Consider the following 140,741-nt stretch of genomic DNA (forward strand, 5'->3'; position numbering starts at 1 on the left):
CATTGATTGGATGTCATTTATTGTTGACAGTTGACTTTTATTAATGAATGATCGGTTATTCATTGGTGGTGTTTTTATTGTTGGAGTTAGTGATTGGTATTTTATTTTATTGATAATAATTGTTATATGTTGGTCATTGTGCTTGTGACACTTGATATTGATTTCGACATGGTTGTATACTCTTGGTCTTGGCATTTGTATGTTGACTTGGTATGAGATGTTAGTATTGGAATGAGTGTTCTTTTGATTTTGATTATCTCTTCTTCTTGAGTAGTTTGTGTTACCCTTGAGGTAGTTTTGGCTATCAAGATTCCTTGCCTAGAATTATTTTATGATTTGATTATCTATGTGTGGATCATACATTATCTCTTCTACATGGTGAGAGCAGGAGTCTAATTAGGTGACCACGTAGTTGGGAGGTAGTATATTCTTAGCATTTGGCCCCCCCTCAGATTGATAGATGTTGGATGCTCTTTGATACAGTGGTACCATTATCATTCTTCCTCTTATCTTGAAGACTTCTATTCATTTGATGTATCTATGTATCATGCATTTTGAGATCCTATGAGATATTGTATTGTATATTGATGTACTTGTATCTATTTTCACATACCATGTGACGTGTAGTGGATGTTATTCATTAGATGTGCTTTCATATTATTAGTTGTACTTATGCATTTTATTATATGACTACGTATGTGTTTATTCATTATATAATTATGGACATTGTAATTGAGACTTAAACTTATTAATAAAACTTTATTAAATGTGACTCAACGTGAAGGAATCCTTAAGGAATTGAAACTATATTTGTAATTGATTATGTGTTTTTTATTTGTATTTATATATTGCTTCCACATTAATGTTACTTTTTTTTTGTTTAAACTTTAAAAAAACTTCAATAAACTTTGTAACATATGAAGTTTATTTCTTTTGGTTTCTCGAGTAGGGCATTACATGTTCTAAAGAAGTAACTAACAAATTAAAAGACATATCTCCCAAAATGCCCCAATAATCAAGTAAGAAAGAAGAGGGGGAAACTATCCAGGACAAGAGATTTAAAAGCTTGAAAAGAAAAGGTAGCCTTTCAAACTTCCTCCTTACTAGCGTTAGCCATAAGAGAAGTGTTGTCCTCCTGTGACACAAGTTGTGGGATACAAATTAGCAAATTTCTGGGATCATCTATGGATTGGTTGGGGTTTCCCCTATTTATAAAGTAGTTAATAGCCTCAGTGTTAATATCTTCCTCATCACTAACCATCATTTCATCCTCATTTTTTAATGATCTTTTTTTTTTTTCCAACGATATTACGGAGTGGCTTGGTGGAAAAATCTAGTGTTTCTATCTCCTTCAATCATCCATTGAACTCTTGAATTTTGTTTCTAAAAGACCTCTTCCCATTCATAGAGTTTAAGCTATTGTTCCCTAAGATTTCTTTCTAAGGCTCCCAAATCTCCATCCTCTTTATCTATTTCCATTTGTCTTTGAACTCTCTCCATTTCCCACCAAATCCCTTTTTTTTGAATATATTACCAAAGGAGTTTTTATTCTAACCCTTAATTTTTTCTTTAATCCCCTTTAATTTAGTCCACAAGTTTATCATCAAAGAATTTGTTTCTAAGTAATTTCACCGGGACTGCATATAAACCCTAAGGACTAGGTGGAAGAGCCACATATTTTCAAATCTGAAGGGAGAGGACACCATTCTTCTCATTTTGCATTCCAAAAGAGTAACATTATGGTAAGATCCAGTTTTGGTTATAGTAGAGAGGTGAAAATTTTCGAGATTGTTCCAGTTAGAGGACAAGTTAAATCTATTTTATCTAATTTTAATAAGTCTATTTCTATGTCTTTGATTTGTCCAGGTGAACTTAGTTTCTTCAAGACCTAAATCAATAAGGCCTGAGTTAAGAAAAAAATCACCCGAGCCAGTCATACTTTTAGAATAGTCTTCAAGGCCTCATATTTTCTCCAAAGGGTAGAGAGGAGAATTAAAATCCCCTACTACCATCCACTTGGTATTTTGGTTATTTCCAAAAAGGTTGGAAATAAAGGATTAGAAATATTTTCTTTCTCCTTTATTATTTAGAGCATAAATGTTAACCATGTTCCAGGAGCACCCAACAATGATACCATGACAAGTTAAAATAAGAGCATTAGGAAAAGAGTGTAGCAGAGTACCAGAGATTTTAGTCTTGTTCCACATTATAGCTAGGCCACTTGAAGCCCCCAAAGAGACTATTGACACCTAGTCTGCATTAGGCCAATTTTTTTCCACCATATTGTTGAATCCTTCCTCTTGCACTTTAGTTTCTTGTTTAAGGATCAAGTTTTCTTTTGTTTCTTATAGGGAACTCTTTAGAATATGTTTCTTCATTGTACTATTAAGACCTCTAAGATTTCACGATAGGACTTTCTTAAAAAGTATATTAAAAGGAGCCAGAATATGTAAGTGATTAAACAAAAATAAAGACTCTCAAACTCGGCGCTTAGCCCCAACCTTTCTATGTGGGTCTCTTCTATGATCTTCTTGAAAACTAGTCCACTTTTGTTTCCTAGGAAGTTTATGCTTGACTTTTTCTCTATTCCTTTTACAACTTTATTATCTCTACCTACATCCATTTTATACTTTTTCTTGTTTTTTCTATAACAAATTTCCCAATCAAACTCCTCAAAAAAGTCACCGTTGTCTTCTAGGGTTTTAAAAGAGGAATTCATCAAGATTTCAAAGCTTAGGATTGATCCTTAGATTTGAAAGTGTTAGCATTCTAGGGTGGTTAGAGAAAAATGGGGATAGAACCACCAAGATCATAGAAAGGCATTTAGGGCATGTCACAAGCCTTAGAGAGGTGTTGGCAGAAGTGTTGAAGTTAACCTATACCTTATTAACAACATCAACTAGGATTTTCTATTAAAAAGGGTTAAAGAGAGAGCTAGGAGGCCTTAGAGTAGCGGTCAATAAGGGTGGGAACAGAGAGGTTCTAGGCTTGGTAGACTGGGGACCTATAAAGGGTGGGGGAGAAGAGGTACCTTTCTCACCTCTAAAAGGCTCAAACACACAATATCTAGAGGGAAAGGGGCACAAGATATAAAAATGGCCAAACCTTTTACATTTAACACAAAACAACTATGATTGACCATATTCCAAAGGATGGACAAAGGATCTAAGATTTGATTCCAAAGTGACAAAAGTAGGTAGCTCTTTGTTAACAGTCACACTTACACATATTATGAAAAAAGGAGCCTATATAAAGATTGTGCAATCTTATTGACTAACAAGAGAATCCCAAAGGATTTAACTATGACTCTAAACACCTCATTGTTCTAAAATTCTAGAGGGAGGCCAAGGAAATGCACCCAGGTAGGTGTTGCAACTTTGAGGTCAACTATTAGGTCTAGCCTTGGTTTCCATTTATAAATTGCCAAAGTGTTCTTAGAATTATTACCTGATTCCCATGACCCACTTGAAAGAACACTAATGAGATCATCCTTATTAAAAAAATGTGAATAGGAACATCTTGTTGACTAGAGCATTTATTTTTACGCTACCTTTGAGTGATCATTTTGTGGCAACCCACTTTCTAAGATGATCAATAGAAGGTTTGAACAATTGAAAGTGCCTAACCAACATAAGTTCTAGTTTCTTGATAATGTTAGTGATGAAGAAAAAGAAGTTGCACCTAATCTTGAACCTAAGGTACAACAAGATGAAGAAATAATCTTGAGAGCCTTGAGTAGAGAAAACTCAAGACCTTCTTTTTAAGTTTCAAGTTATTGTGGAAATCTTTGTGCAGATGCTTTGTTGGATTGGATCTCTAAGATAGAGAAATATTTGACTATCAAAGTATCCCCAAGGATAGAAAACTGAGGATAGCAATTACTAAGTTGAGAGGGCATGCTTCTTTATGGTGGGAACACTTACAAATTGATAGAAAAAGATGAGGAAAGGAAATGATCAAGACTTGGGTGAAGATGGTTGATAAGTTGAAAAATAAATTCCTTCCTACTAATTATCAAGTTAATTAGTTGAGAAGAATAAAATTTTGAAATAGAAGAATATGAATGTTAAAGATTATACTCAGAAATTCTACAAGTTGGACATCATATCTAGCCATGTTGATGATAAGGTTAAGGGATTGCTAGGTAGCCAAATGGTTTGAGAAATTCAAGACAAGGTGAAATTAGTTTGTGAAGATGGAAAGTGTGTAAGGAGAATACTTGTTGTCTTGAGACATGAAGAAATATTGGCAAATAAACGTGAACATAGACAAATGACAAGAGGTGGAAGATTTTAGAGGAGCAAAGGTAGATCTAATGGAAAAAGTAAAAGATTTGATAGTACACATAATGACAAGGGAAAATTAGAATGGAAAGAGGATAATACTAATCAAGGAAGAGGTAACTACACTAGAGGTAGTTCTTTTACTTATCCTACAAATAATGGTATTGGGAAAAGAGAAGATAGATATTGGTTTAAGGGAACTTGTTTTAAATGTGGAGAAGGAGGACATGGAGCCTTTGAAAGTACATTTTCTAGAAAGAAGACAAGAAGTAGTAGTAGAAATGCTTTGATTAAAGAGGAAGATATTGATCCTCTTGATGAACTTGAAAATAGAGAAAACATGATGGTTAGAAGAACTTTGTGAAATGAAGATTTGGATGGAGAACTTTGTGAAATGAAGAGTTGGATGGAGAATCTATTTTGAGGAAAAGTGTTTTTAAAACTAGATGTAAGATTGAAGGAAAATGTTGCAAAGTGATAATTGACAATGGTAGTTCAAATAATTTTGCATCTAAGGGGTTGGTAATTATATTGCACTTATATAGATTAAAACATCCTAATTTGTATCTCACTGGTTGAATCAAGGATGGATATAAGTGTAGGTAAGTAAACAATGCCTTGTGAAATTCAAGATTGGGAATTACCATGATGAATTTTTGTGTGATATTATTCCTATGAATTATTGTCATATTATATTGGGAAGATCTTGGTAGTATGATAGACAAGCTTTTCATGATGGTAGATTGAATTAGTAAACTATTTGGGTTAATGGAAAGAAACTAGTATTGTTACCTTTGATAGAGAAACCTGAAGAGAATCAGTGTACCATAGTTAGAGTCCTCTTGGTTGAAGGAAATCAGTTTGTTAAGGATATGAAGAGACAAAATGTTTTCTTTTCCTTGATACCTAGAAGGATTGAGAAATAAGATGAACTTGAGCATGCACCTAATGTTAGATCTTTGTTGACAGAATTTCAAGATAATATACCTCATGGTTTACCTCCTATAAGAACTATTAGTCACTATATGGATTTGATACCTGGAGCTATTTTTCCTAATAAATCACCACATAAAACCCATAAGTGAACTATTAGTCACTGTATGGATTTGATACCTAGAGTTATTTTGCCTAATAAATCACCACATAAAACCCACATGAAGAATTGAATATACAAGTGTAGGAATTTATTAAGAAAGGTTTGATCAAAGAAATTTTGAGTCCTTATAAAGTACCTATTATATTAACCCCTAAGAAAAATGGAGAATGTGCACTGATTCCAAATCTATAAACATAATAATAGTCAAGTATAGGTTTCATTTATCAAGAATAGATGAAATAATGGATCGTTTGAGTGGGGAAAACTATTTTACCAAGATTAATTTGAAGAGTGGATATCTAATGGGGACACAACCCAAGAACAGAATGGACACAACAGAAAAGGGAAATTATATTAACTGAGAAAATAAGCTAGTACAAATAGTACAGAGAAAATAAACTTCAGAACATGCCCTAAGGGCTTACAATAGCATAAATCTGGAGAATATTTCTCCTTTTAGCACCTCCTCTCAAACTCCACTCCAAACTGCCTTTTACAATGCCAGAAATCTCCTTAAATAGACCCTGGAGGGTTAAGGACTAGGAGTACATTCTAGAAAGTGCTAGTAGGCATCCATCGAAAAAATAGAAGGTTCCAGAAGCTGCGTTAGAAGTTGGTGCAAATCTAGAAGAATCCAGAAACGGTAGCTGAACTTTCGGGAGGCATAACTTTTGAACCGTAGCTCCGATTGACGAACTATTTACATTTTCGAAAAGCTCTCGAAGCGCTCTATAGCCCTATGGACTAGCTTCGCTTGTCCCCCATTTTTTGACCCTTTTCAAGGTCATTTAATGCCCCAAACCTGACTTCGAAGCATTCTTAGGAGGTCTCCAAAACCCGAAAAAAATTGCAATAACTTTCAAACCGTGGGGCCTTTTGACCTGATTCTTTTTCTGGAATGCTCTAAATCACAATTACATTCATCTGGCCAAATCCCACCTTCTAGGTCACCAAAATGATGGCCAAATTGCATGCTCCTATTTTTTTGAGATTTTCAAACACACTGATAGTGGAACTGTGAGAGTTGGAACCTTTATTTGACCCAAATGGGTATCCAAAAATGTAAAGACATGAAACAGAAACTAAGTCTAAGTACATTTTTTTGGGTGACACATGATTGCCCTTATACCTCTGGATGTTCCTACATCAGACACCCAAGGTAGATTGAAAAGTGACCCTGTCACTTTATGGATGGTAGAGGAAATCCCAAATGGGAAACCTCAACTGTTGAAATCCAAGTTGAGTCCTCGATCGGCCGTCCTTTCCATTTGACCAAATACTCTTCATACTGCCTGTTTCTGGTACTCCTACCCACACGATGATCTAGAATGTCTTCTATCTCCTCCTTCTTAGAAGTAGGAATTGGACATGGCTCTAAAACTAGCTCCTCATCTGCACCATCATCATGATACTCTGTTAAATCTGCAATGTTGAAAATGGGAGAAATGTGAATAACATCTGGCAGCTCCACCTCATATGCATTTCCTGAGTCATGTTTCTTCAAAACTTTGCAGGGGCCAAATTTCTTCATTTTCAGCTTGTTGTAAGTACCAACTGGAAATCTTTCTTTTCGTAAGTGCACCATGACTAGATCCCCTACTTGGAATTCCTTATGTCTTCTCCTTTGATTAGCCCTAGCTTTATACTCTTGATTCATCTTGATAATGTGTGCTTGAACCTCCTCATGTAGACGCTTGATGTGTTCAGCAAATTCCTCAGCTTTAGCACTTGTCCTCTCCCCTTGTTCTATCTTCCTCAATTCTGGTGTAGTCCTTGGGCTATTCCCATATACAATTTGAAATGGTGATTTTCCAGTACTCCTATTTAAAGAGTTATTATAAGCAAACTCTGCCTGTGGTAGAATCAAATCCCATCCCTTGGGCTTATCTCCAACTAAACATCTCAGCAAATTGCCCAGACTTCTATTTACCACTTCTGTTTGGCCATCAGTCTATGGGTGATGCGTGGAACTGAATTTCAAGTCTGTTCTCAACTTCTTCCACAATGTCCTCCAGAAATACCCCACAAATTTAGTATCTCTGTCAGAAACTATACTCCTTGGAAGACCATGTAGTCTTACCACCTCTTTGAAAAACAAGTCTGCAATATGGACAACATCATGAGTTTTGTGGCATGGAATGAAATGTACCATTTTGGAGAACCTATCAACCACCACGAATACTGAGTCATTACCCCTTTGTGTCCTTGGCAATCCAAGAACAAAATCCATACTTAAGTCCTCCCATGGCCTTGATGGAATAGGCAATGGCTGATATAGGCCAGTATTTTGACTAAACCCCTTGGCAACTTGACAAACCTGACAACTTTGTACGAACTTCTTCACATCCTGTGAAATTTGAGGCCAAAAATAATGTTTTCTAAGAATAGAAATGGTCTTATCTCGACCAAAATGTCTTGCCATCCCTCCACTGTGTTTCTCCTTAATCAGATTTTCCCTCATGGAACTCCTTCGAATGCACAATTGACTACCTTTGAACAACATGCCATCCTGAATCAAATAATCTAACCACTTTGTTCTATCTATAGCAACAGGTTCTTTACAAGCTTTCCATGCTTCAGCAAAATCAGGATCCTCGGGGTACAAATTCTTGAGTTCATCAAACCCAACTACTTCAACCTGCATTGTTGTAAGCAACAACTGTCTCCTACTTAGTGCATCTGCAACCCTGTTAGATTTTCCACTTCTATGCTTCAACACAAATGTATAACTCTGCAAGAATTCTACCCACTTCATATGCCTCTAATTCAATTTACCTTGGCTATTTAGGTACTGTAATGCCTGATGATCAGTATACAAAACAAATTCCTTTGGCAATAAATAATGCCTCCATTTCTTTAAGGCCTGAACTATTGCATAGAACTCTTGATCATAAATAGAATACTTCTTCTTCTTTGCATCATTCAATTTTTCACTAAAATATGCAATAGGGTTACCTTCTTGGCTTAATACAACCCCAATAGTGCTACCACTAGCATCACAATCCACCTGGAATACTTTTCTAAAATATGGAAGTGCCAACACAGGCTATTCAGTCACCTTCTTCTTCAGCAATTCAAAACTTCTCGCAGCTGCTGCAGTCCATTTGAACTCTTTTCTATCCCCTCTTATTGTATCAGTTAGGGGTGCACATATGCCACTGAAATTCTTAATAAACTTCCTGTAAAAACTAACTAGACCATGAAATGATCTTACCTCAGTAGCAGACCTTGGAGTAGGCCATTCCAAGATGGCTTTTACCTTCTCTGGATCCATTTTGAGACCTTCAGGTGATATAACAAATCCCAAATAGACTAACTCCCTTTTTGCAAAGACACACTTCTTTAGATTAATTAATAGTTTCTCTTCCCTTAGCCTTTCAAGGACACTACGAATATGCAGTAAATGTTCTTCCAAAGTCTTGCTGAAAATTAAAATATCATCCAAATAGACAATAAAAAAATTTCCCAAGAACTTCTTAAGTACCTCATTCATAAGCCGCATGAAGGTGCTTGGGGCGTTCGTCAATCCAAAGGGCATGACTAACCACTCATAAAGACCCTCCTTGGTCTTGAAGGTTGTTTTCCACTCATCTCCTTCTCGAATCAGTATCTGATGATAGCCACTCTTCAGATCTATCTTTGTGAAGTACTGAGCTCCACTCAAGCAATCCATAAGATCATCCATCCTTGGTAAAGGAAATCGGTACTTGATGGTTATCCTATTTATAGCTCGAGAATCTGTACACATCCTCCACTCTCCATCCTTCTTTGGTGCAAGTACTGCAGGTACTGCACATGGACTCAGGCTCTCTCGAATCAAGCCCTTCCTCAACAACTCCTGAACCTGTCTATTTAGCTCCTCTATTTCAGTAGGAGTCATCCTGTGAGCAGCCTTGTTAGGCAAACTAGCTCCTGGAATCAGATCTATCTGATGACTGATTTGCCTTACTGGTGGCAATCCATCTGGAACATTATCAGAGATAATATCTCCAAATTCCCCTAGTAAATCTGAAACTTCAAATGGTATTTCACTACTACCTTCTTTATCTTTCCTAGGAATCAAAGCATAGCACATATGCTGATGTTTCATGCCATCTAAAAACTTCCTTCCATCAATAAGACAAATCCTAGCACTGCTACATACCTTTTCACCTTCCTTTTTCATGGGCTTCAATTTGTGGCGAACTCCATCCTTTGTCAGAGAGTATGTGTTTGCATGTCCATCATGTATTGCATGTCTATCAAACTGCCATGGTCTACCCAACAATAGATGGCAAACATCCATCGAAATAACATCACAGAGAACTTCATCATGGTAACTCCCAATTTTGAATTTTACTAAACATTGTTCACTTACCAGGACCTTATGATCATCTTTTACCCAAGAAATCTGATAGGGTTGGGGGTGTTTCTCCCTCTTGAGCTTTAGCTTAGAGACCATCTCTTCTAATACTAGGTTATCAGTGCTACCACCATCAATGATCACGTCACACCATTTATCCTCACACTTGCATCTGGTACGAAACAAACTCATTCATTGTCCTGGTTCATTCTCACCACTTAGTAGGACTCTTTCATTTACCAAGGTCTCTCCTCTTTCTGCATCCTCTGAATGTGATGATTGTGCATCCTCATCCACATGAGAAACCCTAGCTTGGCCCTCAGCTATCCTATTTGTCCTTCCTTTTCGTTGAGGGCATTCAAAGGCATGATGACCTTCTTCATTGCAATGGAAACAGGTACCACGGAAGCCTCCTCTTCCTTGTCCACATCCTCTACCTCTTCCTTTTTGATTTCCAAAGTCTTGATCATGGGAGCGGTTGAAACCCTCATTCCTCTGGTTTCTGCTAGTACCCACATCTTCATTTTTCTTTTGGGTTTCATTGCGGCCTCCAGATGATCTACCGCTTCCCCTTCCTCCTTGACCGCGCCCTCTTTGTCTTCCTTCAAACCTTTTATTTAGCTTCTCTTCAACTCGTAGGGCAAACTTGTATGCCTCTTCAACGCTGGTCATTCTTACTAGACTTAATTCCTCTTGGATGCTAGGTCGCAACCCACTGATATAACGAGCAACCTTCTCCTTATTTTCTTCTGCATACCCCACTCTAATCAAGAGTCGGTAAAACTCCTTTGTATATTCTTGGACTGATCTTCCTGCTTTCTTTAACCCATGCATCTTCTTAAACAGATCAAGCTCATAGTCCACAGGAATGAACTGCTTCTTCAATTTGTCCACCATGCAATCCCATCTTGTGATCTTCTCCTTTCCTCTTCCAAGTCTTTCCAGTTGAACCTCTTGCCACCAAATTTTGGCATGGCCTTTCAGTTTGGCCTTTGCAAACTTAACCCTATCTGGGTCCCTTATATCCTCATACTCAAAGTATTCTTCCAGTTCATTGATCCAATCGATCAACTCATCTGGTTTCAGATTTCCTAAAAATATACCCACTTCAATTGTAGGTCTTTTCCCAAACTTAGTAATGGCCCTAAAAATCCTTTCCTCTATAGGATTCAGAACTTCCCTGTCAACTTCCTCTTCTGGTCCCATTACTTCCTCTTCATTGTCATCCTCACTATTGTCACCTGCGGCAACATTTGCTCCTCTACGAAGCTCCTCTTGCAATGCTTGTACTTGCCTCTGGAGGGCTCTAACCTCTTCAAGATCAATAGCTCTGACCCTTCCGCCACGCTCTCTTCATGGAGGCATCTTCTAACTCGAACCCACAACCACACAGTCTTGGTGCAAACTGCCTCACAGTCGGCGCTCTGTCTACACACTCAGGAAAACCCGCTCTGATACCACTTGATGGGGACACAACCCAAGAACAGAATGGACACAACAGAAAAGGAAAATTATATTAACTGAGAAAATAAGCTAGTACAAATAGTACAGAGAAAATAAACTTCAGAACATGCCCTAAGGGCTTACAATAGCATAAATTTGGAGAATATTTCTCCTTTTAGCACCTCCTCTCAAACTCCACTCCGAACTGCCTTTTACAATGCCAGAAATCTCCTTAAGTAGACCTCGAAGGGTTAAGGACTAGGAGTACATTCTAGAAAGTGCTAGTAGGCATCCACCGACAAAATAGAAGGTTCCAGAAGCTGTGTTAGAAGTCGGTGCAAATCTAGAAGAATCCAGAAACGGTAGCCAAACTTTCGGGAGGCATAACTTTTGAACCGTAGCTCCGATTGACGAACCGTTTACATTTTTGAAAAGCTCTCGAAGCGTTCTATAGCCCTATGGACAAGCTTCACTAATCCCCCATTTTTGGACCCTTTTTGAGGTCATTTAATGCCCCAAACCTGACTTCGAAGCATTCTTAGGAGGTCTCCAAAACTTGAAAAACTGCAATAACTTTCAAACTGTGGGGCCTTTTGACCTGATTCTTTTTCTAGAATGCTCTAAATCACAATTACATTCATCTGGCCAATTCCCACCTTCTAGGTCACCAAAATGATGGCCAAATTGCATGCTCCTATTTTTTTGGGATTTTCAAACACACTGATAGTGGAACTGTGAGAGTTGGAACCTTTATTTGACCCAAATGGGTATCCAAAAATGTTAAGACATGAAACAAAAACTAAGTCTAAGTACATTTTTTTGGGTGAAACGGGATTTCCCTTATACCTCTAGATGCTCCTGCATCAATATCATCTGGTTAGAATTGGAGAAGGAGACAAATGGAAGCCCACTTTCAAGACTAAGGAAGGCTTGTATGAGTGGTTGGTTATGCCTTCTAGTTTAACTAATGCACCTTGTAATTTTATGAGGTTAGTGAATGAATTTTTGAAGAAATTCTTGTGTAAATTTGTGTTTATGTATATGGATGACATATTGATTTGTATTAAGACTAAAGAGGAATACTTGATGCATATTATACAAGTGTTGCAAAGGTTGAAAGAGGAATTTTTTTTTATAAATCTAAAGAAATAATCTTTGATGAAGGAGGAGATTGCATACCTTGGTTTTGTGATCTCTAATGATGGATTCAAGATGGATCCTTAAAAAGTGAAATCTATTCTTGAGTGGCTTACACCTAAAAGTGCTAGAGAAGTTAGATCATTTCATGGTTGTGCAAGTTTCTATAGGAATTTTATCATAAGTTTAAGTACAATATGTAATGTTGTGACATAGGAAATGAGATGTGATAGAAGGAGATTCAAATATACACACAAAGAAAATAAAATATTTGAAATATCATAAATGTTAGGGGAAGGATGGAGACTCGCGAGAGGAACAATATCTACAATAGTAGGAATCATAGTGAGTTCTAAGCAAGGATTTTGGGAATCACTATGCCCATTACTAGGAGTGATTATAAACTACATAGAAAGTATGTTATGAAAATCACTATCCATATCAATTAATTCTTCATTAGCACTAACATTTTCATCATCTAAAATATCCTCCATATCTAGGTTAATACTATCTAAAATACGAAAAAAATAATCATGTTTATCCATATGCAAAATGTTACCTTGTTTAGCTTCCTCCAAAGCCTCACATATGGCTTGATCAAAGGAAGATAAAGGTTCAGAAGAAGATATAAGATTAGAAGCAAGAGAATGAGCTTTAGCCTTAGCTTTATCTTGATGGTTCTTGTAATGCTTACATGCATGTTGGTTACGAATAGTATTGCGAGATACAATACAAGGACTAGGATCAACTATGATAGGTTTTGAAGAGGAACATCAATGAGTTGAGGTATAGTAGTTGAACGAACAAGTTCAGAAGTAGGAGTAGATGGAGTAAATAGGATAGGCGCAAGTGAACAATGTTTAGGAAAACTAAGTTCCATAATCTTGCCTACTTTATGCTTTTGATAGTATCTATAGAGATGATTAGGATGGGTGGTTTTTTAGGATGAGATGGCCAATAAAAATCAATCTCAACACAATCTTTAGGACGTGATGGTTTATAAAGAGAATGATTAATAGTAATGATTTTTCCATCACAAGGAAATTGAAGGTATTTGTGAATAGGAGAAGCTACAAATTGTATGGAAGAAAGCCATGGAATACCAAGCTTAACTTAAAATTGATTGAAAGTAAGAATAGCACTAAAGTTAGTAAAAATAGTGTTCCCTGATAGAGTAATAGTTAAAGTGATAGAGCCTACCTTGAGGATGATAAAGAAAACCATTACAAGTTTGAATCCACAAAGCAGTATTATTATAAGTATCTCTATGCAGACCTTTTTTAAAAAGGTGTTCTTCAATGATAACATTCATGATAGAGGAAGGATCAACAAAATTACCATGAGAAGAAATATGAGCAACTCTAGTAGTGATGTAAAGAGGACTAATAGGTGCCTTAAACATATCAAACTAATTAATGCTAATAATTGGTGTTTGTTTAGGTTCAGGTGGAGTAGAAATTAGAGGTTGATGTGCTAACTCAGCACGATTAACCACATGATCTTCTTCTTGTATCTTCTCATCATAATTAATATGGTGATCAGAAGAAGAAGTTTGATTAATAACATTTGTTGAGTGTAAGGATTACTATAAATCTACACATTTTGATTGGGCGGTTTAATAGATTTATTTGTGTTATTAACTTGAGCATTAATAGATATAGCCTTAGAATCAATAAGGTCATGAATAACATTTTTCAATCCATAACACTTTTGTGTATCATGACCTAGTTGATGGTGATACTGACAAAAAGCATTTGAATCTAAAGACTTAGGTAGTGGTTCATTAGGATCAATAGGATGAATAGGAGAAAGGTTAAGAACACAAGAATGAATCAATTTACTCATCACCTTAGACAAATGTTCCGATAATGGAGTATATTGATGATTAGGATGAAATAAAGTAGAAAGTGTAGTTGTACCTCTAGATGTAGTAGTCATTTGATCATCAATTGTATTTGTAGACTTCATTTTGATGAAATTGGTAGGTTTAGAAAACTTATTTGAATTTTCAACAGCATCACTCTTATCACTAGAAATAGGAGCCATCAAAGTAGAGCTCTCAAATTGACTCACTTGTAACTGATAATGGTAAAGCATTGCAAAATGATGTGAAAAGGAGGTATACTCGGTAAGGAAGATCTAATCTCTAATCTCTTTTTGCAATTAGAAATAAAGATACGTTGAATATCATGATTAGGCACAAGATAAGAAATTGAAGCATACAAATGTTTAAATCTACCAATATTATTCTTAAATAGTTAAGTGAAAGTATTAGAAAGAGGTTGAAAACAATCAATAGAATAAGGAAAGAGAGAAATACCATTGCAAGGTTCTATCCATAAGAGTATGTGGAAACAACTTATCCATAAGCCTATAGTCATGAAAAAAATACTACATATAGTCTAAAAAGTTTAACATGAATTACATAATCTCCCTTACCATTATAAGTGTTAAGATGATGTACCTCAACATGTTGTGCGATCACAACATAAATGATATTTGAGGAAAGGGGATTAGTGACATTACATGTAGGAATATTGTACTTACATTGAGTTAATTGACCGAGTTATTGTTATAAAGTAGTGATGGCTTGAACCAAGGTACTAAAAATAGGATAAAAGGAAATGATAGTAGGAACAAGTATGCTAGATGGATTAGGAAAGTTATAAGAAGTGGAAGGGATATGTAAGGATCATTGGAAATCTTAATGGGAAACAAGATATTGGATATAAACATAACATATATGCCATATAAACACAAACATCACATATCTTAGATATTATACCATATAAACATAAACATGTAATGCCGAAATGAAATATATCTAAGCATGATATCCATAAAAATCATCAATGCATAACACCATGATTTTTTTTACCCAGAAACACTTCAATATGAAGGTAAAATTGGGGTGGGATGAAACCCACAAATCTTCATTTTTGCAACAATAAAGTTAACTTGTTAAGGTAACAATTTTGATCATATTAGATGATTTAGGCTGCGAGGGGTCTGCCCTGCTAAGAGCATTTAAGATTGTTAGGTCTTATCATGTTAAAGGATTTTACACTTACAAAAAAGTAAGGACTTTAGTAAGAGACTTGAAATAGGTATGTTAGAACCACTCTGTTAAGAGATTTTCCCCATCTCAATCTATTAAAAATGATTTAGTACATGATCCTTCTATTTTATCTAAAAGCTTATTATGAATCTTCTGTCTTCAAAATCTCAATATGATCTCCTTATCTGATATCTCTATAATGTACAAGTCACTACTCTAGTTGCATTATCTAAACTCTTTTCAGACTTAGCCTTCCTTCGCTCTGTACTTAGCTTGTTCGCTCCTTCACTTCACTTCCATTCCCTCATACACACTCATCATTATGATCCTAGGGTAGGAACCTTTCTTAAATAGATAATCATACAAAGTTCTAGATTAGGATCGACGGTCCATATTTCATCCTTTTTCCATTTTCATGTTTGATTTTCTAAATGGTTAATCTGCTTGTCTAGGGATTAATGCCATCCGACAAAACATGTAATCTCCTTAATTGTCTCTATGATCTTTTAATGTTATGTGGAAGTTCGTTAAAATGATTTACATAATTTTTTGTGCAATGAAAAACTCATATGTCGAAACTGGTTTACTTGACACTTGAATGTTTTGACGCTCAATCATAATTACCATTCATGTTGTCACTCGGCTTCTACTTGCTCAACATATTTTGTTCACTCAACAATAAGCGATTTTCTACTTTCTCAATCTTAACTATGTTACTCAGCTTATATGTTTGCTCGGTCTCAATTGGAGTGCTTGACAACCTTTGACTTGCTCAACATGTGATGACAAATAAACAATTCATCTGTAGCTCAACCTTTTATGGATGGCTCGATCGTAGTGATGATTGTTCAACAATGCCTTGGAAATGACTAAGTGTTAGACACTAATAGGCAACTTAGGATTTAGAGATCAACAAGGATGTCAGTGAAGGATTAGAAGAAATAGGTAAAGAGTTCGAATAGGTAAAAGGAAACACATTATACGAAGGTAATGAAGAGGGAATGGAAGTAGGAGGAGCACTCATGGGAAGTGAATGACTACAAAAGCAACACTTAAGTCAATGGAAAGTTGTGTAGAAGTAGTTATAAGAGGTAAATCATATGTAGGTATGCTAAAAAGAGTGGTAGAATTTAGGATAGAAGGTTCAATGATTATGGAAGGAGGAGGATATCCTATCTCTTGAGCACATTTTGTCAAAGACTTCACATGCCTATTAATAAGGTGAGATATACCACACAAGATAGAAATGTTATTGTCATCATTGTTAACAAGCCTTTTAAGAGCTTCAATAGCAGCAACACTATCAAGATTTTGATTTTCTTGAGCAAGCCAAGTTTCCAATTTGTCAAATTCACTAGAAATCTTATGAACTTATGAAGGAGGAACTCTTAAAGCATCATCTTCATCATTGTGAGTGAGAAAAGTTATGCTCCATTAAAGGATTATAAAAAATGTGAGTGTCATCATGAGTCCTAGGAAGAAAAGAGGAATCATGATCAAAAGATCCCATGAGTCTACAACTTTGTGTAATTAAGCTCATAAAATAGGAGATTGCAAAAGGAAAACCTAATGAGATCTAAGCATGCAAATATAATAAACAACATAAAAGAGAGATCTAACCACACAAAAGACAGCCAAATATAACTCTATGAGAAAAAATAAAGGGATTCACCAAAAGGGGAGGTAAACACCTAAAACAAATAATATAACCAAAATGTTTAGGGGGAAAAGTGAGACACTTTAAATAGGGTTGTCAATCTCCCAATTTTGAGGTCCACTAACACATTCAAATATGTATATGAAGGAAAGATGATAATTTCCAAATATGATTCCACTTATGATCCAAATTAGATTAGATAAACCCCAAAGGAAGAAGGGTGTTAATACTAAATTCTAATTATAAAGGGTAATGCAATACAATAAAATTCACTCTTTGGACCTTGATAGGATAATGTTGATGTGGAATTGAACTAGTTGCTTAAATGATGTAAATCTAGATGCTATGCGAACACACTTAGTCTAGTTAAGGTATAGATCTAGGGTAAAGATATGAAAGGAAATAAAATATAGAAGAATCACCTTGAAATGCATAGAGGAAGGTATATTTTTTCTCCAAAATTCATAGATCTAAGTGTATTTGAATATCCATTCAGGAATCTTTGAATAAAATGATGAAAGGAACAAAACCAAAAAATATCCCCAAAAATAAAGGTTGAAGGACTAGATCGACTTGGGAAGATGTCCTACAACTAGGTTGACATATTTTAACAACCTAAAAATGACTTCTCCAAAAAACTCTTGAAAAGTAATTTCTAGACATGCAAATCTTTCACTAATATCCTACAAACCAACACAGAAAAGAGAGGTTTTGTGGTTGGGGTTCCATGAAGGCTTTCCCTTATCAAGTCCTAGGTTAAGGAATTAACTGTAAATGAGAAATGTAAATGTAAATGATTGAAAGACAAGATAAATGTTAGGATTCACCTTGCTAGAAACTCTTGTTTGTAAAGATTTTGTATGTAAATGTATTATAGATCTTGAACTAGTAATGTAGGGTATCTCCACACTTTGCAATTGATCTTAGGCCCATCATGCTTCCATGGATATAAAAGTACATCAATGAAGAAGATGATGAATGCTTCAATGTAGATCTCCTCTCTTGATGGCCAATAATAAGCTAGATCTTGAAGAGGAAATGCTCACAAAAGATCCTTCAATGCTAGATAGAAATCTCCTTGCTTAAATGCTTGAAAGTCTTGAATACTTGAACTTCATGAATGTAAAAGGCATAAATCTTCACTTGAGAGCAAGAGGTGGAGAATATGATCTTATGCTATGAAAATGAAGCTTCCAAGTCTCCTTATATATGAGTTTTTGGGTAGGTAAACAATACAAGCTAATGACAAAGAGAAAGAAAATAAATAAACCCGTTGAGGCCTTTCGGGCCTTGAGCCCCAAAACCTCCAAGGACTAGGTCAACTAACATCGACTAGTCTAGAAAAGGTTGTCCTAGGTTGACATGGTCCTAGAGATTAGGTCTGTGAAGCCATAGAAAGAGAGGGTAGATATTGGGAGAATAGGGTGGAAAGAGGAAGAAGAGGAGAGAAAAGGATAGCGAGCACATGCATATCCATGGTCTAAAAAGGGCATTATGAAGAGGGAGCTAAAAAGTCTTAAAAGGAAAGTGCATCCATTTTAAGATGGTACAAACTTGAATCAATCTAGTCCCAAATATTAGGTTGGGAGAACCATAGAAAGAATAAGAAGTCACTAGAAGAAATACATGAGAAAATGGAAGAAGATAGGGAAAAGAAGACATCAAGAACGAGTCCATCCATGGTCCAAGAAAGGCATTATGGAAAGGGTGCTAAAAGGTCTTAAAATGAAATTTCATCCATTTTAAGATGGTACATTTATTCTCCACTTTATAGGGAGTATGACTTTCCTCAAACTCACGCTAAAGTAGATCAAGAGTAGAGAGTCAATCTTATCATGATCTAGGAGGCAAATAAATATCAAAACTCTCAAGAGATTTGAGGCTTTGTCATATCCAAAGTCATAATAATAGATATAAGCACTACAAAGGGGTGTATTTACTCTCCCAATAAGGTATGTGTGCCTTATTGTGAACCATGCAATAAAAGGGGCAAAAAGAAGAAGAGGGGGAAAGATCTCTGAAAAAGGGGATGGTGTTGAATGGTCTAGCAAGTGTGTGTGGCATGCTAGTCATTCCATCAAAGGGTTCAACTTCAAGTTAAATCTATGTCTCAAAAAAGAAGAATCAAGATTGACCTAAGCATAAGGATGTGTTTGTCCTTAAGGGATCAAAACAAGACTGAGCTTCCCAAATTGTTAGTAGTCAAAAGAAGGGTCCAGAACAAGGGTTGGGCCTCCAAAAGTGTCAATAATTTAGAGAGGAAGATCCAAATAGAGACCAAACCCCCATGAATTGTCACTAGTTCCATGAAAAAAGAATGAAAGAAAGAGAGAGATAAAACATGAAATAACAATGCATAGATTTGGGAATAACTTAGAAAGCATACCAAGCACTTAAGGCTAAAGCACTCCAAGCTATACATAAAATCTATATTTTTACTTCATGATCAAAGGATGAGCAAAGTGTATGCCCATGTATTAAAGCGATTGCAAACACCTTAACGAGAGTAATGGATTAAATGGAAGCATACATGCATTCACTCAAGAACATTTCCACTATGAGATGCCCTTGAGAAGAGAATTATATTAGGGGAAATGAAGAAAAAGAGACAACATGAAGGGATCTACAAACTTTGGGGTTAGTAAGATCATATGATTATATGTAATATTATATCAAGTATGAAATACCATCATTTTGTAAAAGAAGTAGAACTACTACACAATGAATGAAAAGAAATGTAAGAGTTACAAAGAGGAATCTTTTTGGGCCAATAATATGGAAACAAAAAAGAATTGGTGCCACCATATCATAAGAAATCAAGAAGACTACACAAGATCATTGGTACAAACAATAGCACAAGTATGACATAACATATAATAACATATAGAAGAAAAGATATAAATAGAATAATATATTTAAAGTATCTTCCATATCAAGATTAATAGAATAAAAAATACAAACATAATCATCATGTTTATCTATATGCATAGGGTTACCTTGTTCAACCTTAGCTTTAGATTGATGCCTCTTGCGACAATAATGAGCATGTTGATTACAAATAGTCTTACACAATAAACTAGAAGGAATAGTATCAACTACAATAGGTTTTGAAGAAGGATCAACAACATGTTCAAATATAGTAGCTAAGGGAACAAATGCATAAGGTAAAATAGGTTCAAAAGTAGACAAGATACATGAAGTAGGAAAAATGGGTGTAGAACCCCATCCCTTAAGAAGCATAAATTCCATGATCTTGGCTACTTAATATTGTTGATAGTTTCTTCAGAGATGATCAGGACGAGTAGGTGGTTTTTCAAGACAAGATGCCCAATAAAAATCAATCTCAACACAACCTCTAGAACATGATGACTTGTAAAGGGAATGCTTAATAGTGATAATGTCTCCATCACAGAGAAATTTAAGGTACTTATGAGTAGGATAAGCTATAACTTGCATGGAAGAGAGCTATGGAATACCAAGATTAACTCGGAATTGATTAGAAGCAGGAATACCAACAAAGGTAGTATAAAAAAATTTCCTTGAAAATGACACAAGTAAAGGGATAAAACCCTGAGGATAATAAATAAAACCACTACAAGTTTGAATCCACATAGGAGTTCTATCATAGGTATCTCTATGCAAGAATTTATTGAAAAGGTGTTCTTTAGTGATAACATTCACGATAGAAGAAGGATCAACCAAATTACCATGAGAAGGAATATGAGAAACTACAACAGTGAGGTAAAGAGGACCATTAGGTGCTTTAAACATGTTGGACTAACTAAAGCTAATAAGAGGTATTTTTTTATGTTAGGCGGAGAAGAAATTAGAAGTTGAGGTTCCAATTGAACCTAACTAACCAAATGATTCACTTTGTTATCTTCTCATCATAATTAATATGGTGGTCAGAAGAAGGTTGATTAATAACATTTGCTAAGTGTGAAGGTAAAGCATTGGTGTAAATCTACAAATTCTAGTTAGGCAACACAACATATTTATTGATATGATTAACTTGAGTATCAATAGACATATCCTAAGAGTCAAGAAGGCTCTGAATAACATTCTTCAAAGCATAACACCTTTGAGTATCATGACCAAGTTAACAATGGTATTGGAAAAAAACCATTTGAATCAAAAGACTTAGGAAATGGTTTACTAATATGAATAGGATGAATAGGAGGAATGTTAAGATTTCCAACATGAATCAATTCAGTCATCACCTCAATCAAAGGTTCAGATAATTGAGTGTACTTTTGATTGGGATTATATATAGAGGAAAAAGTAGTCGCCCCTTTAGATGTAGTAGCCACTTGATCAACAATTGTATTTGATGACTTGATTTTGATGAAATTGTTAGGTTTTAGAGAACTTGTTTGAATTTTCAACAGTGTCACTCTTATCACTAGAAATAGGAGCCATTGGTCTAGAGCTCTCAAGTTGACTCACTTGTAATGGTGAAGCACTACACATAACTATGAAAAGGAGGTATACTCAATAGGGATAATTTTATCTCTAATGTCATTTTTTAAATTAGAAATAAAGATATGTTGAATATCATGATCAAGCACATGATAAGAAATTTGAGCATACGAATGTTTCAATCTACCAATAAAATCAATAACTTTCTCTTGAACATTTTAATGCTTACAATGCATTAAATTAGTTAAATAAATTTGTTGACCAATATTATTCTAAAATTGTTGAATCAAAGCATTAGCAAGAGTTTGAAAGGAATCAATAGAACAAGGAGGTAGAGAGAAATACCATTGCAAGGCTATGTCTCTAAAAGTACGTGGAAACAACTTATCCATAAGCCTATAGCCATGAGAAAAATCATTACATATAGTATAGAAAGTTTTAACACGAATTACAAGATCTCCCTTAGCATTATATGTCTCAAGATGAGGTACCTCAATAGGTTGTGGTATAACAACGCAAAGGATATCTAAGGAAAGTGGATTATAAACATCGCATGTAGGAATTTCATACCTAGATTGAGTTAAATGAGCTAGTTGTTGTTGAAATGCAATAATGCTTCAAATAAAGGTACTAATAGTAGGATTGAAAAATATGTTAGTAAGCATAGGTATTCTAGATGGATTAGGGAAGTTGTAAGAAGTGGAAGGAATGTGTAAGGATGTTGGTGGAGGATTAGAAGGAATTGCCAAAGGGTTTGAATAAGTAAAAGGAATTGCATTATATGAAAGTGATGAAGGAGGAATGGAAACATACTGAACACTCAGGGGAAAGTGAAAGACTAGGAAGACCAACACTTAAAGGACTATAAATTTGTGTAGAATTAGTCATAAGAGGTGGAGCACATGTAGGTATGCTAGAAAGAGTAGTGGAAATTGGAATAGAAGGTTTAATGGGGTTGAAAGGAGGACATCGAAACTCTTGAGCATATTCTGTCAAAGACTTAGAATGAGTATTAATAGGGTGAGATATAGCACACAAGATAGAAATGTTATTATAATAATTGTTAACAAGATTCTTAAGAGCTTCAATAGTAGCAACACTACCAAGATTTCAATTTTCTTGTGCAAGCCATGTTTCCAATTTATCAAATTCATGATAAAGCTTATCAACTTGCAAAGGAGAAACTCTTAAATCTTCATGTTCATCATGGGATGAGTGAGAAGAGTTATGCTCTATTAGAGGATTAAGATCATGAGAAAAGATGTTAGTGTCATCATGACTCCTAAGAAGGAAAGAGGTATCATGATCAAATGAGCCCATGAGTCTATGACTTAACCTAACATAAATGCTAGAGGTTGGACTTCGTGTAATTAAGCTCATAAATGGGGAGATCACAAAAGGAAAATCTTATAATATCTAACCACATAAATGCAATATAGAGCATAAAAGAGAGATCCAACCACATACAAGATAGCCAAATCTAACTCAATAGTCTAAAATAATCTAACACCACAAGAAGGTAAATACCTAAAATAATCCAACTCTAATAAGAATAGGGGCACAATGTCGAGTTCACCAAAAGGAAAGGTGAAGACATGCCAAAGAAGGGAAATTTCTTAAAAAGGAAGATATAACTCCACAAAAGAGGGTAAGAAGGTCATGTTCACCAAAATGTTTAGGGGGAAAGGGAGATACTCTAATAGGGTTGTAGGCCTCCACTGTTCTGCTAAACCATTTAAATATGTATCTGAGGGAAAGAGAAGAATTTCCAAATATGATTCCACTTATAATATAAATTAGATTAGCTTGATCCCAAAGGAAGAAGGGTGCCAATACCAAATTCAAATTATAAAGAGGAATGGAATACAAGGAAATACACTCTTTGGCCCTTTTAGGATAATGTGTATATAAAATTGAACCAATTGCTTTAAAGAATGTAGACCTAGATGCTATTTGTATACAATCAACCTAATTAAAATATATATCTAAGATATAGATCTGAAAGGAAATAAAACATAAAAGAATCACCTTGAAATACGTAGAGGGAGATGTAATTTAGCTCCAAAAGTTGCATGTATGAGTCTATTTTTGAATATCTAACTATGGATTCCCTAATGAATAAAAAAGGAACAAAACTCATAAATCATTTGGCAAAAAGGCATAAAGGAATAGGTTGACCTAGATGAAGGACGACTTTCCACGGAGTTGACTATTAGAGAAAAAGGTTAATTTAATTTCATTAATTAAATTGCCTTTCTCCCTTCTTAAGATTTTGCTTTATGCACCTTTTGCATCTCTATTTAATAATTAATTAGTAATTATTAAATAGCTTTTACCTTTTAGGTTACCTTTTGTAACTTTTTAGCTTAACCTTTTGGGTTTGGATCTCCTTGTATAAGGATTGATCTTTTGTAATTATCTTACATCTTTGCTTTATCTGAGAATACAATTTGCATATTTTCAAAGCAAACCCTTGCCTCTTGTTGTCTTTTTCTTCTCTATGACAGGTTTTCTACATGCAGGTATTCGAGGGCTTCATGGATTTGTTTTGTGTATTGCTCAAATCCTTCATGATATCAGTGCCAGATTTGTTGTAGCTTGTTTGGTATTTGGAGAAAAAGGAGAACGAGGTTTGAAAAATCAGATCTAGAGTTTTTTCAAGTATTTATTGAGAAAATAAGGGGGTTATTGATTTTTGGGGCAACTTGAGGCCAAATGAACTTCATGGATGGATCCAAAAGGTATCAAAACCCTGTTTCTATGTAAAGTTCGTCCATTTTGGACAACATTGATCCGAGAGGCAAATTTTTTTTCCTAGAAGGTCCTATAGCCTCCTGTACACACTCTGAGGCAATTTTTTCAAAAAAAAAGTAAAAATGACCACAATACCATTTTCTAGCACCGCAAGGCCTTTCATAGAATTAACAACCTCTTTACCGATCCACTGCAAAGTTTCACAATGTCGGTCTTTATTTTCGTAGGTCATTGCTTGGTTGTACTGCAGTTGCCTTCACTTCGCTGCCTGCAACTGCTATCGTCACCCTCGGGACCTCCGTTTCCACATTTCCCCTATAGCCATTGCTACTCCACCACCAGCGGCTCTGCTGCCCTCAGGCTCCTTTGACTCCTCTGCCCATGTGGTGTCATTGGCACTTGCCAAGTGGCATTGGTGCCACATCAACACCTACCACGTGTCAGGTGCCACGTTATCTTTTTTGGGCCCACTGCCACGTGGCAATCTTTTTTTTACTAAGATAGCCCCCCGACCATCAATTTTAATTGATTTTAGCACTACATCATCCCTCCTCCATGCCCTTCAGGTCCTTTTTTGACCTAATGTTTTTTTTTGGTTATATCTTGAGCATAAAAAGGTCTTTTTTTGATCTGAAAGAAGCACCAAAAAGATGGTTCTGAGATGGAGACAATGGTATAGGAATTTTTGGGTATTGATGCAGTTTGGTTTCCTATTTGGGAAGTCAAAACTGGGTGTTCATTTTTTCACTTCTAAGGGCATATCTTGAGCATCCCAACTCCATTTTTAAAAAACATTATATTTTTAGAAAGCTTATTCAGTACTATTTCCAGAAATGATAGTTTGTCTTCCATATTCTACTCCAAGCTCTTTCTATTATGGTTTTTGCATTATTGCACTATGGTGGATATCTTAGGTGTTTCAAGTTTGGGGATCTTTTCGTGGCATGAGACCTCTTCTTTTGGGCTATACTATCTCTTGTAACAACTCTTTGCCCTTTTTAATAATTGTTGATATCATTTATAAGCATGCTTATGCAAACACACTGAGATAAAGTGCCACTCCTTGCATTTTTAGGATCTTTCTCATCACTGTGACTTATTATACTCACACTAAATTATAAAGTGTCATGGGGGGATAGTTGTTTTCCTTTTAATACCCTCTTCCTTTGTCAAGTGAGTGTCCCTATCACAATAGTAGACACATGATGTGTTGATGACACGTGCCTTTATAAGTGTTTGTACCTCTTCCTCACTCTCGATGTTCTTGGTTCTTTCTATTTTGTAGGAGTTATTGGCCCACTTTCCCAGTTGCTTGTCACCTCACCCTTGTCTACATTGGGAGGGGGGGGGGGGGGGGGGTCTTCTATTATTTCTCTGTAATGTCCCCTTTTTAGATGTCCTTTGGAACACTCTTAGTTTCCAATTTAAGGCCTTGTGAATAACTTCAAGTACCTGTGCTATACTTGGGAATATATGAACTTGTATTGACCTTCGAGAGATTCCAATTTTTGATATATATGTGTATATATAATGATAACTTGTATATAGGAAAATACATTTGAATTTGAGAATCTCTCCTAATCAACTTACAACTTATCTCTTAATACCGTTAATCTCCTTTATAAACTAGACCCCTAAAATTATTGTGATATACTCATTGGCAAAGTTTATTATATCTTTGTGAATATTTTTGGGGGTCTTGTGTATGTTTAGCTTCTATCCACAATACCTGAGATGCCTTTTTCACCTTTATTCCATGTACTACTTATGCCAATGTGAGTTGGAGATGATGTGTCTATATTCTAACTTTCACACCTCTTATATTATGCAAGATTTGATAAGCATCCTTCGCTTTTAATGCGCAGTTCCCGGTGCCCTCCACGTAACCTTCCTTCCGTCCACATCCTAACCACGAGTAGGATGGCTTACGTGCTTCACACTTTACCCCTAAACCTGTTCAATGTATTTATTAGCCAATTCGATTCTTTCCTTCCTATGGTGATGGTGAATCTGTAGTGTTTCCCGTCCAATGTCTATTAATTTCTTACACGCGCTTTCCTTAAGTAAGGGTATGATGCAGCATGACCCTTGGTGACGTCACCCTCTCATACTATTCAATATATCTAATTAATATAATGTGATTAGGCTTATACTTTGCGTAATATCATATGATATTATTATGGTATTAGACTTGATTATATAATATTAGTAATGTTATTCTTTCTAGTATATTCGCTTTATATGTTATTTGATATTACCTATAATTAATAATAATATATATTATTATATCAAATATATGAATATATGTACTTATATCATTTATCTATCTCATATTATTATGAATGATAATTTATTATAACTAACTTATTATGAATGGTAATTTATACCACTATGAACAATTACGTAGAGTTATTATGAATAATAATTTATATTATTAAAAATAGATCATAGATATTTATCTATATCGATGTTATTTCTTTTAGAAATAATCAATAATAGTATATGAATTATTATTAAATCTTATCCAATTATAATGATAGGATTCTCTTTGGGAGGGGTCATGACATTCTCATGCTTCCTTGGTTTGATGGAGTGAGCTATGTATTTAGTTTTTGTTCCTATGTACTAGGTGGATGCAGTGGCTGGATACCTATGCATTTCGGTGAGATGGATCATTTACCATATAGACACTCTTCTTTTTGTTCCTACTTCAAGGTTGCAACCTTCCATGTTTGATTGATCATCTCTTCAGGCTTTGGTGTTTCATGCCATCTGTATCTTTGAGTTCAATTGTTTACTTTTTTATGCCTCTTGATTCAATGCAGATTACAGTCTTCTCTACCTGGTCAGGTTCTATTTTAGTGGAGGTTCTTCATATCAACAGTTACTTTTGACAGAGTTTTGCAGCTTCTACATGCTTCAGTAGTTTTCTTCATGATTGCTCTTTGTTCCTATTTTCTAGAACAATCCTCTAGTTGGAGGCTTCTACAGTCCTTCAATAGGTTTTCAACTATCTCTTTTTGGAGTAGAGTTTTTTCCACTAGGTTTTCTCCATTTCTTCATTTCATAGATATTTGGTTGTGATTGAATACTCCATCAAGCCTTGTTGCTAGGACCCAAGTTTGCTTTCAACATTGCATTGTAGTTTCCTTACTCTTTGGGCATTGTTTGTAACTACATTGTTGCTCGTCTTAAGGGGGGATGTTAGAGAAAAAAATTAATTTAATTTCATTATTAAATTACCTTTTCTCCCTTCTTAAGATTTCACTTTATGCACCTTTTGCATCTCTATTTAATTATTAATTAGTAATTATTAAATGGATTTTACCTTTTAGGTTACCTTTTGTAACTTTTTAGGTTACCCTTTTGAGTTTCGATCTCCTTGTATAAAGATTGATTTTTTGTAATTATCTTATTTCTTATCTGAGAATACAATTTGCATATTTCAGAGCAAACCCTTGCCTCTTCTTGTCTTTTTCTTCTCTATGACAGGTTTTCTACATACAAGTATTCGAAGGCTTCATGGTTTTGTTTTGCGTATTGCTCAAATCCTTCACTGACATAGTCTAAAGATACTATATCAAAATAGAACCAACTTCTCCAGAAAGCTTCCAAATATTTATTTGTAGATTTACATGTGAAATTGTGCTATCCTGCTCCTACACACAAAATATGATTTGTTTTTGTTGTTGGGTTGGATGAGGGCTTACCTTAGTCATGCCTTAAATTAAGGAATTAATCATAAATGATTTAAAAACAAGATAAATGTTAGGATTCACTTGCTTAAAACCCTTTTTGATAAGAATTTTTTTTGTAATGAGTTGTAGATCTTGAATTAGGAATGTAGGGTATCTATATAACTTGCAACACATCTACCATTATCCCATCATGGTGCCATGGATGTAAGTGTGCATCAATGTAGAAGATGATGAATGCTTCAATGTAGAGCTCCTCCCTTGATGAAAAATAACAAGTTAGATCTTGAAGAGGAAATTGCCATAAAGGGCCCTTGAATGCTAGATATAAATCTCCTTGCTTGAATGTTTGAAATACTTGAATAGTTTGCTTTTCTTCTAAAGGATATGAATGCTTGATAATGAGAGTGTGTGATAAATGAAAATGAAGCCCCTAAGCCTCCTTATCTATGAGTTTTTGTGTAGGAAAACAATACAAGCCAATTGGAGAGCGCAATAAAACTAATTACACCTCCTAAGGCCTTTTGGGCTGCTAGCCTCAAAATCACTGGGGACTAGGTTGACTTGGTCTAGAATAGGATGACCTAAGTTGATCTATCTTAGAGATTAGATCAAAGGAGCCATAGAAAGAAAATGCATTCACCAAAATAAATACAAGAGAAAATGGAAGAAGATAGGGGAAAGAGGACATCAAGCACGAGTCCATCCATGGTCAAAGAAATGAATCATGGAAAGGGTGCTAAAAGGTCTTAAAAGGAAAGTGCATCCATTTTAAGACACTAAATAGTATATGCAAAAATTCTCTTTTTTTTTGAAGCATAGAAGTGGCTAGTCAACAAATGCTTTGAGAAGAAGAAGAAGCTTGTTGACATAGATGAGAGTTGAAGTTGTTGGGTTTGATGATTTGAATAACTTCTATGAAATTGATCTTGATTTTGTAGAACCTTGGTAAGCTGGTAAGAATCACAACATATGATCAAGATAAGTGGGTTGACTATTTCATTTAAGAAGATATGTTGTTTAAAGGAATTCAATTGTGTATACCAAGAGGATAAATGAAATAAAATATAACTAAGGAGAAACATAGTGGTGGACTTGCAAGACACTTTGGGATTGATGAGGCATCAAAGTTTATTTCTCAGAGATACTTTTGGTCGCAAATGTATAAGGGTGTTCAAAAGATGGTGAAGAGTTGTAGAATTTGTCAAGTTACTAAAAGAACTAGTCAGAATGTGGGTTTGCATAGACCTTTTTTTGTTCCTTTTAAACCTTGGGAAGATATTAGTATGGAATTTGTTCTAGGATTACCTAGAACTCAGAGAGGTAATGATTTAATCTTTGTGGTAGTTGACAAATTTTTAAAAGTAAGTAGACATCAAATGCAACACACATAGCTGATCTATTTTTTAGAGAAATTGTGAGGTTACATGGATTACCTAAGACTATTGTTTCAAACATAGATACTAAGTTTACTAGTTAATTTTGGAGAACACTTTGAAAGAAGATGAATAATGAGATTAATTTTATTTCTATATTTCATCCACATACATATGGAAAAACTAAAGTTATAAATAGAAGTTTGGATAACTTCTTCAGATGTTTGATTGGAGACAAACCTACTAATTGGGACTTGGTTTTAGCACAAGAAGAATTAATGTGATCATATTTCCACAATCCACAATAGTTATGATAGTTTCTGGATTAGATTGTGTAACGATTTTTGTCATCAACGTTTCGAATCACACTACGTGATCCATCATCAGGATGAAAGAGCAAGAGATGTAAAAAATGCAGTTCATAACAAGAAGAATTTGCATATAACAGTTTAGTGAACATAAGTACTAGGAAGACTCCTTTTGAGTCTATGAATGGAATGCATCCTAGAGGAACTATAGAATTGAGGAACTTGAATACTAAGTTGAAACATAGTGTTGTAGCCAAGGAATTTGTGGACTTTATGAAGAATTTGCATAAAGAAGTACAAAGTCATATGAATAACAGTAATCAAGAATATAAAGAAAGATAAGATAAGAAGAGAATACATAAATTTTTTAAGGTTGGAGATGAAGTGATGGTACATTTGAAGAAAAATACATTTCTTGTTGGAACATACAATAAGTTAAAGATGAAGAAATTTGGCCCTTGTAAGATCTTGAGGAAGTGTGACGATGGAAATGCCTTTGAAGTTGAATTACCTGAAGACATGGATATTTCACCTATTTTCAACATTTTATACATCTATAAATACTTTGAATTTTTTGAAGAGTTAGTTGATAATCTTGATTATCCTAAGAAGAAGACAAAGGGAATTGAAAGGATTTTGGATACTAGAATAAGAAAAAGCACTAGAGGAAAAGACATATCTTTGTGGTAGTTGACAAATTTTTAAAAGTGACACATTTCATATATTGTAAGAAGACATCAAATGCAACACATATAGTTGATCTATTTTTTAGAGAAATTGTGAGGTTACATGGATTACCTAAGACTATTATTTCAGACACAGATACTAAGTTTATTGGTTACTTTTGGAGAACACTTTGAAGGAAGATGAATAATGAGATTAAGTTTAGTTTCTATATTTCATCCACATACATATGGAAAATTTGAAGTTATAAATAGAATTTTGGATAACTTGTTCAGATGTTTGATTGGAGACAAACCTACTAATTGGGACTTGATTTTAGCACAAGAAGAATTTGCATATAACAATTTAGTGAACATAAGTACTAGGAAGACTCCTTTTGAGACTGTGAATGGAATGCATCCTAGAGGAACTATAGAGTTGAGGAACTTGAACACTAAGTTGAAACATATCATTGTAGCCAAGGAATTTGTGGACTTTATGAAGAATTTGCATAAAGAAGTACGAAGTCATATGAATAATAGTAATCAAGAATATAAAGCAAGAGAAGATAAGAAGAGAACACATACAAATTTTAAGGTTGGAGATGACTTGATGGAAAATTTTGAAGAAAAATAGATTTTTTGTTGGAACATATAATAAGTTAAAGATGATGAAATTTGGGCCTTGTAAGATCTTGAGGAAGTGTGATGATAAAAATGCCTTTGAACTTGAATTACTTGAAGACATGGATATTTCACCTATTTTCAACATTTCATACATATATGAATACTTTGAATTTGATGAAGAGACAGTTGATAAGCCTAATTATCCTAAGAAGTTGACAAGGGGAATTGAAAGGATTTTGGATGCTAGAATAAGAAAAAGCACTAGAGAAAAAGATTGCAAAGAATATCTAGTTTAGTAGCAGAATAAACCAGGTTGAAGATAGTTCTTGAATATCTTAGGATAAGTTGGATCTTTATGGTTCTTCTCAAAATGTTATGGCTTCCTGATGTGGACATCAACCTTTATTTACCCTAGGTATTTGATATAGGAACATCTTGGGTTAATCTTTGGCAATCTTGCATCAATCAAAAATATTTCTCGTTTATTGTTCTTGTCTACTATTTGTGGAATGACCTTTTTCTATTTGTGTTATCTCTTTATGTGTGTTTGGTTACTCGATGAGGACTTATTGTGGATCACTCTCCTATGTTTGCAAAACTTTGTTTGATCTCACTGAAGAGTTCTCCTTTCTCTTTGCTAACAGCTTGTTCATTTCCTGCATGTTGAGTAACATGTGGCTATTGTGATATCAAGGCTTTTTGTGACTTTCATAATTTCTTCTTGGATCATGTATGGACCTATCTTTCATCCCACATATGTTAATTCATTTAATTGTATGGTCACAAAATTCTCCTCTGGTAGGACCTATATTTTATAATAATTATATCTGTGAGGCCGACCTGTGGTCTTGATGGCTATATATTTGATATCTATGATTAAAGTAGGCATAATGGAGTAGTCAGTAAGTAGAAGATAGATAATGTGAATTTAGCTCTATGAGCTTGAGCTTATATGTTCATTAATTTTGATTTAGATGAATATGTCTACAACCAAGTAGACGTCCACACAAAAATAACCTATTACTATCTCAAGATATTTTGTACATTGGGTGAAGAATTTGACTACATGTCTTACATGTTAGATTAACCCTTTACCAAGGTGCACTATATCACGAGCTAGTGCAAGTCAATTTGCAAGACTCCATATACATCTTTAGTTTGGTATCATACTAAGTTAGAGACAAATATAGGGTGTGATCGACTAAGGCTTGTAGGATCTTACACCAATTCTATAATGAATTGTTATAACCATGTTTACAACCCTTGAAAAGGATTGGGGTCGATTCAAGTAGGAAGTGAGGAAGGGGGATCAATACATGGTTGGGTTGTAAAACACCCCAGTGATACTTTCTCCCCCATGTTGCATTGTCAATAAAATAGAAAGACAAAATGAATTCCTTGTTGTTATTTATGGTTATTAAGAACTCATTTCCTTTCTTTATATTTTGTATCAAGCTAATGAAAAAGACAATGCATATTGCGATTCTTCTTAGTAATTTAATATTTTCATTTTGATGCAATTTAATTAAAAATATAAATAAATAAATAAACAATAGCATGCAAGTTCAATTAGTTCTTACAAGTTAATTTCTTTTTATATGTTTAAATGGATTAATGTTAATCTTATGCTAAAAAATTTTAGCTTATAACATCAAGGGAACCCTATTCTTCTTCATCAAATATTGTTGGAAAACTCCAATACCCATCATTCAAAGAGTTTGTTTCATGTTTTATTTTTGGATGAAGCTACTGCATCAACATTTGTGATCACATCCAAATAGACATAACATTATCAAATTATATGGGGATTTACAACTCAGATTTGGTTTCTATTTATTCTTTCCTCACACAATTTCCTTTGATTTTTAAGGTTCATTCCTAAACATGGTTTGACTAAGGAAAAACCCTTTAGTCAAGATTCTTCTCAATTTTTTTGTGTGCATGAATAAGAGTCACCAAACGAGAATTAGGAAGATCAAACATAGTTAGAGAGACTTAATTTTTTTTTTATGAGAACTGATTAAAGTAAATTAACATTGGTGGTTAAAGAGTTCCCCAATGAGTTATTTTATATTATATGGACATAATACAACATAACATAGTAAATTATGTGCATATCATTGTAAGGGTACAAATATAGTACTTTGATGAGTGCACAAGCTTAAGAGGTGTATATAGTACAACTCTATGCCTATCAGATTTAAGTGTATGTCAATTTTCTTATTATGAACTACAATTAAAACAAATAAGTAACCTAGATAGAATGGTCAAACATGTCTGGTTCTAAGGAAAATTATATAAATATTATAATAGTTGCATTAGAACCTTTATTGATTATTCTTTTTAATCAAAAGTGAAAGACCGATAAACCTATAGCACGGTCTTCACAAAAATAACCCCTTACTTTCTTAGGAGATTTTGTACCGATCTAGATTGGGTGTAGATTTTGACGAGATGTTTCATGTCACATTAATCCTTGGCCAAGGTGCACTATATCACGAGCTATTGTAAGTCAATTTGTAAGGCTCTATATACATCTTTGGTTAGGTGTCATACTAAGTAAGCAACAAATATAGAGTGTGACCGAATAAGGTTTATAGGATCTTACATCAAATCTAGAATAACTTGTTATAACCATGCTTACATCCCTTACAAAGGGTTGAGATTGATCTAAGTAGGAAGTGAGGAAGGGGGATCAATAATAGATCCCGAGGTTGCATGGTAAAACATCCCAGTGATACTTTCTCCCCCATGTTGCATTGTCAACCAAAAATAAAGACAAAATGGATTCCTCGTTGCTAGTTATAGTCAATAAGAACTCATTCCCTACATATTTTGCAACAAGTTAATGATAAAGATAATGAATATTGACAATCTTCTTAGTAATTTAATATTTTCAATAGAATGCAATTTAATCAAAAAAATAATTTAGTTCTTACAAGTTCATTTCTATTTATACATTTAGATCACTTAGTTGCTAAATTCATGTTTATAACTTTTAGCTTATTACATCAAAGAAATCCCAATCTTTTTCACAAACATTGTTGGCAAACTACAATATCCATCATTCAAAGTGTTTATTTCATGTTTTCTTTTTGGATCAAGCCATTGCATCGAAATTTGTGATCACATCCAAAGAGACACTACATTATCAAACTATAGGTTGATTTACAACAACTCAAATCTAGTTTTTATTTATTCTTTCCTTGTGAAATTTCCTATCATTTTCAAGGTTCATTCCTAATATGGGTTTGACGAAGGCAACCCCCTTTAGTCAACATTCTTCTCCATTTTATTATGTGCATGAATATGTTATAGAGTCATCGAATGCGAATCAAGAATATTAAACATAGTTAGAGAGACAAAAAAAATCAACCAAAATTCCTAGGTATCCCTAAGTATAAAATGATTTTTCTCCTATACTTTCAAATCAAATTTGATAGAGTTAGATTGCAAACTCTAGATCTCAAACCTATAGTTATAAGTCATTTTGATATTCCAAAACTCATGAATTTAGATATGGAAACTCACTTTTCCCATTTCATTTTTAGGTGTATTTAGTTTCTTCTCCTTTTCCTCTTACATCAATTTTCCTAGTTGATTAGATAAGATATGTTCTTATTTAACCTATTACATATAATTATTATCTATCTCCTTCTCAATTTTAAGCAATAAAGGAATAACAACCCTTCAAGCACAAATATTGCATTGACAACTCTTTCTTATTTTGTATTCCAAACTAACCTATTGAAAAATTGCCCTTCTTCATAATCCCCTTTACGTAACTTTAATATTTTTACGTGATAATTATTTTATATATATTTTCAATACAAATGACACTCCTCACGACCCTTGGAAATATCCCCCACTGTTATAGGTAAATGGTTATGCAACCGACCAAATGGCTATATAGTATAATTTATTAATCATTTGAAATTTAAAAACAATCTAACTTGCACTTTTAATTTAATATTAAATAATAAATAAATACCCATTCTGTTGCCTCGGTAGACGCTTCCCCATTATAGATCCCTCTCCCTAACATAATTACCATGCAATAAATAATATGTTCCACACATAAATGAGTCTCTTTGTTTTCTTGTTCTACTTAAATTGTTCAATGAAATGAAATGATTTTACTAATGTCCATGAGACCAGAGGGGATCCACTAAATAACCACTAAATATCTTGCTAAGATTTTTCCAAGCAGTCCCTTCTTTTGTGGAGCTATATTAGCAAGGCAACCAGCTTGTGAAGTCTTGGTCCCTCAAAAAGCTCTTGTATATTGTCCACTTGTATCATGTTCATGAATTGGACTTGAATGTCTTTGTATGCCGCACACTCCTTGATATAGTGCCATTCCATCTCTACTGCACCCTCATTACAAAACCTAGAAATTCTCTCCTCCCACCTTTCTTTAGGGATCTTCCATCTGCCAGTTTCACACCTCAAGTGATGTGAATCATACCTCAATTGAGTGATCATGATTCTTGCCTTTCCTTTGATGTTGGCTCTTAGGTATTCTTTGTCACTGTGCTTGCAAGTGTGGTTAAATTTTCTAATATAGTAAGCCTTTTTTCTACCTATCAGATTTGTCTATGACAGTCCTAACTTTTTTTAATACCCACTTTTGCATCTATGTATTAGTTTCGGGCACTCTTGACAATCAATGTTCCATTTGTTGAACCATTAAAACTTTAATCTTTTAAAACCCATTTGTTTGTGAATGTTATATGGTGGGCAAATCGCCTCTTGATATAAATATAAAATCCTCGTCACTTGCAACACCGCCTCTTGATATAAATATAAATCCTCCTCACTCGCAACACTTCCTCTTGCTGGCAAACTGCAACAAATTATTTGTCAGGCACATATTCATTCTGCTGAATGTAATTACGACAGATTTATCGGACCCCGAAAGGTGAACAAGAAAGAAAATCTCTGAGATCGCTGCCATGGCGTCTTTTCTCGCTCGACGTGCGATCTCCAACCTGCGGTCGACTCAAGCGGTACAATTGTATTTATCCGTTGCAATATATTTGCAGTAATGACATTTGGAAGTCTTTTAAACAATTCCTGTTTTTTTTCCTTTTTCTTTTCAGACCATAACCTCCTCACATGATTCGAACCAGATCTCTGCGAATCTATCTGAAAACATTTAAGTGATTATGGCTTTAATTTCTTTCTCCCGTTACTGAAGGGCTTTGCGCTTTTCTTAGCCTTGCTAATATTTGGTTATGAGGCGGTCCTTTTGCGTCAACATATGTTTTATAGAAATTAATGCGTCTAGAGTTGTGCTTCTGGTCTGCTATTTACTATGGTAGTGATGCTTTTGAAAGCTAGGATCATATGGATAAATTCTCTGTAAAATAAATCCAATTTAACCTAAGAAACCGAATTAGGGTTTTTTTTTGAGTCTTTGGTGTCATATGTGGAGTGAAAAGACGAGACGCGAGATTATTTCGATGTCGGGTCCTGAAAATGTTAATTACGGAGGGCAATCGCATAGGAGATTGATGTGTATTGGACAAACTCAAGTGGCCAGTTAATGGGCCTTTTATCGCAGGCCCCAGTGCAAATCCCAGAAAGGCAGCACGGGCAGAATCCAGTAATTTATTGCAAAAATCCAATCGCGACATGATTCAGTAGGTGAGTTAAGCACAATTTCTTGTTGAATTTGACAGGATAGTGTCAAGGCGGCTTCTAACAAGTTGGTTTGCCTAGGGAGGCAATTGTAGGTGAGTTTGGCAGAGAAGTACCTCTCAAGGGTGGCCTGCAATTCAAAGGCATTCTAGCTAATTGCCACAATATCACCTTTTAAAGATGACATCTTACCCAAAGCAACAAGACTTGGACTTTGCACTGATTTTTGACTTTGACTTGGACATCATAAATTGAAAAACCATGAAATATGAGAATGCCAAACTGCTACCAATTTGACGAATTTATATAGCCCTAGTATTCTTTTCGTGAGAAGGAATTCTGGAAACATGGGACAGAAGTGGAAACAACTGCCTTATTAGCATCGGGTATTGCTACAGCTGGAATATGGTATTCTATACTACTCAACTTTCCAGTAAGGTAAATTAGAAACAGTTGGAGAGCACTTTCTAGGAACTGTCAAGTCACACTCCCATAGACAACTGTTTTCTTCTTTTTGAGAAATTTCAAGTTTTTCTCAGTGAGTGTAATAGACTTCTTATGTTCAATGAGCGGTTTCTTTCAGGATATTGTGGTGTTTTTGTTTATAGAAATTGGCTTTCTTTATTTTAGTCTGAAATGCCATTGCATTAACTTCTCCAATCAGTTTTGTTAGATACAGTAATTTGAGGCTTTAAATTTGTATGTAGTAACAAGTCTGTAATAAGGACATTTATAGAGCATATGTGAATAAAGAAACTGCAAATATGTAGTTGATTTTGAGGTTCTCTGGCTACTTAGGACTCGGCCATTAAAATCGGGTCAACCAAGAATTGAATATATCAATGTAAGTGGATGAGAAGTTTGTGTACACACAACTTTCTATTAAAGTGTTCAGCAAATCTTCTACTTGAAGTGAATGAGAAGTTTGTGTATACACAACTTTCTATTACTGTCTTCAGCAAATCTTCTACTTGAGAAACTATCTTACAGATTCTGGATGTGGATTTCAGAGTTGAATTTTAACATCTGCATGGAGGAGTCAGGATTTGTCACTGCAGAGAAAGTTATTTTGTTTTAATGTAGATTAAATTTGTATCATTGAACCATAATTGCAAGCAAATGGATATTTGAATAACCTGAAGCAGTTTATCAAAGAAGAAACACAGAATCATGTATGAGTACTAAATGAAATATTTATTGCTACAACCAATCATGCATCTGACATGTCAAGATTTCGATTGCAAGGGACATTTACTGTCTGCAAATATTGAGCAAAGGATTTATTATCAGAATATTAGATAATCTGGTGCAATTTTGGTACTATTTGATTTATGTTGGGGAATAGGAGTTTAATCTTGGGATGAGTTAGTAGAGTTGGGGCAAAGACAATGTCCAAAGGACAAACAAGTTAATTGGAAATTTGGAATTCAGTTTAATTTGACATTGTAGACTATAAATAATGTGTAGATATACAATGATCTGAAATCATAAACGTGGCAGTATACTGGATTTAACTGTTCAGACTTGAACGTCAGGAAACTCAAACAAATATGTGAGTTTCTGAAACTGAAAACTTGAGTTTGGAACTAGAGATCTGAAATGGAAAACAAAATATGATAGTTGTAGAATTCTTTAACTGAGAATGCTTTGCCATCTACAACAGATAATATCTGAAGTCTAAAAGATTGTGATGCAGTTGAAAAACCTGAAGATTGCTAGAATCTAAAATCTCAAGCTTCTGAAGAAATCATTTATCACATCAATGGATCAACCCCTTTTTTACTTTTGGATTTTCAATGTCGTGGTTGTTTTGAAGTTATTTTGTATTTCCTAATAGTGCTTATGATGTTGACGACGTTGACCTTTTTTTCGTATGGGTTTATCAATTCATTGATTCATGTGGTACATGTTTGGATAATGGTAATCATAATTGTTAATGTTTACTTGTGTTTGGAGGCTACATGTGTGAATAAGATCTGAATAAGATTTTTTGTTAAATGGCCCACATGTTTAAGATTTATGGGGTCTTTGTGTGCTAATAGGACTGCTTTACTAAATGGCTTACACATGTAAGGTACTGTAATATTGTTTTGTAGTATATGTCTCTAGTAAGTTGGCCCATCATCTTGTCAATATGTAGTAAGGGTGCATAAATAGGGGGCATTCCTCTCACTATTTCATTGAATTTCATTCTTTGATTTTCTATAAAATTTATGGTGCACGTGGGCATCCTTTTGATGCCTTAGGATTTCAAAAGCTTCTTCCAAATCTTCTATCTCAAATCTCCTTTCATATTGTTGTTGATTTATATTACAATAATAGATAAGTCGTCTATTATTAGTTAATGGTTATCTATTGTAAATATCTAATAAGCTTTAGTTTGCTTTCGTTTTTTGCTATTCTCTAGAATAGAATGTGTCTATTCTTTACGATTGTTTCCTGAGGAAACATCGTCTCATTCTTTTGTATAAATTGACCTTTCAGTCTTTGTTAATATCAAGCAAGTATTCTACCAATTACTTCCGTAATATGGTATCAGAGCAAATACTTCAAATTTTTTTCGAAAAATTTATAATCTCTACTGAAATTATTTGGTAAGATGTTTCGAAATTATTTTTGTTCGAAATTATTTTTGTTCGAAATTATTTTTGATCTTTCACAAACAAATCTAGCTGGGGTTTCTATTCGGACAACAAATCATCAAGCTGCAAATCGCGAGCTGGGAAAACACGAGCAACGAATTTTGTTTGCAACCCATTTTCTCCACTCACGTTTTCTACCGCGACTCATTTGCAAATCATGTCTTTTCCCTCTATAAATCTCGTGCGATTTTCTTCAAATCATGCCTGTAAAAAGGCGTGGCGAACTGGTGTTAGTGTGTGCCGAACTTCAGCGCATTTCGCATTTTTCTCAGGTCACGGCCTGTGTTTTTGAGAGAGAAAATAGGGTTTGTTTTGCCACAAACTCATTATCTATGCTGTTCCAGTAAAAAAAATGCTCCTATTCTGAACAAAATCAGACAATTTTTTTGCTGGCAACTGCCATTTTTTTTGCAAATTTGACCCTCTAAGCCTACGGCTAGGGTTTTGCCTGAAACCCTAATTTTTGGGGTCGAATTTTTTTGATTTTAGATTCTTGGTGGGTTTTTCGAGAGCTCAATTGGGTTGTTCATTTTTCTGGCTGCCTCGATTTTTGAGCTAGCGGATCTAAAAAATGATAGCATATTCCTTCTAGGTTTTTCAAGCTCTCTTCTGGGTTACTTTGATTCTTTTGGGTCTTTTGTATTTTTGCCTCGAAGAACGTGCCTTCACAATTTTTTCACAATTTTTCATTGAAAAACATGCCATGGCATCTCTGACAAATATTTTGCTTGAGCATAACTCCAAATTCAATGGTCGCAATTACGACACCTGGAAGCAATGCATCATCGCAATTTTTGAATATCGGAACACCGATCAACTTGTTCTGGGTGTTACGAAGCGTCCGACTTCTCTGGGTCTTGATCAAGATACATGGGATTTGAATAATCGAGAGGTAGTGATGCTTCTCAAATTATCCGTGGTTGATGATCAGCTTTCTCAGATTCCATCCGGTAAGACAGCTGCCGAGATTTGGACATATCTCAAAGGCCTTCATGAGACTTCTGACAAAAGTAGAGCCTTCTTTTTGAAAAACACTCTGTTTTCTACTATCATGGATGAGCGCACCTCGCTTTAGGCACACTTGAATCGGATTCAGGGAATTCGTGATCAATTACTTGCCATCAGACACAAGATGGAAGAAGAGGATATTGTGGTTATCACTCTTCGGAGTCTATCAAAATCCTATGAGCATTTTATTGAGACTCTCAACATCACATCTTCTGGTATTGATTTGAAGTTCACTGATCTCTGCACATTGCTGCTTTAGCAAGATCGATGGAAACAATAGTTCGGTAGTAGCTCCAGTTGCACCTCCACAGAGCAAGCCTTTCTTGTGAAATCCTTTCAGATGGATAAGGGCAAGTTTTAACAACCATCTCAATAGAAGTCTTTTGCTCCAGCATCAAATGGTTCTAGAAAGAAGAACATTCAATGCAACTACTGCCACAAGTTTGGTCACATGAAGGTTGAATGTCGGAAACTCTTAGCAACACAATTTAAGCAATCGGGTTCGTAGCCCAAAGCAAATACTGCAGAGCACACTGAGCAGGCAGAATCTGCCTTTTATGCCTTCATGGCTAAAAGACTTGCAGATCATGTAAAGTCGTCTACCTGGTACATTTATTCAGGTGCCTCTTGTCATTTCACTCATCGCAGAGACTGTTTATTGACTACTAGCCTTATTCAGACTCTGCTATTTTTGGTGGCGGAGAAGAGTACATGGTTGTTGATAAAGGCAACATTCAGATTCAGTTTGTTGGGAGGAATCTCATATTCCTTGATGTGTACTACGTTCCAAGGATGGAACTAAATCTACTCTCAGTCAGTCAACTATTGCGACATTCTCGACACTTGGTAGTCACTTTCAATTCACATCAGTGCACCATCACTGATTGGGCGACTAAGTCTACTGTTGCAGTTGGTCTTGAGGATCATGGTCAACTATTGCGACATTCTCGACACTTGGCAGTCACCTTCAATTCACATCAGTGCACGATCACTGATCGGGCGACTAAGTCTACTGTTGCAGTTGGTCTTGAGGATCATGGTCTTTTCAGACTTACTGATTTTGGTGAATCTCAGGACTTAGCTATGGCTGCTCGGTGATCTCCTGTCAACACACTTTGGCATCAACGATATGGGCACTTAAATGTGCATTATCTCTCTTAGCTTGCTCAGGATGAGCTTGTTCTTGGATTGCCAGGGATTCAGACTCAACTGCTTGGAGTTTGTGATGCATGCCAGGTTGGGAAGCAACAGCACACAACTTCAACTAGTGGTGATTCTTGGCAAGCTTCTTAGGTACTTTAGCTTGTTCATGCCGATATTTGCGGCCCTATGACCACTCCTTTTGTTCTTGGGTCCAGGTATTTTTTGTTGTTTGTTGATGATTTCAGTAGAAAAATGTGGGTGTATTTCCTTAAAACCAAATCAGATGCATTTCCTATATTCTAGAAGTTAAGATGCTTAGTTGAAAAAGAGTGGGAAATCTATTGTTACTCTTAGATCAGACAATGGGGGAGAATTTTGTTATAATGCTTTCTCCAGCTTATTGGATACACATGGCATCAAATGTTAGTTAACCACACCCCACATGCCACACCGGAACAGTGTAATTGAACGTTAGATCAGGACTATCACTGAGATGGCTCGTTCCATGCTCGAACACCGACATGTTTTAAAGTAGTTTTGGGCAGAAGTAGTTAACACTGTAGTTTATTTGTTGAACCGGTCACCCACAGTGGCGGTCAAAGGTAAAACTCTGGAAGAGGCCTGATTAGGTCGTAAGCCCAGAATCAGGCACCTGAAGATTTTTGGCTCCCTTGCTTTTGTTTGGATCCCTGATGCGTTAGGCACCAAGTTGGATGCCACGAGTCAGAAATTGATGCTTGCTGGATATAGCAGTCTTCATAAAGCCTATCGCCTGATCGATGTTGATACATCTTGTCTCATCTATAGTCGCGATGTAGTCTTTGATGAGTAGCGAGGACCTTTCATGTCTGTTTCTCCTGTTCTTGATCCAGCAGACTAGCCTATGATGGCTCATGATTTGGGAGTTCAGCTTCCATTAGGTCCACCTGATAAGAGGGCTCCAGTAGCTCTTGCAGCACCAGTTATTCTAGTGATACCTGTACAGACACCTCTAGCTACTCCTGCAGGATCACCTCGCTTTGTAGATGCTTCACTTGAGTTTGATCCAAATTCTTCTGATGAGGATCCTGCTGATCAAGCATCTCCTAGCACTAATGTTGGTCATTCTCCTATCCGGCCTAAGTGGTGGGCTAAGACACTTGCTGATCTTTGTGATGATGAGCTCATTGATGGGAGAACTGCTCAAAAAAAGAGCAAAACTACAAATTCTGTTAACTTTGCTCTTATGGCCAACATTCATAGTGTGTTTGAACCTCAAACATATTCCGAGGCTAAAGGAATTCCAGAGTGGGAACAGGCCATGACATTAGAAAACTAGAGCCTGCTGAAGAACAACACTTGGGTCCTTTTTGATCTTCCACGAGGGAAAAAACCCATTGTTTGCAAATGGGTCTATAAAATCAAATACAAATCGGATGGTACTTTGGATAAGTACAAAGCTTGTTTAGTGGCGAAGCGCTTTTCTCAGCGTCAGGGCATTGATTATGAGGAGACCTTTGCTCCTATTGCAAAGATGAGCACCATCAGATTAGTCCTACCCATGGCAGCACAATTTGGTTGGAAGGTCCATCAGATGGACGTCAAGAGTGCTTTCCTGAATGGTGATCTCCATGAAGAGGTCTACATGACGCAGCCTCCTGGTTTTAAGGTTGCTGGTAAAGACCATCAGGTTCTCAGATTGGTAAAAGCTCTCTATGGCTTGAAGCAGGCCCCTCGAGCATGGTATATCAAGATTGATAAGTACCTCAGTGATCAAGGCTTCATAAGGAGTTCTTTAGACTCAAATTTGTACATCAAGACTACTGACAATGACATCATCCTTCTGGTTATTTATGTGGATGATTTGATCATCATTAGCGGTCCGGTATCTTTGATTCAAGGAATCAAATAGAATTTATGCTAGTCTTTGATATGACTGACTTTGGGCTCATGCATTATTGCCTAGGTGTTGAAGTTTGGCAACAATCTTCTGGTATATTCATCTCTCAGTCCAAATATGCTAGGGCCCTGTTAGACAAATTCCGTATGCAGTATTGCGAACTTGCATCTGCACCTATGGAGAAAGGTCTCAAGTTATCAGCAAAGTCTTTGTGAAATTCAAAGGACAACTTGGTGTTCTAGATAGATTAACCATTAAGGGAGGGTGTTACAATAATAGATAAGTCGTCTATTATTAGTTAATGGTTATCTATTGTAAATATTTAATAAGCTTTAATTTTTCTTTCATTTTTTGCTTTTTCTAGAATAGAATGTTTCTATTCTTTACGTTCGGTTCTTAAGGAAACATCATCTCATTCTTTTGTATAAATTGACCTTTTGGTCTTTGTTAATATCAAGCAAGTATTTTACCAATTACTTCCATAATAATTTATACTTATATTACTTTTAGTGTGCTTGCAAATATTGAAGTGGCTAGTGGTTTATGTGCACATGGTTTTCCTTCCCTATCAGATAGTGCTCACATTTTCTCATTGCTCATTCAAGTGCATAGATATTTTTATTATATGTATTGTTTCAGTAATGCTACATGAAGAATATCTGAAGGATACTAAATTTATTAGGTATGTGTTGTATATTATTTGAGATTCATGCGAGTAGAGTTTTTTTTTGGGCCAATAGAATTGCTTATTTGGCCCATGATTTGCATCTTTTCTTTTGTAATATCTTTTAACAACTTACATGGATGTGCTTGCAAATACCTTCACATGGACGATAGATAAGTCTAGATGAGAAACACTTCTTTGTATTGTGGATGGCTGAGTTAGTGCCACTATTATGAGACATAGACTTGACAAGCATGACTCGGACTCAAATTTGGGACTTGGTGAAGACTTGACAAAGAGAAAAACTCAAGAAATTTAGAGATTTTTAAGGATTTGAAATTCGTTTCATGCATCATTTATCAAGTAAGTCTTATAGACACAATAACATCATCAAATAGAAGCTAGTTTGATCACATACACAAGTATACATGAATTGAAACTTTAAAAAATAGAATTATTGTATTAACAAATCACACTTTTAAATAGAGTTTACATATACTATAAGAATTGTTAACTAAAAAATGAAGTTGTCTAAATAAAGACAATTTCTAAAAATAAAGCCTTAATGACCATTAATTAAGATTCTAGAAGAATGAGCTAAATACATCAAGAACCTAGGATACTAAAAATATGCTAATAGTCTCCCTTAACAACCATTGTATGAACTACCCTACAAAAGATTGTATTTGTCTTTTAGGCACAAATTCTTCTTCATATTTTATTGCTACTGGGGGAACCTTCATGAATCTTCATAATGTTAATGACCAAGAGTAGGAAAAAAAACACAAAAGGTTGTCCACTTGTTTAGAACGGTCTGCAACAATAGACAAGAATCAATTCAAACCAAATAGAAGTAGAGGTATGGATTAGATAATACCAAACTCTATTTTTTAAGAAAAATAGTACAACCCAACAAATTTAGAAAACTCACTAGATAGTTTTTTGAGGAAAAGATAATTTTATTAATGTCCAAAAAAAGACCACCAAAACGCTCTGAGTGATTGCCTAAAACAAGCAGAAACAAGCAGAAGGTCAAACCACAACAGGAATACAAAATAGTGTTTGATGAAAGAAAATTGCAACAACAAGAAGAATAAAAAACAAACCAAAGAACCAACTAATTGCACTAAGCAACCGAGGAAAAGTCCAGAACTTAAGGATAGGTTGAAGGGTGACAAGGGTCCTTGAACTATCTTTGAAGACCTTTAGAAGGAGAAAAATTTGTTAAAACACTCTCATAAGGTACTTATACCTAGTTTGGCTTCCACTCTAAACCATTAAACTTTACAAAATGAAATTATTGTATTAACTACAAGTTACCAATTTGGATGCGGATTCCAGAAGCAGATAAGGGATGCGGGGAATATTTTTTCTTTTTGATGCAGATGTGGGAGGAAACACACACACGCACACACACACACACATATATATACACTCATAATTATATATATATAATATATGCAAAGAAATGCCAAAAATATACAAAAACAAATTATTTGATAGTATGACTGTGATACTTAACCCTTTATCAAAATTCAAGAGATTTCAAAATTCATATGATATATCAATATGTGCTTGTCCAACATTCGAGTTTAGTCTTAGACAATAAGTTCAAATAGGTCATGTTTAAGATTCCAACAAATTAAAAACTTAGTCAATGATTGAAGTTTCAATAAACTAATATGCATCAGAGTCTGAATCATAAGGATTTGCAAGAAAATCCACATTCTCATCATCATCTCCAACTGTTGAAAGATCATTTGAACCAAACATGGTTCCATTTATGGTAGATGTGGCGCCTATCATCATCACCATCTCCAATTGTAGTAAGATCATGAAGTGTTGCATCCAAATCCGCACACTTAGGGGCTACATCTAAAGCTTTGTTGCCCCTTCCTTGTAATGATCATTGTTATGTGACAAAAGACACGAGTTGGTGTGGACAAAGACCAAGTCCTCAGCTTTTTTGGAGCCCAACCGGTTGCGCTTCATTGAATGGATAAAGGAGTATGTACTCCAATTCCTTTCAGCAATAGAAGAACTAGCAATCTAGATAGTTGTCACAAAACATACAATTGAAACACAAATTAATTATAAAGAATGTGTGAAACACTAAATTCTAGAATGCAAACGTAAACATAAAAATTTAAATAAAACAAAATTAAAAACTTACTTGTGATATGACCTTGATTACAAGAGGTTGAAGATGCTTGAAAGGTTGACCATACAGGTACCACCATATGATAGCTCCCATTCTATTTTGGTTCATTAGTGCAAATGGAGAATGCTTTAACCCTGAAGCAAACAACCCAAATTCTACCCTCACTTTTTCATGAATTTCTTCCAGTGGGAAGAGTCTTGTAAGAGCTTTGTGTCACCCCTCAGCAACCTCCTCATCTGCAAATTGTGCAACTCTACCCCACATACCAAGTACCTCCTCACTATAGTACCTAGGAGATAAGGCATATACAAGGAGATTCAGTGGGGTAGTCATCTTAATCTAGCAATAATGGATAATTGCTTCCACTTGATTGCATAAGGCTTCACTTTGTGTGGGGTCACTCTCATGTGCTTGTATAGAATGCTTTACCTTTTCAACCATGGTGTCCATGCTATCATACACATCCCCCAAGCAAGGTGTATCTATATCGGCAAAGCAAAGCATAGTCATGATGGGCTCGGTGAAATCGAATACATATGCCACACGAGCCCACCAACTCACATTCAAGACCAAATCCTTGACCCTTTGTGCTCTTTTTGAATTTGAGGCCTTCCATATGCCCCATTGGTTACCGATGACCATTTGGCTCAATGCATCTTTTACCTTTAGGAGTCGTCTCATAACAATTGTATAAGATGCAAAATGGGTCTTAGCAACCTAAGCAAGTTAACAATATGTCAATTGACAATTTTTTTGTATAAATTTTAATTTTTAACTAAATTACAAATCCATGAAACTTGGCAATTAAAAAATAAAATTAATTTACCTCCAGCAGCTCTAATTTGGAGTATGTTCTAAAAATGGATTGTGACATGTGGTTGTTTGTCACAAACATTTTGTATCTCCTCCCCTTCTTGGTATATTTTCTTCACCGAATCTATTTCAGTGCCAATCTTTTGCACGATCAAGTTAAGTGAGTGAAGAGAACATGGGGTTCAAAAAATATGGTCATACCGACTCTAAACCAAAGCACCCACACCTCTGCAATTTTTGGCATTTTCTGTGACCACCCGTACCACATTCTCACTACTCACCATTGCGATGGCCTCAATGAGAATTCGAGAAATGAATTTGGAATCTTTCACTTGCCCCTCACAATCAACAACCTTCAAAAACATTGCTCCTTTGGGGGAATCTGCAATCACATTAATCAGTGGCCGGTTTCTTGTATCCTTCCAACCTTATGATACAATAGTTAGACCCGAAGTAGTCCAAGATTTTTTGATTGGTTGAAGGTCTTTCTCTATATGTGTCTTCTCTTGTTGCAATAGATTCGTACGCACCTTTTCATACCCTTGGCTTGTGTAGTCAGCTAGAGATTCTTTGATTGCTGCCACCATTTCTTTCCAATATGGTGATCTCACTAAGTTGAAAGGAAGCCCATTCACATAGAGGCAACGTGCAATAGCTTTATCAACACAGTGTCATTTCAAATGTAGTGTGCAATGGGCCTCTTTTGTGGGTTGAAATTCCCACTTCATCCTCATGGTCTCTTGGCGTAGATACTTGCAAGAACGGATGTTGGGAGGATTCAATTGGTTTAGTGGATGCATGCATCTTGCTTTTTGAGGATGAACATTGATAGTAGCTTTTTTTGATCTATTGACCAATGCATCAACAACTTCTTGTTCTCTTACAAATGTAAGTGTTTCTCCACTAGTCATCCTAGTACCATTTTTGCATTTGCACATTCCAAATCATTTGCTAGTAGGGCCCATAAAATGAAGCTTTACCCGGGAATATGAGCCATTGAAAGGTTTGCCTTTGTTACTTCGACAATAATTGCACTTCCAATAGTATGAGCCACCTCCTGCAACCTCTGATATCCATGTTGTATGTCTCCACAAAGGAGAACCTATATCACTTTTGAAATTATCAGTCCCTTGCCCTCCATAGCTCCCCACTAAACTTTGACTAGCACTACCATTGGCATCCATTCTTGCCTAGTTTTTTGCAACCTATTCTATAAGAAAATAAATAAATTTTAATTAGGTCCTAACAACTATGAATTCTGCATCCGTCCGCATCCAATTCGGAATCCAGGTAAGACTGGGACGAATTGGTAACTTAATATTAACTAATCACACTCTTAAATAGAGTTTACAAACACTATAAAATGCGTTAACTAAAAAACAAAGTTGTTTAAATAAAGATGATGCCAAAATATAAAAGCCTAAATGACCATTTACTAAGGTTCTAGAAGAATGAGCTAAATATAGTAAAAACCTAGGATGCTAAAAATATTCTAATATTAATCACAAAAGTATAAAGCATATTGTAGTTGAAGGAAATAACACTTTTATATACATATATTGTCAAATGTATAATCCATGACATCAAATAGTCCAAATAAATGTCAAAACAATAAGTAGAACTCTATGGCTTAGAGGAGCTTGCATCTTTCCCACGAAGGTGTTTAAGGTGAGTTTTGGATGATGCAACAATGATAATCTCTGTCTGTGACTTTGTGTTACCCACAACCCACACCAGCATTAGTTGTGCCTATGTTTGCTTATGATGTATCCTTCTATACGCTATGGCTATAGCCTTGGCCTCTATTTGCCTAATCGATCCAAACTAGGTTGTTATCACTAAAGATAAGATCCTTATACTCAGTAATTTACTCAGATTGTGAATTGAGCTCCACTAGGGTGATGGAGTCATTGTCCCAATTTTGTTTATACCTTAGAGAAAGGTAAATGAACATATACTAGATCATTTAACCTCTGCACAAAATTCAATTGTGCCACTGAAGTTTTGGTACTTAAGCACTAAGCATTTGTCACCACTTTGAGATGAGAAAAAGGGAAAAAATAATCTCCTTATTCAACTAAAATTTTCAACATTTAATAATTAGAAGAGGAAAGTTTTGTTACTTTAAAAAAATTAAATTATGCCCTTACCTGGCTTCAATGTGTCTGACTTGTTAAATCTAGACTAGAAACTTATAAATAAAACATCTGCATATATCCTGGGAAAAATCCTGTGCAATGAGGGAAACAACCCAGCCTCAAAGATGAATCCTTTATTGATATGAAAACCTTCATTACATATTGAGAGAGCTACAGCTCTATGAACAAATAAGCAATTAATAAGAATCGATCACCTCTGATCAAAATTCAGATAAAAGTTAATGATTCTGAGCATATCAGAAACATCAATTACAATACCGAAAAAGTCATACTCAGAAAAATTAACACTAAAGAATGAATGTCTTTAGATGATAAGAAGACACAGATTGCCGTATGAAGGAAATAACTGATGATGCCGTTCTTGCCAAAAACTGCTGATCGATTTGCCTACACAGGCCGCTATGTAATGCCATGAGCTAATATTAAAATATCATAACTGCTGCTGTGAGATGATATTCGCTAATATCATAACTGCCGCCGTTTCCAATAAAACTTGAATATAATATTATATTCAGAAGATTGGCGATGACTGAAGAAAGAAGAACACGTTGAATAGCAATATTAAGTAACTGAAAACAAGTAGCCTTCAGTGATATCCTATATGGCAATCCGTAACTGCTGAGAGAAGATAACCGATTCCAGCAAAGGGCACAGGACCCAGAATAGAGCCAAGTGTGAAATGTAATATATACTGTTTATCTAATACACAAACAAATTTCTCCATACAAACATTAATTCATATTTAATGCAAATAATTATTGAATCGTAATTTACAGAATTTCATATATGACTAATATAATTAACATGGCTTTCTTTTTTGACAATTTGCTTCTGGATTTGATTGTGTTTGTTTTTTTAGCATCAACGTTTCGGATCACACTCTGTGATCCATCATCAGGATGAGAGAATGCAAGAATGAAAAAATGTGAGCTGATCCAGCTAGTGCAGGGGTTAATAAAGGGAGAAGGTAGGCAGAAAGTGAGGTGGACAGAATAAAAATTGAAATAAAAAGCTTGAAGGTAGGACCCACGGGAGAGAAAGAACATTGAAAACAAGGAGTACAAAAAAGACAAAACCCAAAGGAAAAAAGAGACAAAATTAAAAGAACTTAATTGAGAGCAAGCGAAGGAGTCTCCCAAGCAATGAATTAGAGAAAATAAATAGTAAAAAACAAAGCAATCTAGAGGCAAAAGCAAGTAAAAAAGAAAAATAAAAGCGTTAAAAAAGACAGGAGATAAAATAAATATATTAATAATAATAGTATTAATGTATAGGTGCATGCGTATATGAATATATAAATATATATACTATTAAAGGAAATTAATAATAAATACTGGTACAAATATGACCTAATAATAACGATATAAAAAAAACAATAAATATGATTACTATTGAGGAAAAAATAATGATACTATATATTAATAATATAGCTATAATGATGGTATATATATTAATACTATAATGGCCTGGTATTAATATATATATTAATACTATATATTAATCCTATAATCGCTGCCAAGAAAAAAACAAAATTCAAAAAATAAACATAGAAAATTAAAAAAAAAAGCAAAAAAAAGCAAAAAATAACAAAGTAAAAAATAAAAAATAAAAAATAAGAAATAAAAATAAAAGATAAAATAGAATTATAGCTATAAAATATTATTAAAACTATATATTAATACTAAAGCTATAATAAAGATATATATATATATATATATATATATATATATATATATATATAAACAAAGGGGGCACGACGCAACGAAAATGACACCAGTCAAAATGAACCACAAGAAGGAGAATAATAACAGAAACTAACAAGGAATAAAAAGTGAAGAAAAAAGCAAGAAGGCAAAATTAGCCTAGAAATAATATATATACTAATATAATGTAGTATATATATATGTGTGTGTGTATGTGCAAAGAAGAAAAGAAACAAGGAGCACGACGCAATGAGAAAGAAAAAGGACACCTCACCAAAAGAACAACGTAAAAAATGAAAATAAAAATAAAAATTTAGCAAGGAGGAAAAAGACGAGAAAAAGCGAACAAAGGAAGACGAAAAGAGGAACCAAGACTAGAAAGGACAAGAAGGGGGAGGCTGATTCGGAGAACAAAAGGGGGGGGGGTTAGAGCCACGACACAAAGGAAAGGATACACAAGAGGCAGAGGAGCGAGCAAGACCAGGGAAGAAGAGAGGAGAAAGGACAGGGAGGGGGGACGCTCAAGGACAGTGATGACTATCCAGCGAACTTAATAATGGTTGCCAAGACTGGCTCAAGGACCATCCATCCTCTCGATTGAGATTAAGGGAATGGTGGTTAATTTCAATGGCTTCCATTAACTTCCTCTTGAAGTAGTTATCTTCCTTGACAAGGATTTGGGTGCTCTCAAGACAAATGTGGTGTTTGGTAGCAGATGAGTGCTCTGCTAGAGCAGATTTTTGGACTCTTTCATGTTTGATGTCTGCACCGTGCTCCCTAATTCTAGTCTGGAATGAGCGACCTGTTTCTCCTATGTAGGCTACACCACAAGAGCAAACAATCTTGTAGACTCCTGAGTTTAGAAGAGCATCCTTGGAGTCCTTAAGAGGGGGAACATAGTTACGGATCCTGGACAGGGGTTTGAAGGTAACCCTGAGGCCCTTTTTGGACAAGATTTTGGCAATCTTTTGGGATATACTATCAACGAAAGGAAGGGTCACGCTCAAGGGAGGAGGAGACAAAAGAGGTTTGAGGTTGGCACTGGCGAGAAGGAAACATTTGGCTTGGTTAAGCGCCTTAGATATTTGCTTATGAGAGTAACCATTAAGCTTGAAGACTTGGCGGAGATGGGTCAGCTCCTGGTTCAAGTTGTCATCATCGCAAATTCTAAGGGCTCTAAGAGCAAGGGTCTTGAGGATGCCAACCTTTTGGCTGGGGTGATGGTGAGATGAAGAGTGGAGGTATAAATCAGTGTGCGTGGCCTTGCGATACACGCAACGATCGAGGGTTCCATCTGCCTTCTTGATGAGAAGAACATCGAGGAAAGGTAACTGGTTGTTTGACTCAAGTTCCATCGTGAAGGAGATGTTGGTGGATAAGTTGTTGATGTGCTGGTGGAACTCCACTAGATTGTCCTGACCATGTGGCCAACACACATTTGTGTCATCCACATATCGCTTCCACCATTTGGGTTTAAGGGGGTAAGAGTGGAGGGCCACTTCTTCAAAATGCTCCATATAAAGGTTGGCAATGACCGGGGACAGGGGAGAGCCCATAGCTACCCCGTCTACTTGCTCATAGAAGATGCCTTGGAAGGAAAAGAAAGTGGACCTCAAACATAAATCCACTAAGGAAGCGATTTCCTCACCCATCTTCTCCTTGATGATGTCGATTGAGTCCGGAATGGGCACCTTGGTGAAAAGAGAAACCACATCAAAACTCACCAAGATGTCATTTTTCTCCATCCTGACGTCCTTGGAAAATTGGACGAAGTGGCTAGAATCCTTGACAAAGGTGTCAGAATTTCCCACCAATGGGGAGATAAGCTTGGCAAGATGAGATGCCAACCCATAGGTTGGCGACCCAATGGTGTCAACAATGGGTCGAAGCGGGATGGCTTTCTTTGCACATTACGAGATGAAAGAGCTCTCCATGCATTTTATTGAAGTTCTCTAGCCCATGGATTATTTGTCTGGTATTATCATGCAATATCTGCTCTATTACTGCGTAGAGCCCGCTCAAAACCTCGTTTGCCTTGAAATCAAGGCAGAATTGGAATGTTGGATTGAGGAAATAAGTGGCTGTATCGAGGGAATCTGTGAAGCTGGAGGTGTCATCCCCTATTAAAGATCTCCCAAATGGGACGATAGTTACCCTATCCATGCCCTCATATGTTTATCCATTGTGGGCTTCTGATTAATAACTTATAGGAGAATTGCCAAGAGCTCAAGGGACTGCAATTATTGTGAAACATTGACTTAATTTAGTGTGAAAGAAAATAAACAAATAAAAAGAAAAATATTTTTTACCTTCAGAATTTCTGCAGTAGGTACTGAAAAGCCTAGCTCATAATAAATGCAAGTTGCCACATCATTTTCCACAGCGATTGTAACATAGGATGAGGAAGCCCGCTCCTCCCCAACAATCATATTTTGGCGTTTTATGATATTACATTGTTTATAACTGTTTAACTGTTAATGTTGATAAGTTTCTCAACTGATCCACATCCTTTCTGTTAGTCCTTGTTAGCAGTTTCTCGACTGATTCTGAACTAGGACCTTATATGATTGATGTAATCATTTTGAGGATCAAAACATGCATTTTCCGCTAATAACATATGCGTCAAAGCTGGCTGTACCCAAATTTAGGATTCTAATATGATTGAATTAGTAGCGAACTTTGAGCCAACTCCTTCCTCCTGCCCCATGTATTACCTTTTTCGGCTTGCACCCTTGTGTGATTGTATACATTTTTACAAGAATTTTTAGCCAATCTTACTCATGTTTTGGTTAATGGAAGCTTGCCAGAATCCTTACATATGAGGTCAAGGCAATGGGCAGCACTTGGAGTCCAAAATAATGTTAATTTGATGCACTATCTGTCACCACTTGCACCACGTGTTCCTTGCCCACCTCAAATAGGACCTCCTCTAAAGCCTCACAAAGGTATGTCGATTTGATGAACATGGTGCCACCGCAAAAAGAAACAAAATCAATGCTTCAATAAAGCATAAATTAAAAATATTAATTGACACAAAACCAATACACAGGGAAGTGCAATAATCTCGAGGAAGATACAAGAAAATTCATCAGTGGCCTATTTCTTCTGCTGATCCAACCATCGGTTATGATGGTCCAAGTCTTCTTTGCCTATATCAATTGCTGCCCCTCTATTGTGTCTTTCACATCAGCTGCCTTTTGTACTGAAACTGTGCTCTGTAAATTGTGACATATTCACAAGGGGCTCCGAACCCTGCCTCAAGAATAGTTATGACATCAACCATTTTTACAAACAATGAAACGTAACACATGTCACAAATAAATTAAATAAGTATTTTACATTGGAGAGTTCGAGTTAAGTTTTGAATTTGACGTATAAAAGAGAATTAAATTTTGAATTCAAGATAAAAATAAGTATAAAATTTTAAGAGACAAATAATCAAATAAAAAAGAATTACCTGGCTGCATGGAATGGTTTGGTGCAAGTGTACCAAAATTATCCGATTACTCATCTAGCTGCATGAAGTAATTCTTTGTTCTGACCCCAGTTGGTGTACTCTATTACTGAGTCATCTGATCTGACCTGGTCAGTGAGATCAACACTTATTTCTTTAGGGAGTGGAAGTCGCTGGCTAATCTCAATCCACTCTTCTTCCATGTGTGGTAGTGGGTTGGACGTTTGGATTTATATATTCATGTCTGAAGCTTTTATTTATTCTTCTGCTCTGGCTTATACTTCAGCTATGACTTCAATTTCAGGTCTGAAAATGTGCTGATTAATTTCTCCAGTCGGCTGCATCTTGTAGTGTTATTCTTCATTCTTGTTGTTTAACCAGTCTAAAGGATTGTTTGGTTTCACAGTCTGCCCTTTGACCACACTGCGGTCTTCGCTTGCCTTTATACAGGTGTAATACCATTAAAACATTAGAAAAAAGAATGAAAAGGTCCATAAGCAGAAGATAATTGATAAGTTAGTGTTGCATGACATAGGACATAAGAAAGATAGCATTTTTTGGGTCTTTAGTTAGTCTAGAAAGTCGTTTTTTTCTTTTGTACGAGTGTACATCGATTATGAAGTATGCTTTTCACAAGCAATGATTAATATTGCTGTTTATATTTTGGTTGCTTATTTTGATCCTTAGTTTGTTTCAAGATATAAAAATATTCTTACTCATTTTTCTATAATACTCAATTTGAGATGAAACATATCTAGGCAATTAATTAGTTTTACGTTTTTGCTCACATTATTTTGTATGAATACTCTTTGTTTGTTTCATGATATTAATAATTCTTACTCTTTTTTCCCTATATTATTCAATTTTAGATGAATTTGTTTAGACAATTCATTATGTTTACATATTTTTGTCACATTATAGTGGCTTAACACTGGGGTTGGTTACACAGGCGACCAAAAAACAAGTAATGCTGGAGAACCAACAGTTTAATCCAGCAATTTTTACACGTTCTGTCTCTACAATAAAAAAGCGTATGAAGCTTTTCACCCTGTTATTTTGAAATTTAGCTCTTTGAAGTCAATGTATTGTGTGTATAAATAAATGGATAGATAGAGATAGATGGATTGATGTATAGATAGACAGAGGTAGAAACTCCCATGTATTTACTCACAAACACACACACAAATGTATTAATAATGAAAATTTAGGTTTTTGCATATGTATCAGAGGTAATGAGACTGGGATGGTTAAATTTGATCACAGCAACCTTCCTCTTAACACAATTTCAAATGATGACAAGAATGTATGAATACATTCTTAAGATATGCAAATTTATTCCTGACATCCCAATTTTTGTGTCAAAAAACTTATTTCGACTTGGTGAAAAGGTTGGCTACAAAAGACCAAAATAATCAGCCATACCAATTCCATTGGGAGCTTTTCTCTCTAATTGAAATGGTTGGCTCTCATTATAACTAATTTTTATTGGTTTTACAAATAATTTTGGAGTAAATGTGATAAAAGGAGGATGGAAAATGGAAGAGGAGAAATGATAAGTGGATGCCAAATAGCAATGTCATGGAAAAGACAATAGATATTTTGGCTCTTTTTTGAATGGAGAATTTAAGACACAAATAAAACCTTTTTCATTTTTTAGTACATGTTAAACCTTAAGAATTTTTCTCAAATTCTTTGCTAATTTGGCTGGAGAGATGTTTGTGTGCAAATTCTCTTCGGTAGAGATACTCTATAGACTTCAAAATTGTTATTAAACATTACACTCAATACTTGTAGATCCAAATGCATGAAATCATTTTTTTCAGTATAATCAATGGTGGAACTGCCACACTAAATATATAATTTCTTACAAATTATTGCGAGGACATTTGTTTTATGAAATTTTTACATGCCTACATTGGTTGATTTCAAAATAAATTCTTTTTTACATAATCCATGATCTGAGAAGAACTGTTTTGGATTTGCAACTACTCTGAATATTGATATGGCTCATATGAGGTAATATGACATTGCCACTTAACAACATGCTAATGGTGCAACAATTATAACATTGCATAAAGAAAATTGTCATGTTCTGATCATATGCACTGCCAGATAATATTGAGACATGGATATAATGTGTTTTTAATAGCAAACCAAGTGAAAATCTTCTTCATTGTGAAGAAATGACTCAAATAACTGAACCATTAAGCTCATCAAAGGTTCTGGGAATAATATTATCCTATAACTGAATATATAAGTCCAATCAAGACATTGTTTAGATCCATTCTCTTTAACACATTTGCAGTGCCACCCAAATCTAACTTTGATTCAAGTTGTGAGTACCGCCTGGTCTGGTATTCAAGTCCATCATTGCAGTCACATGTCATACCATGTTCTTGATGTTAAAAGACCTATATTTCCTACCTCTCTATCATTTGAATGTATAGCAGTGCTACAAATTTCTTGATGTTAAAAGACCTATATTTTCTACCTCTCTATCATTTGAATGTATAGCAGTGCAACAAATTTCTTTCTATATCTCCATTGCATGGAACATTGGTATGCGTGTGCTATGTGCCATACCATGTTCTTGATGGTAGAAGACTTATATTTCTCCTCTCTATCATTTCAATGCACATTAGCATATATACATTTGTTTCTATATTTCTATTGCATGTTCACTATGGGTAACAAGTTAATTAGAGAGGTCTACCTACTAATTTTTTAATGAATTATCCATGGATCTCTTGGGGTTTGTGTGGAGCATTGGTGTACAACTCTGTACACTAAGTCCCATGTCTTGCTTAGTTGTCTTTAAAAATACTTATTGCTCTTGTGCTGGGCTATTTGCTCTAAGTTCGGAGCCTCGTCTTGGCATCAAGGTACAATTAATGGCAAGGCATAGAATGATTTGATTTTTGACTGTTGGAGGTGTACATGTCATCAATATGTTCATAAATGTGAAAAATATCACTTTCACAATATTGAAGATGTTCAAGATTGTGCTTTGTTAGTGGAAGCCTTATAGCATGAAGAATGTGAGTGAATTCAAAACTATTGATACACGCTCAAAGTTATTGTATTAGAATGCTATTATATTACTTCAATTGTCATCTCTTGTATATTATGTAAATTAGGTAGATAAGATCTCTTCTTCAATCTTCTTTATGAAACTTTCTATATTGTACATTTGTAATTTCTTTATAATGATTGTTTTGATCATTTGTTAATACAACAAATGTTTTACCAATTACTTCTCCATAGTATGGTATTAAAGCAATCTTGGTTTTTTGCAGAATTTTTTGAAATTGACTAGGGTCTCTTAACATCTTGGTAAAGATGGTTTTTCCCTACAAAATTGTGGGTTGTTTTTTTGAAAAACAACACTCATTATCATGGGCTTGTGGATCTATCCATGTCCTCCTGCAAATTGCATGGCCGCTTTTGTGCAAATCGTGCATGTTTTGCAGGTTTTTTTGGCTCGTCTTTTTGCAGACACCTCTATATCAGAAGAGTAAACACTAAATTTTATAATATTTAAAATTTAAAAACTTGAATAGGTTCTAAAGATGAAGAACTACAAACCTGAGAAAGCAATCATATGGCTAGTGTGGTAATCTTTGCCTTCTGTGCTCCATGACAGTTCCACCACAATATGTGATGGTTTTGTGCCATAGTTCTAATGCCCACCTTTGCTAAATACGAGTATCCTGAAACATAATAAGTTGTAACATAATGTCATGACTCATAAACATGACCAATAGTAAAGCTTTAAGTACTAAAGTCTAGATAGTAAATAATAATACATAATAGTTTAATAATGAATATTAAATTAACAATTATCTCTAAGAGTGGCGAATTCTGTCCACTCAAAGCAAATCAAACCAATAATATCAACATCAAACATCTTACAATGCACCGAAAGAACCCAACCTTTACCTCATCATCATGAAGTTGTGTATCTCTACCAGGCCTAGGCATGTACCACTTAGGATTCAATGCATAGGCTGCCATGTGCAAAGGAGTGTTCAACTTCTTCCATTTGTAGTGAATGATAGGCTGAATGTGCTCAATATAAAATGCTAGAGTGGAGTCCCTCTCTGGCAACAAGCCTCATTTGGCCAAGCATGGAATCGATGCACTCATAAACCTCCCCAAGGGTAGGTGCATCCCCATCACCATATTTGATGACCTTAAAAGTTGGAGTAATGACGACCAATTATCTCCAAGAGAATGTAATATGATGCACATTTGGTCTCTATTGGTTTTAGGAACTCCTCGGAAAAGCCCCTAAAGAGTGCATGTATAGTGTGGTGAATGTAGATAAATATTTGTACTTCTTTCACATCATTAACCACTCGTTATATCTAGTCAATTTTCCCCATGTCCTTGAGTGCATTGTTCAGGGCATGCGCACAACATGGAGTCCACCAAATATATCTATAGGCTGCCTCAACAATCCCCTTGGAACTTTGCATGCATTGCATTTGTCACTACTTGGACCATTTTGTGGCCCAACCTCCTCAATGCCCCCCCTTAAGGATGCAAAACTGAAAATTAGCATCTTTATGATGTTGTGAACAATCAACTACCCTCAAAAGTATGGGCCCTTAGTGGATGTGATCATGATTTTGATGAGTAGACGATGTCTTCATTTGCTCCATCAAATCTAACCAATAGTATCAACATCAAACATCTTACAAATGCATCAAAAGAACCCGACCTTTACCTCATCATCCTGAAGTTGTGTAACTCTACTAGGCCTAGGCATGTGCCACTTAGGATTCAATGCATAGGCAGCCATGTGCAAAGGAGTGTTCAACTTCTTCCACTTGTGGTGAATGATAGGCTGAATGTGCTCAATATAAAATGCTAGAGTGGAGTTTCTCTCTGGCAACAAACCTCATTTGGCCAAGCATGGAATCGATGCACTCATAAACCTCCCCAAGGGTAGGTGCATCCCATCACCATATTTGATGACCTAAAAAAATGGAGTAATGACGACAAATTATCTACAAGAGAATGTAATATGATGCACATCTGGTCTCTACTGGTTTTAGGAACTCCTCAGTGAAGCCCTTGAAGAGTGTATGTGTAGTGTGGTGATTGCAGATAAATATTTGCACCTCTTTCACATCATTAACCACTCATTGAATCTAGTCAATTTTCCCCATGTCCTTGAGTGCATTGTTCAGGGCATAGTTGGAAAACTCGCCAAATGCAAAAACTCGCCAAGCCCCCCAAAAGTTTAATCGGGAAAAACTCGGTGATTTAAAAAAAAAACTCAGGAACCTAAAAAACCACTGAAATTTAATTAAAAATACATTTATTTTGCAAAATTTAATGAGAAGATGCATCTAATAAGTTAATTAAAGACAATACAAAAGAAAGAAACAAAGTTTAGATATATATAAATGCATAATGCGTACAAAATTGCATTCTCATGCAGAATGCTCATGGTAGGAAGCAAAATAGTAAATTACCAAATAGTTTCAATTTGTCAAATTAGAAGTAAATACTAAAAGTCTAAATACATCAATACAATGTCAATCGCATCTTCCTCTTTCTACTTGCACTAGCAGGAAAGCTAGGGGGTCTAGTCCTAGTAGAAGTGCCCCGCACTGGGATAGGGCGTGAGCTGTGTGACTGTGAACTCTGTGGTTGTGCCCCCTCGCTTGACGTCCCTACTGACTGGCTCGACGTCCTAGAAGAGGATGCATCTCCTCCTAATGGTAATGCTTGATCCTCGCCTGAATCATCATCATCCTCGCCCTCATCCTCAATGTCATCCATAGTGAACTGAAAATCAGTGTTAGCCTCCCCCTCCATGGCCTGCCTCTCCAAATCAGCGATCTCATCTGGTGTAAACAATGGACTTGGCTCCTGTGTTGTCCAATCATAATAAGGATCTATCTCATCTAGATCAAGCAGACCAGGTAGTTCTAAGAGCTGTGCCTTTTATATGCGCAACTTAAGATTATAGTGCACATAAACAAGGTCATTAAGCTGTTTTTGAGTCATTCTGTTTCTTTTCTTTGTATGGATGGACTCAAATAAGCTCCAATTGCGCTCACAATGGGATGAGCTACAAGGTTGGGATAAGACTCTGAGAGCAAATTTTCTTAAATTGGGGGTATTGCCACCCCAACTTTCCCACCGAGCATCTGCAAAATAAAATTAAAAATCTGCAAAACAAAATTAAAAAAGTTATAAAGCAATAAAAAAAAAAATCAGAAGCACAACTTATCAATTAGCAAAAGTTTTAAAATTTGATGCTTTACCTGGTGCTTGAGTAGATCTTGCTCTCTTTGCTAGCATAGAAGAGAACAAAAGACCCCTTGATTCCACATAGATTTGTTGTTCGGTCACAATAAGGTCTCTCTCCTCTTCACTTGATATCATTCTCTCAATGCATTTAGAGAGACCTTCCATGACCTCTCCATTAGGATCTGAGTAGGAATCATCAGCCCTAAAACAAATAGAAAATGATATCAAGTCTTACTACACAACCTTAAAAAGTAAAGTAAAATAAGGACTTATTAAAATCCCAACTTCAAGGACAATCAATTATCATAGTACCTGAATTTGGGATTGAGGAAGTAGCCCGTTGCATGAATAGGTTGGTGGAGCATATTGTTCCACCTCCTATCAATTATTTCCCAAATGGGGTCAAATCTGAGATTGTCCCCGTGATAGTAACTTCTAACAGCCTCTTTCGCCCTATCCATGGCCTCATAAAGACCTCCCATTGGGGATTGCTACCCATCACATGTGCACAAGACTAGAACCAGGGGCAGAGACATCTACATTTGAAATTTGAAAAATACAAATTAGTTAATAACATAGTAAGTTATGAATTGATAATGAAACTTGAATAAACTAAAAATATAATGAAGTTACCTCCACAATCTCCTTAGCCTTTGCAAAAAAGCTATCATCAAAGACTATTCGTGCCACAGCCTCTCTTTCGGGCTTCTTTGAGTAAGGTGAAGCAACCCAATCAGCACACACAAACATTTGCTTCAAAGCCAATATGCGGTCAAGAATACTTTGCAACGTTAAGAAGACCGTTGCAAACCTTGTCAGAGCAGGTCTCATCAAATCTTTGCCTTTAGTGGCTTTTCTCATCAAACTGAGAACCCATGGGTGATTATAGATATATTTCGTGACTCGCCTAGCATCTTCCACAACTGGACTCACCCAATCAAGTTTTCCTATGTCCTCCAAAAGAAGGTCAAGGACATGTGCTGCACAAGGTGACCAAAAAAGTGTGGGATGCCTCTCTTGGAGGATTCTACCTAAAAGATTAGCAAAAAATCAATAATCAGTAACAAACTTTCCATATTTAGTATTTACAAATTACATCAAATCTAAATTGAATAATACCATAGCATTACATTCATGATTCATATTGATTCAAATAAAAAAAATTAAATCTACCTGTTGCCACATATGCTGCTGCATTATCTGTGATTATTTGCACCACATTCTCTATTCCCACCTCCATGACAACATTCTCCAACATTAAAGCCAATGTGGCTGCATTTTTCACTTTGTTGGAGGCATCGACAGATTTCCAAAACACCACATCATCTTTGCAAGCAATCAAGAAGTTAATAATGGTTCTACTTCTTCCATCTGTGCACCCATAAGATAAAATGGTGCAGCCATACTTCTTCCACTCTTTCTTTTGGTCTTCTATCAACAATGTTGCCCTACCAACCGCTTTGTCAAGCAACTTACAAAATTTAGGTGTAATATTAAATAAAGTGTAAGTGTTAGTAAAAAATTAGGAAATAAGTTATAACAATTAAGATTTAAAATATAACAATGAATTAAAGTGAATCACAATTATTTACAATTACTAAATAGTAAAATACTAACCTTCCACTCATATCCTTGCGATTAGGCGGCTTGTACCCTTTGCCTGATATTGTCATTGCATTCACCATATTGACCCAATAGGGACTATCAGCGGCATTCATTGAGATATTGTTGAAAAACCAAAAATCAGTTGCTGCAATATCAGTTTGCTTATGCACCTCCTTAAACCATTCAGTGCCCTCTAATGATGGCTGTGCTCCAGGTGTGTTCCTGGGCACAAAATAACCACCTATCTCTGATGGGGATCCGAATGGTGATGATGAAGAAGTAGGAGATGTAGAAGAAGTGGAACCGGTAAAAGAGAAATTTTGTTTGTGGATCCATGGGCTACGAAGAGATCCTGGTATGTTCTCAAGTGCTTCTTCTTCCTCTTGCATATCAAAAGGAGCTCCTTCAGATTCAGCTATGGCTGCCCTCATAGCTAATTTTACCGTCTCCCTATTCAATTTTTTCTCTTCAGCAACAGCAAGTAGGGCATTGATGAATCTTTTTTCTTCATTAGTTACCTTGAGACAAGGATTTGAGTCATGTTTCTTTATGCCTGCAAGGTGATATTTGAGGCGGTTTATGCCTCCAGAAATAATTCTCTCACAGGGAATGCATATCACCTTCCCAATATCATTTGGACTTGGAGCTTCATAGGCATACCGCCATGCCTTATCTCTTGCATTTTTAGGCCGAGTGCCTATATATCTAGATGGGCATGGTGTTTGTGGCCACTCTTCTTGCGGGTTTGTCATTTTTTTAATGGTTGACCGCTGCCCTACACATAAATATATAGAAAAATGAATAAACAAAGTTAGAATTTAGAAGCAAGGGTTTCAAATGATTCAAACTTCAAACTTCAACCATATCCTTAGCAAACAACAAACTTCAACCATATCCTTAGAAGCTAGGGTTTCAAATGATTCAAAATGATTTTAAATGATTTGAAAACATTTACAAACAACGACAAAAACAAAAGAACATTTGTTATAAAACTATAAAAAGTTTTTCAAACTATGATAAGATGAACATACTTGGAAAGAAATTTGTCTTCTAAAATCGGTTAGAATCCTCTACAATCCACTCAAATCCGCCTTGAATCACTTGCAATCAGCCAAGAATGCCTCCAAACCTTCTTCTCTTCACTCCTCAAGGCTCTAAACAATGCAAATACAAGAAAGAATGAGAAAAAACACACTCACTGCCGCTTTAATCCGTCACAGGCCGCGAGCAAAAATTCCACCAGTAAATCGCGAGTTTTTCATAAAAATTCGCCGAGTTTTTGTCGATTACTCGGCAAGTTTTTACCAGACTGCCGAGTTTTTAAATCGGCGAGTTAACTGGTGAAAAACTCGCCGAGCTAGGAAACTTGGCGAGTTTTCCATCTATAGTTCAGGGCATGCGCACAACATGAAGTCCACCAAATATATCTATAGGCTGCCTCAACAACCCCCTTGGAACTTTGCACGCATTGCATCTGTCACTACTTGAACCACATTTTGTGGCCCAACCTCCTGAATGCCCCCCCAAGGATGTAAAACTGGAAATTAGCATCTTTATGATGTTTTGAACAATCAACTTCCCTCAAAAAGTGTGGGCCCTTAGTGCATGTGATCATGATTTTGATGAGTAGACGATGTCTTCATTTGCTCTATCAAAATCTTGATCTTGTTATACTGCTTATCCAAGATTGTGGTCCTCAATTTATGCTAACCTGGTGGCACAAACGACGACCCTCCCTCCTTTGCCAGCGTGGCCATCACATCTCTATAATTAGGACATTGAGCTACATGCAATGGGTTGCTATTGGCAAAGAAGAATGTGCCAATGACATTGTCTAACCGATTCTTTGCACGCATGTTAAATAAATCAGCAATGGGGTTAGTAGCAAAATTTCTTGCCTTCTGTTTCTACCTGCTGTTGTCCCCTTCTAAACTTTGAATGAATGAAGGAACGGGATCTGAATGTAACAAAGTCCTTGCTCTTTGATGCAAGATACACATAGAAGTATCTCACTGCCCCTATAATTGCTGAGTAGCTGGAACCTGTTGTCTAGCAGCCAAAGATTTAGGCACTGGAACTGCACTATCGTCATGAATGGACCACAATTTGTTTATTTCAATTCTATAATTAACATTTTCAGCATCTGTCAGGAATTTCAATGCACTCACACCATAACCAACCAAAAAGAGGTGGTGTGAATTAACTCTAGTAATGCTGCCAAATCACATTCTACACCACAAAAATCACATTTCCATTTCTGTGTGCTAACACTTGTAGTCGTAGGGAGTGAAACTCTGTTTGTAAAATATTTTCGAGGGGACTTTGGGTCATAACGACCACTAGCAAATTGTGCCAAAATCTCAGAGGGGCAATCAATATAAAGTACTCCTAGTGCAATCAATATAAAGTACTCCTGGTGCAACATAAGGAGGTTCAGATTGGGCTTGTGGATCAAGCTCATGCTCACTTCCCTCATGCTTACTTTCCTAATGCTCAAGCTCAAAATCAGATAAACTTGCACTTCCCTCATGCAATTCCATGTCTTCTCCACTTTTGACTAGAGGCCCTTTAGACACTGCATTTCACAAAATGATAAATTTCAGCATAATTAGTTTAAAAAAAACTAAACTAGTTTCAGCTTAGTTTAGAAATTGGTTTTGGCCTAAATAACAAAAATTTTAACACAATGCATTCAAAATTTCAACGGTCGAACATTTAGATTTATGAATCATGATGTATGATTTAAAATTTTTTTTTATAAAAAACAACAATGCATTCAAAGAATCAAAGCTCAAACAAGAAGTTACAAAAGTAAAAAACTATCAATAAGAATCTGAAATTCAAACAGTGCATTCAAATTTCAGCAATTACGATCTCTTTGTTTGCTGGAGTTAAACCAGAATTGGTAGGAACAAATTCTGAAAATTTTTAATCCTTAGTTTTGATGTGTCAAACTGGAATTGGAATATGAGTTTCGAATTCCCATTTTGGTCCAAAATGAGGATTTGTGATTTCCACTTCAAGAGATGGAATTGGAATTGGAATTAGAATTAAATTAAATGTGAATTTTTATTTTTTCTTCTCAACAAAACCTAATTGCAAATTAACAATCCAGCATATGACAAATTCTAGATATAAGACAAATGCAACATTCACTAATGCTAGCAGTCAAACGAGCCTTAGTTTTAGATTTTTTTAGAAAAATAAAAATCTGAGAATAAAACAACGAAAATTCTACCTTCTTGATGAATCACTTGCAAAATAGAATCTTCTTGCTCCGTTTGCTCTTCTTCATCTTGCAATCACTTGCAAAATCACTCTCCAAGCTCTTTCAAACTCTTTTTCTCACCTTCCTCTCAATTGTTGAAAAAATATGAATGTAAAATGAAGTATATGGGCCTTATGAAGGCTTAAAGGGCACTATATGGGACCCACATCCTTTTAGGGTTCCTTAGGAACCAATTAAGAAAAAACAAAATGATTTTTTAAAGTTTTTGACCTATTGCTGCTGATTGTAACTTGTCACATCCCAAATGTAGTTGAGGGACGTCAGGTAGTACCCAAGCACCGCCCTTGACACTTGTGTTTGAGAGCACTTGTGCAGTGTGATAGCCCTTTGAATATGGTGTTGTGCTTGGGTGCGTGGAGTACCTGTCTCAAGAACATACCCATGCTTGGTATGCCATGGTTTTGGCCTCGATATGCGTCCCTCGGTTTTATTGGATCAATGTAGACACTGATCGTCTTATCTTCAGTCATGATGTTGTCTTTGGTGAAGAATGAGGACCATTTCAGCTTTGTTGTCTAAGTAGAATTTTGAGGATCAGCCTTTGAAGGCCTCTGATTTGGGTGTCCGTCTTCCATTGGGTTCACCTGATGAGAGGGATGATGCAATTTGTGTTTGATGATACCTGACTTTCCTCTAGATGATTGTAGTCTTCCACTTGTGGATCTTCTTTCACATCTAGCTGTAGTTATTCATCCAACATCAAAGGTTCGCTCATCTACTCTATGACCTAAATGGTGGGCTAAGACCATCAATGCTCTTTGTCTTGATGGGCTCATTGAGGGAAGATCTTCTAGAAATAAGGGCAAGCAACATAATAAAATGAACTTTGCTCTCATGGCCAGTCTTCATAGTATTTATGAGCCTCAAACATCTAAAGCAGGAAAAGGGATTCTAGTGTGGAAACAAGCTATGGTAGTGAAATACCAGTCTTATGAAGAACAACACTTGGGTTCTCTCTGATCTTCCTCTAGGAAAGAAGCCTATCAGCTGCAAATGGGTGTATAAGGTCAAGTATCATGCAAGTGGTACCTTAGATAAATACTAGGCCAATTTGTTGCACAAGGATTCACAAAGTGTGAGGGCATTGACTATGAGGAGAATTTTGCTCCTACTGCTAAGTTGAGTACAATTGATCATCTTCTCGCCATTGCAGCTCAATTTTGATGGATCGATGCTTGGTTGCTCATAGTTTACAACGTTGCTCGTTTGATAATAATCTCTATATCAATGCTCCGGAGATGTTCTCTTTCATGTTGTCCATGTGGATGATTTGATCATTACTGGTAGTTCAAGACATTTGATTGAAGAAATCAAACAAGACTTGTGCAAAGATTTTGATATGATAGATCTTGGGCTTCTCCATTATTCTTTAGGTGTTGAGGTTTGGCAAACTGATGGTAGAATCTTTATTTCTTGGTCTAAGTATGCTTGGAACTTGCTTACAAGTTTCGCATGTAGGATTGTAGACCTGCTTCCATGTCTACGGAGAAAGGATTGAAGTTTTCAGCCTAGTCCATTTCTCTTATTAATAAAACCACTTACAAGCAACTAGTGGGTAGTCTCATCTATGTCATTGGCACTAGACTTGATCTCAGTTTTGCATTGAGCTACATTTCATGCTTCATGACAACTTCCAAGGCTAATCATTAGGTACCAATAAAGCATGTGCTGCGTTATGTGAAGGGTAACTCTGATTATGGACTTTTTAAAACTAGGAGTCATGATTTTAGACTCAGTGGGTTCACAAATTCAAATTGTGTAGGTTCGGTTGATGATAAGATGCCAACCTTTGGATATGTCTTCAATTTGGGATCTGGTGCAGTAACTTGGACTAGTAAAAGGCAAAATGCAGCCTCACTCTCTTCCACAAAAGCAAACAATCTAGGAGTTGTTATGAGAGGCAATTTGGCTTCGTCGGATGCTTGCAAACATGCAAATATATCAAGTAGGTTAGTGTAACAAATGGTTTTTCATAACAAAATAAAGACTACCAACGAATAACTGCATTCCTTTTCATGGGACATTAATTGCTTTTAACAATCAACGATTAACTGAAATAACCAAGTTCAACTAAGATAACTATATCAATGATCAATTGAAACAATGATCAACTGAAGTAACTATAATAATGATTAACTGAAAATTAACTGTAACAATGATCAATTGTAATAACTATAATAATGATTAATTGAAAATTAACTGTAATAACTATAATAAGGATTAACTGAAATAACTGTATCAATGATTTACTATCTTTCTCTACATACAAGTAAAGTAAATGCTTAACATGAAAAGAATAAGAACATACAAGTAATATCTTGTGAGTCTTTAGTTGGTTGTGCAAGCCTCGGCTTTCAGTAGGAGGAGAAGCATTGACTTAGGTTTAACCTCCCAACCTCGAACCGTACTTATTGCCACACAATCTATTGAATTAGAGAGGCCCTCCCTACCTCGGGATTGGGCTTGGGATACTTTTAGTCTAGCCACCTGAGCATTATGGTGTTTAGAATGTCCGCATAGTTATGGACAAACATGTCTGAATAACTGGCACCATTGACATCAAGTGATCATAGATGGCAAACATGCCTTAAAACGACCTTGGCCAGGGTTTTCTGATGGGTTCAATGACCCAATCACCATTGCTCGACTGGACAATAGGAAAACAATAATAGGGACGAGCATGAGCTATTAAATGAATTTAATTAAGGACTATTGTATCATGTCTGACTTTATTTCCATGTAATTGCAGATTTCATCTCACCTCTTCACCTTTTCCATGGCTATACAGCCGATGATTCGTAGGTGCTTGGAATTTCAGAGCAGTCGGCTCTGTCTATTGATTCTCAACTGATTCATAAATATTATATGTTTCCAGCTCATCACAATCTATGACTTGAAAGATTATGTTCTTTTAGACTTACAGAAATATCATTTGATTCCGACTTCCAAATGGTATATTTAAATCATGATTTCATGGCATCATAAATAAGTCTTTCTTAAAGAGGAATTGACCTGTAATAATTATGATGAGTATAACTACAATTTACTGCTACGGTAATCGGATTTCAGTAACATTTGATAAAGAAATATATAGCAATGCTTGGAACATGATTGACCACATAACCTGATATAATCTAGAAAGATAGGAGTCTAGCTAGACGCTGCGATTCAACTCTTCCTTGAAAAAGATCTTTAGGCACAAAGACCAGTAAAAATATATCAAATCTTTGGTAGGAAGATTTTTAGATGGCAGAAAAGAGATTGGCAATAGATATAGAGATATCAGATGGTATTTGCAGATGTATCGGATGGTAGATGGAAGTCAGATGCTTGGAAATATAGAAGTTGGGTGCCTGAAATATTTAAGTCGGGTGCCTGGAATATAGAAGTTAGTTGCTTGAAATATATGTCTTCCGCCTCTCTCGACTTCTCAATAAAAAATAAAATAATATGTCACTTTGGCTTCCAAGAAGCTGTAACATAAAGGAAATGTCTTGGCTCTTGGACGACAAATAAATATGCCAAGTGTTACAATCGGTTTCAAGTAAGAAAATGAAATAAAAAGGTGAAAAAAGATTTGAAGGTTATAAATAAAAAAATAATTATGGTTTATATCTATCTAGATGCACATAGGTACAATTATGAGGTGACATCATACTATTACAAAAGAAGTAATAATATTATGGTGTCACTTTATTCTTATATCTCTGTGTACGTACATAGGTATTTATTATAATTATGTGGTGGAAAAATATTTCAAAATCCTTTGAGGTACGTATAATATTTTAATAAATTATTTTATGTTTTAAAATGTTCACTTAATAGCTCATGTGGGTCCTTCAATTGTATCCCGAAGTTAAAGTCGCTAGGTTCTTACTAAGACAATTTTAAGGTCATACGTGTCAACTTGATGATTGGGCTAAGCTAGTATCCCATTCCGTTGATCCTTTTTAGCGATGCTTGCCCTCTTCATCTTCTCCTGCAATCACATATGCAATATTTCCGTGATAATAACAAGTTCTATAATAATTTTTCATATTAACATTTAATATAAATAAAGAATTTAATTATTAACCATAATTCCAAAATCAAGCAACTGCTAAACATCACATGACAAATACTAGATAATGACCATCTTTATTAAACAGTTAATACAACAGATTTAAATAACTACCTACTTCACATGATTATGAAAGAAAAAATCCGTTCAGTCTAATGACTATGAATAAATTCAAAATTAGGTCAAAATTTGGGATGTAACAGTTACACTCCCTTTCTCTTTGATAATCAAAGAGTTCTCAAACTTGCCAAGAATTTGGTGTTCTATGAAAGAACAAACATGTGGAAGCTCATTGTCATTACATGCAACAGTTGGTTGAAGACGAGGCAATTTAGTTGCAGTAATGTTCCAATAGTGGATTAGAGTGTAGACATTCTCACCAAGCCTCTTGGTCTAGATAAATTTGCTAAATTTAGGGGATAACTTGGTGTTTTTTGCAAATTGACCATTAAGGGAGTGTATTAGATCTTCAGTTTCTCATTAGAAACTTTCTATATTGCACATTTGTGAATTCTTTATAGTGATTGTTTTGATCATTTGTTAATAGAACAAACATTTTATCAATTACTTATCAATAATACAATGAAGAGATGCATGCAAACTATCATGGTGTGTATTAAGATTCAACCAATTGCATGAAAAGGATAGTTAGAGCTTCAATATGCAAATGATTTCCATGATCTCTAGGCAACCCAAAATCCAGAAAAATAGTCTTAAATGAAGTCTTGAAATGCTCTAGCAAGAATACCCGAACTTGTGAACTCTATTACGTAAGAATGACTATGGGAAACACATGCGTGTGGGATGCAATCTTTGCCTAAATCATTATGCTTAAAAAGGTATATGAGTTGAGCAAGAGGAAGGGATGGAAAGAAACAATGAATCCATCACATGGTTCACACCTATGATAATGAAAAATATTGTGCATAAAAGATTGCATGTGTAGAAATTTGACCATAGATGAGGAATGACAAGAACGCATATCTTAATTTTTGGACTTCCTTGAACATTAGTTCTCAACAATCATCCACCATTGATGTATTAGAATAATATCTTTATTATTCCTTATTTAATGGTCAATATTGTAAATATTAGATGTTTCTAAATTCCCTTCAACTATCATTCATTTCTTATTATAAACATTGATCTTGTAGATCTATAAATGATTGATTGATCTTTCATTCAATTTCTTTACCAAGTACTTGTGTCCTATCCATTTTTCAAAGTTGTTTTCATCTAGGGTTTTCTTGTGAACATTTGTGAATGAATCCTCCATTCTATGAGTTTGTGCCTCATCCAAATAAGATTCTTGGTCATGTTCAGTCTTTTTGGTGAAGAAGACAACTCATGTGACCTATGTCCATTTATTCATGAACGATCATTTTCATGGTCATTTTTTGCTCGCAAAATTTTGTGATGTGAGTTTGGAACTCCTCTCTCTGCAATTGTGGAAATATTTTGCCCTTTAGAGTAAAATTGTTTTAGATTTTTTTTTTTTTTTTTTTTTTTCAGTTTTTCTTCTGATGGGAAGTCTTTTTGGTTATCTACAACATATTTATAGCTCACAAAACCGTCTATGGTTGGCTTTTTGGTGAAGCATGCTTATTTCATAGGTGAATTTTTAATATTGTTTTCTTCTCACACATGATTAGGGTTTTTCAACTGATTGCTCAACTCACAATTTTCCTCAAACAACTCGTGCTTCAAACTGAGATTTTTTGCACAAATCTATGGCGAGTTTTCTTGATTTGTAGACGTTCTCTTCAACCGATTTGAGATATTCTAAAATCCTTTGATTTTTTGTTCGGATTGAAATAGCTACATATTCCTTATGGGTTTTTTGCGCAAAGATTTTTGGGTCCATCAAAAGTTTGTACGTTGGGATTCATGCCACTCTACTTCATCTTTCATGCTTCTCAAGCATTAAGTTATTGATGATAGTTCCAACAAGTGCCATCTAACAAGACAGTTGAAGAGATCTGGACTATGTTGAAGTATCTCCATGAGACATTAGATAAGAGCCTTATGTTCTTGAAAAACCAACTATTTTCTATCATGATGGATGATCAGTCCTTATGCGAGCAATTGACGAAGATTAAGGACGTTACAGTTCAACTTGAAGCCATTGGTCAAAAAAATGGAGGAATAGGATTTAGTAATTAAAACTCTGAAAGGTCTACCTAAATCTTATGAGCACTCATTAGGAATGCTCAACATTTTCACAACTAATGTTGACTTATTTTTTTGCCCAATGGCCAAACTTTTGCAAACCCCAAATCTAGAATTGATTTCAAGATTTTAGAGCGCAAGATCAATTCTTGAAGAATTCTAACACAATTCTAGCAAACACAAGCTGTTTCGTGAAGATTGTCATATCATTAATGACAACAAATTTCTACAATCCTTAGAGATTTATTTTGATTTTTATTCTTGGTAGATTGTGTTGTTTTTTTCATCATGTTTAATCACACTTCGTAATCTATCACCAAAATGATACAAGAGAGCATAAGGAACAAAAAAATGAGCTACCACATTGTCTATAGGGAGGAGCTCCCTAAACGAGTTTGCAAAACCTTTGAAGACTTATTCGTATAAAAACTCTAATGGGAACCTATGCAACAACACCCAAACAAAAACATCGTTGAAGGCAAAATCATTGAGATCTAGTTCAGGTTCCCATTTTTTGAGGGCTAATGAAGCTTTTCCAATAACCAAAGGACCCCTACACAATAACTTTCATGTCCTCATCACAGGTGAAGGGAAAGGGGGAAAAATCCTTTGGACATAGCTAGACCATCAATCTGCCCCCTCACCACAGGTGAAGGAAAGGGGGAAGAAATCCTTTGGGCATAGCTAGAACATCGACCTACCCCTCGATTTTCCACTTTCTTTTGATATGGGATTGCACAACCCCAATGTTTGTGGGTGGCTCCATAAATTTGCTCACTAAAGAAATAACCACAAGACCAACATTATACTTGAAATCACACTTATCTAATGGATTCAATGGGTTCACATAGCAATTTACAAGAGCTTCAAATTGGAGTTAAAGTCTTCTAAAAATAGAAACTAAAATAAATAATAATGAAACACTAAAATGACCATTATCAAAAGATTCTACAAAGCTAGCTAAAAATCATTGTGATCTATGCCTTAACCACATAATCATTGAGATCTAGGCCAGGTTCCCATTTTTTGAGCTTTAAGAAAACTTTGCCAATAACCCAAGGAACCCTACACAAAATAACTTTCAAATCTTTATCACAGGAGAAAGGAAAGGGGAAACAAATTCTTTGGGCATAGCTAAAACATCAACCTCAATGTACGAGTCTGACCCCATAAATCTGCCCACCAAAGAAAGAGCCATAAGACTAACATGAAATTTGAAATTACACACTTGATTTAATGGATTCAATGGCTACATGTAGTAGGTTACAAGAGCTTCAAATCGAAATTGAAGTCTACTAAAATTATAAAATACTAAAAATAAAATAATAAATAAAACATTGAAATGGCCATTGATAGAAGATTCTACAGAGCTAGCTAAAAATAGTGAAAGATACAAAAATAACAAAATATTCTAATACAGCAAAATGATCGACGACAAAGTTTGGAATTGAAATGGAAACTTACCCTTATCATTCAAAGGTTTCTTTCTTTTCATCTAGAGTCAGATAAAAACATCAAATTAGGACCATTTGCCCATCTCACAAAAACAAAAGATTCCTTGCTACAAGATTCAACACTCCATCCTACTTCTGAATCACCATTGTCATCTCTAGACACAACAATTGACAAATCTATCGTTGCTTCTCCTCTTGAAGATCTAGCTGCCTCATGATTGGAACAAGCAAATTGAGCAACATTCAAATATGTTATTCCCACCTTCACTTCTACACTTGCGCACTCAATCTTTTTGTCAATTTCCTAATGTTACATTAAGATCTCAAGTTAAGACATGTATGAAGTTCCTTAAATGTGTTTATAAACATAACATTTAAGTTTGAAGGGGTCGAGTGGAGAACATCAAAGGAGGGTTGGTAGAAGTCAATTTTTATGGCACGTCCAAAGGAAATCCAGGTCGCTCAGGCGCAGAGTAATAATAAGAGATTGGAATGGTAATGTTATTGCATGTGGAGGGAAGAGGTTGGTTAATAGGACCAACAATGTAGCAGAAGTTGAAGTTGCATTGTTAGCAGTTAGAGTAGCGAAGGAACTTGGTGTTAAAAATCTTCATGTTGAAGGCGATTAACAAATTATTATGAATGCAAATACCAAAGGAAGAAGGCTAGCATGACACCTTCAAAATTACATAGACATAATTATTGGAGGTCTTCTCTCACTTGAAGATTTGAAGGTTACAGATATTAGACAATAGGTTAATAAGGAAGGTGACATTCTATCAAATTGGGCAATTACCCTTAAAGAGGATGAAGTTGTAACTGAAGATTTTAGGGACTTAGATGAAGATGCCTTTAATTAAATTAGATACACTAATGTTTTTGAAACAAGGGGGTGAGGCGGGTGATAAGGTGATGATCTAGTATGGGGGTGAACATTGAATGAGGTGCTTTAATCAAATAGCTAGCGAATGGGATGGAAGAATAAGAATTAATGTGGGATTTATTTCCAAAGACACACATCGTTCAAACATTCTCCTTTCTGTGATCACAACAAATGATGCTGAGGAAAGTGGAAGAGCTGTGTTAATGGAGACTTCCTTCAGCTTGCAGCCAAGGAAACAACAAAACCTATTCCATGGGCCAGTGATCATTCGAAGATTGAACGGACTTTTCAATTTTGAGGACTTGAAACTGTTTCAGAGTGTGCTTGTGTATGGGAGAAACTTTTAATGAGTTTAAGAATCCACTCTGAACAAGCACAGACATTTACTTGATTATAATAGCATGGGGGCTTCAGTTGGGGGTATCCATGGCTGTTTTGAGGTTGGTAAGAGTTATAGCGGATTTCATAGGGGATTTAGATTCCTTGCTTGCAAGGGTGCGCCTAGGGGTCTGTGAATTTTTTTTAATGGGTTTTTTCAAGCATCTCTTCTGTACATTTTCCTTTTTTTGTTCTCAAATAGACAGCTCTACTTTTGAAAGTTAATAATTAAAATAAAGCGCCTAAGCATACTTGTTCTTTATTTAGTAATGGAATAATAAGAGGCACTTTATCCAATATTTAATCGTTTTTAAGTTGTATATATCACATTTTAAACTTCACGAGTTTATTCTAGTAATGATTCTTTGAAATCTTGGATCTATGGTTCTGATACTATCCTTTATTAGAAAGATTTGTTTGTTGTCAAATATTTGTGTATGAATGTGCATTTAATCTGTAGTTGACATCCTCACTAAAACTTGCAGAGGATACAAGAGAAACTGATAAGCTTGCGAATGATCTTGCAAAGGATTGGAGCACAGGTGATTTCTGTTGTGGAGCCTATTTTTTGAAGATAATAAAATGGAATTGATATCGTGGTATACAGTGGATTTTTTGGTTTTGAAGAAAGATATTTTGACAAACCAACTATTTGTATTATTTACACGTGGCCTGTTTCTCTGTCCATACAGTTCTTGAGAGAAGTATGAATACTCTATATTTAACTGAAATGGTTCGAGGCTTGATGCTGACTCTCAAATACTTTTTTGACAGGAAAGTGACGGTCTGTATTGGTTCATTCTCCTCTATGTTAATTTTTTAAATTTATGATTTGGTTTATTCAGGAGGTGAACTACGGAAAAACAATTACTGAAATTTTTGCTATATTAGCTAAGAAATTTAGTCATCTTTAAGTTGCTCCATTTAAATAATGTTTCTGTTTTTCCCAGATAAATTATCCTTTTGAAAAGGGTCCTCTGAGTCCCCGTTTTCGTGGTGAGCATGCTCTTCGTCGCTATCCAACAGGGGAAGAGCGTTGCATTGCATGCAAACTGTGTGAAGCGGTGTGTCTTATCTTTCTCTTTTCTTTAAAATGGAATCTTTGAATTGTTATCTTTTGTGGAAAAAACTTGAATTTGTTGACAAACAATCCTTGAAGCTTCTTTGGGGGAACTTATCAACTTAGAAATTCCTCACAATTTTAGTAATTTTATGAACTTTTTATCTCGCTGACATCAAAACCTGGCGAGGAGTAGTTGGACATTCAATCCTGAAGTGAGTTTTCTCAGCACTTAAAAAATTTGCGTATCTAGATAAGATAAATTATTATTGTCCAAAGAGAGACCACAAATGGGCCTAAGGGACTGAAAGTACAAATAGAGGCCAGAAGGCAGTGGGGCCACCAAATGGTGTCTGAGAAAAAGGGAACCAATAGAGCAAGAAGCAAAGAAAGAGAAACAACACTACAAAGAGAGCACGGAACTGCGAAACAACTAGCGGTTCACAGTTGTCGAAAAGTAGTTCAAAACTGAAGGATAACTGTCCGTGTGCGGAGAAGTCCGAGAGGTCTAAACCCGTCACCGGAGAGAGGAGGACCATTGTCGCTGATGGTGCATGTGCATGTGATATCTGCACCGTCTTACTGATCTGGGGCGAGTAGCAGTGGATGGGCTCCCGTACTGCTTGGTTCCTCTAGGAGAGGTAACCAGGGTGAAGAAGGAAGTGATATGCTAATGAGGGGACACATATCCCTTTGATGCTTTCTTTTTTGACACTCGAGGAGTTTTTGAAACTTTTAAAGGAGTGACAAGTGGGAAGAAAGACTACTTATTGGACGGTGAGGACATCCAAGAACTGGAAAGTATTGACAAAATATTGAAGAAGAATTATTGGGGTTTGTAAACTCAAAAATGACTAACAAGGAAGAAAAAATTGGTAAAGTTTGGAGAAACTCAAAATGACTAACAAGGAAGAAAAAAATTGAAAATTCTATTAACCTTGAAGATCCAAAGGTTTCTTTCTATAGTGATCTGTTCAGAGCTGACTAAATAAGAATCCAAAGGTGACCTTAATTTGAATTTGAATTTTTTTTGAGGAACAATTTACTGTAAACACCTAAAGACAATCTTCCATAAAAGCAGAAATCACAATTTAAAACGGTAAGCTTTAAAATGTTTACTTATGCGTAGCAAGTTAATTGACATTGATATTTCTGCATCATTCTTGAGTCTATTTTGGTTGTGTTTTGTTTGTGGTAGAGGAGCCTATTTTTATGTGGTTTCATTCATAGTCATTTGTTTAATATTAGATTTACATGGAAGATTTTTTTTTCAAAATGTCCAGCTTTCATTAGCCTTCTTGTCATCCATTTTAAAGATCAGATTCCCAATGATCAGGCATCTGTTACCTATATCTAAGTGTTTTTTGTACATACACTGGACAAGGCTAGTGGATTCTAGGCTTGTGCTATAGAACTTTTTGTTCAGACTGGTTCATCTATGTTTGTAATTCCTTATAGATTAGATTGGAACTGACTAAATGTATCAAGCTTTTTTTGATGCCATTGTTCATCTAAATGCTGTCTTTAAATTCAACTTAGCAATTCAACTCCTAGAATTATATGTTTATTGTTTGGTCGAGTTGTTATACCTTTAATTTTTGTTGGCGACAGATATTGGTCTGTATTCTAGCCAATAGGAAGTAGTAGTGTTGTTTTGTTTTTCGATTCCCTCCTTCAATATTTGAATATTTCCATTATTAGGAAAAACTTTTTAGATTCTGGTACTTGATTCCAAGGCAATCAAGTAGTCATTTATTTAGTGCAAATCAGCCCTTAGAATATTATACGGTGGGTATATCTGTATGTCTTGTCTATAGTTTGGCATCAAGGGTTAGTTTAGATTAGGTTTAGGTTTAATATAAATCTTCGTGAACTTCCCTGTATAATTCAAACAGATGTTTGTCCACATATATTCTTCCTTCTTTGTTTTGTATTGCAAAATACAGATTAAAATGCAGTTACAATGTTTGGAACATGTTCTTTTGTAACTCTCATATGTTTTGAAATGGTGTACACTGTGTAGAGTTTGTTTTGGTTGAGAGTAAGCACAGAATCTGTCTCATAATCATAATGATCACTGGGGTTCTCCATCCCATTTTTGCAGACAAGGTGGTGTCAAATCAGCTTGTTTGTGCAATCAGATTGGGGCTATGTGAGCATTGTGCTATCTATTTGGTCTAGACAAACATAAGATCAAAATGAGGGATTGGACAAGGGCTAGAGCATTGGCTACAGAAGAGGAGGATGATGAAATCTGTTTCAAGAAGCTAGCAGAGGATGAAGCATAACTCTCTGGAACAGTTGGTAAAATGGACAAGATATTGTTCTTTATACAAATATTGGTGGTGAAGCTTGGAATGTCTAAGGTTTTTGAGGAGTAAGGTGAATCGAGAAGATTGAACTAGGCAAAGGAGGGACAACAACTATACGATGTGGAGATCAGTTCCTAGAAACCAGGCCAATGTATATGTTAAGGGAGGTATATTTCAGCCTGCATAACCTAACTCGTCATCAATAAATCTCATTTTCTGGGCTTTGTCTAGCTTGTCACGCTTGAGTAGTGAGAGTTATACTATCCATTAATGTAAAATAAAATACCTTGAATTTTGAAGTGGGAACTTTAAGAGGGAACCTCAAGACATTGGTTCTCACTTTTGAGGCTTAAGACATTAATATGGCATGTGCTTAATCTCATTATGTTGCAGTGGATAAGGAGTTGTCTTCTTTGAAGAACAAGGACAGAGAACTTCTTTTCTTGAAGTTTGTTTGATTTTATGAGGGGTTATTTGTGCTCAAGATGCCGGTTCTCTTTGCAAGCCTCAAGACATTGATAAGGCATGTTCTTAAGCTTATTGTGTAGGGTTGGATAAGGAGGCGGCATCTTATTGAAGAACAAAGAACCTTTTTCTTAGTATTTGCTGCTGAATCAAAACATCCAGCTTCTTCAAGGTCTTGATAGAAGTTACAAAATTCTTGTTTTTGACTTCTTAAATTTTTGCATCTGAATGACAAGGCACTTGTCTGCTATTCCATTCACACTGCATGCTCTATTATAAACAGAAGTGGAGAAATGATGCCATCAGAGGCTTCTGCACTGGTGCAAAAAGTTGCCAGGATTGTATGTAGCGATTCAGGAATTAAAATATATAACAAACATATTAGAACTAGTTCTGTTCCCTCAAACGCTCCATCATTTCCTCTTGAGTTTAAATATTGGGCTTTGAGTAGCGATGGTCTTGTATTAGATGATACCCACATAGGATGAGGAGCTTCACCATATTCTGGCTGCTTGGAGTGGTCTTTGACAGGAGTTTCACCATCTCAGCAGGTTTTTACAGGATTTATGGTGCTGAAGGATTCTCATCCATGCTCAACAAAGATGTTTTTCAATATAGACTATATATGGCTAAGTTTGGAGCAGTATTTCTTCTTTGGCTATTGATCAAGGATGCTACAGTCTGACATACTTGCTTTGATGGTGCTAATATCCAATATCCATTTGGCGACTTGGAATTATGATTGAATTTAAGCCAAAATTTATTTAGCTGACTTGTAGCAGAAGCTAAAACTGGTATATTCTATATGGATAAAATTGTGGTGGATAGAGATTTACAATCCCATCCCTCGTTTATTTAAAATAACCTCTTCCTTCCCTTATTCCATTTTAAACATACAAGCAGCTTGTTATATATATTGTGAATAGACATAGTTATCGGTTGTGTGTTTTATCCTCTTTTGTTTCCCAGTTATTAAGAATTGCAAATTTCAAAAATAATTTCTTTGTATCGATATGGAGAACTGCAAGTTTCAAAGCTACTAAGAATTTGTGCATTTGTTATCAATTTAATATGTCAGATTTGCCCTGCCCAAGCCATAACCATTGAAGCTGAGGAACGAGAAGATGGAAGTCGTCGAACAACTAGGTAATCTTGGGTGCAGCAACTGAAATTGAAGTATTCAAACTCCTGCTTTGATTGTTGAAGAACCATTATCGAGTTTTGAATACTGTGGTGGGAATGCAGATATGATATTGACATGACAAAATGCATCTATTGTGGCTTCTGCCAAGAGGCTTGCCCTGTTGATGCTATTGTTGAAGGGCCTAACTTCGAGTTTGCCACAGAAACACATGAAGTGAGTCCAGCATGATCGGTTGTTTCGTCCTTCTTGTTTGTGTTTTACATAATTGTTTTATTATTTAGACATATGACTTGTATTTGTTATCCCGCAGGAGCTTTTATATGACAAAGAAAAGCTTCTAGAGAATGGAGATAGATGGGAAACAGAGATAGCAGAGAATCTACGTTCTGAGAGTCTTTATCGATGAATATCTGGCACTAGTCAATGAAGTCAGGTTGATATGAAGGCTTCATTAGTGTAACTTAAATACTATGTTAAGTACATTTTTTTCAGAAGGAATAAGTTAGCCCGGAATATAACTACAGGATGCATGAGTTGGTATATCATTCAACATAGCGGAACAATATTGTAATCTCAAAGCTATTATTGCATGGTGGTTCTACCAATCAAATTCTGTGGGCCGTTTCCTTTTTTCATGTTATGCTAAAAAAGTTTTCTAGCAGCTGTCAGTTGTTGATTTGCCCTTATTGATCTTGAATATGGAAAACAATATTTAAGAAATGATGATAAATCTGATATGCAAGAATTTTCGGTACTTTGTAATGTAGTCTAGCTCGGGGGAATTTAATTAAATGCTCCCTAAACTAGCAGCCTAGCTTGTCACAATGCTGGTTTGGAAATAGAGATGATAAGAATAATTGACTATAGGACATGCATAAAGAAAGATACAGGGCTTACGTAGCTTGAATATTCCGCACATCCCTCCCCAGTTAGGTCAAGACATCCATATTCCATTAATGTGATTAGTTCAATATTTTTCTTCACTGTTCATACTTCTGTATATACTTTGTTTCGAGTTTATGGAATTATCTGATTGCATTCAAATGGTTTATGCCTGATCTGTTGCCTTTTTTTGTTTTGTATCACCCAGCAATGACTTTATGTTCATATTTCAATTGAGAACTCCTGCCCCACTATAGCTCACCTCCTCCTTCTTCGGACCTCAACATCAAAGATGTTAATGTTTAGCATTAGAAGAAGCAAAACATGGATTATTTGATATACTGAATATTACTGCTGATTCTATAAATTACATGGATATAAGCATATACATACATACATACATACATATATATATGCCCATGTCCTTGTAATATTATATGGATTATCGGCAATCTCTTGAAATATTGTTATCAAGTTTCATTGACTATCGGCAATCTTTATTGTGATCGGGCTCCTTTATTATATTGAGAGAGAATTTCATTATCGTGCCGGTTATATTCTTACTATCGGGCACATATATTAATCAAGGTTGTTTATCATTGTTGTAAAGGAACATGCCTCTGAAGAGGCATGCCTCTATGTGGCCCTTGGGCAAGGGCCACGTAGAGACATCACTCTTCGGAGTCATTTCTTATGTTCACATATTTATGTGCACTCTGGCCGGAGGGAAAGATATCAATCCACGACATTCAAAGTCAAGGGCCACATAGAGGCATGCCTCTTCAGAGTCATTTCTTATGTTCACATATTTATGTGCACTCTGGCCGGAGGGAAAGATATCAATCCACGACATTCAAAGTCCCTGTAGTTAATAAATAACTATTGTAAGAACATTGCTCTCTGTTAATATAATTGCATCAGTTACATTGCACTTCAATTATTACAGTACACAGTTCGAAGAAGAAAGATAAATTGTGATTTTTGCCAAAGAAGTAAATACATTCAGCATTATTCATGTAAGATATTCTCTGCAAGCATTTATTTTGTAATTGTTTTATCTATAGAGATCTACAATAATTAACATGGTATCGGAGCTATACTGATAGGAAAATTATTGCAAAGTATTCATTCAAAATTTAAATTTTAAAAGTTAAAGAAAGAAGTTTTAAAATCAAAGCATTAAAATGGCGAATCACGTAATAATAGAAGATAGGCTAGATGGAGCATCAAATTTCTCATCTTGGAAAATCAGATTATTAATAGTGCTAAGAGAAATGGAATTAGAAAAATGCATTGAATTAAATCTACCCATGCTTGAAAGTGAATTTAAAAAAGTAACATGGAAAAAACATAATAATAAAGCAATGAAGATCATTATAGACTCGGTAAATGATCATATACTTCCATCTATAGCCAATCTTCAAACTGCATTTGAAATGTTCTCCTTCATTCAAAATACATTTGAAATCAACAATACAAGTAGATTATTAACTTTAAAACAAGATCTAGTGTATATAAAGATGAAAAGTGGAGAATTTTAACATCATATTTTTAAAAAATTACTAAATTAAAAGATCAACTTGCAACTATGAAAAACCAAGTGGATGATAAGGAACTAGCATGATTGCTCTTAGAGGTCTTCCTCTGTCATGGGTAACTTTCATTTGAGGTTTAAGTTCACGACCCAAACTTTCGAAATTTGATCCACTAAAAAATGAATGTACTCGAGAGGAATTCAAACTAGCTTTCAGAGGACTAAGTTCAAATCAAGAGGGAGACATCCAAACACTATACACTAAAATCAAATAAGAAAAGAAAGTTTAAGAATAACAAGAAAGATTTTAACAAAAATCACAAATCTCACAAACAACGTGATTGGTCCAAAGTTAGATGTTTTAAATGTGATAAGTTTGGTCACTTTTATTATGTATGCCTAGAAAAGCAGAAAATTCAAGCAACTTTAACAGAAATCAAAAAAGAAAATGTTGATAAAAGTGGATAAAGAAAATTATGCATTCCACTTAGCTCTCTCAAGCGAATTAAACACTAATCACAATAGTTGGATCATAGATAGTGGAGCTTCTCGTCACATCACCAGAGTTAAGGATAAGTTTGAAACCTTCACAAATCATGAATCATAAGAAGTAACCATTGGAGATAATTCCTCACCCTATTAAAAAAATTGGTTCTTGTTCTATACAATTGAATTTTAGAATCACACTTCAACTCAAGAATGTCCTATGTGTACCAGGGATCAAAAGAAACTTTGTCTCTATCTCTGGACTTGCTAATTAAGGGTACAAAATTGCATTTTAAGAAGATAGAGTTCTATCTTGGCCTAAGAACTCAACTATAAGAAAGCCATCTCCATTGGAGTCAGAGATGGAAGTCTTTATACGCTTTGTAATAACCAAAATCCTAATTTAAACATAACTCTTAGTAATGATAAGTCAAATTCCTTTGAAATCTGGCATAGGAGACTAGGTCATCTTAACTTTCGAGCCTTATCATCTATAGGGAAAATTGTAAAAGGTCTACCTAATCTGAAAGCTTATCATTCAAGTATTTGTAAAAGGTGTGCATTAGGTAAAAATACTAAACATTCCTTCCTTAAAAGTGATCATAAATCTAAATCTATTCTTGAATTGATTCATACATCTATCTTTGTAGTCCTATGTTAGTCCCCTCTCTTAATGGGTATCTTTACTATATAATTTTCATTGATGATTACTCTTGGAGACCCTGGATCTATTTTCTAAAACAAAAGGAGTCATCTAAGGTCTTATCCAAATTTAAAGAATTTAAAGCCTTAATTGAAAATCAATCAGGTCAAAAGATCAAAACCCTAAGGTTTGACAATAGAGGTGAATACATATCTGATATCTTCAAAAACTTTTGTATTTCTATTGGGATTAAGAGGGAGTTTTCTGTACCTTATAATCCTCAACATAATGAAATAGATGAAAAAAAAATAGATCTATTGTTGAATCGGCCAGAGCCATGTTACATGATCAAAATCTTCATTATTCATTTTGGGCCGAAGCATCTAATACTGCAGTCTATATACAAAATCGATGCCCTCACTCTGTATTAGAAAATACTACTCGAGAAGAAGTATTTATGGGCATTAAATCAAATTTAAGCCACCTAAGAATATTTGGATGTCCAATTTATATTCACGTACTAAAAGAGAAAAGAATGAAATTGGAGCCTTCTGAGAAAAAGAGAATATTCATTGGATATAGTGAAACTACAAAAGGATACATGATCTACATTCCTGGGCAAAGGACAATTGAAATTAGCAGAGATGTAATATTTGAAGAAGACACAACTTTTAAATTTTTTAGTAATAGTAATGAATCTAATTCTGAAAAAGATCAACTTACATAAATTGAGAGGGAGGATGATTCTGATTTCTCTTCCATGTCTAATCATATAGAACTTGAAAACATCAACAATAACAATAAAAAAAGATCTCTTTGGGCTAGGAAAATGTTAGAAGAAAATCAAGTTGAACTAGATGAAGTAATTCAAGAAAGCAAAAAGACCAGAAATCAATCTTGCTATGTTGCATTGCTTTTGAACTCATAAAATCTGAACCTACTAATGTTGAAGAAGCACTTTCACATCAATCATGGAAGGAAGCAATGATTGACGAATATAATTCTATATTAAATAATGACGTATGAGATGTTGTACCAAGACCTAAGAATAAATCAGTTGTCTCTTCCAAATGGTTATTCAAGATTAAACATGCATCAGATTGTAGTATTGAAAAATACAAAGCAAGATTTGTAGCCCGAGGCTTCTTTCAAAAAGAAGGTATTGATTATGAAGAAACTTTTGCCCTTACTGCTAGGTACACTTCAATCAGAGCAATCCTAGCAATTGTAGCATCTAAATGATGGAAAATACACCAAATGGATGTTAAAACAACATTTTTCAATGGAAAAATTGAAGAAGTCTACATTGAACAACCATAAGGGTTCAATACTTATGACAACAAAACTCATGTTTTTAAATTAAAGAAAGTACTTTATGGACTCAAACAAGCTCCCAGAGCCTGGTATGAAAGAATATATAACCACCTATTGAAATTAGGATATGCCAAAAATGAAGTTGCCCAAATCTGTACTTCAAAATTGATGGTGATGATATGATTATTCTTGTATTATATGTTGATGATTTGCTAATTACAGTTGAGAAACATCTCATAAAGAAATGTAAGCAAGAACTCACTGCGGAATTTGAAATGAAAGACTTAGAGTTACTTCACTACTTTCTGGGACTAAAAGTCTGGCAACAAGACAATTGTATCATACTAAATCAAGGAAAACATACAATTGATATCTTAACCAAATTTGGAATTATAGAATGTAAACCAGCTGCAATTTCCTATGAAAATAAATCTACACAAATTAAAAGATGATATGAACAAATTTGAGGCTATAGATCCTACTTACTACAAACAAATTAATGGATCCCTGATGTATTTGGTTAATACTCGTTTTGACATATGCTATGCAACTCACACCTTGATTCAATTTATGTGTGCTCTTAAGAAGATACATCTACATGCAGCTAAATATATATTGAGATATCTAAAGGGCACTATTGGAATGAGAATCAAATATGACAAAGTTAACATTGAACTACTTGGATATTTAGATTCTGATTGGGCTGGAAGCTCCGTTGAGCGGAAGAGTACTTCAGGATATTGTTTTAGTCTTGGATCTGGTATGATTTCTTGGTCTAGTCGAAAACAAATTTCAGTAGCATTGAGTTCCATCGAAGCTGAGTACGTTGCGTCTTCCTTGGGTGCTAAAGAAGCAGTATGACTATGAAAGTTGCTATCAGATCTCTTCAAAAGACATTTGAAGTCCACTGTGATTTATTGTAATAATCAAAGTTGTATTAAACTTTCATCTAATTCATTGTTTCACAATTGCTCCAAACATATTGAAATTCCATTTCGTTACATCAGAGATATGGTGAATCGAGGAGTTATTCAATTAGAATACATATGCACAAATGAGCAAACAATTGATATCCCTACCAAGCCTTTTGCTAAAGTGAAACTGAAATACTTCAGAGAAAAACTTGATATGATTAATTGTAATGATAAATTTTTGAAATAAAATATTTATTTCATTTAAGTTTATGCTTCTATTGGTTACTTAGTAGCATTTGGTATGTAATGAAAAGTGACGATCTTTCATGGACATATTCATTTGAAGAAAATTATTTACAAGGTGACGATCTTGTAAATAATAAACCTGTGTGTGTATTATATGAGCATCTCTAGACATTGCTTAAGTGTAAGTAGAGATTATATGAGCATCTCTAGAGATTGCTTAAGTGCAAGTAGAGATTATATGAGCATCTCTAATGCAAGTAGAGATTATAGATGCATCTTTAGACATTGTTTAAGTGCAAGTAGAGATTATATGCGCATCTCTAGACATTGCTTAAGTGCAAGTAGAGATCATGAAAACTTAATCATTATGGACATCTCTAGACATTACTTAAGTGCAAGTAGAGATCATTTATTGTTCATATTGTGTTGATTATATGATGATTCTGGCTTATTGATGTTTTACTTCTCCCTTGCTAAAGAGGGAGTGTTAATGTTTAGCGTCAGAAGAAGCAAAACATGGATTATTTCATATACTGAATATTACTGCTGATTCTATAAATTACATGAATATATATATGTGCATATGTCCTTGTAATATTATATGGATTATCGACAATCTCTTGAAATACTATTATCAAGTTTCATTGACTATTGGCAGCCTTTATTGTGATTAGGCTCCTTTATTATATCGAGAGATAATCTCATTATCATGCCGGTTATATTCTTACTATCAAGGACATATATTAATCAAGGTTGTTTATCTTTGTTGTAAAGGAACATGCCTTTGAAGAGGCATGCCTCTACGTGGCCCTTGGGCCATGTAGAGAGATGACTCTTCAAAGTCATGTCTTATGTTCACATATTTAGGTGCACTCTGGCCGCAGGGAAAGATATCAGTCCACGACATTCAAAGTAACTGCAGTTAATAAATAACTATTGTAAGAACATTGCTCTCTGTTAATATTATTGCATCAGTTACATTGCACTTAAGTTATTACAGTATACAAAGAAGAAAGATAAACTGTGATTGCTGTCAAAGAAGAAGTAAATACATTCAACATTATTCAAGTAAGATATTATTTGCAAGCATTTATTTTGTAATTGTTTTATCTATCAGAGATCCACAATAATTAACAAAAGATACTCTATAGCACTTGATTTCGTGAGGAAAACTCTATGCCCCTCTTATATGTTCAATTAGTACTTTTTCTTATGGTTTGCGCACAACCTCTAGTGAACACAACCATGATGATGTACGAATAAGCAAGGAAAAAATATTGGAACTCATTTGGTCAAAGAAAATGTTAAACTAACATTGAGAATCTGAAAAAACAAAATGCCACGAACTACAGGGAAGAAAAAGTGGTGCGTCTATGCATGATAAAGCTTGCAAAAATAGGGAACTGAAACAAAATGCCATTATATACATAAATCTAAGACAGATTTTGACTGTTCATTCGTCAACAAGTCGACCTCACTGCTAAAGACACAATGTAATCAATATGATAGATTGACCCATGATGTCAAAGCAACAAAATATGAATCAAAGTTTCGAATTAGGCAAGAAGCTACAATTAGCGGTTCTAAACTCACATTGTGAGACATTTTCTTGCATGTTAGTAGGGCATTAATGCATATAATGCCACGATTGCTGAGGCTTAAAGCATAAGCAGTTCACAAGTCTTCACATTTCTTTTGCAAGCAAGGCATTTTAAAACATGCGGGCTGAAACACACAATTTAATTCACACGTCTCCACATTTCTCTTGCAAGTAAAGCATTTTAGAACATTCAGTCTAAACTATAGGTAAATGTTCTATGGCATCATCCACAATTTTTAGCGAAATGCTTCTCACACCCTCCGTATTGACTACTTTGACAAAAGAATGAATGATTGAAGGAATTTTACTGATGTATAAGCAAAGGGAAGCGTCTATATAGCCGATTAAAATTTCTGCATAAATCAGTTTTAGAAATTAATAATTAATTTGAAAATTATTATACACTAATTTCTATTTTTTTATTTAATCAATAAATTACCATAAAAGGGATTTGGTTAGCCAGTGGCTGAAGCGGTCTAAAGGACCTAGAGAAAACCAATTAATTTGCATGCTGAATCTTCTCCATGTTGACCTGTTTTTTGTGGATTTGAAATTAGAAAGTTATCATTTTGTGCAATCCTGTTCACATTTAAGTTGTCTTTGTATTGACTAATATTTTAGTCATATTGACTGTGGATATTTTATTATGTTGTGCTTTCTTTGATAGAATTTCATTCTATTTTCACTATCCCTTCGTTGCTCTTTCCTCTTACACCTTTGAAAAAACTTTTTATGTACTAGTTTTACATCTCAAAAGATGAGAGCCAGTTCTAAACTGAGCAATTAGAATTTTGTTGTTTTTTTAAATAGTAAATCGTAAAGTCTTTGTAACCACGCTCCAATGCATGCTTACTTTTTTGTCCACATGTCAGTCTTATATATTTGAACACCCCCTTTCTATCTCTAAATTATGGTTTGGGCACTCATGGAGAGTTATGTTCCATTTAACAACTTGCTATGTTGTTTCTTCTTCCATGCCTCTTTCCTACTAGCACCAAATGCTTATCTATGTTTTCGAGTTTTTCTTTAAAGTAGCTTGGTGAATGATTGCTGAGGCTTTCATCAAAAATATATTGGCCTTTTCTGAAAAGGATCTCATAAGGAACTTTTGACTTGACCTTGATGTTACTAGTAATAAGATGTTTTTGAATTCTTTCTATTTGTTGTTATATGTGATTTGATACGTTACTCCCCCAAACCTTACATTTGTGAACAATAACCAGAACCACCAAAAGTCTAAAGAGAGTCTTCTTAGTCTTCTGATCTTACAACTTAGTTTTTCTGCATCTATTATGGAGAAGGTAACAGACTTTTGGTCCCTATTTTTTAATTTGCCCATCTCCTAACTTAGCGTATAGTGGAAATCAATTCCTAGATATTTGTACTCATCTATAGTTTCAAAGAGTTAACCTTGAATATAATAGGATTTTGTTGTTTATTCTTTTTCAAAAATAAAAATAAAAATTATGACTTTTGTCTTGGTGGTATTTACTGACCTCCCTACCCCTTGCCAAATGATCTCTAAGTTTTTCCTATGTTTTCTCATACCTTGAGCAGATTTAGCAGTACAGATAAGGTCATCAACATATAAAAGTAGTCTTGCTACATATCTTGCCAAATGTATGCCTTCTTCGTTGGCTTTTGTTTAACTACTCTTTTAGCTTATTGATGTAAATATATAATAGCTTAGGGGACAAAGGGCACCCTTGTTTGATAGCAATGTAACTCCCAAATTACTCACACGTCTTCTTTAGCTTTGATTTTGGCTTTGACTCATTCGTTCAACTTAGAAACAACCTCCATGTACTCTTTTGGGACTTAAAACTCTTCTATTATGTGCCACAATTTATCCCTAACATTTTCAATAAGATGTCCTACAATGATGCAGTGATAAATCGTAGAATGTTTTGGTTTGAAGCTTGCCTATACCTTAGCTTTTAAAAAATTCTTATTCTGCCTAATCGCCGATTCTACACTCTAGCGTAGAATCTAGCATACTCCTAGAGAGTTTACCAAGATGAGGGTTCACCATAATGGTTTAATAATTGAAGGGATTGTTGATGTATCCACACCTGTGAAGAGGTATAACAACACTAGTAGTCCATTCAATAAGTAAGTTACCTTGTGTGACCTTGTTAAAGATGTCATTGATGTGCAGAGCTAGGAGAGCCACTCTCCATTTAAAAGTTATGCCTCCAAACAATCAATATCCTACACTATTTTTCGCTTCTTATACCTAATTTAACGTTTTCAGTTGAAAATAGATTGATCTACTGAGCCACTACTTATGAAACATGGGTCAATGAGTTTGAGTTATAAAACTACACAATTGAATTGTGATAGCAATATCACAATTTGACTTGTAGAAAATGTTAATGTTTGGTAGCTTTAGTTGGATAACCTCACGAGACTAAACTGAAGTTGAACACACAATGTTGTTGAATAATAAATTGTTATATTAATTAAAATGAAGAGACATGTCCCTTCAAGGGACATATCTTTCCATATCTCATCCTCAATATAAAGAGAGAGAGAGAGATCACTGCCCTTGGACCACACATACCAAAACATGAGAGTGCTAATACATTTGTAACGATTCAAGAAAATCAACATGGTATTAGAGTAGGACTACAAATGGAACAAAATCTATAAAGGAACACCACACTAGTTTGGAAGGTCAATAATAGGCGTGGTATCAGTAAAACCTGGAAAACGTGGAGAGGCCATTGCTAGTCATTGAAATGGTTTAGTCTCATGAGTTTATCCAACTGAGGTTATCACAAAAACATGGTAGTGCTGCAGCTATCCGAGAAAATCAACAAGAAATGTCTCTCACTTATCACATTAAATATTGTTGCAAATGGTCTCAAAACACAACAAATCTTCATATACAAATTTTCAAGACAAGCATGTTAACATGAACAACAAAATATTTATCACATCAAAAATGTGAAAAGAGAGAGAGAGAGAGTTTTTGGTAGCATGATTGGTTGTTAACTTGGATGCTATTACCTTTAGACATGCTGAGATAAAATATGCTAAGTAATATTTCACAAAATTTGGACCAGTGATTATGTGTATTTCATAAAGTTGCTTCATATGCCATTTTGTTTTTCTATTCCGTAAGTACTTATTGTATTTTTTTATTTTTATAAATACACTATTGCTCAATGTGCTTCTATCTCATCCTCTCTTTGGAAAATATGTTTTTTTTCATCATTTTCCTTACTTGTTTGTCCTTCATAACAAATGTAATCATTTTCCTTGCTTGTTTGTCCTTCATGACAAAATGTACAAATTAACACCATTAAAAACTGAAGACTTTTTTAATTTCATTTAAAATTTAACATAAACACTATTAACTTCCTATATTTTTAATTAATTATAGGTTCCTCATCCCACAAATGAAATAAGTTTAGACATCAAAGTAGAAATTTCTACTCTTTAAAAAACCGACCATGTTTGTATTTTATTGTATTAATTTCTATGTCTTTTACTTCATTATGTCTTTACAATAGGTTAGAGTCAATTAGTGTTACTCGAATACTTTAGCTAGATATTAAGACCCATACCTTTATAAAACACATATGATCCAAAACAATTGCAATCACCCTATATAGGTTAACAATCTATGAGATGATTGTTGTTGCCTGTACAAAAACTCACTATATCTATGAAGAACAAGAACAATCAACACCATAATACTATATATGATGGTAACAATGTTTAATTATTTGCTAGTAATGAACCTGTATATCTTAATGTTGGATATTGCCAACATTTGATAATATAGCTAGTTTACTTCTAACAAAAACTTTATGCATTTGATTAAGTATTTTATTAACATGCATAAATGTAGTATTCCAATATGGCTTGCTAACAAATGGCCTATGTGTGTCTCTCTCTTTGTGTGCGTGCGCGCAAATTAAGGAATCATAACAAAATTCTATATTTATAAGAGACACATGGAAAGCCTTAAACAAAAAATATTGTAAAATATTTTCTTGTATATATATTCTTATGAATATTGTAGGCACCCACTCATAATAGACACCAATTCCTTCTTGATGGTTTGCAAGAGAAATAATGAAGGTATGAAGTCTTTATATGTGTTGTTTATAATTGAAAAAATTAATGCAAGGGTTTATTCAAAACACTTCCACCTTCTGCCTTTTCCCAACAATGTCAGATAGTTGCCGAGATAGTTGCCCCTCCCCTGTCTATAAAATGATATATTCTATAGGGCGGTTGTGGGGATAGTATAAACCAAGGGGTTCAATTGAGGGCATCTAGGTCAGTTATAGTTGACTCAAGCTCATATCCTATTCCATATATACGAAGTCCATATCCCATACATATAGAGGGGATGGTGCCAACAAGCACAAAGGCTATATAGACTAGAGTTAGGCTTGAGGCCAAGGCCATGGGCCCTCTTCCTTGACCTCCCATACATAGATAAATCTTGAGAGCCAATTGATAATTTTCACTTCATCTTCTCTTTGGATGGTTCTCTATTTCGAATGGACCCCTTAAGGGGTAATCTAGTCTACCCATCTAATTTATGACCTCCCCAGCCAATAAGCAACCTCCCCCTAGCAGTTCAATCAACATATTAGAATGGACAGATAGACATGGGTAGAGGACAATTCTATCTATATGTGGCACAACATTAATTTGATTGCCTCATGACTATATCTATTTACAAGTAGGTCAGTTATGCACCATCAATAATCTTTGTCATAATCCAAAATTTTCAATAATTAATTTCTTTGTTAATATATTTATGTCAATTCAAAATTAAAAAACAAGCATAAAAAATCCAAGCAGCAAGAATTAAATATTAATTATAGGAAAGAAAGAATTGGTGAACTATATGTTCAACTATGAGCTAGGCATGAAAGGTAGTAGTTAAATTTTAATAAGACCTTGCTTGCATTCTAGTTTAAAGGCATGAAAGCTGATTTCATCAATAATTAGAATTTTAATAATTAATTTCTTTATTATTAGTTTTATGTCAATTTAAAATTTAAAAACATGCATAACAAAATCCAAGTTGAAAGGATTAAATATTAATTATAGGAAAGAAGGAATTGGTGGACTATTTGTTCACCTAGGAGGTTGGCATGAAAGGTAGTAGTTAAACTTTAATAACACCTTACTTGCATGCTAGTTTTAAAGGCATGAAAAGCTCATTTCATCGATACAAATAAAAACTTGGAGAACACAAAAAAGGAGGAATTGAGGGGTGGACATGGAGGCATAAGACAAAATATTTAACCCAACATCTAAATTCTAGAACCATGTTGTTGCAACTATTCCTCACATTATTACATCTGTATTTACTTAAGCAAAAATATTATGTTGAAAGTTTGTTGGTAGTCTTGTAAATGAATTAATTGATTTTTAAGAGAATAGTCAGAAAAGGGAAACACAAGATTGATTTCTAGAAAAACTTACATTATGAATTTTTGTCAGATCTATCATCACGACTTCCATATTTTTATCTTTTATCTTATTCTCTGGTTGTTTTGTTTTCTAGAAACAAGGCTATACTATTATACAATTAACTTAGAACATTCTTGACAACCTTCTTTGTTCAAAAGAATGGTAATAGAAGATGAATCAAAATCTTATCTCTCTTGAACATTATTGAAAAATCAGTAATGACATAAATTTATTCTCTTACACCATTCTTGGATGTAATGAAGCACTGTTCCTTTACTTACTTCACTAAGTTTCTTTTCTATTTAGTGACTATATATTTTTGGTGTAACCAATTTGGGCTCCAAATCTTGGTGTTATGGTGGACTGAAATATCATTCTAAGACTTTGAAATTTGCCTTGTTTTGATTAAGTAAAAACATGTTTTGAAAGAACTCAAAACCTTTTACAAAGGACAAGAAAGACATGTCATTGAGGATCTTAATACAATTATGGAAAACCACCTGGTAGAACAAATGGACACACGAAAGTTCCCAACAAGAGGGAAAACAACCCAAGAAGCCACAGACCATCAAGATTCACATTTTGGTCCAGTCTTTTGAGAACGTAACGACATCAAAAGAAGGAATGAAGGATTTTTTTTTTCTTTTTTCTTCAACTGATGTCCAACCATCCTCCACTTTTCTAGTAGCCTTCTACCAATCCTTACCGACCCCTTAAAAACCCTCATCAATAGTGTTCAGGATAGAGCCAACAACAAAAAAAGGGACAACAACATTATGACCCAAAGCCATCAAAGGGACATTAGTCGAATCAACAGAGACAACAACATGCAATGAGTCAGAAACAACATTCTGATTTAAATCCTTTAAAGGAACAACATTCAAATCATTAGAAACAACAACAAAATCCTCAGCCAAAGAGATATCAATTGCGAAGAACTATCTAAACCATCCACCCCCATGGATACTTTCTAAATTGTGTAGTGATCATCTGAAACCCCCACCCACCAAGAAGGTGATTTCTTCGATCTAACCTTGTCAGAGGAGCATTGTGCAACGAGATGGCTGGTCTTATGGCATTTCCAACATTTGAAAGGAATACCCTCATAATCAAGTAGCTGGACCCAATAACCATATGGAGAAGCCAACTTCAACATTGTGGGAGCCCCTTGGAGGTATCCATCTCAACTAGGATGTGAGCATACGTTTTCCTATAGACATTAGAAGAAATCAAATCAACCAATATGCAATCCCCAAGGACATCCCCTATAACCTCTAGGACTGAATCCTACCAAAAATGAAGGGGAAGATTCGATAGCCTCACCCAAAGAGGAATCTTATTAAAAGTTTCAGTAGTCAGATTAAATGCCACATACCAAGGTTTGACCATCAGGGGAAACCTTTCCTCCCAAGAGAAACCACGGCACAATATGGCATTTCTGTCATCAACGTTAGCAAATTTAACAATAAAAAAACTCCTTGCCACAGGGTAAATCTACACTACATCTGAAATGATTAGTTCCTAATATTTGGAAATCCAAGCATGCAAATTTGAAAGAGAGGGCCAAAAACCCCTCAAATGAAAAATAGAAGCTATAGCAGAGTAATCCACCACATATGAGTTGATCTCATCAACAATATCTTGTTCAAAATGAAGCACAAGTAGATTACATATTGGGACAAGCTGAGTTGAATGATTGATAGAAGGTGCAACTGAATGGAGCCCCTTCCACACAGGATCATAAATACCTACCTCATAAGCAACCATATCCACATAAGCTAGGGCAGATCGATCAGGAGAAACCTCCATAGTAGGAATAAATTGAGCACTGGGAGTAGGACTAACTTGAGCTGTAGCAGCCACCACAGGAGGAGTCTTAGCAGCACAGGATGAAGTAGCATGGGAAAGTAGAGCCGACATAGAAGCCAACATAGTAGACCCAAAAATGAGAGTGGAAGAAATCACAAGAAGAGCGGGAGAAATCGTTGGAGCGGGAGTGGGAGTTTTCTTCATCACGAAGAACTTGGCCATGTTGATATTCATCTAAGTCATGGTTTGCTATTTGGGAATGGTTTGCTTTAATTTTCATTGGTTGTTTGTGAATAGTGATCTTTCCATTTCCAATGGTTTTAAATTGTTATTCTTCATTGTTACTTTCTTGTCATAATAGTAGTATTTGCACCCAAAGGAGGTGCAATGGTTATGTTGATAGAAGAATATAATGCGACTATTTTATTAAATCATTAGAAGACATTAAATTTAGGCACTAAGATGACCTCTTTTACGTGCATGCTATAAATCACCTTTTCAACAACTACACAAAGGAGACAATTTCTCTACATCTTCAGTATGATAAGTTATGCTTCACATTAGTGGAGGAAACTTTTGTTATGTTTTTGCAATATAAAAAGTTTTTGTAAGCATACCTCTTTTTCCCCCTTACAACTGTGTATGTGTTGTTCTGCATCATTGAGTATCGATCAAAAGAAAACATTGGTTAAATGTGCAAGCTACTTGACTCTTGATATGGTCATAAATGTCAATTCTTGCCTCTCCATCTTGCCAATTTCAATAATTTCTTTCTGTAGTATCAACCCTTGAGATTTGTGTATGGTTATGGCCCATGCCCTCGTCAACAATATTTGTCATCAAGTGCCTAGCGACACAAGAATGATTGAGACAACTTTTGGGTCATTTTTATCCCATGGTGGCCCATTGTAATTTTCCAATCTTGTTGTAACATACATAGGAACATAGGGCATGCTAGCACCAAGGTCGTATTCAATTATTTACCAAGAGCACAATTCACAAGACATACTTTTGTCCATATAATTATTGTCATCATTGTACATTTCCCTTTGCAAAGTAGGATTATTTTGTCAAGTTGTTCATCACTAGCCACATTCTCAATTGTACTTCATGTACTTATCATTGTGCTTAGTACCACTGGACAATTCAATAATTTTAACATAACTTTATCGTATAACTTGAGTCATTAGTTGCAAATAAGTGCACTTCATTATCAAAATATTCCCTTTCTACTAGTGTCATTTGTTTATTTTTTTTAGAGTAAATAATTAATTAATTGTTAATTATTTATTCTATTACTTAACCAGCACCATCGGCAGACCCCGCCGCTAGCATGCCACCAGCCCGCAACCAGGGAGCCATCCACGCTAGCGGCACCACTGGGTTTTCCTCTCGGGCGCCACCGCCACCGGCGGTCCTCTCCATTCCACCGCCCTGCAGCCTCTCCGGCACTAATGTCACTTTTTCGTCACGTGATGTCATTTCTTGACTTGCTGACATCATTTTTCCATCAGTTGACATCATCCGAGCCAGCGACCTGCTGACATCACCTTTTTGACTGATGACATCATCAATTTGATAGCTGACGTCATCTCCCTTGTGACAGATTCTTTTTCGTGATGTCCTTGTAATGGCCATATGGGCATCAAATTTAACACAGTGTCTGTAATTTTCCAGCAAGGTGCAATTTTGGAGCAACAGTGAGTTTTTTGGCCATAACTTGAGCATATGGAGGTCTTTTTTTGATCCGAAAGAAGCGTCAGAAAGCTAACTCAGAGATGGAGACATTGGTGCTAGTTTCATAAGATTCTAAGTTTGTTTGAGCTCCCATTTTTGGCATCAAAGTAGAGGCTTGTGTTTCCTCCTATTCTGCATCAACAAATCCAAGTTCTTTTCCAATTTTTTGCTTTCTATAGTTGTTTTTGTAGTATTTGAGGGATATTCTTCTATGTTTGTGGGGGGGGGGGGGGTGTCTTTCTTTTCTGTAATTTAATTCAGACCCTTCTACTTCCATCTTATTCTTTCTCTCAATGGCAGATCCATCTGTGACCCGTCTCACACCACACAACTACCACACCTGGAAGGCACAAATGACTAGGCTTCTCATGTCAAGAGGTCTATGGTCTTGTCTAGATGAGAATCGGCCTGTTCTTACGTGCCCTTTTGAGGTTCTACAACACAGGAACAAAATGGATGAAGCTATGAGACTCATTGCACTCAACATTTCAAACAGTCTCCTATTTCACTTGGATGGTTTGACTACTCCACGAGCTTATGGGTAGAAATTTTAGACTTTTTTTGGACAGGTGAATGAGTTCTGAGGACTTCAGTTGGATGCAGAATTGACTTCTTTGTCACCAAGCAACTTTCCCACCATCAAGGACTTTCTGATGAAGTTCAAATCCCTACGTGCAGTTTTACAGGGATGTGGGAAGAACAAAACTGATGATGAGTGCATATTTTTGATACTCTCAAAGCTGAAGGGGCAGTATCAAGTTTTTTCTTCTACTTTCTACTGCACCATGGATGCCCTTGGAGACAAACATAGAATGCCTACATTTGAGACATTTTGTGACAGGTTGACTAGGGAACAGGCAAAGATCCAATAAGTGGATGGCTCTGGCTCTTCCAACCAAGCTTTGGTTGCTCAAAATTCTAAGGGGAAATTAAAGAAGAAGGGAAAATCAAAGAAAGACACAGCAAAATTTGATCCTAAGCCTCTAGCTAATCCTCTAGCAAACCCTCCCAAGGGTAAAGATTCTTCAAAGTTAGGTGAGTCTACCTCCAAGACCAAGAAGAAATCGAGTGAGAATTGCAATTTTTGTGGGAAAGATGGACATTCAGTTTCCAGGTGTTGGAAACGATTAGAGGCTTTAGAGGAAGCCATGAAGGAGCATCACATTTCAGCTCCTCAATCTTCATCTCCACCTGCAGGGAAAGGTCATGCTCTTTCTGCATGAGCTACGACTTTAGCACCTTTATGGATTCTTGATTCTGGGGCTTCTCACCACTTAAAAAACACTCCTAAGTTGCTTACTTCACTTGCTCCTTATGCCACCACACAGATTGTAGTTGGGAACTCTTCACAACTTTCAGTTTTGGGTTCTGGCACTGTTGCTTTGGCCGGGGGCCCTCTACAGGATGTACTTTGTGTTCCAGATATTTCGATGAACCTTCTGTCTATTTATCAGATTTGCCACTCTGGCTCTGGGAAGACAGTTGAGTTCTCACCACATGATGTGGTTATTCGGGACTTGCATGATCCAGAGATGATTGTGGCTACTGGGAGTGTTGACTCTGCATCATGCCTCTACAAATTTGATGGATTTGAGTCTTCTGATGACACAGGTTCATGTTTAGTTGCACATGCAGATTCAGTAAGTAGACTTTGGCATGAACGTTTTGGGCATGTCAATTACAAATATCTTCAGCAGATGAGCACACAAGCACTTGTTCTTGGGCTTCCCCAGATTTCCTGTCCATATGGTGTTTGTCAGGGATGTGCACTTGGCAAGCAACATAGGGATTCTTTTCCACATGGACGAGCCACTCGTGCTTTAGCACCTTTGGAGTTGATTCATAGTGACATCATGTCATTTCCTACTCCCTCTTTTTCGGGTGCTAGATATGTGCTTACATTCATTGATGACTTCTCCAGACGCACATGGGTGTACTTTCTTAAGTACAAGTATGATGTCTTTGACTCATTTCAAGTTTTCAAGGCATTTGTAGAGAAGCAATCTAGACCTTCTATTCAACGAATACACATGGACAATGGGGGGAGTATCTGAACTAGGCTTTCAGAGATTTCTGTTCTAAGCATGGTCTTCAACATCAGCTTTTAGTGCCCTACACTCCTCAATAGAATGGTGTCGCCGAGAGGAAGAATAGAACCCTTCGAGAGATGGGAAATTGTATGATTTAGTCTAGGTCCATGGATTCATGTTTTTGGGTAGAGGCAGTCAATTGTGCCAACTACATTCAGAATCAGATGCCTCATAAGGCACTTTGACATATGACTCCTGAGGAGGCTTGGTCCCATGTCAAGCCTGATGTATCGTCATTCAAAGTTTTTGGGAGTACGACATATGCATTTGTACCTGATGCTCAGAGGAAAGTAATGGAATCGAAGAGCCGACCATTGATTTTTGTTGGCTACTGCGAGGATATAAAGGCTTATAGGTTATTTGATCCTGATTCCAAAGAGGTCCTATTTTGACAGGATGTCTAGTTTGATGAGAGCCCTCCTGCAGTACATTCCTCACCTCCAACACCTCCTCCAGCTCCCACTACTCCCTCTTCATCGCCAGTTTGTTTCACGGATGATGAGGATGATGATCATGGTGATCCCGATATACCTCCACCATAGGATCCTCCCTAGATGCCTAAATGGGCTCGAGCTACTATTGAGGCTTCAAGATCTCTAACTGGTGACCCATCCACATTCTGTCGCACCCATTCTCACACTGCAGGTTCCTGTCTACTCAGTCACACTATTAGTACTAATCCTTAGACATTTGCGAAAGCGACAGGACATTCAGAATGGGACAGTGCAATGGAGGAGGAATATTCTTCTTTGATGAAGAACCACACATGGGATCTTTGTTCTCTTCCCAAGGGGAGAAAACTAGTGCGTTGTAAGTGGATTTACTGCACTAAGTATGCTGCTGATGGTTCTATTGATAAGCATAAGGCTCATCTTGTTGCGAAGGGTTTTTCGCAAGTCAAGGGTGTTGATTACTTCGAGACATTTGCCCCTATCGCCAAGATGAATTCTATTCACCTTGTCTTATCCCTCACAGCTTCATAGGGATGGTCAATTTATCAGATGGATGTGAAAAGTGCCTTCTTGCATGGTGATATCACAGAGGAGATTTATATGGAGCAGCCTCCAGGTTTTGTGCAGGATCCCACCTTGGTTTGCAGGCTTCGACGTTCATTATATGGTCTCAAACAAGCCCTTAGGGCTTGGTATGAGAATATGGACTCATTTCTGCTATCTATAGGCTTCACTCACTGCCATTCCGATCCCACAGTGTACATTCAGCATCTTGGTGATGAGATTCTGATTCTTGTTTTGTATGTTGATGATCTTATCCTTACAGGTAGTTCGTCATCCATGCTCCAAGATATTAAGCGTGCACTGAAGGACCAGTTCGAGATGACTGATCTTGGTTTGCTGCACTACTTTCTTGGTCTTCAGATTCATCAGTCTCCCACTGGCATTTTTGTGTATCAGCAAAAGTATGCTCTTGACATGCTTCGTCGCTTTCACATGCTTGATTGTAAGGCTGCTCCTACACCATTTTAGTCGGGTGTTACTTTGTCTACCTCCTGCTCCTCATCTTCAGTGGATGCTACTTTGTATCGACAGTTGGTTGGAAGCTTGTTGTACCTGACACACATGCGCCCTGATCTTTCTTTCGTGGTTGGCCTAGTCTCTCAGTTTTCTCAGGACCCTCATGAGAGTCATTGGGAAGCTTCCAGGCGTATTCTGCACTTCATTCAGGGCACACTCATGTATGGCATTCACTACACTTTGGGGACTCCACACATTGTTGGGTACACTGACTCAGATTGGGCAGGTGATTTCGATGATCGAAAGTCTACTTCTGGCTTTGTCTTTTTCCTTGGCTCCAATCCCATCACATGGTCGTGCAAGAAGCAACATGCTCGAGCACTTTCATCTATAGAGGTTGAGTACAGGGCCGCAGTTCTTGCTAGTCAAGAGGCTTTATGGCTTCGTTAGTTGATGACTGAGTTTGGCTTTCCTCTTGATCGTCCCACTATTTTGTGGTGCGATAATCAGAGTGACATCCACATTTCTCGCAACCCGGTGGAAAATCAGCATACCAAGCACATTGAGTTGCATATGCATTTCATCCATCAATTGATCTAGGATGGTGTTATTGCATTGGAGTACATTCCTACTGTTGGTCAGGTTGCAGACATCTTCACTAAGCCTTTTGCATCGCCTCGCTTTCTTCAGCTACGGTCAATGCTTGGGGTTACAAAAGTTGTCCTTGGGCGGATTGGTTGAGGCCTTCCTTCCTTCTTCACTTCATGTTTTTTTCAGAATGTTGTTGTTTTACCTCTTTTTGGGGGAGAGTTTTTCCCATGTGGATTTCTCTCTTTCCTTGTCTTACAGAGGTTGCATTTAGTTGCATTGTACTTGGGTACCTAAAATGGCCTTCTTGCCGGGACCCATTTTGCATTTTTTCCTTCTTTTTGTGAGCTTAAGGCATTCCCCTAAGTTGCACTTAAGGGGGGGTGTTAGAGTAAATAATTAATTAATTGTTAATTATTTATTCTATTACTTAAGCTTACTTAGGTTAATGCATGTAGTTGAGGTTAGTTGTTGACAACACGGGAGTTTGTTCCCTTTAGCATACTTATCTTTTTGACCTCTTGTGGATGTGTGCTTAGTTGTCAACCTTATCTCCTACCTCATTCCAGCTTGTTCTACAAGCTTCCATGAGGCCTTTTTATTTGGTCTCTCACTCATTGTAAATTCATTCCATTTTCACATAGCAATTCTAATTTCCTATTGTGAAATATTCTCTTGTGCGGTATTTGCTTCAAGCTCTTTGCTCCCTAAGTTTCTCTTCAGCAAGCTATTTGCATTGCAGGTGATCTTGGTGCATTTTCGGAGTCGGATTCTCAACTCCTACAATTTTTACGTGTTGTCAAGACTTGCTAGTTGTCTTGCCTTGGGCCTACTTGTATTTCGCCAACAATTGATAAAATTGATCTTATTCTACGCTTGTGCCTTTTTATCTGAACATTGTCTTTAAGGTGACTACTATTGTGAATTGTTCCCATAATGTTTTCGCAGTTGACTATGCTGTATACATAGGCTTGTCCATCACATGCGGTAATTGTGCAAGGTCACCAACAAGAATTATGTCCATACTTCTCCAAATTACATGTGCTCATTATATGAGAATTCTTGTCTCAATCTGCTATCTATTTTTAATAGTAGCTTTGGCTCTATGAAGCTTAATTCATCAATTAAGATGTATCTTATGTACTTTAATTACTCTTGTAATTTTTTCTATGATTTCCCTTGCGAAAATTGTATTTCTTTTATGAGAATCTAGAGAACTGAATGCATTGTCAATACATGTATATTGAAAGTGGATACACCTGTTGGCACTAGGGTGGGCAATTTTTTTTTTCCTTCTAGTATCGTATTATTTAATGCATTCCTTATGCAAGCTATTAAGTATGACTTTCATGTACCTATTAGCACATTGACCATGGTTAGTGATTGCTTTGAGTGATTTTTCTTGTTCTATCAACATTTCATACCTCAACATTTTGAAAATTGACATAATGCTTTCGTCTTTCTGAGATGATTTCTTTGTATGTATTAATTACACAACAACGTCATGCAAGTCTCAGGTATTTCCGTTTGGTCCCATATATTATTTTTACTTAACTCATGTTTGCCGAGCATATCAAGTTCATCTAAAATGGTTACATTTGAGGGGGCCATTTGTGAAAATAGTTTCCATTTATTCATTTCTTGTGTTATCAATGATTCTATCATTGTCACTCTGTTCTTCTACTGAGGTGGTTTCTTTTTTCGTAGTGTGACTGACATGCCATACTTGATAGTCCTCTTCATTCATTTTCTTCTAGTTTGCAATTATTGAATCCTTTGGTAGTCCTATTGTCATTGATATGTCTCTAAAATGCTTGTACACGAGAAGCTCACTCCAATAAATACTCCATAGTAATCTGAGCCTTCACTTGGCGTATTAAAGAACTTTGGGTAAACACTTACAAAATTTTCTTCTCTCCCCTGCCACCTGTGTTGTCTACGATTTGCAGGGTATGTATAAGATCTCACAAATTCTAGCAGTCTTATTGTTTCTAGTTCTTGAGGTCACCTACTACATGCTTGTATATAGGTAGAGTGCATTTGTCTTTCATCTACCATCCATGTTATTCGTTGGAACACCTTTCATAAAACATTCAAATATGAAAGTGACGACTACAAACAACAAGGGGTAGTTTTTGGAGTATTTACCATGTTTCTTGTGCTCGTATGTCACACTCGTGAACTATTTCAACCATGAATGATTGATATGTTGTGAGGAATGATTTCTTTGCTTGTTGGGCCGCTGATATTCTTATTTACATATTTGTGCAAGTCTCAAACATTTATTCTACCTTAGATGCATATTTCACAATGTACTTCAAAATAAAGGTTTTTGAGGTAATTGGATGAAAATATATATTTTCTCTCCATATTGCTAGCATTTGTGTGTTGTGTACGTTGATCCTGTCATCATTTCTTACAGGTTCATATTTGGTAATCCCTTCATTATTGCAGGATAGGGTAGAGACATTTTGTTCTTTTCAAGGAGCTTTGTATCGACACTCTATATTTTCCCCTTCTTTTGCAAGCAAGTTGCTTCTCTACATTTGTGTGTTGATCAATCAATTAGGATCACCAACAATATTTTTCACACCAAGCACAAGGAATATAAAGTGGCATGATTTGCAGTGCCTGTACTCACGAGACAAACCAGTAAATATGCAATCAAACAAACAATGACTGGACAACATAATTAACAACTCCTACATCACAACATTATATCTGCACCAACGATTCACAATTTTTTGAGAAGAAGTAATTGGAAAACTCTTCAACGCAAAAGACTATTGGTAAATATGTTAGTAGCAACATAGAGGCACTACACATATACATGAGTTTATTTGGCTCTTGTTTGTATCTGCTAAAAATCTTGCTCATCATGGTTAACAAAGGAAAATATAGTATTTTACTTGCACAATATAGTGAGCTAAGACAACATAATAGCTATAGTTGCTACAGGAGTACATATAGCATATTCTAATAGGGTTCTTTTGTTTGGTGGAATTAAACAATGTTGAAATTTGAGTATTTGACAATTCACGAAGTTTTAAATCTGAAAAATGATTTGAATATGGTTGGAACTATTTGGTTCACATGGAATTCACAATGAGAAGATATATTTTTGTGTTTGCTTCTATAATTTTTTGGAATTGAAATACCATGTGAATATGCTTTTTTTTTCTTTTTTCTGAACAAGAAGGAAATGTGATTTTGTCACGTGATTTATTTACATGATTTAAATGTGATTTTTCTTGACTCTAACGTATTTTAGAGGAAAATAAAAAATTATAAAAAATACCAGATTAAATTGCAAATAGTCATGACATGACCATAAAGTTTTCCACAAATCATAAAAAAAATTAACTCCAAGGTTAAATCTTAAAAGAGTAACCAAATAGTGAAGAACCAAAAAATAGAAGAACCGATACCCAAAATGGGCAAGTAGCATGCAAAGGTCTTGGAAGCCGTCAAAATATCAAGGAAATACTGAAGGTTTCAAAAGAAAAAACATGTATGAAAATTCAATATACATTTTAGAGATATGAAGGATCAACATTTTGGAAAGATGGAAAATACATAAAGGACATATCTATTTGAGTAGAATTTTTTTGTAGAGAAGTCTACATTTCTCATTGCCAAATCACAATACGAATAAAATGAATATCAAATCAGCAACCTCGAGAAAATAACAAAGTTTCAAACAAGCCAGAGAGACAATTGCAGATGTGAAAGACTAAAAGACTTGATTTAGCCCAATTCTCATTTGAGTGAAATTGGAATTAATTTTCCAATTTCACCCTTTTAGATGAAAGATCAAAAAGATGGTTTCAGAGGTAAATGAGAACTTACAACTCCTATTCCATTTTCATGTTTTGAAAATAAACATAAAATATGCTAATTGTAAAATTTGACAATGATAAATTGATACTAACTCTACCAAACAAAGATGCCCTTAAGTTTGGGACAATGTTGGTTATACACGATCTTGTGAATGAAAAGTCCAATACCTTTTCCATCATTGTAGGAACAAATTTAAAGGATTGTATTCCAATACCCTGCATATAGATGCTATACTCCATCGTTGACAACCGGTTGATTGTACATCCTAATTACTTATAGAGGCATTTTTGCATGCCTTTGACCCACTCATTTGTGGTAGATGCTAAAATTTAAAGAACGTAAATTCACGACAAATTTTGTGTTTAATATTTGATGTGGTTAAACAGTGAACTATAGCCGAATGGTTAAGAATGTTTAAGGAACCGTATTCCATCTCTTTTTAAAGCGATTAACTAGCAAACAATGTTGTTTTGTGCAAACAACTTGAACCATGTAAATGGTTTTTGCTATCTGTTATATAATGAAGTTACTGTGGTTTGATCGATATAAAATTAGTGAAACACAATCTCCCTCAATGTGCTAGTTTAATGAGGCCTATGTTTGGATATATGAATTGTGTTCCCTCTTCAATGCAAATCACATGGAAAGTGATGAATCCTTAACAAATCAATGCAGTTGTACATATAGATAATGACTATGCGTGAATTATTTCCACATAATTTTTTATAATGTTTTGATATGACTAGTTGTATAAAGTTTTAGATTAAGGTAAAAGCAGGTTTTGAAGGGCCCCCGAAACCCATTACATCAAAGAGAAAGATAAACCATTAAGCATAACCAGGTTTTAAAAGGACCTGAAACCGGCCAAACAACTAAACCAGGTTTTGTAGGGACCTGAAACCAGTAGATATGACCAGTAAAATTAACCAAAAACTTTGGAATCTGAAAGGACAAACAGACTGGAGCAAAGCAACCAGGAAGGCTATCCAAACCAGATACCAGAAAACTAGAGACAAGACCATAACACCAACCCAGAAGAACCAGTCAGCATAAGGGAACAAAAGATTATCCTTTTAAAATGAGGTTACCCTTACGTGACCGAAGGGTCATATCTAAAGGGGGAGCAGAAGGCTTAGCCTTCTTCCCTTTAACCACAATCCAACCGTCCTCAAACTTCGCCACCTCAGTCAACCAATCCTCAGAGGACAAAGACCCGTGGAACCTAGGAGATGCAGAGGCCTCAACAAACACCCTATGAGAGACAGATGACAACTGACCCCTAGGAGGGTCAACCGAAGCAGGGGGAGAGACCAAATCCTTAACCACCAGTTTGGAAAGAACGCTGGCCATAGCCACTGAATCCACAGGATGAGATGCCAAAGCAACCTCCGCAACCACCAGCACGAAAGGAACACTAGCCTCAACCTTTAAAACCGCAGGAGCAACGAAGGATTGTTTCACCGTATAATGCTCAGAGGAGGCCCCAGTCCACCAAGAGGGGGAACGCCTAGGTTTGGATTTCCCAGCTACACAACGAGCAGCAATGTGACCCTTCAACTGGCATTTCCCGCAATGAAAAGGGATTCCCTCGAAATTCAACATTTGAGACCAAGACCCCCTCGGGGAATCCAAACAGACCGCCTCAGGAAGACCTTTAGAAACATCCAGGTCAACAAGGAAGCGAGCACAGGTCGAGTGGAAAATATCCGAAGTGTCAGCATCCACATATAAGAAATCCCCAATAGTGTTCCCAATAGATTTAAAAACTGAATCCTGCCAAAGATGAATCAGAAGATTAGGAAGCCGAACCCATAGGGTACTTATTAAAGGATTCCGAAAGAGGATCAAAATCCATATGCCACGGTTTGGCCATAAGTGGAAATCTGCCCTGCCAGAGAAATCATTGTGACATAAAATAATCATCCTGTCATTAGAATATTGAAACTTAGCTATAAAAAAACCTTTAGCACACGGAAATATGTGAACATTATAATCAATCAGTGGCAACCAGTTCTTGGAGATCCAGCCATGTAGATCAGCAAGGGAGGGCTAATAGCCACAGAAGTGAAAAATTGCAGCAAAAGAAGAAAGGTCATCTACCGTTTGAAAAATGTCTTCAACTGAATCTGGATCCAAAGGGACCCTAATAGGCTTTAAAACACTTATAGGTGAAACCAGAGAGGGGCTAGATGAGTTAACATAAGGGAAAGCACCATGAAGCCCAGCCTCAAAGGCGGCAACGTCAGCGAAAGTTCTTCCCTCGGAACCAAAAGAGCCTGAACCAGGAGTAGGAGAACCAGAAGCCGATAGAGGGGCAAACGGGACCCTACCCCCATCCGCAGAAGAGGCCGGGCGAGATGCAGAAAGAGCCTTAGCCCCACCCACAGAAGAAGCCCCATCCGCAGGAGGAGCGGGAGCGACTCCAGCAACCATGCTAAATAGTCAAAAATATGAACTAGATTTGACAATTTTTTCAATTAATTAATTAATTTAAAAACTATATTGTAGGTTTTAAATTAATTAATGAATTGAAAAAAATTCAAATCTGATGCATATTTTCTAATGGATAGGCATTGCCTAGATTGTAGATCCTATCGGGTAGTAAGAAAAATATGTTATATGAAGAAATCAAAGGATGTGTGGATTCTACTTAGTTACCTCATTGAATCAGCAGTAATATCAAGTTACAAACAAAGACATTTAATGTTTTCTAATGTTCTTATATCCTTTTTCTTTATAACATGAACTTGGTAATTATAACTCAGAATGTTTTTTTATTTTACAATTTATGCAAATTTAATAATAAATATATGAAATAATAAAATCATGAATTCTTTCTTTGGTTGATTGAAGAAATGTGAATATAATTTTCTTGTTATTCATTTGAGAGATGATTTAATTATGTTTTGTATATATATTGATGAAACTTGAATGGAAGAGATGAATATTGTCATTAAGAACATTAGGTAGAGACAAAATTAAAATATAGGAAAAACATAGATAATTGATTAGAGTTTGGTTGTTATTTTCTTATGTATGCTTATTGTTTCATGGGTTCCTAATTTGTGAAACAAACTATCAAATAATTATGCAAGATTGTGTTTAGACTATTCAAAATAATTTGTCGAAACAAACCCTACTTGTTAACTTAATTATGAACAATGTAACTAGTTGATTATTCTAGTTAAGCAATGAGCATATCTATTAAGGATATGTTTTATTCCTTGGTAGTTATATATGCACTCAAATGACATAGGAACTCATGATGCTTAAGAAATGTTGTAATTTCTAAGTTTTAAAACTAAGCATAAGGTTACTTTTTCTGTGTACCTCTCACTATTCTAAATGAGTTGGAACTAAGAAGTTGAGATGTTTTAAAATACTAGAAAAATGATGTTATTAATGCTATGTTCCATAACTATGCTTGAGCATTATGATGTCTTTGTCAGTATTGGAAGTATGTATATTAGCTGTATAGTTCTATTACTTCAATTTGTTTTACTTGATTGGTTTTCCTCTAGTTGGGCTAACCCCAAGGTCTCAAAAACTACACAAATAAAAATTGAAGAATTGAGATAAAATGTGAGGAAGAGCCGATTGAGCATGAATCCATTCACTATCCATACAGTCACCAAAGGGGCATGAACTAAAAGGTCTTAAATGATGGGTGCTTCTATTTTAAGACAATATATGTATCCTCATGATGATCTTTTTATTAGAAATGGGCAAAATACTGGGGTGGGGGTGGTGGAGAGGGGGTTTAAATCAATATTCCACCACTTTTATACTAGTTAATTATCTTAAAATGTAACCATATGAATCCACAAAGAACAATCCTAAGAATTAAAGAATATAATAATAATGAACTCATTGAATTGTGATTTATTTTTGAGGAAACCTTAGCCAAGTAAAAACCTTGATGAGGACTGTACCCATAACTATTAATCTTAAAATACTTTGTTAGGATATTTGACCCTTTTAGGGATCATTACATGAATTTAGGGCATTAGACCTTGCTAGAGGACATGACCTTGTTAGAGGTCTCAACCCTTTTTATGAGTTGTGTTACAATGGAAGCTCACTACTAAATAAGGACTCATTGTCCAATATACAAAAGGTAATAGTTACAATACCAAAATGATTGTCCCAACATCACAATGCCTAATTAGTCCTTACTGTATTTGACATATAATTACACCAAAATATCAAGTCACACATCTGTTCATTAGTGCAACACCATAGCAGTATCAAAACATAAAATATAAATCTTGAATCTTATTTTAATGCCTTGCATCCAAAAATTTACTCTTCTTTATACCCTTCCAACTTATTTTTTCACTCGGCCAACAAAACTATTTTATACAAAATGTGTGGCACATGAACCAAAATTTGATATTGTAATCTACTAACTAGGTTGTCATCCCTTCTTTGCCAAGTAATTAAATTTCCAAAATAATTCAATTTGTTAGGCCAATTTGCTTGATTACTAATACTTATTTTGATAATTGTCCTATTGACCAATCAATATATTTTCCATTCAAAATATGTGCCAAACATTATCAGAGCATAAGTGAACATACTTATACCATATAAAGACTTATATTAATAATATCCAAATTTGTGGCCATAAATAATTACCTTGCTAAGCTCATTGACAAAAACAACTATTCACTATTTCCTGCACTAGAATAAAAAAAATTTCATAACCAAAATTGAATTTAAAGTTGGGAGATCATTTCATCTATCTCAATTGCCATCAATGAAAACATTCGAGTCATCATACTTGATCACTTTCCAACACGTTTTATTATGGAAGAGTTTACTAATATGAGTTGGACAAGAAACATTGATGATAAAAAGAGTACAAGTGATGATGCATTATTTCTGGGTGGATTTTTCTTCATAATGGATCAATAAATAGAAAAAATGCATCTCACAATCCACAACATAAGAAAAATATCTTGCAATCTGTAGTATCTTCTCACAAGCTATATGGATAAAACAAGTCTACGAAGGGACCAATGAGAAGCTCACAAAATTGGTGACTATCATTTTCGATAGCACCATTGGAATGCATATATCAAAGAATCTAGTCTAACACCCTAAAGATAAGAACATTGAAATCGAATGTCATTTTCTAAGAGAAAAGGTGTAGGAGAAAGAGGTGAATATGGACTATGTGAACTCAAAGGAGCAAGTTGAATATATCTTCACAAAACCATTACCTAAGGATACTTTTGAGTATCTAAGAGGAAAATTAGGGGTCCTTCCTCTACCTAAATAGAAGCAAGATGCTATTTTTTTATCAATCCATAATTTTTATTTCATATCTTACAAGGGATTGACATAACAGAGACTACTTCTTAGGGGATGTAGGTGCTCATAAAGTTGTTGGAGATTCATGATGAAGTGATGAGGGCACAACCCAAGACAAAATGAACACAATAGGAAAAGGGGAATATTATTATCAGAAGTGATATGATATTAAATTTAGTACAATTAAAATAGACTCAATGACGTGCCCTAGGTGCTTACAATGTTGTCTAATTCTGGAGAAAAACACTCCTCACAGTACTTCTCCTAAACTCCACCAAAAAACTGCGTTTACAATGCCAGAAATGACCTTAAATAACCCAAATTAGGTTTAGGGTTAGCAATAAATTTTAGAATATTCCATTTGGCATCCACCACCAAAATAGGAGGTTCTAGAAAACACGTCAGAAGTTAGTGCAAAATTAGAAGAATTCATAAATGGTAGTCCAACTTTTGGGAGGCATAACTTTTGATCCGGGACTTCGATTGATGAACTATTTATATTTTTGGAAAGCTCTCCAAGCGCTCTATATCCAAATGGAATAGCTTTTCTTGTCCCCCATTTTTGGGCCCATACGAGGTTGTTTAGTGCCTCAAATTTGACTTTGAAGCATTCTTAGGGGGTCTCCGGCCAACTTAAAACTGTAATAACTTTCAAACCATAAAGCCTTTTGACTTGATTCTTTTTCTGGAGTGCTTTAAATTAAAAGTATAATCATCACTCCAACTTACACCCTCTAACTCATCATAATTATAGCTCAATTATAAAATAACCTATTTTCTGCATTGGCACATATCCCAAGGTGCCCAAAAACACTAACCTAGAAAACTAATAGTGGAACTATGAGAGTTGGAATCTCTATTTAACCCAAATGGGTATCCTGAAATAAAAACACATTAAACATAGACTAACACTAAGCATATTTTTGGGTGATACAAGATTGCCCTTACACCACTAGATGCTCTTGCCTCAGACACCCAGGGTAAATTGAAAAGTGACCTTCTCACTTTATAGCTGGTAGAGGAAAACCCATATGGGAAACCTCTGTCATGGATATCCAAGTTGAATCTTCAACTAGTTGTCCTTTGCATTTCACCAGATATTGTTCATATTGCATGTTTTTGGTGTTCCAGCCAACACAACTATCAATAATTTCTTCAATCTCTTCCTTCTCAGAAGTAGGAATTGGACATGGGTCCAGCATCAACTCCTCCTTTGCACCATCGTCATGATATTCTATTAAGTCTGCAATATTAAAAATAGGAGAAGTGTGAATCCCATCTAGAAACTCCACCTCATATGCATTTCTTGAATCATGTTTCTTCAAAATTTTGCAAGGACCAAATTTCTTCATCTTTAGCTTGTTGTAGGTATCCACTGGAAATCATTCCTTCCTCAAGTATACCATAACCAAATCCCCAACTTGGGAATCCTTATGTCTCCTCTTTTGATTTTCTCTAGCCTTATACTGTAGTTTCATCTTGGCAATATGTGCATGTACGTCCTCATGTAGGTTCTTGACATGTTCAAAAAAGTCTTCTACCTTATCACTTGCCCTCTCTCCTTGCTCCATCTTCTTCAACTCTGGTGTAGTCCTTGGACTTCTCCCATACACAATTTAGAATAGTGATCGACCAGTACTCCTATTCACAAAAAATATTGTAAGCAAATTCTAGTTGTGGCAGAATCAGATCCCATCCCTCGGGCTTATCTCCTACTAAGCACCTCAGCAAATTGCCCAGACTTCTATTCACTACTTCTATTTGTCCATCAGTCTGCAGATGATGTGCAGAACTAAAATTCAATTTTGTCTTCAACTTCTTCCACAAAGTCCTCCAAAAATACCCAAAAAATTTAGTATCCCTGTCAGAAACAATACTTTTTGGGAGACCATATAGCCTCACCACCTCTCTAAAAAATAAATATGCAATATGCACTGCATCATGAGTCTTGTGGCATGGAATGAAATGTGCCATCTTGGAGAACTTATCAACCACCACAAATACTCAGTCATTACCCCTTTGTGTCCTCGGCAATCCAAGAACAAAATTCATACTTATGTCCTCTCAAGGCTCCGATGGAATAGGCAATGGCTGATAGAGTCTAATATTTTGACTAAATCCTTTGGTTGTTTGACATACTTGACAACTCTGCACAAAATTCTTCACATCCTATGACAATTGAGGCAAAAAATAATGCTCACTAATAATGGAAATGGTCTTATCTCGACCAAAGTGTCTTGCCATCCCTCCACTATGTTTCTTCTTGATCAAGTTCTCCTTGATGGAACTCCTTGGAGTACACAATTGACTACCCTTGAACAACATACCATCTTGAGTCATGTAATCTAGCCACCCGGTCCTGTCTAGAATAATAGGTTCTTTACAAGCCTTCCAAGCCTCTACAAAGTCAAGGTCCTCACGGTACTGATTCTCTAGTTCATCAAACCCAACCACTTCAACTTGCATTTCTGTCAGCAACAAATGTCTCCCACTTAATGCATCTGCAACCCTATTAGACCTTCTGCTTCGATGTTTCAATACAAATGTCTCCCACTTAATGTATAACATTTCATAAAATCTACCCATTTAAAATGTCTCTAATTCAATTTACCTTGGCTATTTAGGTATTGCAATGCCTAATGATCAATATACAAGAAAAATTCTTCTGGCAACAAATAATGCCTCCATTTCTTTAAGGCTTGAACTATTGCATAGAACTCCTGATCATAAACATAATACTTCTTCTTTGCATCATTCAAATTTTCATTAAAATAGACAAAGGTTTACCTTCTTGGCTCAACACAGCCCCAATAGCTCTGCCACTAGCATCACAATCCATCTGGAACACTTTGTTGAAATTAGGAAGTGCCAACATAGGTTTCTCTATCACCTTCTTCTTCAACAATTCAAAACTCCTTGTAGCTCCTATAGTCCACTTGAATTCTTTTTTATTCCCCCTCATTGTTTCAGTTAGGGTTGCACATATACTACTGAAATTCCTAATGAACTTCTTGTAAAAACTAGCCAAACCATGGAACGACCTCACCTCAGCGACAGACCTTGGAGTAGGCCATTCCAAGATGACCTTCACCTTCTCTGGGTCCATTTTGAGACCTTTAGTTGATACAATAAAACCCAAATAAACTAACTTCATTTTGAAAAAGCTACACTTCTTCAAATTAATCAACAATTTCTCTTCCCTCAACCTTTCAAGGATTCTATTAATGTGCAATAAAGGTTCATCCAAAGACTTACTAAAAATCAAAATATCATCCAGATTGACAATAACAAATTTTCCCAAAAAATTTTTTAGTACCTCATTCATAAGCCGCATGAAGGCGCTTGGCGCATTGGTTAGTCCAAAGGGCATGACTAACGACTCATATAGACCCTCCTTGGTCTTGAATGTAGTCTTCCACTTATCTCCCTCTTGTATTTGTATTTGGTGATAGTCACTCTTGAGATCTATCTTTGTGAAGTACTGAGCTCCACTCAAGAATTCCATAAGAAGATCCATGCTTGGAAAAGGAAATTGGTACTTGATGGTTATTCTATTTATAGCCTGAGAGTTTGTACACATTCTCCACTCTCCATCCTTCTTTGGTGCTAGCACTGCAGGTACTGCACATGGACTTAGGCTCTCTCGAATCAAACCTTTCCTCAATAGCTTCTAAACTTGTATGTTTAGCTCCCCAATCTCAGTAGGAGTCATCCTATGAGCAGCCTTGTTAGGAAAACTAGCTCCAGGGACTAAATCTATTTGATGATTGATTTTCCTTATCGGCGGCAACCCTTCTGGAACATTATTAGAGATGATATCTCCATACTCACTTAATAGACCCGAAACTTCAAGTGGAACTTCAATAATACCTTCCTTATCCTTTCTAGGAATTAAAGCATAACACATATGCTGATGTTTCATGCCATCCAAAAATTTTCTTCCATCGACAAGACATACCATAGCACTACTACATACCTTTTCACCCTCCTTTATCAAGGGCTTCAATTTGTGGTGAAATCCATCATTTGTTAAAAATTATGTATTTGCATGACCATCATGTATAACATGCCTATCAAAATGCCACGACCTTCCCAACAATAAATTGTAGACATCCATTGGGATGATGTCATAGAGAGCCTCATCATGGTAACTCCCAATCTTGAACTTTACCAAATATTGCTCACTAAACAAGATCTTATGACCATCTTGCACCCAAGAAATCTGATAGGGATGGGGATGTTTCTCCCTCTTGAGTTTTAGCTTTGAGACAATTTCTTCTGACACCAAGTTGTCAGTGCTCCCACCATCAACAATCACATAACAACATTTACCCTCACACTCGCACCTAGTATGAAACAAACTCCTCCTTTGTCTAGGTTCAATCTCATTGCTCAGTAAGACCCTTTCATTAACTAGAACCTCTCCTCTTTTTGCATCCTTTGAATGCAATGATTGTGCATCATCATCCACATGAGCAACCCTTGCTTGACCATCAACTCTCCTATCTATCCTTTCTTGGTATTGAGGGCATTCGTAGGCACGATGACCTTCTTCATTGCAATGAAAATAGGTACTACAGAAGCCTACTCTTCCTAAACCTTGTCCATGTCCACTACCTCTTCCTCTTTGATCTCTAAAGTTTTGATCACGAAAGTGATTGAAACCCTCGTTCCTTCGGTTTCAGCTAGTACCCACATCTTCATTTTTCTTTTGGTTCTCATTTCAGACTCCAAATGACCTACCACCATCCCTTCCTACTTAATTGTGCCCTCTTTACCTTCCATCAAACTTTTTTTTTAACTTCTCTTTAACTCACAAGGCAAACATGTATGTCTCTTTAATGCTAATCATTCTGACCAGACTTAACTCTTGAATGCTAAGTCCATTAAGGTAATGGGAAACCTTCTCCTTGTTTGCTTCCATATGCCCCACCCTAATAAGGAATCGATAAAATTCCTTTGTGTATTCTTGGATAGATTTTCCTACTTGCTTTAACCCTTGCATCTTCTTGAACAAATCAAGCTTGTAATCAATAAGAATGAACTGCTTCTTTAGTTTGTCTACCATGCGATCCCATCTTGTGATCTTCTCCTTTCCTCTTCTATTTCTTTCCAACTAAACCTCTTGCAACCAAATTTTGGCATGGCCTTTGCAAACTTAACCCTATTAGGGTCCCTGATATCCTCATACTCAAAATATTCCTCTAGCTCATTGATCCAGTTGATCAACTCATCCAGGTTTAGATTTCCCAAAAACATGTTGACGTCAATTTTAGGTTTTTTTTCCTAGCTTGGCAATGGCCCTAAAAAGCTTCTCCTCCACCTGGTTCAAGACTTCTCCATCTCCTTCCCCTTCTTGCACAATATTTCCTTCTTCATTTTCTTCCTCACTTTTGTCACCTACAACAATATTCATCCCTCTACAAATCTCCTCTTGCAATGCCCAAACTTGTCTCTGGAGGGCTTTAACCTCAGGAGGAACAACTCTGGCCCTTCCACCACACTCCCTTCATGGAAGCATCTTCTTGATATATCAAAATCCACAACCACACAGTCTTGAATCAAATTGCCTCACAGTCGGTGCTCTATCTACACACTTAGGAAAACCCGCTCTGATACCACTTGATGAGGGCACAACCCATGACAAAATGAACACAATAGGGAAAGGGGAATATTATTATAAGAAGTGATATGCTATTACATGCAGTACAATGAAAATAGACTCAATTATGTGCCATAGGGGATTACAATGTTCTTTTTATACACAGAGAATTGATTTTTATTGTCTGATTCTAGAGAAAAACACTCTTCAAAGTACCTTCTCCCAAACTCTATCAAAAAACTATGTTTACAATGCCAGAAATGACCTTAAGTAACTCAAATTAGGTTTGGGGCTAGGAATAAATTTTAGAATATGCCATTTGGCATCCACTGCCAAAATAGAAGGTTCTAGAAAACATGTCAGAAGTCAGTGCAAAATTAGAAGAATTCAGAAATGGTAATCCAACTTTCAAGAGGTATAACTTTTGATCCAGAACTTTGATTGACGAACTGTTTACATTTTGGGAAATCTCTCCAAGCACTCTATGTTCCTATGGACTAGCTTTTCTTGTCCCCAATTTTTTGGGCCTGTACAAGGCCATTTAGTGCCTCAAATCGGACTTTGAAGCACTCTTAAGAGGTCTCCTGACAACTTAAAACTATAATAACTTTCAAACCGTAAAGCCTTTTGACTTGATTTTTTTTCCGGAGTGCTTTAAATTACAAGTATAATCATCCCTCCAACTTACACCCTCTAAATCATCATAATTATGGCTCAATTAAAAAATAAACTATTTTGTAGATTGACACATATCAGAAGGTGCTCAAAAAACTATCCCAGAAAACCAATAGTGGAACTATGAGAGTTGGAATCTTTATTTGACCCTAATGGGTATCTAGAAGTAAAAACACATTAAACAAAAACTAACACTAAGCATATTTTTGGGTGATACAGAATTGCCCTTACACCACTCTCCTGCATCATGAGGTAACTCACGATGAGGGACACCATTGACATTGTTGTCAAAGGAGGAGAAGTGTAGGAAGATCAAAAATAAAAAAGGGGTATAAGATCATAAGGAGAACTAAAATAAGAAAAGCTAAAGATGAATAGATGAATCAACTTAGAGGGACCAACTTGATGTTTTGATCAATATATGTTGCCAAGTTTGTATCTTGGTGTTGCAATCAATGCCAAAGAGGGAGATATTGGCATAATTGATGTAGATTTTATTGTAAAGATATTATAGTACATGTTTGATAGTTAGTTGATAAGTTATTGTTTTGTCATTTATGTCATCTTGAAGGATTCCAAAGGTTGTCTATTAATTGTTTATCGGGAAGCACTATTCTAGTATCTACAAATAATAAATCTAGTGTGCAATTGATTTGAGTGTTGAGATAGAGTGAACAGTAGTAATGAGATACTTAGAAATGTCTTTAGATGTTGTATGTGCAATTTCATGTACTAATTTAAAGTATAGAGAACCATATTGTTGATTAAAGTGTGACAATTTTATTAGGTTCAACAATTTATGACATACAGTGAATGATTTCATTAGTTTATCAAATTTTTGATAATCTAGATGTTATAATCTAGTATCTATGATTTATATTTACCTATGTATCATTGTTACAAATGATTATGATTTTGTTTATATGAAGACTTATTTTGGATCGATTGAAATTTGTTTAGGACGAAATGCAATAACAATTAGAACATTTTAGGTTTGATCCTCAACTAGTAGGATCTAGGTTGACTCAAGTAGATCTTATAGGATGTAAAGTTAAGTGATGATGTAGCACTAGTGGGTTATCTTGAATTAGTCATACTTTTTTCATTGTGATTGAATTTATTGAAGTAATGCATGTCCATTAGAACAAGTGCCTAAGGCGAGATATTGTTTTTTGAATTAATGTGCGGTTCAAATTGGTGATCGTGTGAATCTAGTAAATGAGAGATTAAGGTTTAGTAAGATTCTTTGGTAGACCTAAGGTGAAATTCTATTGTAAAACATTTTGGCTAAGGAAGTGGTCACAATGGAGATTGAGAGGTGTATTCATAGTACATAATGTTGTATTTTTAAGTGTGATGATCATAAATGGTTTGTGCAATCAAGTTGGTAGACGAATTCCTACAATTAGATGTAGATGATGTGCTAAATTGAATCTATACAAGAAATTGAGAAGTGTTATTTCCAGATCACTTACCTTGTTTAATCCTAACAGGTTCTCAAGTATAAAGCCTTAAGTGAGTCACTCTTAACAGGGTGAGCATGATCATAATTGATTTGAAGTTTAATTCCCTTAATTGGGTGGATGTCATGTCCCCTAATTAGGGTAATATAAGTAAATTATTATGAATAAATAAATAATTTCTTAATGTTATAATTTATTAAAAGAAATATTGATATATTATTAATGGTATAATATATTATTAAAGAATAAATAATAATATATTATTGATATAATAATAATACGTTACTAAGGTAATAAGGTAATATTAAAGGTCAAATCATTATTAATAAATAAAATAATAATAATAATAATGTTACTATCATACAGTATGATATTACATCATAATTATAATGTGATAATTGTATTAAAATATAATAAATAAAAGATCAATAATATTAGTAAGGTAATCAAGATTCATGGATATCAATTGTACACAATAAATTATGTACACTATTATTAAATAAATATTGAATATATAAATATTAATAGTAGTGCATCAAGCATTATTATATAATATTGATATATAATTATTATTATGATAGTATAAAAATATATAAATAAACGATTAATGAAATTATATTATGAAATGGAAATATTCAAGGATAATATTATAATATAATTGAGAATTAAATATTATTAATAAAGAAAGTAAAGACTCTATAGATATATAATATTATCATGTAAGTATACCCTTATAATAGTATTCAATATCAATTATATATAATTATTTATCATATTGTGAGTGTCTAAAATATATATGAATGATCAAGTTTTCTATCTAAAAAAGAAATGGGATTTAGGAAGTTTGATAATGTAAAATTAACCATGTTATTTTACTTATAATATAAATAGATGATGAGTAAATTAAGTAAACAAAATTATTTATAACAAGGTTACAGTAAAGGTCAAGATAATATTGATAATATTAAATCTAACAATGATTATCATGGTGAACCAACAAACCTTCCATAATTATTTATTAAGGGTGGTGACTGTTCCACCGCATCCTTTCATGCAACATAGCATATACAAATACAAGTGTCGTAGCTCACAAAGAGGGCAGATTAGATTTTTGGATAAATATATATATCTTCCATTTGCAACACTCAATAAGACCATGAGAAGTTTCCATAGCAAGCAATTCATATTTCATATCAGGATCGACGTCCTTAGAAGTATAATTGGTTTAAGATATATCAAAGAGAGAGAGCTTCTCTCATTAGAGAATCAGAGTGCATTGAAGATGTATCAGGGAAGACATTCGGTTCACAAATTTGAGTTTGGTGCATCGAGCAAAACTAGACATTGAAGGATAACGTTATTAGAGAGACCCATTTTTAGTAAATCTAGAATAGATTAGAAGATCATTATCCATTGGCTAAGATGAATTGTCCAATGGTGGAATAAGATTGAACAAAATATTTCATTGTCTGTGATTGAAGACTAAAGATGATATATGAGCAAACAGATTTATCACTAGATGAGAAATGATAATATATTTACAAAGTTTCTTCAACATAATAAACAACCACTGCCTATATTGAAGAGAGTCACTCAATTATTTTGGAGTGCAAGAGAAATGAATGAGAAGAGAAGAAAGTGATTAAAGATCATGGCTGATATAAATGCAAAGTCTTGGGTAGAACTCTGAAGGTCATGTGTGCATATTATTGTTGCAAATAAAGGCACTGTAAGCTATGATTTTTGAAGAAACTGGGCACTAATATTATTTGACATGAACAACCAGCAACCCATGGCAAATTGAGTAGCTTTCTTTCTTAGTTTCAAGGGTGTGAGTGTTGAAGTTTAGCATCTGTCAAAGTAATTATCGAAAAATATGGCAAAAAAAATTTAAAAAAAAGAAAAGTCGTAAATAAATGATGGACCCCCAAAAAGGGTTCATTATAGTGGATCATTATTTTGAGTTATAAATCCTCCATAGAGGTTACTTCTAATAGGACTAGGAAAAAATACCTTAATTGAGTGATCCCTAACATGTTTTACTCAAAACATGGAATTATTGTAATCTCCTAATAGGGATAAGCTCTTAACTAGACACATTTCAAAAGAGTGCAAAATACTTGTGGGTACTAATTCCAAATTAAAAGAATAACCAAGTGAAAACTCTTGGTGTCTTTGTGTTACTTATGTGAATGTTTAATTGTTTGTCTTATTGATAGTTGTACAAGTTTGCATTGCATGCATGTGGTGAATGGTTTTAATGGTTAATATCCAAATTGGTTGTTTTATTTGATATTGTACCATCTTAAATTGGAAGCACTCCAATTTAATGAGGGTTTAACACCTATTTAATGCAAGATAATTAACCTCCTCCTCTCTTTCATCTCTTCTTTCCTTTTTGTCTTTTCTCCTAGGTGGAATTGGGGTAAAACCTAATTGATCCTCTTTAAAGCTCCTATTTTGTGGTGTTAATATCGAGGTAGGACCTATTTCCCCTAGCTCATTCCTTTCATTCATCTACGGACTTGAAAACTTCTCCTCACACTGAAACATAATTTCCTCATAATCTAGACCTGATTTTGGGATTCCAAGATTTGTTTTGGAGCTCCAAGATAACCCTGAGGGTTTGTCCACCAATCATCAGGGGCACAATTCACCCCTAATGATACCCTATTTTGGCTCGCCTTTTTGGGTCCTCTATTTTGAGATTTTTAGGTGTTAACTTATAGGTTGGTCAACTTGTGGTAGCTATTTATTTTCAAGCTATTTTTAAACCCTCACATTTGCTTCATTTTCACATCTCATCTTCAAGTGTTCATGCATTCACAAGTTCAAGCACTCTCTCTCAAGGTCTCAAGAACTTTTCAAGCATTCAAGGCATTCAAGCAATCTCTCTATTAAAGATCAAGGATTCATGCATTTAATCTATTGAATGAGTTTATGCAAGATCTCACATTCCAACATCTAGGACCTCCCTTCACACGTTCAGTATCCCTTTTTGCATCTTCTACATCAATCCTCTCAAGATCTACATTCATCTACATGCATTCCTTAGGTGGATTTCAAGCACATTCATTCATGAATGTTTTGAAAAATTGATTTCCTTTATAAGGTTTTGAAGTTGAGTCAAAGGCTATTACATCTATATACTAGATTGCATTCCAAATTCAAGAGCATATTCATTGATTTACATTGCTTCTATGCTAGATCTATCACTACAACTTACTAGTATTCTATTTTAGTTTTTTCAATTCAAGGTTAATTCCTAAACTGAGATTTGACTAAGGTAAACAAATAATCTCTTATTTTACAAGTTTCAGAGAAGAGGTTGCAGATTTGGATACCCTTTTCATCATTTATGAGAACTGCAAAATTAGAATCAATGTCTTACACCTTTGATTAGGGGAGAATTGCACCCATGATGCTCCATTTTGGCTCCAATTGAGGTCACCCCTAATTACTCATCGAATAATTTCTGGGTTTTGTTCATAGCATAGATTTTAGTCTATCTTGAAAGGAATAGACCCTTTCAGAGGTCGTTTGATAGATCAATTTTAGGTTTGTATCTCACAAGGCATTTCATCTTCCCCTCTTTTATTTCTATATACTTCATTATTTTTCATATCTTTATATCTCAGCTCTATATTTCATATCTTCTTGCTAAAACCCTTTTAAGGTGGAGGTGAAAGAGAAATAAATCCAAGTTATTTATTCCTTTTGCATTAGGGTTTTTCATTAGTTCTTCCTTTTGTATCCATCAAACCTAATAAAATGGGTGGATCTTGGTCTTCCCCCTTTTAAGCGTGTTGGGGTGATTGATCCCATTTTACCCATGGAAATTTTTGGTGAACTGACTTTCTATGCAGTTTTCTTATTGGAGTTAGATTATTTGCATCAAATGAATATCGATCTATTGTGTATTCTATTGTGGTATTTATATCTTCTCCTTTATTCTATTCATTGAATTTCATATATTTGTGTTTTGAAAATACAAAATAATCGCATTTAGGTCATTTTTAGATTGCATCTCATTTCAATGGGTTTATTATCTTTCTCTTCAAGTTTCATTCATGATATTCAAGATATTCCATTGCACACATATGATGAACATTTAGTTTTTCCTTACACTAATTCTCATTCCCCTTTCAAGGGTAATCTTCTTAAAGATGATATTGATCAATCTTTAGTGATTCATGATGTTCCTACCCCTGATAGTGATACTATTAGGGATGAGCCCTTGGATAGGAATATTGATTACTGTCTTCTTCTCAAAAATTCTTTTAGTCATGATTGTTCCTCCTCTAATGTGTGCTTTCTTCCTTCTTTGGATGATTCTACTATTTGGGATGAACCCTTAGATAAGGATCTAGATTATTCTCTTCCTCATGAGACACCTTTGGATGATTTCATGGTTATTGTTCCTATTGATCAACCTTATTCTATGAATTTCATTTATATTCATTCTATAGATGATGCCTTGTTGACTTTTATTTGTTCTGCTCCTAAGAGTCCCTTAGTGATAAAGAACCACACCCTTGATCCTTCTACTTGTTCCTTTCAAGCTATATCTCAAATCAATTTAGATCTTGTTGAACAATAAAGTTACTATGACCTTGTTTTCACCACTCCAACCTTAGATCATAAGGATCTTACTCATGTTTACCCTCTACGTTGTTTCTATACTCTTCAAGATTGCTAACCTTTAGATTTCACAATAACATCCTACACTCTCAAATTTTTTCATCAAACACATTTATTTCATGTGTATATTCATATTGATTGCTTCTTTTTTTATCTAATTACATCTAAGAAATATTCTATGTTAAATTCTCATTTTCAATTTATTGTGCGTATAATGTTTCATATGAATTGTAATGGTGAATGATATCTCTTTCATGATAATTTTAATTGATACATCTATATCCCTAATATTTCACTTCATGGTTTGTGACATTAGGTTGCCCTTTTCGGGGCTCATTGTCCTACTTTGTGAGCTACATAATAGTATTTTCCCTTGTCTCTTCACTTGGGGGGCAAGGGCCCTATTTCCTCTTCCTATTATTGGATCTATTATCTCTCTTTGTTGACTTTTTTTACACTTAGGGAGGCATACATGTCCTTATTCCCTTCTTTAATGCATCCAATATCCTTCATGAATTTGCATTCTATTAGGGCTTATACTGGATTTTCTAGGATTTGTTATCCCATGGTTTTTTCTTTTGAGATAACTATGTAGGCATAACTTGATCTCTTTTTTTGATTTCTCCATATATTTATATTATTTTATGAAACATTCTTGTCTATGGTATGCACTACTTTGTTACATGCATGGTTGTAGTTTTTGCCTAACAAGTGTCTTTTCATATCTTAGATTTTAATGCTTTTCATTTAATGATAATCTATTGCTTATGTTATGTTTGATATTCTATTCTATCATCTTACGTTGTTTAAAATTGATTATCTCGTGATGTTTCTTTTATCCCTTCTATGGTTTAGCATTATATCCTTCTTGTTAGATATTGGGTTTGCATTTTGTGCATGGCTATCAATTTTCACTACAATCCACTATGGATTTCATTTTCTTGTATCATGCTTTTGGGGCAAGAGGCTTCATATATTCTCTATCTTCTTTTGTATGGATCTACTTTCTTTAAGCTTACATGGAACTTGTTTGTTATGTGTTATTGTTCTTTTTGTATAAATAATCGTGTCTTGGCTATGGATTCTCTCTTTTGTAAGAGGTGCTTGTCCTAATTCGTCACTTCTTCTTTATCAAGTAAATCTATGTCCATTATATATACTTTCCCTCTCTTGGAGATTGTTATCCTTCGTCCAAAGATCTCTATATATAGGGGGTTGAATAGGTGCATTCTTGTTCTTCTTCCCTTTATCTTGGAGATGTTATCTAATCAAACACTCCTCTTAGGTGGATGCCTTTTCATTAATATCTCTCCCTTTTGAGGATCCTCTTTCCATAAGTGATATATCTTTTTCATAATTGTCTATGTTCTTGGATTGTAAGAGTCACAACGTACTCTTCGCTATGAACACAGTCTGCATTGTTGCTAAAATAATATCTCCTTTTTTTGTAATTAAGTATCCTCTTTCTCTTCATTTTCATTCCTATCTGACATAAGCATGATAATGGGGGGGCATATATACACCCTTCTTGTACATAGTTTTTTCTTGCATGGGGTAGAAAATATGAATTCTGAGCATGACTTGGAGCACTTTAGCCTTAGATGCTAGTTATGCTTTCTAAGTCATTCTCAAATATATGCATTATTACTTCATCCCTCTTTCACACACACAAACACATAAATATCATAATGGGTAACACATAAAAACTTTCTAAATCTCATTCATTTGCAGGTCATCCAGATGCATATATACTAAATCTTATATTTTGGTAACACATAAAAAATTGCTAAGTCCCAATATAGGCAACACATTCAAACAAGGAGCTAAATAAGCTCGTCAAGGTGGAGATGTATTATGAGATGGAGTCAATTAAAAAACTATGGAGATATTTCCTAAGGATTATCATTGAATATATTTCCCTGGACCCCAGATTTGATAGGATCATAATGCATCATTTTGTTTTGCTTAATCACTTTAGGCATGGAATCAAAATCTCTTTTCCTTTTTATCTTTTCACCTCCATGAGCAAGGGTATCGAGGGTTTTAAGAGGAAACTTATCGCTAACCCAACCCTTCATGAGGGATTACTCTTCCTTATCTATGAGTATCTGAAAACTCAAACTAGGGGAAAATTTCTTGGTGATAGTGGGTGTGCATCTGAGGAAACTAGGAGTTCAAATTCTGAGGATGTGCATAGCATAAAATTAGAAGAAGAAAAAAATGTTTCCTCTAAAGGTAAAACCCCGAAGGAAGAAAGGAAGGTCACTCCCTTTGCACGCATTCCTTGCAGAAAGAGCCCCAGAGGCTTACCCCCCATTCCCCCTAAGCTTGAGCCTTAGGAGGAGGAGGAGGATAACAATGATGATGAGGATACAAACTCAGAGGAAGAGAAGAAGGGGGAGGATGATAAGGAGGAGGATAAGGGGAGGTAAATTGAAAAGGAGGAGGAGGATTCAACTGACATGTTAGGGAATCCCAAGAAAAGGAAAGTAGATGAGGCTTTTGAAACCAATGACCAGATTCTTGAGATTCCAGGCCCTGGCCTCACTACCTCTCCATCTGAGGGGAAGATAGATATTCAAGGGAAAGAGAGTGGGGAGGTGATAATGAAAAATAGGAGGAGGTCTTGGAGGAATTTTAATTCGAATACCATGAAATTGGGGATTGTCAAGGAGCCATTGAATATCCAAGTGATGGAGGACATCGATGGCAAAGCCCACTATGATGAACTCATTGACCCTTCTTTGGTCGTTATCTCTGATAATGCGAAGGAAACTGGGCTTAACCTTTTGAACAATGCTAAGAACAACATGATAGACAACTTTTGGTCTATCAAATGGTTATTCCATGAAATTGAAGACCTTAATTGGAAAATAAGCTAGGAAGGAAGCTGGAAAATTGACAACGACCAGAGGCACAATGAGGAGGAGAGAAGCCAGGATGGAAGCCAATGACACTTCAATGTCTAGGAACACAATGCTGACTAGGAGAACAGAATCACCAAGGTTGAACAAAGAGTCCAAAGGATGGAGTTCTCCCATCAGAATTTGGCTAATAAGGTGATCACTACTTTGAACGCCCTAAATGAGAATATTAATAGTCTAGGTGAATCACTGATGAGTGCTCGATTTGGTGGGAAAAAGATGGAGAAGGCCAACTTGGACATTGGGCAGGTTGAGGATGATCTGAAAGAAACCAAGGACCAAGCGGATGCTCAGAACCCAGACCAAGAGGATGTTGACGACAGGAAGACCAATGAAGCTGTAGAGACCCTGCAGGTTCTTGATAGAGAGAACTAATAGTTAGTGCTACTTTGATGTCTTGTATTTTCCTTGTGTAGCTAATTTTCTAGTGTAGCTAGTTTTTTGTTTCTTGGCCGTGGGCCTGTTGTAAAGGTTTGGCTTTTGATAAGCTGATTCTCTGTAGCTGGACTTTTCTTAATATTTCTATTTCAGATATGTTGTAAATTTTTTTGGGTTTTAGGATCCCTATAAAACCTATTTTACTTAATCAAAAACACATTCAAACATAACATGCTAAGTCCCATACAAGGGTAACACATATTTTACACAAGACCATGCGATGGTGATACAATGGATGGATCTTTGGTGGGTTGACTAGCGGGTTTCCATCACATTAGACTATTTCAATCCATCTTTTTCAGCAACTCTCTTGGTGATTCAAACTAGGATGGGCACTCTATTGGGTGAGGTAATCACTTTCTTTTTTCCCTTTGTCTCTTTTTCTTTCATGATAATAGAGATAGATCCAAAAGCTATGTTATTTATAATATTTCTATTATATCTCTTATGTCATCACTTATGCTCTTGTAATGACTTTCCAAATGCAATGTTAGTGGGAGAGATTTTTCTTCAGCTACAATTTATTTTGCTAGTTGATTTGGTCTTGTTTTTAGTACTGATCACTTCTTTGTTTTCTTTTGTTTTCTTTGTGCCCTCATGTATATACATGGATTTAGGAACCTTGGTCTTGGGGGCTTGTTCTCTTTGATTAAGTGATGTCTTATCTCGTTGAGATCTGCTAGATTTTTCTCCTCTCTTCTTCTTCTCTCTACTTTACTACAAGCATGGATGTATCCACAATTTCACTAAAGCAGCAGCTAAATGAAGCCCTATTTTGGACCCCTTTTTTGGCTCATGTGTTCCAGGATGCTCGATTGTTAACTTCTAAGTTGGTCATCCTTTGAGAGTTACCTGATTCTAAGCTCTATTTAAACCCTCTCATTTGCTTCATTTTTACATCTCATCTTCAAGTGTTCGTGCATTCACAAGGTCAAGTGCTCTCTCTAAAGATCTCAAGTTCTCAAGCACTTTTCAAGCGTTCAAGGCATTCAAGAAATCTCTTCATTGAAGATCAAGGGTTCATGCATTCAAGATATTGAAGGAGTTTATGCAATATCTATCATTCTAGAATTCAAGATCTCCCTTCATACATTAAAGATCCTTTGTTGCATCTTCTACATCCATCATCTCAAGATCTACATTCATCTACATGCATTCCTAAGGCAGATTTAAAGAACATTCATTCATGAAGGTTTTGATGTCACTTTGATTTCCTTTCTAGGGTTTTGAAGTTGACTATAGATTACATTCCAAATTCAAGAGCATATTCATATATTTATATTGCTTCTATGTTAGATCTATCACTACTACTTGATAGCATTCCATTTCAATTATTTCAATTCAAGGTTAATTCCTAGATTGGGGTTTCACTGAGGCAAATCCCCCTCAAACCAAAAACAAACAATCTCTTATTTTGCAGGTTTTGGTTCTTGGATCGAAGAATAGGATACAAATCTGGATAACCTTTTTGTCATTTATAAAAATGACAAAAGAAGAATTAACATCACACACCTGGGAAAAATTGCACTCCTGATGCTCCATTTCAACCCTGATTGAGGTTGCTCATGATTGCTGACTGAATGATTTATGAGTTTTTTCCATTGCAAAATTTTTTGTTTATTTAGGGGGAATTAGTCCTTGCAGAGGTTGTTTGATAGCTCACTTTTAGGTTTGTATCTCCCAAGGTATTTCATCTTCCACTCTTTCATTTCTATATACTTCATCATTTTGTCATATCTTTACATCTCAGCTCTATATTTCATATCTTCTTACTAAAACCCTCTTAAGGTGGAGGTGAGAGGAAAATAAACTTGGGCTATTCATTCCTTTTGCATTAGGGTTTTTGTATCGATGCTTCCTTTTGTATAAATCAAACCTAATCAAAGTTTTTGAAATTGATAGATTATTGATTCACCCCCCTCTCAGTAATCTTGGACCTTAATAAATTAACAAATTAAGTGGAAGTGTGAATGGTTATGTGATAAAAAACATATCTAGTCATGATGTGTACCATTCACTTTGAGGTACTAACCTTTTTTTATTGTTGAAGATGATTTTATGCAGCAAGGGGAAAACATACATGAACTATAAGACCAATTATATGAGTTTTACATAACTTGTTAATACATACTAGTTATCAATGAATTATAATCAAACCTAATTTAAATGTATAATTATAAATTTACAAGATGACTGGGGATGTGCTTTATAAAGCCAAATGTATGTGAGGATAATATATGAGACGAATAGTTGTATCTATAAGCATGTGGTTTAGGTCAACCCTTTCCACTTCACCTTATTAACCAAGAAAATGTACACAAAATTTGTGTCAAAAATTTGATAACACTCCTTTGAGGTGTTTATTTTGATACTCTTCTCAATTTAAATATCCTACTAGAGCACATGGGTTTGATTCATGCCCTGATGCAGGAGCACCCTGACAAAGTGACAAGATCTTGATGATGCTACATGATCTTGACCATAGATGGAGTAAAATGACAATATTATGAAGAAATAGTTGAAAATGAACTAAAAGGTCCTATGTTGATGTAAATTGGGTCATTAGAACCCTTAAATATGATAGAAAATGTATAAATGATACAATATTGTAAAAGTTGTCATATAGGTAAAGATGGCCTAAAAGGTTACTTGTGGGGTTTAATAGTTAGTTTGGGTATTTTAATGATAAATTGTGGTTTTAAGATCATCATTTGACCAATTTGATGTAAGGGGGGGGGGGGGGTAAAGGTAGAGTTTAAATATTTTAAAGATTGTCAAAATTGGCAATTCCATTATTCCTTGTAATTGCCAAAAGTTGAAAACTACCAGTTATGTGGTAGTTAGAAGTGGTTCAAAGGGGAAGTTGGGTAGTTTTTTGACCTTTTGAGGTATGAAATAAGGTTATTTAAGTGGGAATAATCCGAGAAAAAAAGGAGAGAGTATAGATGTAAGAGGATTTGGAAATAATAAAGATTTTAGAAGTGTTACAGTGCATTTTGTATGTTTTAATAGTATGTTGCATAAATTGTTATTCATTTTTACCATCCTGATGTTTAGGTTATAAAGATCCTACATGGGAGTATTTTTGTACATTGAATCTTTATTATCTTTGGCTTTGAATCATTTAATTTGGTGGGATATTTATAACGTAATTGAGTTTTGAAAAACTACTAACCCTTGATTAGATCAAATAGAGAACACTTCAAAATGATATACTTTACATAGTTCATGAGTAGGAATATGTATGCTAAAATTCTAAGTAATTTTTAGGGAACCATTAACTAATTAGGCATGTTCTTGAGGCAGAGGAAGGTAATTTTTTTTTAGAATATAAAAACATAATTAATCTAAAAACTACATTGTATTGTGGGGTCCATATCTCCACATTCTATAGTTGGATTTTTCTAAGATTTGGATATGTGGTTAGGGGAAAAGTTACGACCAAATGAACTATTGGATTGAAAAGAAAAGTTTTGGTTTGTAAGTTACAAACCTTTGTGTATGGGTCTATAGAAGAGGGTAGCAAGCGGTTATATTTTGGTTTCTTTATTTTCAAGGTTATGTCAATGAGAGTTGAGATAATTCCAGGTTATGTTTGAGTTTGAAATTAGAGAAGATGAGTTGAATGGGGTCAATAGAATGGATAAGTGCCCTATAATGAGTGAATAAGTAAGTATATTGACATAAATTGAAGGAAAGTTGATGTGAACTGCTATTTATGATTTTTGGCATGAGGAAAATGAACAAAGTTTGGTTGTGATCAACATATCATTTGTGATCATAGTTTGGCGTATTATTAGCATCTGGAGATAGATGGATAAGAAAGTTTACAAAAGGAGCCATTGACAATTAAAGCGTATTGTTTAAGTTTGTGAGTTGGTTGGGGAACTTAGAGTTTCTCCTTGTCATTACGATTTGAATAGTTTTTTTGAGAAGTGATATTTGGTAGTCTTGGAGAAGATTGATGCTATAATGATGCGAGAGCCCTTTGATGTGGCTTTCCGAGTTGATTGTCCCTTAAGAGGTTTTCTAGAGGTGTATCTCTACATCAAAGTGGTATTATAGCTTGAAGATCTTGAGTGTGTGGGTAGAGCACCAAAGGAGGTGATCCACACAATGACAAATATGTTGGCTACAAGGTCCGAGAGAGAGTTGGAAGAATTGTTTAAAGAGTGGCTAAATAATGAGAGGAGAAGAGATCAAGAAAATAAGAAGATGAGAGATGAAGCAAAGAGAAGAATAAAATAAGATGCTAGAAGAGATGAAAAGAATGAAGAAAGAATTAGAGAAAGGTGATAAGAGGCTAAAGATACTTGCTGAAATATTAGAGCTAGCATACCTTGATGATGACAAGGTTGAGGATGATGAAGAAGTAGTAGATGTTGAAGTGGAAGAGGAAGAACATACTATTGGAAAGGTTCACTAATTTTAAGAATATGTGGAAGAAGAGGTTTCTTGTGAAGACAACATAGAAAAAAGTCATGAAGGGCTTGTAGACATTGAGATTATTCTGGTTGGGATAGTGGTATGTCCCTTGAGTAGTGTGAAGGGTACAATGTTGGAAAGTACCCCTATGAAAAAGGTTAGTGGTGACACCTTGAAGGGTGAAGTGAGATGCCAAGGTGAATGACATGTGGATGTTTTGGTTGCAGCATAGGTCTCAATGCAAGAGGCTAAGAAAGATGTAACATGCCAAGAGGAATGGCGTGAGAATGAATATGAAGAGTGTGTAGCAGTAGGAGAACTTGATTTATGACAAGAATATGAGGCCATAATAAAAGAGTGGAAGAGATATGGAGTTATGGAGGCTCATGATGGCGAAGCCTTGGGAGGGAAGAATGAAGTTGCAGTGAAGGTTGAAGAAAATGATCAAGATCAGGCATATGTTTTGAAGATGAAGACATTGGAGTTTGATGAAAAGTAGAGTAGTACCTATGGATGGTACACTTGATAATGTTGCAAGTATATGGAGCATATGGAATGGGTAATGATGAGCAATAGATGGTCTACATTTTTCCCACGAGAGGCAAACCTACTATGAAGATGAAGACAAGCAATGACAAGCAACACCATGTAAGGGTGTCATGGGTCAAGAAGAATGGCCTTTTAAAACCAAGAGTAAAGATAAAGAGGTTTTTCTTTCCTGACAATTTTTTATTTACAGGTTTCCAAGAGGACTTTGACAAGCTTCAAAGTTGGGGTGTATGATGCAGGAGTACCCTAAAAAATAATAGGATCTTGATGACGGTATAGAATTTTGACCATAGATGGAGTAAAATGAATGTATTATGAAGAGATATTAAAAAATGACCTAAAAGGTCCTATTCTAATGTAAATTGGGTCATTAGAACCCTTACGCATCATAATATGCATAACTGATGCAATATTGTAGAAGTTGTCACATGGCTAAAATATGGCCTAAAAGGCTACTTGTGGAGTTTAATAGTTAGTTTGGGTATTTTAATAACAAATTATGGTTTCAAGTTCATCATTTAATCAATTTGATGTAATGGGGGAAAAGTAGAGTTTAAATATTTTGAAGATTGTCAAAACTGACAATTCCATTATTCCTTGTAATTGCCAAAACATGAAACTATCAATTATGTGGTAGTTAGAGTTGGTTCAAAGGAGAACTTGGTTAGTTTTTTAGTCTTTTAAGGTATGGAATAGGTTTATTTAAGTGGGAATAATTTGAGAAAAAAGGGAGAGAGTACGGGCATAAGAGGATTTAGAAATAATAAAGATTTGAGAAGTGTTACTGTGTATTTTGTATGTTTTATTAGTTTTCTACATTTTGTTATTAATTGTTACCATCTTGATGTTCAGGTTATAAAGATCCTACATGGGAGAATTTTAGTACATTGAATCTTCATTATCTTGGGCTTTGAATAATTTAATTTTGGTGGGGATATTCATAAAGCAATCAAGTTTTGAGTAGAAACTACTAACCTTTGATTAGATTAAATAAAGAGCACTTCAAAATGTGATACTTTGCATAATGCATGTTGAAAAAGCATCTCATTTTGGGAAGATATGAGCAGGAAGATGTATATTGACTGACCAAGTAATTTGCAGGGAATCGTTAACTGATTAGGTACGTTCTTGAAGTAGAGGAAGGTGATTGGTTTGGAGAATATAAAGACATAATTATTCTAAAAAAATATAGTCTATTGTAGGGTCCATATCTTCACATTCCACCATTAGATTGTGCTGAGATTTGGATATGTTGTTGGGAGCCAAGCTGCACCCAAAATTTATTGTTGGATTGAAGAGAAAATTTTTGGTTCAAAAGTTATAGACCTTTGTGTACAGGTCTATTGAGGAGAGAAACGACCAGTTATATTTTGGTTTCTTTATTTTTAGGGTTATGTCAATGAGGGTCCATTTTATTGCTGGAGTTAGAATGGAATTGGAATTTGGAATTATTAAAAATTTCTAATCCACTGTTTAGGTGTACAAAATCAGAATTGGAATAGGGAAGAAAGAATTTGGTATACACACTTACCCCTCAAAACCCAAATTTGGTTTTCCATCTAAATAGTTGGAATTGATCTAATTCTCATTTTAATTCCAATTCTCCCAAAATAATCATAAAAAAATAATTGAAATGAATTCTTTTTTAGGTCCGCCTAATCTATTCTATTTTTCGCTCACTTGCTTTGCCTTATAATTTCTCATATTGCTCTGTGCTAATTTTTTTCATCTTTGCACAAGAGAAATCCTAGGATGCCACCATCGATGGAGTTCATTGAGGCTAAGAGAAACATGAATGATTTGGTCTCTTAGTACATGCAATACCAACATGTCACCATTGATGATGAAGATGAGTACAATGACAAAGAAAAACATGAAATATGAAGATTGAGCTTTCAAGATGAATCAACTAGCATAAAGAAAAGTAAGAATCAACATATTTGAACCTTGGTGTGGATGAAGTGGTGACATATATTATCCTCATGTTGATCATCCTTGGAATTAATTTCGTCCTACTCCTACCACTAAAGATGACAAGGCAACAAGCCTATTAGAGAAGCTTTAGGGTTGAAGGGAGATATTCATAAAAATCTCATAGTGGTTCTTCTTCCTCTAATGTCACAATCAATGCATCTCATTCCATTACATCAAGGTGCCTCATAGACCCTGCAAAGGAAATTGAGATAAAAACAAAAATTGCTTGCAAATGAAAAGGAAGAAATATAAATTGGGTGAAGCAATTTTGAATCATAAATGAAATGGGTTTTGAATTGAAGGAATTTGATTCAAATGGAGGGAGATTGAAATAAAATCTTTGTGCTCATTGTTTCCCTTTTTTTGAATGAATCTCACCAAAGTTTCAATTTTTGGGTGGCACAGTTTGTAATGGAGAAGAAAGGAAAATTGATTATATTTTTAATGACATTTTTACTATTTTGGTACTTATTTTGGCCAGTATTCCAATTCCACAAATGTGCAACCAAACAAAGGAAATATGTATTCTCATAATGAATTCTAGTGAACCAAACGATACCAAATCAATTTCGCAAAAATGTAATTTGGATTTCAAATTTTAGAATCCTAAATCCAAGATTCTGGATGGCCATTCTCAAATCATATTCCAACAACTAAATGGGCCCTGAGAAATGAGATAGTTTGTGGTTGTGTTTGAGTTTGAAATTAGAGAAGATGAGTTAGATGGGGTCAATAGAATGGAGAAGGGCCCTATAATGAGTGAATAAGGAATTATATTGTCATATATTGAAGGAAAGTGTGTGTGAACTACTAATTATGGGTTTTATCATGAGGGTAATGAACAAAGTTTGGTTGTGATCAACATTTTGTTTGCAATCAGAGTTTGGAATATTTTAGTGTATGGAGATAGATGGATAAGAAAGTTTATAATAGGAGCCATTGACCATTGAAAGGTCTTATTTGAGTTTTTGATTTGATTGGGGAACTTAGAGTTGTTCCTTGTCATGAAGATTTGAATAGTTGTTTTGAGAAGTGATATTTGGCAGTCTTGGAGAAGATTGATGCTATAATGATGTGAGAGCCCTCTGATGTGGCTTCCCAAGTTGATTGTCCCTTGAGAGGTGTTCTAGAGGTGTAGGTTTGAATCAACCCCCTTGTTGATGCAAGCCAAGTTAGATCAATTAGAAGAAATAAAGAACAAGTGACCTTGATCTCTAATGTTACCTTTTATTTCTAGAAGGTAACATACACCTTAACTCTTAATGAGACCATAATAGAATAAGGTGATTACTTCAAGGATATCTAAGATTATCTTTTGGTGCAAGCAGAGAGCATCACATCATAACACCCTCGCAAGAATGAAAACTAAAATTCTATTATTATTAAAAATATGTGTGCAACTAAACTAGTTGAGAAAAGAGCTTAAGTCATGATTGACCCTAAAAAAGACTTGTTAGTATTTTATGATAAACTTGTTAGGCATGATTAAGAGTCTTCAGAGGCTCCTTGATGGCTTGGGTACCTTATGTGATATATGACAACTAACAGTGAACCCGGGTAATACTTAGGTTATGGTATTCAACCATCTAAAGAGCTTTAATCTACACTTTTATTTTTAAGGACATGAGACTGAGATCACCTCTTCTTACACATATCTTAGTGTCAAGTTTTTGGGACATCACTTTAGTATGAGATTGAACATCTAGCCTAGAGTTAACAAGGGGATGTGCTCCCTTGCTATACTAGAGACACAATTCTTTAGACACCACTTCTAGGAGACGATGTCCAAGTTGTTCCTTTTGGATTCCTTGGTTAGGCCTACAATGCTTTATGGTTTAGTGGTTTGGGGACGGTCTCTTCTTGACTCAGGCTAGGCCTCTATTGAGCTTTTTCAAACTTTGTTTCTTAGATGCATTATCAGATGCCATAGATTCATCCCCCATGACATTATTTTGGTAGAGTCCAGAGCTCATCCTTTCAGAGATAGCATAATTTTTTGTCTGGTTTGGTTTCTTCACTATCTTCGTGGCTTTGCGAACTTAGCGGTTTGTCATCACCAACATTCCTACTTGGCCTATTTCTCCTCTATTGTCATTGTTTCCTCGATCCCTCCGCTAGGGGTCAATGTTGGTATGCTTAGGTGACCTCTTTGTTGAGCTCTATTGGGATTGATATTGACCACCTCCCTCCCTTACAATTTTCATTGGATGCTTGTGCCCATCTCCTCCCATCACCACGGGAGTTGAACAAACATATATTTATAGAGAATACATCACCACGACCTGAGGTAACCCAGGTGGGGGTTACATCCTAAGATGGCCTTTTGTGCTAAGAACTTATTGGTTATTATTGATGGGGTAATTACATGACCTAGTTACTTATCACGATGCTAGTGTCATGACTTATGCATCTCCCTTGAATCTTTCAGAGTCGACTCCCATCAGTTACAGATACAGATTGAACATCATATGTGCAGAGAGGATCAGATCCATCGTTTATGCTTCTTGTTTGAGGTCAAGACTGTTAAGTTTCAGGATTTGCACCCTTTATTGAACTGGAAAATGTTCAGTAACCCTTACTTAACATGGGATTCACTTCACTATATGGGACTGGACAGTGAGATGAAACCTCTGAATTCTAGGCCGGCTCCTATTGAATCTCTTAGTGATAACCTCTTAAAACTTAAAGAAAACTTTGAGGGAAAAGGGGAAGAATTTACTGAAAACCAAAACCTAAACCTTAAGTTTAAACTAAGTAGGTGATACACCAAAAAGGGGTATGGAAATGTAACCCACATGCAACAGAGAGGATTATATAGCTTTATGAAACTCAGATGAAGCACAACTTCCTGTAAAGGCTTGCACAAATGATTTATAATAAGGTTTTCCACTGAAAATACAAAAGAAAGATAAACTAATACCTCCCTTTGACTAATTTCACCTAAAAACACATGTTATACCCTGCAAACAAACTTATTGTTCTACGCAGAGGTGCTGAAATGAGAGAGAAAAACAAGGAATAATGAAACATTCACAAGTTAACCTATCCAATCATTTAAAATGCACACAAAAATTGTAGAAAGGAAAAGGGCTCACTAATAACTTCACCAAGCACAATCACACTGTTGTAACCTGTATTATATCTCCAGAAAAGAATTATAGACTCTGTAGAATGAAGTCCAGGACTCAGAGAATAGCCACAAAACTTCCATCCACCAAAAATCAGAACCCCCACAATGAGTTGAAAAACTCATACTTAACACCTTTTCCCAACTGTATTTCTCAAAAACCATAAATGCAGGGTCGGATCCAGCCCCAAAGGCCAAACTGCAGTCCCTGAAAAGACTTCAAAAAGGGTTACAAAATAGCCCAAAAGACATGGCTTGATAATATCATCAACTACCCCTCATAACTATAGTCACATCTCCTGGCAAGCCTCCAAAAAGGTCTCCAAAATGCAATAACTCCTCCATCTAAACAAAACTTCACCCCTGACTCAACATTTAGTCATAATGATTTGCAAAATATCTGTCTTCCCTTTTAAAAATGAAATTAAAAGTTTATTTCTTTGCACAACAATATTTATTGAATGATTTATATTTTATAAATAAGACATAAATCATTCAATATTTATTAAATAATAATTTATTATAATACAATCTATTCCTTTTATTTTAATAAATATTAATTATTTTATAAAATATTAAGTGATAATTAAATCAACTAATATTCCATTAGAATAATTGATACTTACTAAAATAACACAAATAAATTATATTATAGTAATTTATTTTTTGCAAGGAAATAAACTTAATTTGAACCTTTTAAAAGAAATAAAAAGACAAACAATATGCAAAACAAAAATGAAAAAATGCTAAACACGGGTAAAATTCCCCCCCTTGCAAAGAAATTACAAAGACAATTGCAAAGGGAAAATAATCCCGTAGAATGCCCTCTGGATTTCAAAATTTTATGAAAAACAAATCAGGGCATAAGAAGGCTTGAATACCCTAAAGTGTCATCCATTTTTACATTCGCATGTTCTAGAAGCCCATTCTGGGACTGCGGCCAGGAGGGTTTCTTGGAGTTATTCGCCACCATGAAAAGTTTGATAGCTGCCATGCTTGAGTTTTACTGTCACTTGAGAGTCAAAGCCACCATTTGTTGAGGGATCTGTAGGTTATTTCTCTTCAATGAAGCTGCCATGTGATGTATTTGCTGAAAGGTATCGAAAAACTCTATTGTTATATGTTCTTTCTCTTTTTGATACACCTGTAGGTTGCTTCGTCCATTTTAAAAACAATATGGGTGTCGGAGGCACATAGATTAGTAAAGATGACACCTTGCACTCGACTGATGAAGAATTCCTTTGTAATCCCATGAAGCCCCTTTTCTGTTCTTGGTCTATCATTGCCATCAGCCCATTCTGCTAATTTAAAATAACATCTTCTTCCATTTATAATTGCATGTGTTGCATCCTTGGAAATTAATCTTACTCTCATACCTTATGGATGAGTGGCAGGAAGAAACTGTAGCTTCACCTATTGGTACATCATAATCATAATTTGCTGTGATAAAGGCAACACAATTAACTGTAATAAGTCCCTCCTAATTGTGTACATGTATGCTAAAAAGATGCTCCCCTGTTTGTCATTTGTTTCACCTATTATAGAGTCCCATGGTTACTAAGTTGTACATCCTTTGTGTTTCCAACCCCATTTTGAAGCTATTATTCAGATGTTTCAGTCCATAATCAACCTCGGAAATAATTTTGAAACTTCATATAATGTTGCATTTTTAGGTATCCTGATGGACATTACTTATGTTTCTGTCATTGCTACGACTGGCACCTATTGCATCATAGAACATTTGGTCACTGGCTGAAGAATCACGAGCCATTTACAGGCTGAAAATGATTATTTGTGGTAAACAATGTACTCCTGTAGCTTTCATTCTTACATATGTGAAACATAAGTTTCAAAAAAAAAACTAAAGTTTTGTCTCTTTGATATTTCATTGCCTATGAATGTAATACCTTGTCATCCTAATCAGGATGGCAATGCCCTCTGGCATTTTATTCTGAAGACATCACCATTCATTTGCTTTGCTGCTCCTTTATGTTTAATTCGTTTGTGAAAGCTTCCATGCAGCAATTAATGTGCCAAAGTCCTCCAGCTTGAACTGATTGATGATTTCACATGTTGCTAAACTTTGCTGAAGCTGTAGCTGTACATGCTTTATGAGGATCACATTTCTTGAGAAATACTTCATCTGATTTTCGTTGTCCTACTGTCATGTTGCATAAGATGTTTCTTGTTGATTGCCAATTTGCATGTTTCCGTTGTGGATGGAAAAATTTGAATAGATGTTTTCAATGCTCAATACAAACATAAATGACTTGCTATAAATACAATTTATATTTGAGGTACTTGTCATTTTTTCTGAAAATAAGATGCAAACAACATTCCTCGGTATCCCTGTTTTCTTGTTGCACATGGTCATAAATAACTTCATAATACAGATCTGTTAGTCTATTCATCTTCTCTATCCTGTTGCTTATCTTATGAGGTTCGAGCACGGGCTCGTGACACTCACAAATGGTTTTATTTCTTCCAACACTAAATGCCAATATCACTGCTTGTTTTCTTTCATGACGGAATGCATTGGCAGATAGAATATGTAGTCATAGAGATAAGTAGTCATTGCTTAGATCCCTCGGGATCTAACATCAGTTGCTTTATGTTTTTTGCAGCTACTGGAGAGCATGGAGCTTAGAGATGGACGAGTGCGGCAGGAAAAGAAACCATAACCAGTCAAAGCAACAGGCAATGACTGGTTATCTCTATTCCTATTTCTTTCATGTATATATTTATCTGTTAGTGCATTTCTTGATGAAAGAAAATTAATCAGTTATCCTCATTGCTTGTGTGAGATTTTCTCCATTCAGCACATTAATTCATTTCATATTGTAAAATGAAAATTGTACGTATCAGTTGATGATCTATACAATGAACATTGTATCTCTTTTGCTCATAGTTTCATATATGATTGCAAAAATGATAAAAATGAATAGAAAATGAATACTTTCTTTTGCAATGTTTTCTGTGATGTTACTTGAAGTAAAAATTAGCATGTGTGAAATTTTGGTAACAGAGACAAAGACCCATTTCATCTTTCATTTCTTGTAATACTATGAGATCAGATGAAGGTTCTATTGCCTATTTAGAGAGTGTAGTTCCCTCACAACTTTCTTCATGTATACAGATCAAAGATGCTTGATGCTCTATCTCAAGGAGTCGATGCAGCTTCAGGACTCCGCTTTGCAGTGCTTCAGCCCCAGAAGGTCACATATCAACCCCTCATCACCACCTTCTTCTTCTCCCCCTTGTCTCCAATGAGGGGGGTGAAGCGGACCTCCAATACCAAAAATACCCCCATCATTGGCCACTCTTTATCTTTGAGACCCCAAACTAGGTTTAGTACTACTACTAAGTTCTCACTCCTCAGCGAGACCACTCTAGCAAGTCATAGTGATAGACCAAAGGTCATTCATGCCTAAATTCTTCTCGTTCAGTGCTAGAGTTCTTTGAACAGAAGAAGGGTCCCTATTTCTTGCCTCCTTGTTGGCCCCTTTGTTGTTTTATTTATTTTGATCTCACTTGCTCTTAGACAACGTTTGGTGTCTTGTAGTCTGTTGCTTCCTTGCTTGTATGCTCTCAGCACCTTAGACCCTTGGTGATCTTTTGTTGGACATTAATAGATTTATCTTATCTTATCTTTAAAAAGTTTCTAAAACGGTTATAATAAAAAAACCATGGGGAAGTTAGAAAATGTTACAAAGTGCAAAAAATGATAGTGCGAAAACACACCAAAACATAAAGTAGATATGATAAAGAAAAACTAATTAAAGAACTTTCAAACTTTAACAATTTTTATCTACACATAAATGTATTTTCATGGAGATGTTAATGCAATTTGAGTCTTCGTTGAAGGATTACATTACAATAAGGTACATGATAATGAGTTCTTTGTGAAAAAATATGAAAATATACAAAATAAAGAATGATGAATGCTTAAAGAAATATTTTAGTACATTCGAAGAACAATAAGGATAATAAAAATTAACAGATGCAATATAAGAGTAACAATAAAAAAATGATACCCATGTTATTTCTCATTTAGTTTTTGCGTTTATTTCTAGGGAACATCTTTGGCATATGTGCATATCAAAAAATTGAAAAATATGTATAATGATGGACTCATTCATCTAGCATTCATCAGATAACATATAACTTTCTATACATTTACTAATATATGGCCATATAGTAATAAGTCCCTCATTTAACATGACATTTATGACCTTGCTGTAATGCCCCGCAAAGGGATCCAAAGAATTAACCTAGAATTTCACTAAGTTTGGTAACATTTTTTTTTTTTTTAAAACATGAAAATAAATACCACATATAACTTATGCACCATAACGAAAGCAATTGCAATGTCTATCTAAAAGTAATCATAACATACACAACTGGTTACATTCTTTAAGGATCCCTTAACGTTGAATTACATCTAAATCAACTAACATTATTGAATACATCTAATACAACATCCACATGAAATAATAATGATAAGTCCAATGTTTATACATCACATTTCTAAATGCTCAATCATCCACTGTACATGTCACAGGGTATAAAAAGCTTAAAAGAATATACATATGTGGAATAAGGTACATCATTCTATTCTAATCCATGATACATCAAAGTAAAGATAATCACATGATACACATGATACATGATCATAGAAGATATACATCCATCATAAAGATCAAACATAATAAACTAAGTGCACGGTTCCTCCCAACCATTAATAGCATCATTAGACCATCGTGGATCCTAGCCATCCCTCAGTACGTAACATTCCAAATCACCGAAGAGATCATCGGTACTAACATAGTAGGAATGTCACTCCTAACATATACAACATCATATGTAGAAAGTAATCCAACATGCAAATAAAAGCATAAGATAACATCATCTAACATATACTAAAACATCAATGAAAGAATACATATCCACCATCATGAAGGACGCATCAGCCACGATGTCTCAATGAATCTCAAATAATAAGAGTGGAAAAACACTACCACCTAACCTTGTGGTACCTAAGTGGTCCACTCCCACCATGCTGAGGAGATAATCTCAAGTCCCAAACAGGCTATAGCACAAATCTCTATAAGTTCAGGAATCCTAAAAGTATACTGACTCAAAGGTTCCAAACACAAAATTGACATCTAATCCCAGAGGCACACAATGACATGTAGGAACCTACTATGCAAGCGGGAAAGTGTCATCGCATTTATCACATACAAGTTACCCTAGTAGTTAGCTAAACTCCACGGGCCATACTGATCTCATGCGGCCACTAATATCCTCTCATACTGACGAGGCATACTATGGAATGCAAGGTCGCAACCATGCATTCTCTCTACTCCCATCCTACTCTATACAAGCACTCAAGGCATGGGCGAGAACAAAACACTTATCTTTTTAGGTTCATTCAGTTAGTATTAGGTGTGAATGTTATCACTTATTAATCCAATTACAATGAGTTACCCTAGCAGCCTCTTAGGGCCTCGGCCCCCATTGCAAGCCACTTCCTGACACTACATGTAGATATCCTACCCTAAGCTCATAGAATCATAAATCTCAAAATCACAAAAGATAATTCATAATAAAAATCATCAAATATGCACAAAAGCATCAAATCTCCATGAGCAAACATCCATAGAAAAGCATGAACACAACAACTCTCTATTGGCAATTGAAGTATCACTGATAATCAAAGTATCGAATGGTTCTCAATAACCAAAATATATCTTAGTCATACTGATTGAAGACTCCAAAAATGGTTGAGTCAAACA

General features: G+C 35.3%; 1 protein-coding gene across 1 annotated transcript; it reads left to right on the forward strand.

Annotated features, from left to right (window-relative positions):
• The first annotated feature begins 35,694 nt into the window (after positions 1 to 35,694).
• Positions 35,695 to 79,873, forward strand: LOC149550823 (uncharacterized). The gene is made up of 8 exons (XM_089786389.1): positions 35,695 to 35,866; positions 55,076 to 55,157; positions 74,717 to 74,773; positions 74,924 to 75,015; positions 75,182 to 75,295; positions 79,147 to 79,214; positions 79,314 to 79,425; positions 79,523 to 79,873. Exons 1-8 carry the CDS (start codon positions 35,813 to 35,815, stop codon positions 79,616 to 79,618), a joined length of 675 nt encoding a protein of 224 aa, XP_089642515.1. The 5' UTR covers positions 35,695 to 35,812; the 3' UTR covers positions 79,619 to 79,873.
• Positions 79,874 to 140,741: the final 60,868 nt, after the last annotated feature.

This window comes from Cupressus sempervirens, chromosome 6 (genome assembly GCF_028749045.1).
Source record: "Cupressus sempervirens isolate cs-2001-9-10 chromosome 6, ASM2874904v1, whole genome shotgun sequence".
Classification (NCBI taxonomy): domain Eukaryota; kingdom Viridiplantae; phylum Streptophyta; class Pinopsida; order Cupressales; family Cupressaceae; genus Cupressus; species Cupressus sempervirens.

Excerpts from the sequence above, each read along its gene's own strand:
- LOC149550823 (XM_089786389.1), top strand. The coding sequence starts at position 35,813 with ATGGCGTCTTTTCTCGCTCGACGTGCGATCTCCAACCTGCGGTCGACT. Across the intron at positions 55,158-74,716 it reads TGTCTCTACAATAAAAAAGC|AGGATACAAGAGAAACTGAT; the intron begins GTATGAAGCTTT and ends TAAAACTTGCAG. Across the intron at positions 75,296-79,146 it reads CATGCAAACTGTGTGAAGCG|ATTTGCCCTGCCCAAGCCAT; the intron begins GTGTGTCTTATC and ends TTAATATGTCAG.